Genomic DNA, 144,179 nt, shown 5'->3' on the forward strand with positions numbered 1-144,179 from the left:
ATCTGATACTCCTGTAGTGGCAATGGATTTTTAACCAGGCAGGTGCAGTGAGAATAACACAGAACTGTAGTGGGCTTTCGTATGTTTCAATTATAGAAAACATGGACCAGGACTGCAGCCACAGGAGACACACCGAACAATAACAGATGTGTTTTTCAAATTACAGTAAGTGCAATTAGACTACATAAATACACTGGTCAAGCACTGTTGGGTTGCTCATTAAAAACGTATTTTTAAATGAAGGCTGTTATGAATGTACAAAACCAGAGTGGGTATTACCAGTGTTTTATTTATTTGTTTATCCAAGTATGACCTTTATTTATGAAATAAAACCACTGCAATGGAGGACAGTTGGTTTTGCCTAGTGCTGCACTGGGAGGTAGGTATGAAGCTTCTGACCAACTTCAGTGAATATTAGACTGAGCACACAGTGCTTTTTCCTTCAGCTCTCATGCTGCAGTGACATTCTCATTGGAGTCACTGGAAATGATGCATGAGCACGGGCAGAATGCAGATTGAAGTACTGGACTATAAAGTGAGTGCTGACAGAAGTTTCTGGATTTTTTCCAAAATTAAAGGTTTATTATAGAGATTCCTAGATATCAGAAATACCTTATCCACTTGTGAACTAAAACATACTATGCAAGACACCTATCCACATGGAAGAAATTTCCGATATCCTGTTCTCTAAAACTATGGAATATCTAGATTTCTCAGAATAAAGAGAAGTCTACTAATCAGACCAACCAGTTAGCCATCACACCCCCTATCTTCACCCCCTCCCCATGAATAATGGAGAGAAGAAATGAGAGATGTATGGCAGATCATATAAAATTGCAGACTAAAGAATGACAAAAGAATCTGAAGCATCTCAACATCATAGTGACTAAATATTTTTGGCAAGGCATTTCTTATTTAGAATATTAAAAGCAGAAATCAAAACTTTTTTTTTTTATGGACAACTTCAGATTTTCTAATCACAAAAGAAAACAAGTTGTAACGAAAACTAGCTCAATATGCCATGGACTATGTTAATTTGGAGTTGCTTCCTTTTATCCTTAAACATGTACCCTAATAACTAAGGAAGTTTTCCTGACATACAAATTTAAAGAAATATCCAAAATTGTAGTTTTTCAAATAGATATTTATAAGACAATTCATATTTTAAGGAGAAGTTTAGGAAGGTACCTGTACTTCTTACTTAGATTTCTATTCAGTGATTGGCATAATTGGTGGTACTGACACCTATTGCAGAGGCATTCATTACTAGTATTTGCACAGTTCAGACAGGGCAGGGGCAGGGAACTTGTTGCTTTCTTTTGTTTTAATTTTCTTCTTTTTATTTTAAGATTAGGGAAAAAAAACAACCCAACCATATACTGTTACAGTACTCTAACAATCTAAGATGATTTTTACCATTAGAAAGATGTCACAAATCAAATTAATGTCTCCTGAGCAAAAAATTATGTTCAGGATCGGACTAAGTTTAAAAATTTATTCAGAGTTTCCCTAAGGAATGGTAGGACACAAGTATGATGGTTCCTTCTAAAAAATTAAAGGTAAAATTTACCAATCCTATGTTAGATCAAGCCTCTAACAAGGATTTTACTAGTTATTGCCAATGCAGAGGGAATTCTAGCTTCTGCAGTTCCAGACAACTCAAAATAAGATATGCAAGAATTCGTGATAAAATACATTTAAGTATTTTTTGAAGTAAATACTGATGTCCTGGGTTCAGCAGTAGAAGTCATTTTTGTCCTTCTTAGTAGCTGATGCAGCGCTGTGGTTTCGACTTTCAGGGTGGAAACAGCGTTGATAACACCGATGGTTTTAGTTGTTGCTCAGTAATGTTTACTCTGACCAAGGACTTTCTGAGTCTCATGCTCTGGCAGGGAAGAGGGGAAGCTGGGAGGAAGCAGAGACAGAACACCTGACCCAAACTAGCCAAAGAGGTATTTCGTACCACAGCACGTCATGCCCATCATATAAACTGGGGCAGTTACCCTGAAGGGCTAGATCACTGCTCGGGTTGGGCTAGGTATCTGTCTGTGGGTGGTGAGTGGTTGTATTCGCTTCCCTTGTTATTTCCCTTATCACTATTATTATCTGTGGTAGCGGTAGTGATTTGTGTTATACCTTAGTTACTGGACTCTTCTTATCTCTACCCACGGGAGTTACATTCTTTCCATTCTCCTCTCCACCCCTCAGGAGAGGAGGGAGGAAGAAAGTGGGGAGGGAGGGAGTGAGCAGCTGTGTGGCTCTGATTTACTGGCTGGGCTGAAACCACGACAACTTGTCAGCCTGAATCAAGGCCCAGAGCCCAGCCAATAGCAAATTCATACTGTTCATGTAAGGGTTTTATTGAAAAGCTGCCTAGATGCAATTGGAAACACTGGGGTCACGGGCACAGTTACATCTTTACAACTAAAATTCTACCCAGGTGCCAAACTCACAAACATCATTAAGTTAAAACCCACCTATTTCCTATTTTGAAATCATCAATGTCATAGCCCTCATTCAACCTCTAAAGATCTCTGGAAATAAAAACATATGACAGGCCTTTTCCACCTGATCTGAAAGAGTGACTGGAAAGAAGAGCTTTAAACAGTCACTAGCAAAATAAGTGGGAGGTAAGACCCCTTCCAATAACTAAGCAAAACCATCCTTCTTTTCAGTGAGAACACAGTCTCTCTGTCTGTCTCTGGTCTAACAAACATTTAAATATCAATTGAAAGTGGCAGTTACGCAAGGAAGAAATGAGAGCTTCTCCACTACGTGATTCTCTATAGCTTTGCTAGGCAGTAGATATGAATCTGAATCCATGCCGGAACAGTAGCCTTTGAATCTGGACCAGCTGCATGTTTGATAAGAGTTGAGAATAACAGAGATATTGGTTAAAAGATTTTAACTGCTCATATTATTTTAATGAAAGAAAATTACTTAGAAATTTTCAGAAAGGGGTTTATGCCAGATAATACAAATCTCAGTAAGGCCAAAGAGATCACTGAACAGGGCTTACCTTAGCCAACCAACTAGTCAGAACAGCAGTTTTTATTTTGCAGCTGTATAAATAGGGTTTATAATCCTTTCCCTTCATCAATTAAAAACACAGTTTTTTTTCTGTGCATCTGGACCCATGTTCTGGTGGTGGATGTAGTACAAACACCTGAATGGATTCAAGGAGTGCAAATAGGAGCAGGATCTGGCCTTTAATTTTATTAGCCTAAATGCCTAGTTTAGTAGAATGAAATGTCTTTATGACAATTAATTGAGTCAGGGAGAAGAACAATTAGCAGATGCTTAATATATCCTTGCCTAATGAACAAAGTTCTTTCCAAAAGTGAATAAAATTTCAGTTTAAAGAAACTCAGTAGATATCATTACAACTCTCCCAGGTGAAGCTTTAAAGGAATAGACACTATGAGAATTTAAAATTTGGGATTCAAGACACCACTGCTAAGAAGCATTTTACCTCTTTCTTGTCTTCACTTTTTCCTCTCCTGCTACACTGTTTAATTATTAAGTCTTCCCTATTACCTAGTTTGTAATGGAAGAGCACATGACACAAATGCCATATGAAGGAAAAAGTACATTATTGATACAAGAGGTTCCACTTAAACTTGAGAAGAAACTTCTTCTCAGTGAGGGTGACAGAACACTGGAACAGGCTGCCCAGGGAGGTTGTGGAGTCTCCTTCCCTGGAGACATTCAAAACCCGCCTGGACACATTCCTGTGTAACATTATCTAGGTGTTCCTACTCCGGCAGGGGGATTGGACTAGATGATCTTTCGAGGTCCCTTCCAATCTCTAGCATACTGTGATACTGTGATACTGTGATATGAAAATGTCACTGCTGTACACAAATGCAGTAACATAACCACAAAGAATAAGAAAGTGAGACTTTTTGTTCTGTTGCATGCTCTTTCTAAATATTATTCAAATGAGAATTTTAAGTTCACTGAGAATGTATTCTATTAAAAATACATATTATTAAAAATCATAGTACTAACATCTCATTGACTCAATGAATCAGATGGCAGACCATTAAATTCTTCTCATCTTTGTGCTTGTCCTTATCTTGTGCAGTTACAGTGCTAACTGTTGGAATTATTCACCCATGCTTGCTCATTTGCAAAAAACTGAACTGGTATAAACAACATGCAATAAAATTGCGGTTAAGTTCTCTGTTCAAATCTGCTCTTAAGAAAGCTTCACAAGAGCATTTTTATCATCATGCTTTAAACTTTCTTTAACTCAGAACATAGTAAACTTGGACCATTTACTTCCTCAGCTTCCGTGTCAGAAAATAGATATAAGAATTACCTCTTTCCTGCAGAGTCTTCTCTGCAAGTGGCTACATGAATCTTCTCTCAGCATCCCTGCAGACATCCTGTCTTTGTGAGCCAGCACAAAGTGTTTCCAAGTCCTCATCTATTAGTGACCTAAAAACGGAGTGTGTCAGCCTTTGTTTAAACTTGGTATCAAGATGTTTTCAGGTACATTTATCCCTACCTTCACTAAAAAAAAGAACACAGTTTCCAAACTCGGTGTGTGGAGGGCTAATAGGTGACAGAGCCATGCCTCTGAACCATCAGAGGTGTCTCCTATGGGTATGCAGGCAATCTGTGGGACTGTCCTGAGGAGTCACACAGCTGAACCACTTTTCCTGCCTATCTGAAGTAGCATTGACACGCTTCAAATGGGACCAGTGAAGAGCTGAGCCATTAGAGGGCTAGATCAGAGATACTGTGGTAAAAATGCTTGCAAGTCTTATGAAAACTTAACCAGTCACTCCTAATCACAAACACACAGAATGGCAGGTGATTATGCTATGCTGCCTGACACTGTGCCACTATAGTCTGGACATGTGGGAAAAATTTAAGATGTGTCACGTTGTTTGTGTGTAAAGAAATTAACACTTTCTCAAAATCTCACAAAGTAAACCACCTTCTCTGTTTTAGCAAATTCAGCCTATTCATTCAACCAGTGTTAAGCATAGCTGAACACTGTTTTGTGGCACACAATACTGCTTTAGAACAGTGATGTTACCTTTTCTTAACAGGGTGCTCCAACAGGCAATCTCAAACTCTGGAATTTTAGCCTAGAACCTGCCATTTTGGAAGCCTTTATGCTCATCGCATTCCTTGTTTTCAGGTTTGCCTTCCTTTTCTGTGCTGCTGAAGCCTTTGCTAAATTCCCTCATCTTCAGATGTTCCTGGGCCACACACAGAAAATGTGTTTATTTCTCATCGAGCAAACCTATGTCCTGTACAGTTTGAAAAAGGCACTTGCCAGAGCTCTTACTCACCAGAACACTCTGGAAGTTAAGAAATGCATGTGAAACAGAGGCAACTCTTTCTTCAAATGAAGCTCTACTCTATCTTTTTATATCCAAGCTTCATTTCTCAGTGCCATGTGGTCAGTTACAGCTACATCAGTAAGGAGCCAATAATAAACTGTGAGCATTTAGCTCATCAGGATTATTTTGTTTTTTGAATAAAGCACACCATCATTGCACAGGCTGATGTAGAGCAAAAGTCTTTTTCACACTGAAATATGTCCCAGGAGAGGTGTTTTTCTGTATGAAAAGTGCTAACTGGTGAAAAAGACAGCATGTAGTTTAACGAAGAGAGAATTTCAAAGGGTAATAATTCTTATTTTAATTATTCTAGCCATTTATGTTATCTTCTACATAATAATTAAAGAAATAATTAACACTCCGAAAAGAATTGTCTACTAAAGCTAGCTGCTCTACTGCAAATGATTTTCCTCTGAAAGATGTGTCTTGAGGTAAATAGCTTTCAGAATTACAGAATCTCTGAATGTGGGGATCATGACATCAGGTAGATAACAAAAGATATACCTTTATGATTTAAACTTAATGGAAGTAGATTAATAACTTGAATCCCTTTAATTTATTTTTAATCTCTATCTTGCATAAACATTTTGCTTTACCCAGCCTTGAGTTAAGAATCACTTTAAGGCAATAGAATGAAACTCTGCTGACATAAACTGAGACCTTAGTGATTATTTCTAAGATGCCTAGTGTATTCAGGAACAACGTGTGCCTTCAGAGTACTTAGAAGTGGAAAGCAGTAGCATCAGGGAACATGCTGAAATCCTGAGGCAGCAAATATGTTTGTCACATTCTGATGTGGAAAAAGAGATAGATTTGATTTCCTATTTCCTGAGGGTTTATGCTCAACACACATTGATTTGTGGAGTTGGTGGTCAGAGTATTATTCTAATTCCTTCCTTTACTTATTCTATTTACCAAAAAAGCAAAAATAAACCTGTTGAGTGTTCTGTTGAGATCAGTCCAGAAGCCATACTTAATATTTTTGATCTTCACTATATTTTGTTTGTTGGTTTTTTTTTACTTAACATCCTCTTAAAAAATAAAGCAAAACCAAACAAACAAAATGCCAAGCAATCTGCAAGAAAGGCAACTGCTGAAAAGATACTAACTTGTTTAAACAAGTCACTCCAAAAAAGCTTCCACAATATTTTCAATATCACACTTCTTTAAAGTAAGTGTTTTACTAATGTAAAAATCAGTAAATTGAACAATAAGCATTTCATAAACTAGGCCTACTTATATTAGATGAAGTACAATTATCCCTGAGGAAAGGAGCTTTAAAATAACCTTAACAGAAAGGCAAATTCTTGTTGACCACTTTTTTTTGTTTCCTCCTTAATGACAGCAAACAACATAGGGTTGTAAGAATGAGTTTATCATAAGACCCTTTTTCTAGGTAAATTCTAACTCAAAAAAAGATTCATACAACTACAATAACACAGATATTCTTTAATCATAAATAAATAAATATTCTGAATTAAATTGTTTGATCTTATTCACTGGTTTAATGCTGCTACCAAATACTAAACCACATCCCTAGAAGGAAGCACACTCTAAGCCAAGTGCCCTATTGAGGCACAAGTTGTGCTCTGGGAAAACTCTTGTGCTTCATTATACCACAAGTGATTGATATATTACCCTGTGCAATGACTTTGTGGCTAAAAGAGCATTAGATCTTTATAGTTCATTGTACACAAAGCTTCTTGTAAAGTCAAAAGAATCTCTTTCTCCAGTGGATACATTTTGAAGGAACTCACAGAGTTTTGAGAGTATTTGAGAGTACTAGGCATCTATTGAGGGAATAAGCTTGAGCACACAATATTCAGTGAGAACCAAAGGAACTGGGTTTTTCTGTAGGTGTTTTTAATTTAGAATTTCATAGAAAAACATTAGAAAGATTTCACACAAAACCAATATGGTCTAGAGGACTGTTAAACAGCTTACACATAAATGATGTCTTAAGTATGAAGGTTACTTCCCTCTCTGATAAGCAGTGGCAATGGCAGAAATTCTCTGACTCCAGTGTAAAGTGAGACAGCTCTGTTTAAAAGATAGCAGAATTGTTTTCTACATTTCTAGTAGGTGAATGTTGTATTTTTGCATGCCTATGCCTAAGAAAGTCATAACTGAAAACACAGAATGGAATATTTCTCATCATAAACTTAAGACCTATATATATATTGAGGTATAAATGTACTTTGATATGCCATTTATATCAATGTTAATTATGATTTCATTAACCATAGCCAGTGTGTCTCACAGCAAGAGACAGTGAAGGTGGCAGAATAAAGAAAGTCCTTATAGTATATTGATCTCCTAGAAATCTCTAGGTGCCAAAAGGCTTGTTCAGTAAAGGCTCAATGATTGTTAAAGTAGGTCATTAAGAAAACATGAATTGTCACCAAAGATACAAGAGAAAAACACAACAGTCTCAAGGCAGCTTTTAGTTACTATAAGCTTTGTATACTTTTATTTTAAAATATTAGTCTGTAATATTGATATCTTAAGGTTATACTTACTCTTAGTGGAATTATGTCCATGGTGTTCTTTAGAGGTCAAACTCTGTACATAGAAAGGGAAAGTTTTACTTGTCAAACTTGACATGAGAGAGAGAAAAAAAAAAAAACAAAACAACAAAAAAATATTTGTTTAACAAATGACCAAAACAAAAACACACACACAAACACACACAAACCCATCCCCCTTTCCCCCAAACCAAACCACTACTACCTTAAAAAAAAAAAGCAAACAAAAAAAAACAACCTCTACGCACTCTCAAATTCATATGAAATTTCTTCTTGAAGTTGGATTTGCAACAAACTTACTGATTCACTTAAGGTAGAGGGAAAATCAGCCAGTGCTAAATACTTCCAGACAGAAAAAAAGTCTAGCAAGACAATACAGTGGCAATGTACAAAGGTAACTAAAATACATGGACATCAACAGATTAAATAGAATTTTAGTACATTTTTCCAACTTCTCAGCTACCTCAGGTTTTACAAACCTGGGAAAGAGGATGTAGATTCATCTTCTCAAAGGCAGAGAACATGGAAAAGACTGAGCTAAGTTTTTAATTTCAGACCTGATCACTATCTAGAAAGAAACTGACCTATGATAAACAAAGTAAGATCTTCTTCATTTCTTCCAATCAGTCAACATATTTATGAAGAAAGGGTCCCACTTCCTACAGCCTGATCAAGACCAAATGATGATATTAGTACTTCAGTTGTTATGTGGTCAGTTCTGAGAGATTAAACAATTTCATGACAGTTGCTTTGGTAATAAGCAAAGCCATATATTAAAACCCCAAACACTTGTAGAGTTCCTTAGTTTAATTTCGAAGTCAAATTTTCTCCAATATGATTTTTGTGAAAGGACAATATCTTTTGCAAAGTGATAATCCCCTTCAGCCCTCTAAACAGAACACAACTACCTTCAGAGTAAAAAATAACTACCTGCAAATGCTTTAATATTTTCTTGTAATACAGTCAGTATCTTTTCTCAAAATTCCTAGAAAATCCATAAAGGTATATAATTCTGAATATCCTGATTATTTGAAGTTACGTTTTAATCTTGCCTTTAAATGTTTCATTTTTCATTTTCAGTATATTTGCACAGAGGACATAGCAACTGGTTTTATCTATAATTTTACTTCCAATTTTAATGTCTAGAATCTCATGGAGCAAATATTTGTGAAAAAAAAAAATTAAAGATGCCACTCTCACAGAACCCCAGTTCTGGGTTTGGAACATAGCATTTGTTTCACTTGATCAAACCACAGGTTCACCAAATCCTATGACCTGCCTAAAGCAGACTCCATCACTGGACTGTATCTTCTGCTGAATCCCAGAAATGAATTCATTCAAGTGCCACAGTAATATAATGTACCACAAGGCAGAGAACAAAGTCTCAATTCTTAAAGCATGAGATTTTTTTTTATCATTACATACATAACAAGTTTGTCTTAAAATTTATTTACAGTACCTGACAGGATGACCTTAATTTGCAATAAGTTTCACAAGGGGTGCTTACTTTTGGGATGTGTGGGTTTTTTTTTTCCTGATGACAGTAATTCTTAATGTCTACTGGTCTTTTGTAGTAATATAGTAAAATGTGAAGAAACACTGACAGACTAGCTTGTGCCATGGGAACCTGAAATGTTGAGTTTTATTTGCTTGCTACCTTAACTTTCTCTGTCTTTCTTTGCTATTTGTCACACTTATAAAAAGAATGTACTAGACCTGAGCCTGAACTAACCCCATTAGTTCTGATTTTCTTTACAGAAATAAAATCAGAATTGCTATTTCTGGCCCTTGTCTGCAAAAAGTAAACAGACAAACAAGAGCTCCCTCCCAAATTTCTTTTTACTATAACTTTTACAATAAGGTTTTGTGGAAATTATGCCATGTTTTTCCCTCACTAGGAAAACTTGGAAAGGTGTGCTTTCTTTTCACTCCTGAGTTCTGCTCACTGCTCAGACCCACTACTCAGTGGGACGAGAAAGATAATCAGGAGCGCAAAAAACAACAGAACTTATGGGTTGAGATAAAGACAGTTTAATAGGTAAAGCAAAGCTGCATACACAAGCAAAACAAAAGAAGTAATCAATTCACTGCTTCCCATCAGCAGGCAGATGTTCAGCCGTTTCCAGGAAAGCAGGCTTCATAATGTGTAGCAGCTACTTGGGAAGACAAATGCCATAAATCCAAACGTTCCCCTTTCCTCCCTCCTTCCCCCAGCTTTAAATCTGAGCACAACATCAGAGGGCATGGGATTTGTATTAAAATAGATATATAATTATATAATCCCATTAAACATAAGAAAGCTTTTTCATTTCAAATCCAATTCCAGCATATTATTTACATTCTTTTTTTTTTTTTTCTTGGCTGGAATATAAGTCATTGCTACTAGAATGTCATAAAGCATATACCTATGGAAAAGTAAATAAAGAATTTTGAATCATTTTTTATTGTAATCTTAATTCTAATAGAATTTTCTTTAGTCATCTTTTATCTGCAGGTGGCCTGTTACCTATAATATTTAATTTATTTGAAAGATATAGTCTCCTGTAAGCTTGTCTTACTGTCTGGAATGTGAAAAATTAATTACACCTTGGTCAAGTTGATACTTTCTCATTTTCCTTAGCTATTTCTGTTTTTCTGCTCTGCATGTGTATACGTATTTAGTCTTATGTAGGGTCTGGATATGAAAGTAAAAGAACAACAATCCAAAAACTTCAAGCAAGAGCTTGTACCTAGCGACGACATATTAGCAATGAAGAAGAAGAGCTGAATATGTATGACTAACACCTTTGGTTTGTAACAAGCCACCTGTGCCATGGCTCTGGTTTGTTGCTGCTTGGCTGCCTTGAATCGGATGATTAGGAGCTCAGTGACTGAGTCTGAGGAAGCACATGGTTGTCTGCATCTCCATAACTGGCATGTCCTTTTAGCATTTTCACATGTTTTTTGTAAGCTATTTGTTCTTTTTGCCTTACAGACACTTTGTTTTGATTTTAGTTACAGGGTTTGCTGGTTTAGACCACTGACAATGGGCATGAGACCCAGGCATCTTTAAGAGTATGGCCTCCAAATCTGTGGGCAACCTCAGTAATGAAAGGTACAGATAGCCATGAACTTGCACTGTTGGAGTGTCCCCTCCCTGACTTGTCCACTTCAAAGACGTTCAGCACAGTTTTTCAAGTGCTTGGACCTTGATTCTTTGCTTGCTTTCTTTACCCTTCACCCTGCCTCCCTTTTCTTCTCATCCTCAGTGAACAAGCTCCTCCCTCTACTGCTGCATGAGTGGGATTCAGTCCACTGGCCAGGGTACTTTGGATTTCTACCTCTTTTTTATTTGAGTATATTAATTTTCATTCAAGAATGAAACTATAACAAATACCACAACAGCTTTTATTAATGTGCATAAATGTGCAGCTTTTCTCAGGCGTGTTGGCTCTCCTTTTCTCATGTGGTGCCATAAGGAGAATTTTTTCATGTGAAGGTCTGGGAGCCTTTCTCTCCATCTCTCTCTTAGCAGACACATTACTCAACAAATTTCTTCAAAGGTCATTCTCATGCTATAACTAGTGTCAATGACAATGGCTTTAGGAAAACACTAAATATTACAAATCTGAAGTATAAACCTTGGTGGTCTTTGTTCAGCACTTCATTCGTGTTAGGAACAGAATAGTGAGAAGGGTAAGAAATATATATATATCTGTATCAAGATACACCTGGCAGCCATAAAGAGCAGCAGTCTTTGAGGGAAAACAGCTTTACAGTCACAAAATGTAAAGCTCTGCTAGAAAAACAGCAGATACAAAAATTGTTTCACTTGTTGTACACCATAGGTTTGACCTCTCTGAATTCACCCCATTATAACTTCCATGATTCTAGCCAACATGGTTTAGATGAGGTCTGCTGGATAAGACAGAAGAAGCAGAGCTGTTGTCACCATATAGGGCTGCTTGAAGGGGCCTTCTCTGAGCCTGGCTGCTGCTACGGCTGCCTGATACAGGGCAAGGTTTTAAGAGTGTACTCGTTTTCGATCTTCAAGAGCAACAGTTTCAGGTCAAGCTGACACATTGTGTCCACCCCCACAAGGGCTTTAAGTGGTGATTGAAACAATATCTCATCTCATTTCTATTTACCAGGTTAAAGGAAGTGTCTCTCCAGAATGGGCTTTCGTCTGTTTGCAGCAGGAAATAAATTTCTTCTAAAAATAAATCAAAAAAGACTCTCAGAGCTGCCAACACAGGTCAGTGTAAAATAATTCTATAATACTTGGTTACTGCAAAAGTTTTTCTGAGCACTTTATCTGAAAAATATTGAAAAATCTCTGAACCTGCTTAGCTACTTTGTATAGACCTACTCAACATAGTGAAGCTTTAACAACTTCTCTCCCCCTTTTGCCTTCCACAAGTACTTCAGCTAGGTATTTCAAAAGGCATTTTTATGGAAACTGAGAAGTTAAAGTAGTCAATTGACCATTCTCACTCTAAGCTATTGGATATAAGCAGAAGAAGCTATGAGAGGAGATAATAGGAGGAGATGCATTTTATGAAATCAGTTAAAATTTCAAACTTCAGATGATGTTACAGTACATAACTTAAGCTGTCTGTCCTTATAGAATGCCAGCAAGAGGGAAAGAGCTGCATACTGTATAGGACTTCAATGATTTGGCCCAATTTGACCCTAGTTGTATTAAGGAAGTTATTTCTTTTTCTTTCAGTATTTTTTGATTATTCCTTAATGCAGACATGATGCTGCAAAGTAGGCAAGGAAAGCAGTAATTCAATACCTTTATACTTTGCACAAGATAAGCAGAAATGCCTTTTCTTCTAAAATAAATAAATAAGTAAATACTATTTCCTATGCTTTGTATTAACTTGTAGGAGTTCATAGATATTTTCCTTGTACTTTAATATATATTTTAAAGTTCATATAGTTAAATACCAGTTCCTCAACACACAAGCCTATATCTTAAGACTTAGTGCAGAAAGCTAAATCACATCAGGAAAAAGAGAAGCTAATAGGATGAAAACGATCACAAGAAAAAAAAAAAAAAACAAACAATGCAACAGATTTATCATTCATTGAGTCTGTTCTTATCCCTAGATGAAAACTGGCATGACTTTATTAAGGGGAATTTATTTTTCTCCGGGTTAAGCTTCTCTTCACTTTAAGTACATCGGAGCTGAGAATTAAACAATACAATTGGCAAAGTTCAGAGTGACAGCAAAACATTCCCTCCCCCCCCCCCCCCCCCCAATATTTCATTTCCTAAGCAACTGACAACCAGTTATCTTGTATCAGTAGGAGAGATGCCCAGGAAAACAGCTGCTTTTATGCATCAGTTCATATGTGCTTAGTACAGGATCCCATAGATATACTGTAAGGAGAGAAACAAGCAGAACAATCACTAACAAAGCCAGTGTTTCATTGAAGTTGCTTAAAACCAGAAATGAGACAAAAATCCATAAATCTGTGTAGTCATATTTCTTCTACTCTGTATCTTGCAACAGTAATTTCCTGATTACATTCATTATTAGCTATCATTTGTGTTCAATAATGTATAGTTGGATCAGCTTGCTGACTTTGAAGTGTCTTCGCTTTAGGCCTAGATGTTCACAAAATTGAGATATTCCTTTAGAGATTCTGTCTTCAGTGTTGCTCTGTGCAGGTAGGGCAACGTTAGTAGGTGTCAGTAGCAAGAAGAGAGCACCTGGAAAAGTGACTGAGAGATCTGCCAACATAATTTTACTGTCAGCTAATGAAAGTCAGGAAGCTTCCAGATCTTCTACTTTGCATTCTTCTACACAATTATGTCACAATTTGAAATCATGCCGAACAGCCTGTAATATTAAAACAAATGAAACCCAATCCAAACATTATAGAGACAGAGAGGACAGTAGAAATCAGAGGTGTGAGCAGCTTCCTTAGGTGGTTGAATAGCAAGGAATTTGCTGACTTGACCTACCTAAATGTTTGCAGAAAGAAAAACAGTAAATGCTACTCACCCACAACTGACTGATAGAGCAAATTAGCCTATACCTTGCTACATCATGATGCAAAGTTACTAATGCTAGTTAATTTCTGTAAGTAAAAAGGTCACTAAAGTGTGAAAAAAAATCCTAGTGGATTTCTGTGTGAAAAGAGGGCTTGGACAACTAAACAGTGTGTGACCAACAGCATTACTTTTGGGGATATAACTTTTTAGTCAATTTTTAAATTATACTTTTTAATTTCTCAGCTCACTTCTGAAGAAAATGGGCTACTGTAAATTTATGTCTTCATGTCTATGTTGTTTTAGTGTGGCTTTGAGAGAAAAAACTCAAAAGAAGCTCAAGACTGTATTTCAAAGGGCTGAAGTCAATCTGTATATTCTGTAGCTATCAGACTTTTGTAAGGAGTTCTACATAAAGTCCTTTAAAAACAATTAATTTTTCTTGTTAATATATGTTAATATTATGCTATATTAAACATATGTTATATGTTAATATATATGAAAAATGCTACATATTTATATACAAAATATATATAATTTAAATCACATATAATAAAATAAATAAGTATAAAAAATAATAACTTTATAAATACAATATCTATTTTAATATTTGAAACTTAATATTGTTTGTTTCAATATTTAATATTTTATTATTAAATAAACAATAAATATAATGATTAAATATAATAAATATAAGTATATAATGAAGTAAATATTAAAATTAATTAAAGATAGATAATAAAATATGATAGATGTGTCATTTATATATAAATATGTATGTTATATTTTAATAAAATGATGTTAATACGTTGTCACTTGATGCGAGCTCTTGCTTGAAGTATTTGTTGTTCTTTTACTTTCATATCCAGGCCCTACGCAAGACTAAATGCACATAGACATACAGAACAGAAAAACAAAAATAGCTGAAGAAAATGAGAAAGTGCCAACTTGACCAAGGTGTAATTAATTTTTCATATTCCAGACAGTAAGACAAGCTTACAGAAGACTATATTTTTCAAATAAATTAAACATTCTAGGTAACAGGCCACCTGCAGACAAAAGATGACTTAAGAAAATTCTATTATAATTAATATCACAATAAAATACTATTCAAAATTCTTTATTTACCTTTCCATAGATATATGTTTTATGACATTCTACTAGCAATGACTTATATTCCAGCCAAGATAAAATAAAATTTCATCAACCTTTCTGCTTGAAATTTCATCAGTCTTTCTGCTGAAATTTTAGCAAGCCTATCTCTTTAATTTTATTCAATCATTAAAGGGCAAAAAAAAAAAGGTATTTAGCTTTATCTTGTCATTAACTCTGTCGTGGTGATTTCTTACAGAAACACCACAGAAAGACTGCATCTGTTGCACTGAGTGGTGGCAATTTTCACTAACATGTTTATCATCAGTACAACTTGTTTAGTGACTGAAGCTGGTAGTCAGCTACATTTATGAATTTATTTGGTGAAAATGAACTTTCTGCCAAACTTCAGTATTGTGTGGAAAATACAAAAAACAACAAAAGGAAGATCCTGATTTTGATTTAGGATTAACAGAAAACAAACAAACAAACAAATCTGCCAGGAATTCTTGTAGTTATGAATTTTTTTATTCAAGGTCTTGTACTTTGTGGTGTGAATATGGTCATAGGATCATAGTGAAGTGGAAGTTACCCAGGAACTTTCAGTCACTCAACTGGTTCAATGTGCATGTCAAGAAAACCAAAATACTATTAAAAGGTCTCTTTGCTTCATATCTACCTGGTAAGACTTCCAAATAATTTATAATTTTACTTGGAAAGAAAAAGAAAATGTTTTGTGTTTGAACAAGAAAGGATTTTTCTTTTTTCTGAAGCATATCAGTTGTCTAATTAAATGTTCCCTCTGTCTGTAAGTTTTTTCTCTCATATCCTTAAAAGCAAAGTGGCTAAATCACAAGAAACAAAAGTACTGCTTTGTTCTCCAGAAAGAAATCTTCTGTTCCAAAGAAGCAAGCAAGGCTATGAGAAACAAAGATGCAGACCTGTATAAAGTTGTTAACATGAAATCCTTGAAGCTGGAACTACAAGATGAGAAATCTGTTGAAGGAAGTTGCATTCAAGGCAAAGCAAAAACTGATTGATGGCATTTACAAAAGAAACATGGGAAACAATGAAGTGGTCACCTAACCATATTTGAAGCATCTTCTAGTAAAACTGCTCTTCAAAGTTAACATATACTTACCTGTGATCTTACCACTAACTGATAGGTTACGCAGCAAAGCATATGAAACTGTTCAAGGAGGAATACCATGGAAATAACAGAGCAGTAGGAAAAAATTGCCTGCTTTTACTACAGTGATCTAGAAGAAGAAATTTTAGTTTCTGAATGCAATAACTTAAAACACTACTTTCTAGAAATAAATCAATCCTTGTGTACACCCAACTTTAAGCATAAAGACTGAGAGCCTAGACTCTGCATTTCTTAAAATTAAAATTGTTTTACAAACTTTCTTTAATATAATGGTAATAAACTCCAACATTAAACTAGACATTTTCTTTTAAGCAGAAGCTGATTAAAAATGTTAGGCATCTCTGTGATACAAATAACACTAAATGATTTGTCTCTGGTGGCTATGAGTTGGGTTGTACTTCAAGAAGCAGAGTTTTCATATGTGATTTTCTACTTCCGTGGGAAGTTATCAGGAAGATATCTTTCTAAATTAGTTCAAATAAATGTGTATCATACTAAAATACACAGCATATTTAGCATATTTCACAAAGCAAAACATAACCACAATTATATAGAAGTCTGGTTATTTCTGTAGCAGAGCAGCACTCTTATGACCTAAAAAATCCTTCACATGACCCTAGTTTGACCTCCTACAACTACCCAGGTGGATGGACCCTGCACCCTACTTCTTTAGATATTGAGATGAGCAGCTGTTCCTTCTCCAACTTGCTACTAAGACAGTATCTGACAACACTAAGGGGCTTAAACCTCTCTGAGAGTACAGTGGATGAGCATGCAGCAAACAAATGTGGGCTGCAAGGCTGTGCAAATCCCAGAAAAACAGCTGCTGACAGCAACATGAATGCTGATATCCTCAGAAAGAGAGTTGTGACTGCTTGTCCTGGAAGATGGCTTCCAAGTTCTGAGACCACAAATGGCCAGTGCTGGTGATGGTAACCTGTATAAACTGCTTAGAGGGTATTTGAGGCCATGGATTAATGAAGTACTCTTGTTAATTGAAGTACTCTTATTAATTTTAATAAATGTCAGCTCTTCAGGGCAATACTAAACTAAAATATGTGACTCAAATGTGTCTCTGATAAAACTGAGCATACTATGTATCTGCATTCAGAAAGGAAAACAAACAAAAAAACCCCACTATTGCAATGGATGGAAGACCAGATGGTGCATAGCCTTGCAGGACTCAGCTACTCATAGTGAGAGCCATGGTGGATGTTTTGACCTACTTTGCAGCAGATCTGTATGGCAGCTTCAAAAGTATAGTGACCAACTGGAGTGGCACCAGAGAGCAGAAAAAAGTTACTGTCATCTTAGTGCCAGTGACAATGCAAGAGCATGAAGACAGGAGCATATTTCAATTAGCAGACCATTATTGATCATCCCAATATGGAAGATAGTCTGTTCTACAGCAGGTACTCTATACAAACCTATAGCTATCAAGAGTACAATTATCTTCTTACCACTAGGTTCCAGCAACCCAGCTGTGCTGATGTCTGTCAAGGATATCTAAGATGCCGCTGGCACTGGCAACTGAACCAAAGTCCAGGCATGCAACAATCACGGTAGAATCATGGCATTATCATCCCAGGTGTTTCCAGCTCCTGTTGACATACTTTTGATGAAACACAAGTGAACCCAAAGGGAAATGGGTATAGGGCTAGCCTCCAGGTAAACATGACTTCATGGCATAGTACAGGATGCTTGATTCTTCTGCCATTTCTGTTGAAGAGTGATCAGTAAGGTCTGACAAGTAACAGAGTGCTTATACATAGTATGCTAATGTCAATGCACAGAATGCACTGAGATGACAGCAGAGAAGAATTGACATGACATTGAAAAAACAGTGTAGATTGTGAAGTCATGGAGGAAATGAAAGTGCAGTAAAACTCTCATGATATAAAAGGAAGAGGCGTCAGTCTTATGTCCGTGCCACTGTCATAGTCAGTATACCATTGCTTATACAGCTGGACAGAGGAGATAAAGACCTCACATATGGTTTGAGAAGTATTTGGAGAACATCTTGAGATGACTTACAGATCTATGAGTGCAACCCAAATATACAGTAGCCGTACTGTTCAGCAAGAATTTCAGGGTTACCTTACACTGAAAAAGTCATCCTGGATCATAAGGTAGATTATATTTTTCAAGCTAGGAAATAATGATTTATTTTTAACCAACTGTTTACTATGGTCCACAACACTCTGTAACAACTACTTTTTTTGATACAGCATTTATTTTCAGATGCATCAAACACTGACTTTTAGAAATAAAGCTAACGTAAGCTAATGCCAAGATGCATATATATATGGGAAGTGAGGTTAATTTTGTTAGGTTGAATAAAATAGAACTTAAAATTGCAATGTCAATGTTGATTGCAACATTGCTGCAATAATGCCAAAGTACACACAAAGCACATAACTAAATAATGCTGAAGTTGCAAGACTGATTTTTAATTAATTGATTTATAAACAGATTGAAATGCCTTTATAACAGATCTTTGAAAACGGTATTGCCAATGATATGTATCAAGTTGCCATTTTGCTCTAAAATGGCTAAGTGCTGTTTTTCAAGCTTTGAATGAATTGGGCTCAGTGGAGTGATTAGTCAGAAACTAACCTTTTTGGTAACAAAGCGAAATCAGAAATAGGCAATAACTTAGTGTTCAAGTAAATTAAAAACAGTTCTCTAAGTACAGACACTTGCAAAATTGCACCTATCCAGCAAAATAATATCTAATTTAACACAGTTACTAAAGATAAATGATTTTTCCTGATCAAATTATATCAGGATGAATAATTTTATACTATATAATTGGTGAGCTGGATAATTCAATAAGCCCATTTGCTGTGGCTGACTTCCTTTCACAAGTAGAAATTCTGTAATGAGGAAGGCAGTTTTGTCAAAACAGCTGCCAAATGGTAGAAGCATAATAAAAAAAGACCATTAATCAGAAAATTAATTAAACATTCTGCGTATGTAAAAGCTGCTGCATACTGAGAAAATGTGAATGGCCTGACAACAGCATTTGTAACAATTTATTCACTGGAGAATTGTAGGAAACAACCAATGTATTACAAAAATATTCAAATACAGTTATTCTGTATTTGAATCCTTTGAAAAGGATTCAATTTCTAAGGTTAATTGGCTAGGAAAATAATGGAAACAAATTTAAAATGTCTATTCCTTTTCTTTCTAGTCTCTGTACAAATACTGTAGGGTATTATTCCTTTTGCCTTGCCTAAAGTGAAGAGTACTCCTAGCAAAGACCAAAGTAAACTGCAGTTATAACATGGGTGGCAGGCATTAGACCACTGGCATCTCTCAGAATCAGTATTGTGGGATGAGCTGGGACCAAGATATTCTGCATTGTTTGATACTGAATGAGCTACACAATAGTTTTTGATACTTCTGAAAATAGTTTCCAAAGTTTCTTCACCTTTGTTAAAAAAGTTGATCTGCTCTTGACATTTAAGCTGGGTACTACCTGTTGAAGGCTCCATTTTGAAATTGGTGTTGTTAACTTCCCTAAAGCTGGGTAAAACATTAAAGCTCAAGCTGACATGGTGGGGTTTTGACACTGAGAATCTGAATAAAAAAATACTTTTGTAGTGATTTTATAAAATGATACTGGTAGATACTAAGATGAAAATTGGTCTCTGTACACTGATCTGAAAAAAAAAAAAAAAAGTGGGGTAATAGTCTTTAATATGAAACAAACCCAGAGTTAGACATGTGGTCAGTGTTAAATAGTGTCAGTTGCTGACAGACAGCTGAATATGATCAGCAGTGTGTCCAGCCAGCCAAGAAGGCCGATGGGATCCTGGCTTGTACCAGACATAGTGTGGCCAGCATGGTTAGGGAAGTGATCGTCCACCTGTACTTAGCACTGGTGAGGCCACACCTCGAATACTGTGTTGAGATCTGAGCCCTTTACCACAAGAGAGATATTGAGTTGCTGGAGTGGGTCCAGAAAAGGGCAACAAAGCTGCTGAAGGGTCTGGAGCCCAAGTCCTATGAGGAATGGCTGAGGTAACTGGGGTTGTTTAGCCTGGAGAAGGCAAGGCTCAGGGGGGACCTTATCGCTCTCTACAACTACCCAGAAGGAGGGTGGGGCAAGGAGGTGGCTGGTCTCTTCTCCCATGTAACAAGTGATAGGGCAAGAGGTAGCAGCCTCAAGCTATGCCAGTGAAGATTTATATTGGATATTAGAAAAAATTTCTTCACTGAGAGCATGATCATGTATTCCAACAGGCTGCCCAGGGAAGCGTTGGAATCACTGTCCCTGTAAAGGTGCAAAAAATGTGTAGATGTGACATGGTTTAGTGGTGGATTTGACAGTCCTGGGGTAATTGTTGCACTTGATCCTAAAGGTCTTTTCCAACCTAGTAGATTCCATGATTCTATGAAGTGTTTTAAATAACTTAGTATTGAACAGTAGAATTTTCACCCTAAGGGGAACATCATATTGTTTGGGGAATTAATATGGAATTTTAAGGCGTTTGTTCATTTGTTTTTGATAAGAACAAATCTTCAATGGATGTGTTGCGCATCCATGTTTTATGGCAATAAAATGTGCCCTAATTTTCTGGGGTATATAATCACAAAACAAGAACAAACAAATAAGAGTTTCAAAAGCTTCTAATTAATTTAGACCCACTCATTCCTTTGAAAATCAATGATAGCAAAACAGGTAGTGACTTTGCGTATATCTGCATAGCTGAGTTTGAAACAAATGAAAGAAGGAAACTTTGTGGTTTCATGTGCAGTTCCTGCTACTTTTAAATAACATTCAGCAAATTACTTTTTTTTATTTCACGCTCTTTGTTTCCTTTTTAGGGCAGCACTGAGCAAGGAGAAGATGATACAGCTGGGAGAAGACCCATGTCTGTGGTCATTATCATCTGAAAATGCATTCTGATTTATGAAAGCACCTGACTATTTCCAAGATAGTACATTTGAAATGCAGTTTCATTTCAACACCAGGTGTTCTTTTCCATACCATGTATCTGATCTGTAGTAACAAGAAACTTTCAGTTTATAATTCTGTGTCTAGCTGAATGAATAGAATGCCTAAATTATATTCTGTGCTGCATAGCTAATAAAGTGATCCAAGTATTTCCATATTACCATGTACAGAAAAGATTTAATCAGAATTATATGGAACAGTTTAAATTTAATATCTGAATTATTTTTTTCCCTCCACTTTTTTCACTTTTTCTTTTTTTTAAGGGAAATTATTTATTTATAAGTAGTTAGTGCTTGAAAAGCCCACATATATTTCTTCCATGGATGTTAAGATCATGTTGAAATAATGTCAGGTCTCCTCTTAGCTCTATAGAATATTTATAATTGTTGCAGTATCAGAACAATAGGAAATTAAAAACTAATAGATTATGGAAAAAAGCCATGTAGAAACAACACAGCAAACAAATCATATTAATGAGCAATATTTTTTGTGAATGTGTTCCACTTGCAATATTTTAAAGCTATGTCTCCAGGTACAGAAATGGTGCGCTGAAGTGAAGCCATGAAAACTACTGAATCATTCATAAGCTTGCCATAGGTAGAGGGTGGTTAGATGGTTAATGCAGAAATTTTTCAGGCTAGAGGTGAGTTATGTCTAGATTTAGGTCACAAGTGGGACACATTCAGTAGTATCAGCTTGATTTCTATGGATAATTTGTCACCTGCACAGATATATTTTATGATTGGCAATCTGTTCCAACATGAAGAAAGACAGGCATAGCAAAAAATATTGCAATTGGGATTAAGAAGCTGTGTAGACAAGGATTCAAAGTGACTGCCTACATGATGACTAGCTCTTTCCAGAACTACTGCTCCATTCAGAATCTTAAGAAAATGGCATCAAACACAGGCTTCCTCACAAAATACAGAAACATTGAAATGTTAGTTTTGAAAATAACATTACAATTAAAAAAAAAAATTACTGCATAAAAGAACATTTTTATGTTAAAGAGATATATGATTCTCCAAATTTTACATCTTTTGAGGTGCAAAAATAAGCATTTTCTGTCTAAAATTTTAATAACACCTAACTGAATACATAAATGAACACATGCAGCAAAAGAAATTACCTATACAGACTGAGATATGATTAGGAATTCTTTGCTGTTGCCATCTAGGAGACAAGTGCTCTGGGTAGGTAGAGACTTTTTGCTACACAGGTATTCTTTGCTTCAAGGCTAGAATAAACAAAGCTGTGCTGCTGGAAAGCCAGTGAAATAAAACTCATACTGCTCTCAGTTGTTGTTGCCATACATTAGAAGGTGTCCAGGTGACATCTGTAGGTGTTCTCAGGGTGTGTGTAGTCTGGTACATGTACATAGGAAAAGGAACTGGACAGGTGGAGCTGAGAAAATAGAATATTTATGTCCATCAGAAATATAGCAAGCCTCTAGTTGCTCAAATGTTGGTCTTTTATCTTTTCCATTTCCTCATTCCTGAAGGAAGTCAAGATAGCTACACAGAATTGAGAAGAACTACTTTGATGTAGCATTTGTAGACTGGAGCATAAGACATGATTTCATGACATTCAGCTTCAGAAACAGGGAATTTGAAGAGACAGGTCTAGGTTAGCTGCATCATTTGCTTCCAGTACACTTAATAAATACATAATAGTGATGTGTTGTTTCAGAGACCTTATACTCTGAAAGCAGAACCAGCAAAATCAACACAAAGCAAACTGTAGACTGCATCAGACATGTGAAAAACTTATAGTGCAGTTTTACAAACTTCTGGTTTTATCAGATTTCTCAGGACAACACTCTGCAATTAGCCTGTAAAGTTGTGATACTCTATTCAGAGGAATTTCTACTTCTATGTCAGTATTATCCTTTATTTCACCATAGATATTAGAAACCCTAAGGCTTTCATTTGCACCACTTCAATGTTTATTTATTCGATACTCAAAGGCAACCCCACTGCTTTGTGGCATCCTTCTACTTATTCTAACCATTTAACAATCTTGGGAGCTTTGAATGGCACCTAGAGCATTTTTAAGTTTTACCTATTAGAATAATTATTCACAGTTATGAGTTTATGAGCTCAAGGCAAAGTTTTTATTAATTTATTTGGGAAGTTTGCAATTGGATTAAACTGCTGGTTGCACGTCTGTGAAAGAAACGTCCTTCTAGGTGGTACGCTTTTCTGATGGATTGCTGGTATGAAATAAGTATTTTCTAAAGAAACATGTTGGTTGTTCTTTGTTTTTTTTTTTCAAGGGAAAGTTATTTTTTTAGTTCACTTACAAGCTGCATCAACGTAATATCCTAGCAAGAAAAAAATCAATATAGAAAACAAAAGTAGAGAATCCATGGGATAGCTCTTTTATTCCTCTTTCCCTTATGTTTAGGCCCCATTTTAGAGAATAAAATGAGCTCTCAGGATTCTTAGCAAGTTCAAAGTGCAGGATAAAAGCAGCATTTCCTTTTCAAATACACTACAATGCATATAATTCATTTATTTCCATGTCCATCTATTTATTATCACCGTTACTCATACAATGAACTATATAGAAGCTTTGGTTTAGGCCACCTCAGTGGTCACTGGTAAGAAGATTATTCTTAATTCTGAACTGCTTCCTGAAAAACTTGTTGATGCTGTTGGGAAAATAGAGGTTCATTTAAGAAATTAAAGCAGATGCTCTAAATGAACGGGATGAACACCTGTATTAATATGTAGAAGGTATGAAAGTTAACTGATAAGCCATATGTACATTGCTTTTAAAAATATGAAATCATTTCTTTCCATTCGATCTTCTACCTTTAAGCTCTTGCAGCACTTTTCAAAACAGTGGAAAAGGAAGCTACCTTTCTATTTTCATATGGGTTGCCCAGGGAAGCTGTGAATCCTCCATCCCTGGCAGTGTTCAAGACCAGGTTGGACGAGGCCTTGGGTGATATGATTTAGAGTAAGGTGTCCCTGCCCACGGCAGGGGGGTTGGAACTAGATGATCTTAAGGTCCTTTCCAACCCTAACTATTCTATGATTCTATGATTCTATGATACATAGAAATGTCATCTGTGTAGGCAACAGTGCGTGCGGTGAGGAAAGCAGAAGCTCTAATGCCACAAAACTTGCAAGAGATTTCAAGAATAATATGAAGGTCATCTGCAGATAGATTAGTCAAAAGCAAAAATCAAGGAAGTATAGCAAATGGGGCTGGCAAGTTAATCACAAATGTGACAGCAGGGACCTAGACAGTAACTGCTTCATCTACCTTAGTCTTCAGTCTGAGGTCTCTAGCACAAAGGAACAGTAACAAGGGAAATGGTGAACTGCTAATGGTAGAAGCGGTTTGAGTTACAGACCACCTATACAAAATGGAAATAGACAAATTCATGAGACTAATCAAGTTGCATCCAAGCATGCTGAGAGTGTTACCTAGCATGACAACAAAATAATTCCTATCAATCATTTCTGAACACCCACAAGGATCAGAAGTCCACATAACTACAACAGGGCAAATATTTTGCCCAATTACAAATATTGAGGGAAAAAATAAAAATAAAAAAATCAGAGAAAGTGCAGACAGACACCTTTCTGGTGTCTGGTTCCTGGAAAAAATAAGGAAGAGGTCCTCAGGGAAGGACAACCCAGGAACATGAAGAACAAGAAGGTACTGGGAGAAGCTGATATGGATTTACCAAGAGTAGATCATACTAGACCCACCTGGTTGCCTTTTCGATGAAACAACTTGCTGAATGGATGATGATAGAGCCATGGGTGTGTTCTGCCTTGATTTTGGCAAGGCCTTTGACATGGTTTCCTGCATCATCTCCATGGATGAGTTGTCAAGCTCTCTGCTGAACAGATGGACATTTGGGTAGAAACAGATCTTAACTACCAAACCCAAAGAGTAGAGGTGAATGACTCAAAGTCCACTGGCAGAAATCAGATACTGAGTTCCCCATGAGTTTCTTCTGGGCCAGATGCTGTTGAGCTTCCTTGTAAATTACCTTGATGATGGGAGTGAATTCACACCCACCAGGTTTGTGGATGACACTGAAGTGGTAGGACAGGCAGATGCAGTGGAAAGAAGAGTCAGCATGCAGAGAGACTACAACAGGCTGTATTAATTGCACTAGATATGGTTGCATGAGTTATTACAGAGAAACACAAGCCCTGCACACTTGGAACAGAATAATCCCAAGTAGTAGCACAGGCTGAGGTTTGGTTCAATGGGGTCTTTTATCACTTAACAACATTTGTTTCTCTTACTGAGAAAAGGAAGTAGCTGTCATATTTCTGTATTATGACTCTCATTTCTCTAATGTCCTTTCGAAGCCACTACTTATATAGTCTCCATCACACTATTCAGAACAGATGAAAAGACCAGAGCATCTCTGATGACCTGAGAGACTTTGAACCTGTGACTATGTGCAGGGTGGAAGCCTTTCATGTGTGCTGCTGTGCAGTTCTCTTTCCAGAGATGTCCTCTCAAATTCACTGATATTCAGTCACATGGCCACCAGTGACTCAGGCATAAGTCCCAAGTCCCCAAGGCAGGTGTACATCAACTGCTTTTCACCAGGAGAAGTGACATCAATTCCCTGCTGGAGACTGTTGAGAGATGCAAAGGGACAGAAGAAACCAAGCTGTGATCTATAAGAAAGATGGTATGTGTATCCTTGTCATAAAGGTGCTTTTAGACTCTGCCTTCTATTAGACTCTTGCTGCCTTGGTTAGTGGGAGAAAAGAGCTCAGGGTGAGTAGTGAAAGGAGACCATCACAAACTAATATTGAAGATGTCCTCATTCATAGGGAAAGAAGGGATGGAGAGATGAAGAGACAGGACATGACAAAAATATGTAAAAAAAGGAGGAAGTGGAAAATTAAGAAAATCTATAACAGTAATCTTTTGTTCATATACAGTTTTATGTTAACCTTTTTAAACTGGTCTCTCCTTCAATTGTTGTATTTAATTATTACCACTGGAAAGAAACTGAAGACAGATGTATTGCTTTGGGTAGATTTCCGTGTGTATATGTCATACAATAAGTGTATTAAATGTTTTTTTTTTTTAAATAAAAGCCATAAAGATTTGCAAGAAGAAAAAAATAATTCAATGAAGAAACAGGACTCAAAAGTTCAAGATAGGTTTTAAACCCTGACAAAGTAAAAGGCTGAAATTCAACAGGGTTAACAGAACGCTTTGTTTACTAAAGTTTTATTTTGCTTTCTAAGTTACTCAGGAAAAAGGGAGGAAAAAAAGACCCAGTAAGATCATTAGTTCACCATAAAAGATCTGTTAAATTATAACATCTATAGTTATGGTTCTACTAAGAATAGATACTTAGCAAATCCATAGAGTACTACCCAAACTTACTCCCTCATGGAAAAAAGGCAAGGGGTTAAAACAGTTTACTTTAAAGCACCTGAGTGAAAAAACAAAAACTAAGAATTGTAAAGAGTTATTTTCAAACAGCAAAGAAAAAAAAGAGGAATAAAAAAAAACAAACCTCACAAAAACTTGTACACTGGAAGCATATGCAGTTGCATATTAATGATGACATCTGTTATGTACTGCCTTGAGTTCCCTTAACCACAGAATGTTACATAACCACTGTCAGGAGATTTAAAAGACTTCCATTAATTTGTGATGGCAGCAATTAGCAAGAAGGGTGTTAATACTTACTGGTGCTCAAGTTGTCAATTTCTGGCTATTTTTCATTTGGATTCTCTGTAAACTCTCACTGTTGTTTACACAAGGATATCACTGCATCTAGGTAGAAAACAATTTTTCTTACTGGTATGAGATATTCACTAGACAGCTGAAATTTCTGTTAGGAACAGCTAAGGACAGTTTGCTTAAAGTAAAATCAATACCATGTATAAATCAGTACATACATAAAAATTAAGAGATAATTGTTTGGTAAAGTGCATTTTTGTCTCTGCCCATCTCAGTTATTGCATATTACATGCTGACATATGTAATTTGGCAGTGTGAATAATATGAAGTCTTTCTGTTTAGCTGATATGTGGTTAGACTCCACAACTCATTAAAGTTGTAAAGTAGGTATGCTTTTATTCAGCACTGAGGCGCAGGGGGGATAGCTCCTCCAAAGGCACGCACACCTCAGCATTGTTCTTCTTCATATTTATCCTCTAAACTGTTACATATTCATGAGATTACACAACACGCCTATACTTATACATGACCTATCCCTGCTTCATATTATAATGAGGTAAAAGGTCCTTGTTTGTATAGGGTCTCCTGGTGGTCATGGGTGGGGGTCTCAAGATGAAGTAAACAAGTCTTCCCTGAATTTCTCATCTCTAGTTGTTGCGCATGTTCCCTGGTGATTTAGTCACTGTCCAAACTGCAAAGCTGATTTCAGTCATTTTAGATGTCCAGAGAACAGGAGTTACTGTTCCTTCCTCCTATCAATAGCCTTGGTCCTCCCACTCTGTTCCGGCAAGCATGATAAGTATTGAGCACATATTTGTTGAGTAAGCACAAGTAAGCAGTAACATTGTTAGCGACTTAACTCTAACCCCCCTCTACATCAGTTAAACCCTTCGCATCGTAGATGATCTGAGTGATATATATTTGCCTTAACATCTTTTCATAAGCAAAAGCCAATTGGTCAGAATTGAAAGCTCATTCATGAAAACATGCAATTTTTCTACAAATACCTTTTTTGAGAAAGTTTCTCTGGTCAAAGACAGAGTTTGTGGTCAAGGAAACACAGTGACTTGAAGATATGTTAATTGAAGCTATGGAGCACGGATGTATGCTTTTCATGTAAGAATAAAACTCAATAGCTGAGTTGACAATTCTATGTCCTGCTTTCAGCTTATTGCTAATCACATTCTAAAGTATATGGTGGAGACCAAGAAACATTACAGAACAACATCACCATTACACAAGGTAGCAATGAAGCACTGTTATTTTCCTTTAGAGGTGACTGCTCTGGAGAAGATAGCATAGACCACAGTCTCCTTAAATTTCTTCTGGAAGTGGCATCCAAGATCAGGGAATTGTAGTTATATCCATAGAAATACCCAATCATTTAACTTACCAGGTTTGGTCATTCTGTTATGAAATGTCAGTTCAGGCTGTGGTTTTGAGATAATTAGTCATTTGATAAAATACAGAATACTGAATCACTGGCGGTGTTTTGAAATCATTTAGCAATTTACATATCTGTTATAATATTAACCTATATTTAAAATATTTTTGTGCCACAAAGGTCCACAAATCTTTTATGCATTGTATTCCCCTTCCAGAATTAGAAAGCAGAGCTGAGCTGTGTGAACTATGTTGCATAATGCTACAAGGAGAGCAGAGTAAATTCTGTCAGCTACAAAGAACAGCTATGGGATCATTTATATGACCACATAAAACAAAAAATCATAAAGGTCTTATTTGAAAGACCCATAACACAGTAAACTTCATGCTATTCAGTTTTTTTCTGCCTCAGTTAAATTGCTAGGTTAAATTGTCACTACCAGAAATTGAACTTTTGATTCGGTGGAACATATTTCAAGCTTAGCACAAAAAAATACAGTGATCTGCCCCACTTAGATCTGCAGGCTGCACTGCTTGATAGCATACATTAGTTAAACAATACACGCTGAATTGAAAAAAATCTCTATCACCTGTAATCATTTTCACAATCTATATTTAAAAGTCCTGTGCCTACAGTATCCTAAGATAGCAGAAATAATATTTTTGAGGTTTGGAGGGCTTTTTTTTCCCCAGTGGTAGAATGCAATAGCTTCCAATGCTCAGTTTTAACTATCACTACAAATTACTCTTACTCCTCTGTGATCATCAGCTGCTTAGCTAATGTCAGCAGGAATAAATCTATTGTGACTTTCAACTATCTAATCTCCTTTACAAACCACCAGTCATGTAGTCTTTATCATATGTAGTTATTTCTGCTAAGGTAAGCAGGAATAACTGTAGAGTAGGAGGACCTGGGGGGACAGGAAATAAAAACAAAAAATCATAACTAAATGGATATTGGGGAAAACAAAAGAATAAAGGTGTTTTTAATGACATTAAACAAAAGCCATGTGGTCTATCTGTCACTACTAAATATCATGGTCCAGATGTGTTGCCCAGTTCAGAAAATTCCTGAAGTATATTTTGCTGATGTGAAATAATAGAGAAAGGTTTCAAATAATCCTCTTTTAAAACTGTTGTTAATTACCTGCTTTTGGCTAGCACCAGCAGCAGGTTGATAGGTGGCCAAAGAAGGACCTTTGCTCTACTACAGACTGAAAGTACTTATATTCATTCCCCTGACCGGGTTCTCTGAGGCAGAACAATCATACAACAGCAACTGCTGTCTTGGCATATACTGATGTAGTGGTTGGGAATGCACATCTTCTTACACTTCTTTGCCTCCTAATTTTCAGCTGCAGTCCAGAAGGGTTAAGTAGATAGTCCTAGCATTGATGGGGGAGATGGTTCTCTGCTTTGTCAGAGAACATGGCACAGACAAGCTCACAGACACACAGGATGTTAGTATTATGCTAACTGTATTATGCAGTACTGTAGTGTATAGTACTATAATATATGCGGTATTGAAATAATATTTGGAGCCAGGGAGTCCTAAAGAACTGATGATGCTGTGATGGGATTGTGTTACTATTGCTCTGAGAGGTGAATGAATGGGCATATGAGTCTGAACATCCTTTTGCCTCCACAGCGTAGTAGAAAAGGGTAAAGAGTAGGGTATCTTGCAGAGACCTTTGTTAAAACAGTGCTTGAGGAATAACAACAAATGATATAAATTTATTAATGAAGCCCCATGCCATTCTTACACTAATGTCATGCAGGGATTTAAAACCGTCCATCCTGTATGTCAGAGCACAGCGCATGTGCACATATTTTCATCTTTTAGCTTTGGGTATCAGTGTACTGAAGCTCAACATGGTAGGGGGCATGCCCTTTTCAAAACTGAAGTACCTCTTGCCATAAAAGGAATTGACCTAGGTGGGCTAATGTTAACTTGAGCAATTATGTCTGTAAGGAACTGGACATCCTGGATTGCAATGTAGACCTACCCAAAGATGGGCAGGCAAAAGTTGTCTATTAATCTTCACAAAAATATTACGAATGTAACATATCTGAAACCCCATGCAGATACTGGTTTACATGATTAATTAACTTAATTGACTTCTTTATCCTGCTATGTCAGTTGTGCAACAATATCTGGGAAGAAAAATGCTAAAGAAATATGTTGGTACTCAGAGGTTAAATCTACACCTACACATAACATTGTAAGCCCACTCCATGAGACTCCAGTCCATGCAGTGTTAACGTTTGTGACCATAACAGCTGCGCATATGATCATAGCAGCTGTTTTGGTTTCCAGGCTGTGGAGAATTACAGCAGATGCTTCACTGGGGATTCTCCAGAACAGGGACAAGACACAGCAAGAGTAAACCTCTGGCATCAAGAACTGTTCCTGAATACAGTAGTATTCAGGGTCCCAGTGCAAAAAAATACTTCAGTTAACTGGAATAAGTCCAGGAGAGATACACTAAGACAGCACTTGCCCTGTGGGGAGAGGTTCAAGGACCAGAACTGGTTCAGCCTGGAGAAGAGATGTCTTCAGGGACACTTTACAGCAGCCTCTTGGCACCAGTGGGGTGGCTACTGAGGAGGGGTAGAAGGGCTCTTGACATTGGTGCACCATGAAATGACAAGAAATAGCTGCCATGAACTGGAACAAGACTGGTTCTGACTGGCTATCAGGAAAAGCTTTTTCTCCCTGAAGACAGCCCAACAGTGGGACAAGCTGTGTCCAGTACAAATCCTGACAAACATTCAGGCTTCCTTTAAACACAAAAATCCTTCAAGGCATCTAATAACACTGCCCATTGCAACTATACATTAAAATTCCATGCCACCAAAGGTATTGCTTTTGTTGTTGTTGTTCTTGGAGTTGTCAACAAAAATGACATGTAATTGACTAAAACCTAGCTTTACTGGACTCAGTCCATTAAGGAATGCTTTTATTGCTGCTTTTTTATTTACTCTAAGTAACTGCTTCCTGACCTGGCATTTTCTTGGTCCTTTCTGAAATGTGCAGAGCATAAAAGAGAATAAAACCTAGAGCAGTAGAACAAGTGGAACAGCACTGAGCAGTGCTATTGAACTTCACTCTGTTTTCTGGAGTGGGATGTACAACCAGTGAGATATTTACTGGTTTAGGAAGAAAAAGTATGTAGATATAAATTACAAAAAGAAAAAAAGGTTTGAGAGTCTAGGTATTCAGAAGAAAGAAAAGGTGAAAGAGGATAAAATAAAAGCAAAGTCCAAAGTAACTAGGAACAGAAAATGCTATATGTTCATTTCATTTTAAAAGAAGTTGTAGTCCTGTCTGCAAGATAACTGCTGACTTAACCAAAAATTACTATTTAGTTCTTAGGATAATTCAGAATAATAGTCATGGTTTAAGCCCAGCTGGTATTCAGAAACACACAGCTCACTCTTCTCCTTCTTCCCGCCACCCCAATCCTGACAGGATGGGGAGGAGAATCAAAAGAATGTAACTCCCACGGGTTGAGATAAGAACAGTCCAGTAACTAAGGTATAACACAAACCTACTACTGCTACCATCAATAATAATAATAAAAAGGGAAATAACAAGGGGAGAGAATATGCAACTAAAAGGAGAAAGAAAAATAAAAGCAATAACAAATAGTGACTCACAATACAATTTCTCACCACCCACTGACCTATATCCAGCCTGACCTGAGCAGCTATCTGGGCCTTCCATGTAACTCCCCCTGGTTTATACACTGGGCATGATGTGCTGGGTATAGGATACCTCTTTGGTAAGTTTGGGTCAGGTGTCCTGTCTCAGCTTCCTCCTGGCTTCTTGTACCCTTCCTCACTGGCAGAGCATGAGAGACTGAAAAGCCCTCGATCAGAGTAAACACCACTTAGCAACAACTAAAACACTGGTGTGCTATCAGCATTATTTTCAGACAAAAGTTGAAAACACAGCACCGTACCAGCTACTAAAAAGAAAAATAACTATTACAGCTAAACCCAGGACAATAATTCATTTGCATCTTATAATTTTACACAGTTATTTTGTAGTTCAGTGCTTTCTGTCTTTATCTGCTCAATCTAGCAATATGTATGACTGATATAACAGTGAACTGTGAGCATTCATATTTAAATTGCCTTGTTAATGGTTGAAACATCTGGCATAACATTTTTTACAAGAAAGTTAAGGTGGAAATTACTTTTACATTTGTTGGAACTATCTTCCACCTTGTTTAGTCAGTTTGTGATTTAGATTAGGCTAAAAGGTCCATATTTTGTGAAGAAGCATTAAACTGCGCATTTCAGAATGAAGTAAATCAGTCTAGACATATGCTTAGAGAAAAATAAAATAGAGATGTAAGCTACATTATGCTGCTTAAGACAACCTAGAAGAGACTGCTTGGTCACAGTGCCCTTCTCTTACCACTTATTAGGGAACTGATGGCAAATCTTAAATTCAGCCAGGGTCATAAAATCTCTATGCCACAAACTGCAAACCACCTTTGACACACTTTGTGGCAGAAAATACTGAAAGAGACAAATTTCGTTGCCTTACAGAACAGAGTAGATTTTAGTTAGCTGTGATAGAAGAAACCTCATTAGACGATGTTCTTACAGCAGCACTAACGCTGAGTGTATTAGATAAGAAACCATCTTGTATTCTGCAATCCTCAAACATCTAATTTTGATTACAAACAACATATTTCTGAGGTGGGTTTTTTTTCTGGTTGTTGTTTTTTTACATGTGTGAGCATTCTCACAAAAAAAAAAGAGAAAAACTTCCCTGCTTATAGATCATTTTGCCCATGCTGAGGGTCTGTCCTGGGTTCAGCAGTACCAGTCATGTTTTTTCCTTTGTGGTAGCTGGCGCAGTGCTGTGTTTTGACTTCCAGCCTGAGAAAAGTGTTGGTGAAGCCGATGTTTTCAGTTGTTGCTAAGTGATGTTTACCCTGACCAAGGACTTTGTGAGGCTCATGCTCTGCCAGGGAGGAGGGGAAGCTGTGAGGAAGCAGAGATGGGGCACCTGACCCGGGCTAGCCAGGGAGGTATTCCATACCACAGCACCTCATGGCCGGGGTGGGGGGTAACTGGGAGTTACCCGGAAGAACACGGGCTTCTGGGTGGGACTCGTTTCTTGGCCGGTGGTATCGTATTCTCTTCCCTTGTTATTTTCCCTTATCATTGTTGTAGTTGATAGTTGCGATGGTGATTTGTGTACATTGGTTGCTGGACTGTTCTTGTCTCAACCCGTGGGAGTTGCACTCTCTTGATCCTCCTCCCCGTTCCTCCGGGAGCGGGGAAGCGGAGAGCCCCGGTGGGGGGGGGACACGGACCTCGATTGTTGTCAGCTCGGCACCACTTACTGGGAGTGAGTGAACAAGTTACCTGACTGGGTTTAAACCACGACAGTTCTTTTTGGCGCCCAACATGGAGCACGAGGGGTTGAGATAAGAACAGATCTGACTGGATTGATAGTCACTCGTCACAATGCTGATTTATTGGCTCTCAAAGTTTTTCCTCTTGATCTCACAGTTTCAGTATATCGTATCTTACGTCCATCCGGTATTTGCTGTATTAGTGTTTTTCAAGTGTGGGGCTTGGGCTAAGGTTTTTGTCCCATTGTACTTTATGGTAATGACTTGTAATACAATAGAATCATTGATCATGAAACTGATCTGGCTTATGTTCCCAGTGTGGTCACCACCTTTATACTTTGGGAGGTATATGATGGAGGTGCTTATCAATTACACATCTTTTTTCTCCTTCTCAGGTGCTCAACCTGTGAAGGAGACATCCTTTTACCCTCCCAGTCGTCCCCCCAGACCATTTACATTTGAGAGTTTTGAATTTTTTGAATGGCCTTTTAATGCTGTTGAGACTTGTTTGCTGATGGTGATGGGAATCACCATGCTAACACGCATACAGAGTGTGTTTTGCCCACTACTGATTTCAAGAGTTAAGCAGAGTCAGGTTTGGATACTTACTGGGGACAAACAAGAGACTGCCATTAACATCGGTATCATGTTTGCATTTGTTTGATGGCTTTGTTACAGATTTACAAATTATAGAAGTCGCTAGAATAAAATTGCTCCAGAACAGAAATGTATTTTGTAAAAATAATATGGCATTCCAGAATTTAAATGTTAACTTGGTTCTCAGTCGCTGGTACGTGGATAAAAGGGACTGTTGGGTTCTTCCTAAGAAAAAGTCATATTATCATAGAGAGAAAAAGTCCCTCAGCCTTTGGAGGCGGCTCTTGGCAGCTGTGAAAGAAAGGTTTCCGTACAAGGACGATGTTACGAGTCGTTTGGCCAAGTGGACTACTATAGACAAAGGCATCCAGTCTCTGAGGGAATCGGCCATCGTAGAGATGATCTATCACATCAAGCCGAATAACGGGGATACACCTATAGATCCAGATGAAGTTGAATGTACACGACCCATGTGGCGAAAACTTACACGGAATGCACCGTCATCATATGCCCATTCATTGGCAACAGTGACCTGGAATGACATAGCGCCACTAACAGTGGATGAAATGGTTCATAAACTCCGAGAGTTCGAAGACAATCTCACCCCTTCCATCATCTCAGCTGTGAAAAAACTGTCCCAGGACCTCGAACAGTTGAGGGACGATGTATCTGATTTATCCAGCTCCTCACGTGTACCAACACACGTCTCAGCTATTAACAAAAGGCGTCCTATTGTTCAAGAGAGGAGATACAGGAGGTATACGCCACGGGGTACCCTATGGTTTTACCTGCTGGATCACGGAGAAGACATGGCAAAGTGGGATGGAAAACCTACTTCAGCTTTGGAGGAACGGGTGAGTGAACTGAAGAGGGGAGCAAGGGCCAAGACTGATCGTCCCATGAGAGCTACGGCTTCAGTCTCTGGTGATCAGTTTCCCAGATGGAATGGAAGAGCTGATTTTACTTCAGCTCCTGTGATAATGAAGAATAATCCCTTTCAACACGACTTAAGTGTCCAACGCTGTGACGACCGCTAGAGGAGCCCTGCCTCCAGCCAGGTGGAGGTAGGGGACAATCGAATTTACTGGACTGCGTGGATCAGATGGTCTGGCACATCAGTCCCACAGAAGTATAAGGCTCTAGTAGATACCGGTGCACAGTGTACCCTGATGCCATCAAGCTGTCAAGGGGTGGAACCCATCTATATTTCTGGAGTAACAGGAGGATCCCAAGAGTTGACTGTGCTGGAGGCTGAAATCAGCCTGACTGGGAGGGAATGGCAAAAGCACCCTATTGTGACTGGTCCAGAGGCTCCATGCATCCTCGGCATAGACTACCTCAAGAGAGGGTACTTCAAAGACCCAAAAGGGTACCGGTGGGCTTTTGGTATTGCTGCTTTGGAGACTGAGGAAATTGAGCAGCTGTCCACCTTGCCTGGTCTCTCAGAAGATCCCTCTGCTGTGGGGTTGCTGAAAGTTGAAGAACAACAAGTGCCAATTGCGACCACAACAGTGCACCGGCGGCAATATCGCACCAACTGAGACTCCCTGATTCCCATCCATCAGCTGATCTGTAGACTGGAGAGTCAGGGGGTGATCAGCAGGACCCGCTCACCCTTCAATAGCCCCATATGGCCAGTGCAAAAGTCTAATGGAGAATGGAGACTAACAGTAGACTATCGTGGCCTGAATGAAGTCACACCACCATTGAGTGCTGCCATACCGGACATGCTAGAACTTCAGTATGAACTAGAGTCAAAGGCAGCCAAGTGGTATGCCACGATTCATATTGCCAATGCATTTTTCTCAATTCCTTTGGCAGCAGAGTGCAGGCCACAGTTTGCTTTTACTTGGAGGGGTGTCCAGTTCACTTGGAACCGACTGCCCCAGGGGTGGAAACACAGCCTTACCATTTGCCACGGACTGATCCAGACTGCACTGGAACAGGGGCAAGCTCCAGAACACCTGCAATACATTGATGACATTATTGTGTGGGGCGATACAACAGAAGAAGTCTTTGAGAAAGGGAGGAAAATAATCCAAATCCTGCTGAAAGCTGGTTTTGCCATAAAACGGAGTAAGGTCAAGGGACCTGCACAGGAGATTCAATTTTTGGGAATAAAATGCCAAGATGGACGTAGACAGATCCCCACAGATGTGATCAACAAGATAACAGCAATGTCTCCACCAACTAATAAGAAAGAAACGCAAGCTTTCTTGGGTGCAGTGGGGTTCTGGAGAATGCACATCCTAAATTACAGTTCAATTGTAAGCCCTCTCAATCATGTGACCCGGAAGAAGAATGATTTTAAATGGGGCCCTGAGCAGCAACAAGCCTTTGCACAAATTAAACACGAGACAGTTCATGCAGTAGCCCTTGGACTGGTCCGGACCGGGCCAGATGTAAAAAATGTGCTGTACACTGCAGCTGGGGAGAACGGTCCTACCTGGAGCCTCTGGCAGAAAGCTCCAGGGGAGACTTGAGGTCGACCCCTCGGCTTTTGGATATAAAGGATCTGAGGCCAGCTATACCCCAACTGAGAAAGAGATACTGGCAGCCTGTGAAGGGGTTCGAGATGCTTCGGAAGTGATTGGCACTGAAGCACAGCTCCTCCTGGCACCCCGGTTGCCCGTGCTGGGCTGGATGTTCAAAGGCAGGGTCTCCTCTACACATCATGCAACTGATGCTACATGGAGTAAATGGGCTGCACTAATTACACAACGAACTCAAATAGGAAATCCCAGTCGTCCAGGCATTCTAGAAGTCATCATGGACTGGCCAGAGGGCAAAGATTTTGGAATGTCACCAAAGGAGGAGGTGGTGCGCGCTGAAGGGGCCCCACCATATAATAAACTGTCAGAAAGTGAAAAGCAGTATGCCTTGTTTACTGATGGCTCTTGCCGTATTGTGGGAAAGCATCGGAGATGGAAGGCAGCTGTATGGAGTCCTGGACGACAAGTTGCAGAAACTGCTGACGGAGAGGGTGAATCAAGTCAGTTTGCCGAGGTGAAAGCCATCCAGCTGGCCCTGGACATTGCTGAACGAGAAAAGTGGCCAGTACTTTATCTCTATACTGACTCATGGATAGTGGCAAATGCCCTGTGGGGGTGGTTGAAGCAATGGAAGCAGAGCAACTGGCAACGCAGAGGCACCACTCACTGGGAGTGAGTGAACAAGTTACCTGACTGGGTTTAAACCACGACAGGGTCTCGGAACTTCTGTCAGACACTGCATCACTATTCAGTGATTTCCAGCCATTTACTTCTGCACAGGACAGTGCTTCCTCACACCCACTGAGCTTTCATGGCATATGACTGTCTTAGAAATGACGGGAATCTTCCGACTTACCCAGAAGTAACTTGTTTGGAACTGTTGTCCAATGACAGGAATTCAGGGGAAAGTTGAGACTCTCACTACGAGTTTGAAGACAGAAAGCAAAGCTGAGACAGAGTGGATATTGGAAGCAGAGACTATGGGCTCGAGACTAAAGAATAATGCATTAGAAAGATACTGGATATACAATCTTTTGATTTAAGAAAAATCTAAATAATTAAGTACTAATTATTATTATTAACTGGTCAAGGAGGCTTTAAACTAGATGTGTTGGGGGAGGGGGGCATCATTCCATTCCAACACACCCAGTCAGTTGCCAGAACCTATAATAAATGCCTGGAGCAATGTAGAGATATCCCAGCTGCTCCAGCCAATGAGCCGGCTTCAGCTGGAGCTCGGCTCAGATGCCTCTATACAAATGCCTGTAGCATGTGGAACAAACAAGAGGAATTAGAGATGTGTGCACGTCTATGGGGGTATGATATAATAGGCATCACAGAAACATGGTGGGATGGCTCCTGAGACTGGAGTGTTGGAATGGAAGGTTACAGGCTTTTTAGAAAAGATAGGCCTGGCAGGCAGGGAGGGGGAGTTGCCCTTTATGTTAGGGACAGGCTGGAGAGTATGGAACTCTGTCTGGGGACAGGTGAGCAGTCCACAGAGAGTTTGTGGGTCAGGGTTAAAGGGAATATAGCTATGGGAGACATTACTGTGGGGATCTGTTACAGACCGCCTGAGCAAGGAGAACCTGTGGATGAAGTACTCCATAGACAGATAGGAAAAGCCTCACGCTCACAGGCCCTTGTTCTCATGGGTGACTTCAACCACCCTGACATCTGTTGGAAGAATGGTACGGCCTGGCACAAGCAATCCAGGAGGTTCCTCGATTGTGTACAAGACAACTTCCTTCTGCAAGTAATAGAGGAGCCGACAAGGAGAGATGCTGTGTTTGACCTCATTCTCACCAACAGGGAAGGGCTCATTGGAAATGTGACTCTCCAGGGCAGCCTTGGATGCAGCGATCATGAGATGCTCGAATTTGAGATCTTCAGGACAGTGAGAAGAGCGTGCAGCAAGCTCACTGACCTGGACTTCAAAAGAGCAGAATTTGGCCTCTTCAGGAACCTGCTTTGGAAGGTTCCATAGGATACAGCCTTGAGGGCAGAGGGGCCCAAGACTGTTGGTTGATATTCAAGGATCACCTGCTGCAAGCTCAAGAGTGTTGCATCCCAACCAGAAGGAAGTGCAGCAGGAGGGCCAGGAGACCTCCTTGGATGGATAAGGAGCTCCTGAGGAAAATTCAATTGAAAAAAGAGGCTTATAAAAAGTGGAAGCAAGGACAGGCGGCCTGGGAAGAGTACAGGGATGTTGTCCGAGAAGCTAGGGACCAAGTTAGGAAAGCTAAGGCTCAGTTAGAATTAAACTTAGCTAGAGATATTAAAGATAACAGGAAAGGATTCTACAGGTACATAGCAAATAAAAAACAGACTAGGGAGAATGTAGGCCCCCTCAGGAAGCTATAGGGAGAACTGGCTACACAGGATTTGGAGAAGGCTGAGGTTCTGAACGACTTATTTGCTTCAGTCTTCACTGCCAAAGGCTCTGACGGCACCACCCAAGTCTTGGAAGGCAGATGCAGGGACTGTGAGAATAAAGACCTTGCGCCCACTGTAGGAGAGGATCTGGTTCGAGACCGTCTTAAAAATCTGAACATGCGCAAGTCCTTGGGTCCTGATGAGATCCATCCGCGGGTCCTGAAGGAGCTGGCAAATGAAGTTGCGAAGCCACTGGCCATCATATTTGAGAAATCATAGCAGTCAGGTGAAGTTCCCGATGACTGGAAAAAGGGAAATATAACCCCCATTTTCAAGAAGGGGAAAATGGATGACCCGGGGAATTACAGACCAGTCAGTCTCACCTCTGTGCCTGGCAAAATCTTGGAGCAGATTCTCCTGGAAGGCATGCTCAGGCACATGAAAATCAACAAGTTGCTTGGTGACAGTTGGCATGGCTTCACTAAGGGAAAATCCTGCCTGACCAATCTGGTGGCCTTCTATGATGGGGCTACAGAACTGATGGACAGGGGTAGAAGAGTTGATGTCATCTACCTGGACTTGTGTAAAGCATTCAACACTGTCCCACACGACATCCTTGTCTCTTAATTGGAGCGACATCAATTTGATGGATGGAGCACTCGGTGGATAAAGAACTGGCTGGATGGCCGCACGCAAAGAGTTGTGGTCAATGGCTCAATGTCCAGCTGGAGACCAGTAACGAGTGGTGTCCCTCAGGGATCAGTGTTGGGACCGGTCTTGTTTAACATCTTCATCGTTGACATGGACAGTGGGATTGAGTGCGCCCTCAACAAGTTTGCTGATGACACCAAGCTGTGTGGTTCGGTTGATATGCTGGAGGGAAGGAATGCCATCCAGAGGGACCTTGACACACTTGTGAGGTGGGCTGATGCCAACCTCATGAAGTTTAACCATGCCAAGTGCAAGGTCCTACACCTGGGTCGGAGCAATCCCAGGCACAGCTACAGGTTGGGCAGAGAAGAGATTCAGAGCAGCCCTGTGGAGAAGGACTTGGGGGTGCTGGTCTATGAGAAAATGAACATGAGCCGGCAGTGTGCGCTTGCAGCCCAGAAAGCCAACCGTATCCTGGGCTGCATCAAAAGGAGCGTGACCAGCAGATCGAAGGAGGTGATCCTGGACCCTCTACTCTGCTCTTGTGAGACCTCACTTGGAGTATTGTGTGCAGTTCTGGTGTCCTCAACATAAAAAGGACATGGACCTGTTGGAACAAGTCCAGAGGAGGGCCATGAGGATGATCAGGGCACTGGAGCACCTCCTGTATGAAGACAGGCTGAGGAAGTTGGGGCTGTTGAGCCTGGAGAAGAGAAGGCTGCGTGGAGACCTCATAGGAGCCTTCCAGTATCTGAAGGGGGGCTATAGGGATGCTGGGGAGGGACTCTTCATTAGAGACTGTATTGATAGGACAAGGGGTAATGGGTTAAAACTTCAACAGGGGAAGTTTAGATTGGATATAAGGAAGAAGTTCTTTCCTGTTAGGGTGGTGAGGCACTGGAATAGGTTGCCCAGGGAGGCTGTGAATGCTCCATCCCTGGCAGTGTTCAAGGCCAGGTTGGACGAGGCCTTGGGTGATATGATTTAGCGTAAGGTGTCCCTGCCCACGGCAGTGGGGTTGGAACTAGATGATCTTAAGGTCCTTTCCAACCCTAACGATTCTATGATTCTATGATTTACACTCTTCTACACTTAGGTATATAAAATATATGGCAACCAACTCTCCAGACAGATCTATTGGATTGAATAAGTCAGCTTGGAAGGTCCAGAATTTAGGAGTTCCACTTCTAGGTTTATCCAATAGAAAAAAAGCATGAAACTTCAGCATGTATTCTGAGTGGCTGCATTAGGTACCTACAGTTAAGTGGCATAAATATTTCTCCCACGACATTTCTCTTTTTTATGCTTCATTGTTGTAAAAAGTTTTGTTATTAATTCTGTAGATAATCTTAGATTTTTTTTTAAATAATCCATTAGCATAGTAACAACTTCCCACACAGTACGACTGTGACTGTGGAGGAGAGGAGAGATGTGGTCTCCTGGTGGTGATCAAGACACACAAAAACAGGGGAAGTGAGGAAGCTCAAGTTAGCCTTATGTTGCACCACCTTGAACCATTTTATTTAATTTGGATTTCTTAAAATTGCATTTAGAAAAACAAAACTGCAGAATTTGAGCAGCAGTTTTCACAGTTTAGAATTCTGAGAGCATTTTGTTCTTCATGCCTAAAACCATTTACCTTTAATTACAGGCTCACTCTTGTAAAAGTTGAGGGTGATTATTCAGCAGTTTAATTGTAGACAAGCTCCAAAAAGACTACTTAAAAGAATAACAGTACAACAAAAATCAAACTCACTCTGACATTTGCCATCCATCCCAAACATGGGATGAAAATCAATTGGCTTGGATGGACTGTGCAAAACATGATTTATCTGGATTTGTTATGAACTACTTTTGGCAACTTAGATAAGTTCACAATTAAAGGTGTTAGTGCCTATTCATATTCTTGCACTGCCCACATGATTCACAGTTTTAAAGATTAAACAAGCCTTAAACATCTTAAGGCTTTACCAGGGAAAATAATTCTCATGACCAAACTGAAATTTATTCTAATGATTTATGTATGGCTTATGTATCAGTTCATTCCTACTTAAATCTTAAAAATAATACATGTAGAAAACAGTGACGTATCTTCCACTTTGCTGGTTACTCTGTCATTTGCATTCCCAATGCTCTATTATTTATTATTTAAAGATCAAACTGATTTCTGATACCTTTGAACAATCAAAAGACAGAAGAAGACAAAATTCTGCTCCTGGAAATCCCTGTGACAGACTGCCGCTGGGTAAATGTACTAATGAGTAAGTGTAGCAAATTCAGAGGAACAATTGCATTTAAATAATTAAATAATAATTTAAAGGAAAGGAGGAGGAAAGCTCACAGAAATTTAGTTTGGGAAGATGACAAAAAATATCCACTTTATATGCCATGTTGTGGATAGTAATGCAACTCCATCTTCAAATAATGTGCTCATTAGTGAAAGCTCTCAACAGAAACAGTCACACATGTAGTTTTACACATGTAATTCAGAGTTTTCAGGCAAGAATTTCAGGTTTGCATTATTTTATGATCTCTGATTTTTTTCTGGACACGTTATGGTAGTTAAATGTAATGCATTTTACACAGTCATAGTCGTCTGTATAGAATTAGCTATGTTTCTAATATTTTTTTCATCTTATTTAATTAGAACCACTGTTTACATTATTTCCATATTTTATGAAACTTATTCAATTACAAATTGAGACATTTTCAAAAACACTTAAATATAAGGACTTAATTTGTTTAGATTCATAATCAGAGAGGTTTTCAACAGCTATTTAAAATCATTACAACCGTTACTATCGCTGCATTACTAGCTAATTGGATTGAACTGATCCTTTGCAAATTGAGACAGCAATTTTTTTTTTTCACAGCAGATATTAACTATGAGCAGAAATGATTTGGTACCATCTTAAAATCTGATATTCTGACATGTTTTTAAACAACACATTTTAGATATTCACAGTTGCTTGTGGATGCTCCAGTGACTCACCAGCACTGAAGCAGAATGATGAGTGTCATGACAGTGCAAGCACATGGTGTGTTCGCTTCTCTGTACCTGAACAAGTTCAGCAGGAGGCCAGGAGACCTCCTTGAATGGATAAGGAGCTGCTGAGGAAAATTCAAATGAAAAAAGAAGCTTATAAAAGGTGGAAGCAAGGACAGGAGACATGGGAAGAGTACAGGGATGTTGTCCGGGAAGCTAGGGACCAGGTTAGGAATGCTAAGGCTCAGTTAGAATTAAACTTGGCTATGGGTATTAAGGATAACAGGAAGGGATTCTATAGGTACGTAGCGAATAAAAAACAGACTAGGGAGAACGCAGGCCCCCTCTGGAAGCTATAGGGAGAACTGGCTACCCAGGATTTGGAGAAGGCTGAGGTTATGAAGGACTTCTTTGCCTCAGTCTTCACTGGCAAAAGCTCTGACCACACCACCCAAGTCTTGGAAGGCAGATGCAGGGACTGTGAAAATGAAAACCTTAGACCCACTGTCGGAGAGATCTGGTTCGAGACCACCTTAAAAACCTGAACATGCACAAGTCCATGGGTCCTGATGAAATCCATTCACGGGTCCTGAAGGAGCTGGCAAATGAAGTTGCTAAGACACTGCTTATCGTGTTTGAAAAATCATGGCAGTCAGGTGAAGTTCCTGATGACTGTAAAAGGGGAAATATAAACCCCATTTTCAAGAAGGGGAAAATGGATGGCCCAGGGAATTACAGACCGGTCAGTCTCACCTCTGTGCCTGGCAAAATCTTGGAGCAGATTCTCCTGGAAGGCATGCTAAGGCATATGAAAATCAACAAGGTGCTTTGTGACAGCCAGCATGGCTTCACGAAGGGGAAATCCTGCCTGACCAATTTGGTGGCCTTCTATGATGGGGCTACAGAACTGATGGACAGGGGTAGAAGAGTTGATGTCATCTACCTGGACTTGTGACACTGTCCTGCATGATATCCTTGTCTCTAAATTGGAGAGACATCAATTTGATGGATGGACCACTCGGTGGATAAAGAACTGGCTGGATGGCTGCACGCAAAGAGTTGTGGTCAACAGCCCAATGTCCAGCTGGAGACCAGTAACGAGTGGTGTCCCTCAGGGAGTGGTGTTGGGACTGTCTTGCTCAACACCTTTGTCAGTGACATGGACAGTAGGATTGAGTGCGCCCTCAGCAAGTTTGCCAATGACACCAAGCTGTGTGGTCCGGCTGTTATGCTGGAGGGAAGGAATGCCATCCAGAGGGACCTTGACAGGCTTGTGAGGTGGGCTGATGCCAACCTTGTAAAGTTTAACCATGCCAAGGGCAAGTTCCTATATCTGAGTCATAGCAATCCCAGGCAAAGCTACAGGTTAGGCAGAGAAGAGATTCAGAGCAGCCCTGCGGAGAAGGACTTGGGGGTGTTGGTTGATGAGAAAATGAACATGAGGCAGCAGTGTGCGCTCACAGCCCAGAAAGCCGACCGTATTGTGGGCTGCATCAAAAAGAGCATGACCAGCAGGTCCAAGGAGGTGATCCTGCCCCTCTACTCTGCTCTTGTGAGACCTCACTTGGAGTATTGTATGCAGTTCTGGTGTCCTCAACATAAAAAGGACATGGAACTGTTGGAACAAGTCCAGAGGAGGGGCATGAGGATGATCAGGGGACTGGAGCACCTCCTGTATGAAGACAGGCTGAGAAAGTTGGAGCTGTTGAGCCTGGAGAAGAGAAGGTTGCGTGGAGACCTCATAGCAGCCTTCCAGTACCTGAAGGGAGCCTATGAGGATGCTGGGGAGGGACTGTAGTGATAGGACAAGGGGTAATGGGTTAAAACTTCAACAGGGGAAGTTTAGATTGGATATAAGGAGGAAGTTCTTTGTTGTAAGGGTGTTGAGGCACTGGAATGGGCCGCCCAAGGAATTTGTGAATGCTCCATCCGTGGTTGTGTTCAAGGCTGGGTTGGACAGAGCCTTGGGTGACATGTTTTAGTGTGAGGTGTTGCCCACGGTCACTTTTATACAAACAATTGGGTCAGAAGCAGAATAACCCAGAGTGAATAATAACTGTAGTCATCTCAAAACAAATAAAGACAAGAGCATGAATAAAAAGATGATAAGGAAAACCAAAGCACCTGAAATCCTACAGATTACAGCAGTTACATGGAATATGTTCAAGCAAGATTGTGATCTCTTGCTTTGAAAATAAAGCCATTTCATAATCTTCAAAAATAAGGTATGGGTTTTTTTTAATACCAACAGCTGTAAACCATTAAACAATGTACCATATTTAGGTGAGGAAAACCAAACCAGTTCTCAACACTATTTTATTAAGATTCATAAATTGAACTTTTTTCTGTAGGAATTATTTCCATACATGAAATTAAAAAGAAGGATAACACATTTTAAAATTTTAAGCATTGGATTCAAATAGGCAATTTCAGAGAGGTTAGGTCCTAATACACAAATACATTGTACGGGGATAACAGATCCAACACTGAGAAGACCAGAAAATTATTGTACTGAATGTAGAGGATAATAAAAATTATGTCACGCGGTTGTTTTGAATAAAAATATAACAAATATAAATTTCGTAGAAAAAAAAAGAGAAGCATTTAAAAATTAAATGAATGAACGCTCACAGTTCTGAATAGAAGTTGGATAATTTTATGAAAAGTGAAATGCACAAGTGTAGAAGCAAACTAGTCTAAGAAATTTTCTTCCTCAAATAAAATTGCCATGTATTCAGGAATCAGCACAAAAAGGTTTTAGGTACTTGTAAAGAAATTAATCAGAAGTCTTTGTAGAGGTAGGATGCAACAATAATGAAGACTTACAGTAATCTTGCAAATCAAAGTGATTTCTTTGTAAATGGGAAAATAAACTGTGGAACACAGAAAGAGTCACAGCTCAGCAGCATTGTGCTGAGGCACATGCCATTTACACGGGTATTCCACCTTCCTAAGGCATTTCCAAACTTCCATCACATGCCAATGCTCATACTGATCATGAAGAACTCTTTCTCTCTATAAGATCATGCAGAAGTCTTCATGCCAGTCTTTGGGGACAGTGTTCACTAACTACGGCGTAGAAGTTATGACGTTATTATCAGCATTGCTAATTATGCATCTAAATAGTAGTAAGATACTGATGCATTGCTACCTGGTATTAGTCATACGCTTTTCTTTACTTTCCTATTATCTTAAAAAATGCCTTCTTGTCTCATGGACTGTTAGGTTTTTATTGAGATATTATCAGCAGTATGTGAAACTTGAGCAGTCAAAACTGCTTCCTAAGCATCAGCTACAAGAGGCTTAGCTCTTTTGATTAAAACCTGTATACTCAAATAGATGACTGTAATGTAAGAACTACTGAACCTTTACCTCAGAACTCAAAGGCTGACAGCTGTGCGACGTAAATCACACTTTCTTTCCTTCTAATCATTCTGACATTTTTTTTCAACTGAATTACTGTCTTAGGATGGGTAGGAATGTTTCTTTATTTACCTGACATATCAAAATTAGCCAAGAAAATTTGTATTTCTCAAACTTTGAAAAATGCTAGGCTTTTCCGTAAACAGTCAGGGAGGAGGGGTTAGGGTTTTTTCCTTTTTTTTTTTTATTTAAAACCATATGCATATAACTGTTAGGTCCTCTAAAGTAGGGTTTTGGTGATGGAAGAGGTGCAAATTTTATAAGTGGTCAAAAATTAGTATTTCCTACTTTTTAAATGTTTTATTATCTTAACTCTCTAGGAAAACTAAGGAAAGTGTAGAAACAACATTTTGTAAAAGAAAAATGCTGAAAGAAGACAGCTTAACTAAATTGAACAGTTCTTTCATTGCACTGAAAATCCTTCTAGTTTCTATGTTTGGTTGTTGTATTTTTTTGTATTGTTCATGTAGTAAAATACTGTCGTGGTTTAAACCCAGTCAGGCAATTTGTTCACTCACTTCCCCCCACTTCTTTCCCTCCCCCTGCTCCTGGAGGGACGGAGAGGAGAATCGAAAAGAATGCAACTCCCACGGGTTGAGATAAGAACAGTTTAGTAACTAAGGTATAACACAAATCACTACTGCTACCACCAATGATAATAATGATAAAGGAAATAACAAGGGAAGAGAATACAACACCTCACCACCAGCCAACCGATAACTCACCCCCCAGGCCCGACCAAGCACCGACCCATACCTCCTCCAACCCTGCAGTCCCCCCGCCCTTCCGGCTAACTCCCAGTTATATCCTGGGCATGACGTTCTGTGGTATGGAATATCTCTTTGGTCAGTTTGGGTCAGGTGTCCTGTCTCTGCTTCCTCCTGCCTTCCCCTCCTCCCTGGCAGAGCATGAGCCTCACAAAGTCCTTGGCCAAACCAAAACATCCTTGTTATCAGCTCTGTTCCCAGGCCGAAAGTCAAAACACTGCACTGCACCAGCTACTAAGAAGGAGAAACATGACAGCTACGGCTGAACCCAGGACAAATACATTTCACAATGCAAAGTGAGTTTTGAGAGAAAAATGTTATAACTATGGAAAGTTAATCTTTAATATTTTTTAAAGGAAGTTGAAAGGACTAGGACCATCTCCTGATATGGCATTCATTGAATGGTTGAGTGTATCAAAGCCCATAGACATCCATCTTGAATTTTAGTTATATCTTTACTTCTGTATAGAATAAAAATGACCCCTTACTCTTTATCTGCCTTTTTTCTACTACTTTGATATTTGAAGAGCTGAATTAGAAGAGTTTCATTCTTAATATTACGTATTTTGATCTTCATTTTTTCCTCTTGCTTTATTTTCCATCAATACTTTCTCTTTTCCTTTCCCAAATACCTGTTCCTCTCTTGCGTGTTTCACCTATAGTGACTTGCAAAATTTCCTACAAGAAAGCAGTGTCAGATCAGACATACAAATATTTTTATGCTTATGTATAATATATATGCTTATAGCATATGTAGACAGGAAGTTAAAATATGGCACTTAAAAGCCAACACTTCAATATCTTTCATCTCCCATTGTATAGATGAGTTATTTTAAAGAATTTTTTTGTATCTTATAAGATACTTGAACATTAGAAGTTTATTTCTTTGCTTATGCAGTACTTACTGTGTTTTGCATTCCATTTAAGCTTCAGGGCAGTAAGTTACGCTATTGATATTATGCCAAACCAGATATATCAGCAACTTTTGCAGTACTCATCTTGTTCCATTGCAGACTTCATCTATGGAATTTGAGTTACTACTAAGTCTGGAAGTACAAAATAAGAACAAAATCTACCCTCTGTATCTTTCTTAAAAAAACCAGCAACTAATCCTTCATTGTTTAATAATGTTAATTTCCCTGAAGCCTTAAATTAATATTTAGAAGTCTTCTGTGTCTGATTTTCATTAAATAAATTATAATTTATTGCTGACAGTATTTTAAGTAAGGAGAAGATTTTGATTCATTTTTTTGTTTTTGGTTTTATAACAATTCACCATTACAAATGGAAAGGACTAAGTCTTATTTTGCTTCATATTCTACAAGCAATCTATACTAAACTTTAATTGCTTTCTAACATAATGTGCAATAATCTATACTAAATTATTACAAGGATCTTTCTATTTTTCTCTGATAGTTTCATCAGTGAAATACAATTTCTAACCAAGATTTATTTTCTTTTTCATATACCACTAGGGAAAACACATTTTTGCTACCTGGTCCTTCAAATATTTATGAAAAAATCCTGACACTAATCACAGGAAGAAATAAATAGCTGGAAAAAAATATTTACAAAAAACTCTAGTGAAAGTATTCATATTAGAGGAAGTTGCAGATCTTAAACTACAATGCTACTTTTCTTTATCCCTGAAAAGATGGGGAAGGGAGTATGTAAAAGGCTAATAAATGGGAAAATCTGGAAAAGAGATTATTTTGGACGGTAAGACCCGGGGGGGACCACCAAACCCAAGATTTCCTTTTTCCTATTTTCAGTGCTTGCTCAGTATATAAAATTTGAGTGGGTTTGGGTATTATTTTTTTTTTTAATTTCTTCCTCCTGTTCAGTTGTCTCCATGCACAGCTTAGTACAAGTACTTGCTTTTCCAGCTGGTATTGTAAACATCACCATCCTGCAGATGCTAAAAAATGAGCAGCCTGCTCTTTCCACTTTTAAAACTCAGAGTAGCAGAAGCAGATTGGCATTGTTTTTTGACATGCACAGCATACATTACTGCAAGATGTCATATTGCCCCAAAAGGGTACTCAGAATGTCAAGAATCTTGGACCAGACACAACAAGATCATAAATATGCTACAAGAGAACACACTAGAATATTTGTATAAGATTATTATTAGGTATCAGATGAATACTGTTTCATCACATGCTTTCTGTGGAATAGGATTTGATGGTTACCTACTTGTGATAACATGAATTATATCTTTATTTGAATGCCACTGCATTGCAAATAAGATTTCAAAACTAAGTAGTGCTTATACTTTTATGTAGGTTAGACTCAAAAAAAAAAAAACAAACAACTTATTAAGGAATAGATTGCAAATGCAAAGTTTTCCATGATCACAAGAATAACTTGCTTACAACTCACGCTGTTAGTGTGGATATTCACTTTGGGCTGGGAGCATTAAAAACTCCAAATCTAAAAACTCCTATCTTAAAAACTCCAAATCTGAATTAATTTGATATGGAAAAATAATAGTTTATATTTATAACCATTTGAGGAAAAAAAATGTTACCTTATAATTATCTTTTAAGTGACATGTTTACAGTGTATTAATTTAAGAACACAGGCTTAAAAAAAAAAAATCTCATTTTGTTTTGATCCAAATCATTTTTCAAAAAAAAAACTAGTAGAACAAAATGTAATGAAAAGTTTTGTTTTACTTAGGCCGCAACCTTAATAATTCCCCTTGGAACTATTTGCAATAACATACAGAGTGCAAGTCATGATTCTTATTTTAATAGTTCCTTTCATATGGACAGCTTCTATTCTAACAATTCTTCACTCAGGAAAACTCAGAAAAAGAAAAGAGAACCTGCTGTGAGCCAAGGCTACAATATTTTGATCACACAGCTGGTCTCCAACTACTGTGGCCCATAAATGCAACCCTGGAAAAAAAAAAAAAAAGGATAAAATGAAAAAATTTAGCACACATAAATTATTAATTTACCTTCTGCAGGTGGAACTTTTCTATCTCTTTATGCTTTCAGATGTCACCACTGATAATCCTAATTTAATGGGCCCCTATCTATACATGAAATAACCAAACCAACCCTGAACAAGTTAGGTATGGTTTTACTAGGAGATTCTTAACAATACAGTTTGTAAACAGCACTGTCATGAACTGACATCCAAGCAAGCTCTTGGTACTAGCAGCTGTTGGTAGAAGCAAATCTGTACTGCAGGAGTCTCACACAACTTACTTTTCCCATACTTCTGCAGTTCTTGCTCTCTCACTTCATGTGTTCAGAGGTTGACAGTAAGGATGTTGGTAATGACCAATGTTGGTAATCCATTAGTGTTGGATGGTGACTTTTATCTGGTCTTCCTACTGTAGCTTTTTGCACTACCATTTACATCATATCTTTTTTGTTCCATACCCTGCGTAGAAACCTCTACTCCAGGAACCATGGTATTGCAGATTCTACACTTTCTGCAAGGTCTCAGCGTGGCCCTAAACCAGAATTCAATACATTTCTCCATGCCTCAGATATCCCCTAAATTGTGCAGGAACTGAGCGGTTCATACTAGGACTAATCAGAAAAAAGAATCGAATTGCAATATTGTATCTGTGTCATACAATTTCCTTTATTGACCTGAAGCACCAGCTTTCTAATTTTGCTCATTTCATAGCCTGAGCTAAATATCATGTGAGCTGTATACAACCTTCAGCTTTATATATAGTCCATTTCTTTACAAAAGAATCCAGTCTCTAGAATAATCTTACTCTACAGGTCCTTTTTTAACCTTGTTTTCCTGTTTATTGGTCCATTGATTTTTTCCTCCAGCCACACACTTCCCTGCTTCCCTGCTTACCCCTACAGGGACTTCCTTGATGTCTGACCTTGGCCTTGTTCTAGCTGCCCATCCTCATTTCAGCAAAAATAATTCATAACCATGGTAATTGTGCAGCTTCTGGAGGACATGGACTTCACAAAGCCACAGATCAGCATGTAACCACAGGGTTCTGCAAGCCTTTAGGGGATGCTTAAGCTTGGGAGAACAGGATGTACCTGTCTTGCCACTGTGCATGAGGATCAAAGGCTTACCTTAGTGTTGCGCATACCTGCCCAGTTATATACTTTCTAAGCACCTGTCTCACTGTCTTCAGAGGATGGAGCCTTTAAAGAAGTTACTTACTTTCCTATAGTTCTGACAAAGACCTTTGAGACTTTGATCGAATGGGAGCTGTACTCAGAAAGCTAGGCAATTGAAAACTTAAAAAAAAAAAATAAAAGAAAGAAAAAAAAATCATGTATCTGATTTGAAATAATTGTGCCTATCAAAGAAAGGCAAGCGTATGCTTCTAACAGTAACACAGAGCAAATACAGGATGGACTACTGCCATCTCTTGACTATCTATATTTTAAAGTATTTTAAAAATATCTTAAGAATTGTTCATGTTAAGAAAATTACTGTTAAACATAAAAAAAATCCTTTCAAAATATTTTTATGATGATATCAAAATGGGAAATGAGTAGTGTCTTAGCAAATTGACAGATGTGCAACATGGTGAGACAGAGCACCAGCAGTGCTACTAAGGTGGCTGCAGCATTTCAGTGAAAATTGCTGCCGAAACAACCACATCTGAACTTTTACTCATACAAAACTGGAAATTTACAAAACTATAAAATTTTATTTCATAAAAAATTTCTTCTTTTTTGATAGATTCCATTCTCAAGGTACTTTGAAACCATTTTCAGAACATCTGTTAGTAATTAAAAGCCTTAGGAACCTAAAAGTCTAGTTTTACAGACACAAATGTACCCACAAAACATACAACTGTGTGTGCAAAATGGGCATTGAGCAGCTCATTCTCTGATTAAGTCACGATTAAACCCAGTATTCAAGTTGAACACACAACCAAATGCCTGACAAGTGTAAGTTAGATACAAACTATTAAAAAGCAAGCTGAGGATTCTCCATTTTTCATGTGCTTAATAGGTCATCAGGGAATAGAAATCTGCAGTATTTTCCATATAACCACTTTACAGAGAAAGAAGAATAGCAATTAAGTGACAAAATGCTGAATCAATATATTCGTTGCACCTACAAAGGTACCAGAGAGCTGTACCAGAGATAGATACATTTAAAATAATTTTATAATTAGCAATATTGCCTCTACAAGACCGGTACCCAAATATTGATTCTAGTATTGTTTAGGATATAATGTTTTGTCCTGTACCAAAACATTTCGTAAAAAAAAAAAAAAAAAGAAAGAACACTGCATGAAACTGCTTCTAACATTTTGTCACTTCAGGGGAAAAAAACAACCTGAAAAGTATTCCGATTTCTAGCAACTAAAGATTTAAGCATTTTGGATGTGTAAGAAGCAATGTTTAAGGAAAAGCTAAATACTTTTCCTAAAGCTGATGAAAATAATGAATTCAGTGACAACTTCATTGCTACGTTTTTAGGCAAAAATCTGAAAAAAATAAAAAAAAAAGTAAACCAGACATTTCAGGTGGGATTTCTATAATGAAGATAACTTTTTTCTTAAATGAACATAATTTTTTCAATCATTTATACATACTTGTGTCACAATTCATAGTTATAGGTCCAGAATTACAAGGGACCTAAGTAAATAACTTAAGTGTAGTCAGACATTGCTTATTGTACCCTTTTCTATAAAAACTTGAATCATCTTCCACCAGGTTTCTCTTGTGAACAGGTAAGTGCTGTTCTAAAACTAAACAGTCATTGGTTTATGGTAACATATAAGAACATTATCCCTTAAAATAGTTATACGCCATGTGGTAAAAAATTTTGGTTACTATCAGGAGCTGGAAGAACTTAGAATAGAATATCAAGACATATATGTCACTCTGTAGGTGTGTCTGTGCAGTTAAAAAAAAATTTAAGTCCAGAGGGAGGTGTGTGAACTCCTCATAATCAAACAGTACTAGAAGCTTCTCAGACTTTCAACTCCCTTGCATGCTGTGTGCATCCACAATGACGTCAAGTGCACAAATTACTGTGAGTATATCACTCATTATGCCTTGGCTTGCAAACCACAGTGATAAATTGATAAGCTAATGGAACACAACCTTTTCAAAGTTACCTTATGAGGTTGAGGGGGAAGAAGAGAAAATTAAAAAATGAGAGAGCAAGCAAGGAAGCAATACAGAGAAAAGTAAAAATCTCTTCCAAGTGGCCAGCTTTGAAGAGAAGCAACAGCAGCCTCCAGATGAGTCTTATCTCTGAGGCATCCTTCCCTATCCAGCAGGTAATTTCCTCTGTAAACTTTTTCCTTAGTAGCTATACATTTTTCACCAGGACCCACTCAAACTGCCCACTGGATCTACCTGTCCACGATGCTATTTTTGGAGCATGACTGACCAGATGCAGTTGTACACTGACTGATAAGCTTTGTGAATGTCTATTATAGGGTAATATTTGTTAGATAGATAGGCTATGGAGCTGTAAATTAAAAACTGTGATAGGAAGGGTGAAGACATGCTTAATATTGAGTTATAGACTGAAAGCTGCAAGGTAAAGTAATGGAGACAGAGGAAGAACAGAACAACTTAAATAGCAAAGGCAATCCCTTTCTACAGAAAACCCAGCATACCAGTGGTTCTGACTCTATGGCTCCAAGACAACAGGGAGATGAGCACTTGAGATAGGAGGCTAAAGGCACTGCCTCAGCAGCATTGTGGTATGTGGTCAACAGATTGTACAGTTGCTTGTGAAAAGAAGGCTACAGGATCGCAAGAAGAGTTTTACAGGATGACATCTTACATTGCAGGGCTGTAATTGGTTTTACTTGTCAAGATTTTGGTAGTTGAGAGACCTCAGGGGTGGCCTCTCTCCAAAGAAACCAGAAGATTCACCTGTGCTGTACAGAGCCAGTTCCAGCTTTGGTCACAACTGTGTGCATCAGCATTGTTGATAGTGCCTTTTGTCATGAAATGAGTGGTTAGGGTTGCTCAAAGAATGACCATCAAAGTATTAGAAAGAGCAGTTTTAATATGACTTATAAAGGCACAATTTAAGAAAATTCAATAGCAAGGTTCACTCTATTACTTAGTACATGGACAAAATACGGAAAGGAAAATACAGTTAAAATTGAACTAAAAATGATTATACAGAGACCAAAAGCACAAGGTGTAAAGGAGACCTTTTCATTGGGTCATGAGGTTCAGAATTGACCCCCTTGCTTTCTGAACTACAGAAGGAGCCTAGGTAGAGCTAGATCTAGTCTTCGTCTCAGACTTGGTCAATGGCATGTATGTAAAGGGTTATGCCTCTGTCATATTAAAGAAGGGGCCAAAAAGCTGCTCAACAGAGAATTGAGGAAATTTGAGAGAAAGAGCTTTGCAGCAGCAAGGTCACTGAAAAAGGAAGGGGAAGAAGTGCTGCAGGAGATAGAGCAGAGATTACCCTGCAGCCTGTGTGTATTGGTGGGTACCGGGTGGCCAGCCAAGGTTATCATACTGTCCTGGGTTTAGCAGTAGCAGTCAATTTTTCTCCTTCATGGTAGCTGGTGCAGCATTGTGTTTTGACTTTCAGCCTGGGAACAATGCTGATAACACTGATGTTTATAGTTATTGCTATGTAATGTTTACCCTGACCAAGGACTTTGTGAGTCTCATGCTCTGTCAGGGAGGAGGGGAAGCCGGGAGGAAACAGAGACAGGACACCTGCCCCAAGGTAGCCAAAGAGGTGTTCCATACCACAGCACATCATGCCCAGGGGGGTAACTGGGAGTTACCCGGAAGGACACAGGGTCTTTTGGGTCAGAACAGTTTTTTGGTGAGTGGTATCGTATTCTCTTCCATTGTTACTTTCTCTTATCATTATTATCATTGGTGGTAGCAGTAGTGATTTGTGTTATACCTTAGTTACTGGATTGTTCTTATCTTAACCCATGGGAGTTACATTCTTTCTATTCTCCTCCCCATCCCTCCAGGAACGGGAAGGTGGCGGGGGGGAAAAGAAAGAAAGAGGGAGGAAAAAGGTGGGGAGTGAGTGAATGAGCTGTCTGGCTAGGTTTAAACCATGACAGTTATTTTTGGTGCCCAACATGGGGCCCAGTAGACTACTTTAAACAAAGGCATCCAGTCTCGGAGGGAATCAGCCACCATAGAGATGATCTATCACATCAAGCCGAATAACGGGGATATACCCATAGATACAGATGAAGTCAAATGTATATGACCCATGTGGCGAAAACTTACATGGAATACACCGTCATCATATGCCCATTCATTGGCAACAGTAACCTGGAATGACATAGTACCACTAACAGTGGATGAAATGGTTCATAAACTCCGAGAGTTCGAAGACGTCACCTGGTCTCTCAGAGGATCCTTCTGTTGTGGGGTTGCTGAAAGTCAAAGAACAACAAGTGCCAATTGTGACCACAACAGTGCACCGGTGGCAATATCGCACTTACAGAGACTCCCTGATTCCCATCCATCAGCTGATCTGTAGACTGGAGAGTCAGGGAGTGATCAGCAGGACCCGCTCACCCTTTAATAGCCCCATATGGCCAGTGCGAAAGTCTAATGGAGAATGGAGACTAACAGTAGACTATCGTGGCCTGAATGAAGTCACACCACCATTGAGTGCTGCCATACCGAACATGCTAGAACTTCAGTATGAACTAGAGTCAAAGGCAGCCAAGTGGTATGCAACGATTCATATTGCCAATGCATTTTTCTCAATTCCCTGGCAGAAGTCAAATGCAGTAGTGGGAGCCAGCTGTCTGACTGGGTTTAAACCATGACACTCACCACAAAGGATGAAACACAAAGCCACTCTGAAACATAGAATCATAAAATAATTTATTTTGGAAAAGACCATTAAGATCATTGAGCCCAACCATTAACCTAACACTGCCAAGTTCACCACAAACTATGTCCCTAAACACATCTACACATACTTAAAATACCTCCAGGGTTGATGCCAACTACCCTGGCAGCTTGTTCCAGTGTTCAATAACCTTTTGGGGAAGAATATTTTCCTAATACCCAATCTAAACCTCCTCTGGGACAACTTGAGGTCATTTCCTCTTGTTCTATTACTTGCTACTTGAAAGAAGACATTGACACCATAGTCCAGTTTCCCCCTTCCTCCCTTTCACAGCATGTTCATGTATGTGAGCTTATCATATAGCACAGCAAAGTTAGGATTGTAAGAAGAACAATGGTGTCTTCTTGACTTGACTGCCCACATAGAATCATAGAATAGTTAGGGTTGGAAAGGACCTTAAGATCATCTAGTTCCAACACCCCTGCCATGGGCAGAGGACACCTTACGCTAAATCATATCACCCAAGGCCTCGTCCAACCTGGTCTTGAACACCACCAGGGATAGAGCATTCACAACCTCCCTGGGCAACCTATTCCAGTGCCTCACCACACTAAGAGGAAAGCTTCACAACCCTTATAATAAAGAGCTTCTTCCTTATATCCAATCTAAACTTCCCCTATTTAAGTTTGAACCCATTACCCCTTGTCCTATCACTACAGTCCCTAATGAAAAGTCCCTCCCCAGCATCCTTATAGGCCCCCTTCAGATACTGGAAGGCTCCTATGAGGTCTCCACGCAGCCTTCTCTTCTCCAGGCTGAACAGCCGCAACTTCCTCAGCCTGTCTTCATACAGGAGGTGCTCCAGTCCCCTGATCATCCTCATGGCCCTTCTCTGGACTTGTTCCAACACTTCCATGTCCTTTTTATGTTGAGGACACCAGAACTGCACACAATACTCCAGGTTAGGTCTCACAAGAGCAGAGTAAAGGGGCAGGATCACCTCCTTCAACCTGCTGGTCACGCCCCTTTTGATGCAGCCCAGGATACGGTTGGCTTTCTGGGCTGCAAGTGCACACTGCTGCCTCATGCTCATTTTCTCATAAACCAACACCCCCAAGTCCTTCTCCACAGGGCTGCTCTGAATCTCTTCTCTGCCCAACCTGTAGCTGTGCCTGGGATTGCTCCAACCCAGGTGTAGGACCTTGCACTTGGCATGGTTAAACTTCATCAGGTTGGCATCAGCCCACCTCACAAGTGTGTCAAGGTCCCTCTGGATGGCATTCCTTCCCTCCAGCATAACAGCCGAACCACACAGCTTGGTGTCATCGGCAAACTTGCTGAGGGCACACTCAATCCCACTGTCCATGTCAGCAACAAAGATGTTAAACAAGACCGATCCCAACACCGATCCCTGAGGGACACCACTCATTCCTGGTCTCCAGCTGGACATTGAGCCATTGACCACAACTCTTTGCGTGCGGCCATCCAGCCAGTTCTTTATCCACCGAGTGCTCCATCCATCAAATTGATGTCTCTCCAATTTAGAGACAAGGATGTCGTGTGGGACAGTGTTGAACGCTTTACACAAGTCCAGGTAGATGACATCAACTGCTCCACCCCTGTTTATCAGTTCTGTAGCCCCATCATAGAAGGCCAAGCCCCATCATAGAAGGCATTGTGAAGTGCAGACGTGCTTACAGGGAATTATTACTGTCTGTTTATTCACTCTGGGTTATTCTGCTTCTGACCCAATTGTTTGTATAAAAGTGACCGTGGGAAACAAAATTATTTTTTTTGTTTTTTTCCCCATTTAATAACAAAGGAATCATTTCCCCTGTCCGTTTTACATATAATTGGTAAATTTCTTTAAATAAAATAACACAACTCAAAAATACACTCTAAATTTTTGAGTTATCATTACTCCTATTTTACAGACGGTAAGACTGAGGCTTAAAGACCTTTAGAAATGTAACTCAAGTTATCTAATTGAAGATCAAGGAGTAAAATCAAGATTAACAGAGTCCCCATTCAGCACTCATGTCATTTTAAGAAACATTAAATTGAGAGATAATTTTATAGAAATTTAATAGGATCAAGAAAAAAAAGAAAAAAAAAGGAGAAAGAAGAAGAACAACAACAAGGGGAAATAGAAATTTTCTAAATCCTTTTACATATGTATTATTATATGAAAGACATTCTGAAACAGCTGTATAGTCCCTAAAGTCATGCTAGGCAGACCACAGAATAAGCAGACAAAGTTTTTAATGTTATATGTAAAAAAAAAGCAGTCCTTGAAATATCAGTGGGTGAATCTAGCTACAACCTCTGGGTATTAAACTGCTAGTAGTATGCAATTGTACAACATGTTTTATGCTCCTTAGTGAAATGCTCGTAATTACCCGTGTCCTCCTTTTTATTTTTTTTCTTTGCCCTTCCTGAACCTGACACAGGAAGTTATTCTATTTCTGCATCACAGGTTTTCAAAGAAAATTCCAGGAAAAAAAACCAAACAAAACCTCCAACTCCATGTTATACAGACAGCATTTTTTCCTCCAAAATTCAAGGAAAATAGCATATTAAGGAGAGAGGGTCTCCTTACAATTCTTTTGACAGTTTTATTTTTGAATATATATGTATAATGTTTCTTTTTCCTGCAAGATCATGATCTCCCTTGCACTGTGTGTATTTGATGAATCTCTCATTTTTAACTTGCTACACTGTGTCACCTGAAATTTCTGGTCATCACGATTTGCTTCTCACTTTAGTCAATACCATTTTGCTGCCATTATCAGCTTCCTATTTTTTAATTTTCATTTATGTAATGGTGTTACTTGAAAGTGAAGATTTGTATTTTTTTCAGGCTGCCCTGAGGTGCCTCACTTCCAGATGAAGTTGATGTTTTTACTTTCTGCACTTGCTGGCTTCACTTAGCTCCTTTCATCATTTTCTGTTTCTTGTGTGCGAGCAAGCAACAATGTGATGAACTTAGAGACAGTCACTAAATGAAGCACAGCAAAAGAGATTCCCCAAAGAAGGAATTGCTAGAGAGCCAGTCAAGCACTAATGACAGAATTGAAGGACAATTAAATAAAAGATAAAACATAAAATACCTTTCTCCCCCAGACACATTTGAATGCAGCTTTATAGTGTTTTCCTTTTCTGGTTTGCATTACATGTACTGCCAATTCTAAACCAGCCAACTGCCAATTCAGAAGAGATTTCATGCCGATTTAGTGCTGTACAGTTTATAAAGCACTACAGCAGCTGCAGAAACGATAAATTTCTGCTTTTCACAAGTTTGTGGATAAAGTCATGCATAGAGCAGTAGCCTTGCTTATGAGACATGACAGCACTAGTGAGAGCGCTTGATTTCATTAGCTAAAGAGCTGCAGTGATCCCGTCAAACCTCAGATAGTCTTAGTGCTATTGGTGTTTATGATCAATGAAGCTAAATGTTAATCCTTGCTCATTTCCAAGGAAGTTCTGCCACCTACCAGCTGAAAATGCATGACCATGGCATCACAAGTCACTGAATTAATTTGAAGTATGAGAGTGATAGCACTAAAAGCAGATAAACAGTTAGCTGTAAGATTTTTTAGGGACCATTCTCTACCTAGAAAGTTTGGTACCAGATCATCCTTAAGGTCCCTTCCAACCTGGTGTTCTATGATTGCTATTAATCTTGATGGATATTAAGGAACAGTTTGGGATTTTTGCTGCTTTGTGGAGTATTACAAAAATATATTTTAAAAAATTATCTTTAATAGGTATTCTAGCAGCTGAATGAACAGCATCTCCTACTTGTTTTCACCAAAAGGTAAGTCTTTCTAAAGTACTTCCTATAAAAAAAAAACAACAAACTATTGGCTAATGTTAGTATAGAATTCTTCATTAATCACTTCCTTTACATTTGAGATACATGTGTAAACAAATGCAGGACTGTGCCCTGAAGTTAGCCTCCTATAGCATTTTGTACACCCTCAACACATATGACTGTTCATGGTATATGTCAGAACAGGCTGTTGAACATCATCCTTTAAAAATACAAATTAGCCTAGCAAATACATGCCTACTGTTTCTGTACAGGGTAGTGAATCAAGTTCTTAATTTGTTTATGGATTTTATTAGCTACAGTAAAATATTTAACTCTTCAATAAGAATAAAATGTTTCCAAATAAATGCCTTTGCATTATTTTAATACTTTCACTTGTTTGAATCATTTGGGACATAGTATAACTGAATCAACACACAGACCTTGTAAATTACCAGCAAATAACCATCTTATCAACAGCTTCTATAAGAACTTACGCTCATGAACTAACAAAGCTATGAGTCACATGTTCATGAACAACGCTGCCACTAAATGAGAAAGTGTATGGTCAGGAGTTCTGGAGTAGCATTCAAAAATTTAATTTAACTGCTAAAAGTATATTCCAGTGGCTAGAATATTGTGGTCCTGCTGTGCATAGTCCAGACTACAATACTAGCAAGGGAAAATTCAGAGCGAGAGTAAGAAGGGGAACAGCTGACAGCAGGCGCCACCCAAAGACCCTGAAACGTAAACTCTACTCTCCCTCTCAGGAGAGGGTCTACTTTGTGCATAGACCTTCTGACAGGATGTCCTGGGTTTGACTGGGGTAGAGTTAGTCTTCATAGAAGCTACTATGAGGCTAGGTTTTGGGTTTGTGCTGGAAACAGTGTTGATAACAGAGGGATGCTTTTGTTACTGCTGAGCAGTGCTTATACACAATCAAGGCCTTTACTGCTTCTCACCCCATCCCACCAGTGATTTGTCTGGGGGTTCACAAGGATTTGGGAAGGGATACAGCTGGGACAGCTGACTCCAACTGAGCAAAGGCATATCTCACAGTATATGACATTATGCTCGACATATAAAGCTGTGGCAAGAAGGACAGGGAGGACATTCAGACTGGTGGTGTTTGTTTTCCCAAGTAACCATTACATACTTCAAGCCCTGCTTTCCTGGGAATGGCTGAATAACTGCCTGCCAATGGGAAGTGGTGAATGAATTCCTCATTTTGTTTTGCTTTGCTTGTACACTCAGCTTTTGCTTTACCTATTACCTTTACCTTTATCTCAACCCACAAGTTTTCTCACTTTTGTCCTTCTAATTCTCTCTGCCATCCCACTTTGAGGGGTGGGCAGGAGTGAGCAAGCAGCTGTATGGTGGGCAGTAGTGAGCAAGCAGCTGTATGGTGCTTGGTTATCAACTGGGTTTATATCACTACTCAGGAGTTGGTGATTTAAAAAAATTGAAAAGCAAAAGCAAAAAAAAAGCCAAAAAACACTTCCCCCCCCCCGAAAAAAAAAACAACCCAAACCCCATTAAAATGAAAAAAAAAAAGGGGGGGGGGGGAGGGGGGAGAAAAACAACACAGAAAACAGCCAACAAAAACCAAGCAAATTCATCTGGTTGGTATCACTCTCTGAGAAGTGGAATAAACCCCATACTGTTTATATAAGAAGTGTCCCCACTCATGCTCTACCACTGTTTGCCCTCAGACAGCCTGCACTGCTAGTTCCCACCTGTCTTCTGAGGCACACCACGTGATGGGCATCTAATGGGCCAAAGAGACAGTCATCTAGCCTTTAATTAAACAAACAAACAAAAAAATCACTGGCTTTACTACCATTTGTTTTGTAACAAAATCTGCAGGATTTACAGCTACATCTTCAACAGGATTTATTATTTCCCAATAAATATAGTAAGAAATGGTCTGTGTTTTAATAAATCATCTGTGTTTATTCAATCTTCTGCTGTTTTGACTAGTGCAGTCCTCTTTAATAATCATCTCTGAAGACAATATCAGGGGTTAATAGCTATAAACCGAAGACAAGAGACCTACCCATAATGGAAGCAATAAAAAAAGGATTGTACTGAACAGAAATTGCTGCTTTTTTTTTCCCCTGTTCAATCTACCAAAAATTAGGCCCTGCATTTCATATTTCTTTTGCCATTAACATAAATCAACTTGAGCTTAATGGGGAGGAGTCAAGAATCCTATTATTAAAATAGATCTAAATGAATAGCATATAGGCAGTGGTAATAATGTGCGAGTTTTTCAGATGCATTTAATGACAGCATAACATCCCTCTGGGCATAAATTATTGGGAACACATCTTTTAAAGCACATTGAGATTCAAAGAATGCATGCAGATGCCTATTGCTTAAGACTAAAATTTAATCACCTCCTGCTTGTGACCATTTGGCAGCTTCAGGAAAGTTTTCTCCAGAACTAGCTCTCTAAAGCCAAACTAATAAAGTGCTAATTAAAGAAAGTACATGGAAGACATGAACACTAGGAGCCTGGAGTAATTGGCTACAAAAAAGACAGAGCTGAAACACGTCATTTTCTCTGCTGCTCCTGATTAGGCTCTAATTCAAATACCAATATTTCACTGCACGTAAAGGTACTTTGGGAAAGATCTCGGGCTTTCTCCACAGAGAAGAGGGTCTACAACAAACAGTGATAAAAATGCTTAAGAAAAAAAAAAAATCTATATTTAATCGTAGGCTACCATCAGTATAACATTTGTGGCAGTCTGGGGAGTGCACAGAAAGCTTATTTCTTTTCATTCCACAGTGGTGAGTCAGATCAGAAAGAACTGAAGGAAAACCACCATTATTAAAAAAATAAAAAGAAACAAAAACAAAAAAAAAAGAGAGAAGAAAAAGAAAAAAAGAAGCTGGCTCTGGGACAGAAATCATCTCCCAAGCCTGTCACAACCAAGCAGTAATTAATCTGAGGAGCCTTTCATCTGCCTTGCAGGCAAGCTGGAAAAAACACCTGCTGGTGCTTTCCTGAAGAAATGGGCAACAAGTGAAAGTCACTTCCTATATCTTATTTGAAATGGTTTTTATTGTTGATTTCCTCTTCAGTATCATAAAATTAACTTTGATTGAGTGAGCTGATGTACGATTTCATTCTTGTTGCTGTTGCTGCTGTAGCTCAGTATAATTTCCTGCTTTTCCTGAGAAAAAATCCATTTTCTCATCTACTTATATTGTCACTATTTAATAGCCAGAGAAGATATTTTTGAACTATATTCCATATGTGAAACAGGACTTTAAGCAACTGGGCAGCTACTCACATTATGATTCACTAGAGCTGACAATTTAAAGGAAAATTTTTATATATTGTCATACTACATTCATAGATTAACACACTACCAAGCTACTTACTCACATACGTGACCACTCACTTAGGCGTATGAATTTAGCAAGATATGGCCCCATGTTCAACAAAGCACTTACTTAACCATACAAATAATCATATATCTGCTCAACAAGCCTAAGTAAATATATGTATAATTTGAAGAGTATTGCCATGCTACACAAGAGATAACAAAAATAAGATAGTTCTTAATTTTCTGAGTTAGGAAGCATTGTTGGTTTTGAGGTTTTTAATTAAATTATTTTAAATAAATAATTCTGTAAATAGGAATATATCACAGGAAAACAAGAACTGCAGACTTGTAAAATTATGTGAATTATATTTTGCTAACCTAAGTAGAATTTTTACTTTTCTATTTTGATAGTAAATACTTTTAGATCAAATAATACTCTATTCCTTTTTTTTTTTAATTCTTTTTAATTTGAAATCCCGAATCCAAACTGCATCTCAGAAAATATGCAAAAATTCAGTCTGCCAATGCAACATGATAAGTCATTAATTGGAACAATCAAGAAAATGTTAAAAAAAGAGGGCTTTGGAATGCTTCTAACAAGGCATTTTAAGGATTTTATTTTAATATTTTTTATGGTTACTTTAGAGTAGTTCAAGTCTGATTTAAAAAACAAGTATTTCTCAGGTATTGACATCTTAATTATATTCCTTTCTTCTGACAGGAAAAAAAAAAAGAGTTCAAACTATTAAATTATATGGAAAAACTCTGTAAAAATATGTATTGAAAATTGGTGAGTAGTGATTGTTCCCCCCTAAATTTTCTCAAAATTTAAGGTCTGAGTGCATTACTTATATTCATGTTTGTATTTAGATAAAGGCAGGTTCCTTGGAAGACATTTTCCATACCAAAAAATAAAAGGAGTCAAAACCACACCATCTGAACTTTACAAAATATCAGCTTTGACTGAACTCTAATGTTTGTCATGACTCATCTAATGGACTTGACTGAAAATTAATTCAGTCTTAAGGAAAACAAACAAAAAAACCAAACAAACAAAATCATGAATTTCACTCTTCACAAAACTGTGCACAATTCCTAACTTGTGCATGAGATGCGGAGATTTGATTCATTATGGTGGCATCCCATGTTAAGTATTCACTGAAACTTTCAGTAGATATAAATCATAGAATTATAGAATAGTTAGGATTGGAAAGGACCTCAGGATCACCTAGTTCCAATCTCCCTGCCATAGGCAGGGCCACCACACACTAAACCACGTCACCCAAGACTTGGTCTCTATTTAGGTTTTATCAACCTGGACCTAATCCTCTCTTTTTGTATTGCCTAATCTAATCTGTATTTTGTAAAAAAATATGTAAACATTAATTGGTATTGCATATCCAAAATGCATGATTTAAACTAGTATACCAAGGAGCTTCTCACAATCTTATTCTCTAAGAACATAATACTTAAATAGTTCTTGACATGGAAATAGCTATTAATACTGCAACAGAGAGGTAATCCCCACTGCCTTGGTGATAACTTACTGCTGTACGAAACAAGTCTTTTGGTCTAGGAAACTGGATTGACATCCCCTCACCACATTTTATCTAGTTCAAATACAAAAAGGTTGATGGGAGCATAGAATAAGAGAGGGGATGAGGAAATAAGACTTGTCTTTCATTGTAGTGATGTCTCAACTTGCTTAATGCAGGTGGTAAAGCCCCCTGCATTAATAAAAAAATACTCTTTTCATGTGAAGGTTGAATTAGATATAACAAGAGTTTGACAGATCCCACCCAAAAAAAGGCTGAGTATACTCATAGTGAGGGCAGTCTTTGGAAAGTGGGAAACACGAGTGTAAATTGCTCCAGGCAGAACAGGGAATTGAATCTGGGTCCCAGACTGAGGACCAGTTAAAAAAAAAAAAAGCCTCAGAAATTCAGTAATCCATTTTCTTCCCTTCTTCTGCAGATGTTTTAAATATAGCTTGACATTGAGTAAAGTGCTACATGAAGATTAGAAAGAAGTTTTCAAGAGGAAGGAACCCCCAAAACTGTAAGCAGAATTTCAGTGAAACTAATTACTCCTTAGCATTTTACTTTGGCAACGGAGTGAAAAAAAATTATTACTCTCTCAGCCTGAGGAGTAAGATTTAACTCATTTATAAAGTCTATTTTAGCCACATCTCAAATATTTTCTTCAGAAAGGTTACTCAGAAAACTGGAAGGCAAATATAGTTTAAAACCTAGAAATAGGAGAGCAAAGTGCATTTTGACACAGTGCAGCCAGTGAGGTGAAGCCTGACGAAAAGATTTTTAATCTACTCTGTGCATACTTTATACATTTTAGAAGCATATTTCCTCCTCTTTACAAGACTTACTTTGTTATATGCCTGCAATGATGACCTCACAATTACCAGAACACTTCAGTACTAAGAAGGATGCAAGATACTCTCAAGCACAGTCCCCCATCATGTCACGGCTCGTTTTGGTGTTGTCTGAAATTGTTATTGCAGGAGTGTGAATGTTGAATGTAAATAAATAATCATTACACTATTCCTTTTGTCAGGACAAGGCTAGCACTTACCTTCAATTCTTTATAGTCATAATAAATGTTGGTTTTAAAACAGATCTCCTTTTAAATTTTTCTTTGTTTTTTTCTTCACCCTTCTGTCACATTGTGATCCAGCAGTACCTACACAGACACCCAGCATCATTACAGCCACGCTAGACATTGGGCCTAATATGTTATTCACCTGACCCAAAAAAAAAAAAACAAAACAACCCTTTGCAATAATCTATCTTTATAAATTGCAATTAGAAAGAGAAAATAAAGCCAAGATGAGAAACAGAAAGCTATCAATCAGTACTCTGAAAAATTATGTTAAGGGTATAATAAGGACCTGTTTACTGGGTTACAGTAATCACATCATTCAGAGAGGGCAATATTTACCTTCTTTTTTTTTCCTCTCAGAAAGAAAAATAAAAACTACCCTAACCTTATTTCACCAAAATTCCCACAGAAAGGGTGCTCTTCCTAGCTCAGTCCCTCTTTCCCCTCTCCTCCCTTCCCCCGAATTTACATATGAAATATCTGGGAAAAAAGACAAAACACAGGAGGCACATCATTGTTCTCATCAAGTTCCATTGACTTTGAAGGAATGAGAGGCACCTCCATTAAAATTAAATGGCACCTGCAAATTTTCAAACCAAGACATTTATTAAAACCTGATAATTTAATGATATAATCACCTAGAAAATACAAAAAAAACCCGCTGTGAATAATAAAAATAATGCCCATTCTTTTAGATACAGACTGGATTTTAAAACTGTGCTACTGTACACGAATGAACTTCTAACATCACAGTCAAGGCTGCATACAGAATAAATTTGGTAATTTATCTCATATTATTTTTATACTAAATATGAACAATGGAATTAGATTAGATCCAGAAAACATTTAGGTTTTAATACCTGGGATTTTTAGTGTGGAATAAAAAGAATAAAAACCTTGCTCAAAATATTTACATGCACAGTTACTGAGCCAAATTTCTTGTAATTTTTGAACCTTTAAATTTGTATTTGATGCATGAATAATGCATTTCAAAGTAGACATTAAGCAATTTGGACACGCTTTGCCAGATTTACTACTTTGTTCCCTTTTTTTTTTGACATCTTACTTTTACTGATGATAAGATTTGAAACATTTTTTTGCCACAAAATTCAACTCACATCAGCAGAACTACACTTAACTCCATGGTCTTCAATCCATTTCACAAAAAATGTTCCCCATTATTTTTGTTGTATATAGTAGAATATGAATTGTGCTCATGAGCCCTGGACTGTAGATGAGCCCTGATCTTTTTTTGACCTATTTTTCTGGACTACAGTTCTGGACAGACCTTCTTTTCATTTCAGTAGGATATCTAGATATGAGATGAAGTAATCATTTGAGTCAAAATATTTAGTGCCAAATTTTTGTGTCAGATATCTATAACAGTATTATACATAGAATCACAGAATCATAGAATAGTTAGGGTTGGAAAGGACCTTAAGATCATCTAGTTCCAACACCCCTGCCATGGGCAGGGACACCTCACACTAAACCATCTCACCCAAGGCCTCGTCCAACCTGGTCTTGAGCACTGCCAGGGACGGAGCATTCACAACTTCCCTGGGCAATCCATTCCAGTGCTTCACCACCCTAACAGGAAAGAATTTCTTCCTTATAGCCAATCAAAACTTCCCCTGTTTAAGTTTTAACCCATTACCCCTTGTCCTATCACTACAGTTCCTAATGAAGAGTCCCTCTCCAGCATCCCTATAGCCCCCCTTCAGATACTGGAAGGCTGCTATGAGGTCTCCATGCAGCCTTCTCTTCTCCAGCCTGAAGAGCCCCAAATTTCTCAGCCTATCTTTATATGGGAGGTGCTCCAGTCCCCTGATCATCATCCTCGTGGCCCTCCTCTGGACTTGTTCCAACAGTTCTGCCAGCAGCAAGGAGAAGCAAGACACGCCAACCCAATATGAGTGATAAGCAAGCTTCTACTTTATTCGTGTCGCACATCGCTTAAATCCTCGTAGTGTTAATTATGCCTACTAGTCACAACAGCATTGGTTAGTTCTAAACGGTTTCATTTACATTCTCCTCCCACATCTGGTTTCTGGTTACATGTGAGGCCTACACTTTGCTCGCATAAGGCCTCTAAGGATCCATGGCCTTGCTCTTGGATCCATTCTGCAACACAGTTCCATGTCCTTTTTATGTTGAGGACGCCAGAACTGTACACAATACTCCAAGTGAGGTCTCACAAGAGCAGAGTAGAGGGGCAGGATCACCTCCTTCGACCTGCTGGTTACGTTCCTTTTGATGCAGCCCACAATATGGTTGGCTTTCAGGGTTGCAAGCGCACACTGCTGCCTCATTTTCATTTTCTCATAAACCAACACCCCCAAGTCCTTCTCCACAGGGCTGCTCTGAATCTCTTCTCTGCCCAACCTGTAGCTGTGCCTGGGATTGCTCCAACCCAGGTGTAGGACCTTGCACTTGGCATGGTTAAACTTCATGAGGTTGGCATCAGCCCACCTCACAAGTGTGTCAAGGTCCCTCTGGATGGCATTCCTTCCCTCCAGCATATCAACCAAACCACACAGCTTGGTGTCATCAGCAAACTTGTTGAGGATGCACTTAATCCCACTCTCCATGCCAGAGACGAAGATGTTGAACAAGACCAGTCCAAACACTGATCCTTAAGGGACACCACTCATTACTGGTCTCCAGCCAGACATTGGGCCATTGACCACAACTCTTTGCACGAGGCCATCCAGCCAGTTCTTTATTCACCGAGTGGTCCATCCATCAAACTGATTTCTCTACAATTTAGAGACAGAGATGTCATGCGGGACAGTGTTGAACGCTTTACACAAGTCCAGGTAGATGACATCAACTCTTCTACCCCTGTCCATCAGTTCTGTAGCCCCATCATAGAAGGCCACCAAATTGGTCAGGCAGGATTTCCCCTTGGTGGAGCCATGCTGGCAGTCACCAAGCACCTTGTTGATTTTCATGTGCCTGAGCATGCCTTCCAGGAGAATCTGCTCCAAGATTTTGCCAGGCACAGAGGTGAGACTGACTGGTCTGTAATTCCCCAGGTCGCATAGAAGTTCGGTGCAAGTGTGCTGTGCCATGCACGTGAAAGATGACTATTGTATAGCATAAACGTAATTTTGCTTCACAATAGTAATGTTAGTCTGTAGTACGGATGCTAAAGCCATACTCAATGTATTGCAAGACTCTGTGGCTTTAAAGAGAGCATACCCAGGAGCATGTATAGTCGTAAATACATTTAGAACTGATTTCAGTTGACATATAATTGAAGCATTTATCATTTCAAGTACAATTGAAACCTTACATATCATCAGTAGCGCATTTTTGAATATAATTCTTAAATGATACCGATCCTAAAACATAATTCAATTACTACTAAAGTAATTACTTGTAACCTTTTTGGCTCTGAGAAGAAATTATTTCTTTACATGAAAACTACGGGCAGATGAAATATAAATGGAAAATATTATGCCACTTTTAATAATCAATTATCAGCCTCAAAGTGGAAAGAGAAACACTCCTTTCTAGCAGCTAGAAAGCAGGCATTCATTTAATTAATCCTTCCAGCATTTCATTTCCCTCTTTCATATTCTGTCACTTCTTTACATGTGCTTTAATCTCCATTCTTTTTCCATTCTCTGTATTCCTGATGTAGAACCCTCTGTGAAGCTCCTGCTCCCCCCAACTAGAGAATTTTGCCCAGTAGAGTGTGTGTAAAACACTTGCACTTGTTTAATTCTTTCAAGAACACTACCATATGATGCAGAATATGAAAGCACAGGTATTTATAGAATCATAGAATAGTTACGGCTGGAAAGGACCTTAGGATCATCTAGCTGCAACCCTCCTGACGTGGGCAGCAACACAAGACACTAAACCATGTCACCCAAACTTTTATTGTTTCTGTTCTTTCTACAGCTATCCAAATGGAAAGATCTGCATGATGCAAAGTTTTCCTGTACTTTTATCAGTCTCAGTCACAGGCATTCTCCATTGGGAGTGAAGTGTCAGACACACTCCTGGATACAGTATATCTCAATAATGTCTGTTTCTTCATTTTACTTCCAGGCAACACCCAAGTTCACTTATTGGAATATTTTTCATAGGACAAAAAAATAGTCCAACTTTTCAACAATTTCATGTTGATAACCAACATTCATGTGACATTTCCCTGGCAGCCCTTAAATGAATCAATTAAAACAGAAACAATCACTATAAACATCTGTAAAGTATTACTGACACATACACAGCAATTAAATCTCTTAGCAAAGAAAAATACAAAGACTTAATGAAGCAGTTTATTCATATGGAAATGAGAGTGCCCTGACCAAACACCAGAAGCAAATGAAGAATATGCTGATGTGGATCAGGTTGGGAATGTACTGAAGAAAAAATTAATGTCAGAGACAGGAATATGCCAGCTGGTGGCCAGGTTAAACAATCCCTTTCATTCCTGATGTTTTGCAAGGAAAAGGAGTTTAAGTGGGATTTCAAAAGACAAGATTGGCTTTCGGGTAAGGAAAAAGGTAAGGAAATACAAAGAACTGTCATGGTTTAAGCCCAACCGGTAACTCAGAGCTACACAGCCACTTTCCCCCTCTTCCTCCCCCAACTCCCAGAGGAATGGGGAGGAGAATCAAAAGAATGTAACTCCCACAGGTTGAGATAAGAACAGTTAGTAACTAAAGTATAACACAAATCACTACTGCTAATATCAATAATAATAATGATGATAAGGGAAATAATAAGGAAAGAAATTACAACCACTCACCACCTGACAGCTGATACGCAGCCCAAACTGAGCAGCAACCTAACCCTTCTGGGTAAATGCCCCCAGTTTATATACTGGGCATGACGTGCTGTGGTATGGAATACCTCTTTGGCTAGTTTGGGTCAGGTGTCCCGTCTTTGCTTCCTTCCAGCTTCCCCTCCTCCCTGGCAGAGCATGAGACTCAGAAAGTCCTTGGTCAGAGTAAACATTACGTAGCAACAACAACTAAAAACATTGGTGTTATCAGTGTTCCCAGCCTGAAAGTCAAAACACTGCACTGCACCAGCTAATAAGGAGAAATATGACTGCTACTGTTGAACCCAGAACAAAAGATAAAAAGTGGCTAAGGTTAATTAAAATGCATTATATTATCTAATTGCTCATTTAGGCCTATTAAATTGAGAAGCAAATTTGTAATAAAGTGATAGAGGACAGCTGTAGGAAGACCCAGCTGCAATGCTGCTGTCAGAAAGGTTCTCCCTTATTTCAGCTCAGCCGTTACAGAAATTTCTTTCTGGTCCAGAAATTTCCTTATCCCCAGGGTCCACTGTTGAGTTCCTTCAGCCATTCTAGAAATACATGCCTGTTTCCTCTGCAAATGGCACTCATTCTGGTGAGATGCACAGTTGTACAAGTCACTGGATTCCTATGTGCAAGAGCAGGTAGAATTTCTTTTTTCTTTTTCTTTGACTTTTTTTTTTCCCACAGAAAGGAAAAAACAAAAAAAAAAAAAAGAGAAGACATTATTTTCACTGTATACAAGGTCTTTGCAAAAACTGGCCTCGAAGGGAAGGCCTGAACCAGAAAGTGTCTTCCTCAGCAAATAATTATTTAATATAATTCTCTTAATAAAAGTTCCTCCAAAACCACCTCAAAAGTGGGTTATTTTTTTGCCCTCTCTATGTTGTTTAGAAAATAATTCAAGATTTTTTTTTTACTGGATATTTAGAAACCATCTTGTAAATGTATTCATGATCAGTTTAAAGTATTCTTGTTCCAGCGCAGTCCTTTATTTTATGTAGCTCTTTTTCTCTGATTTTCGCTCCCTTGAGGTATTTATAGGGAGCTTTCAGCTGGATGAATTCAATCAAATACTTTTAGTCTCTGTCAGTAAGATTAATTCTTTATTGCCATGATGATCCTAGAAACCTTTTTCTGCATTGCTTCCTTTATAAATTTATCTTTCTGGAGTACCAGATGTACATTGTACACTGCTGTACAATGCCCTTAAATACTTCCCTATTTCCATTGAAAAACATGTTTGATATATCCTAGGATTGCATTAGCTTGGCAATACTCAACTGCTGCTGTAAAGAAACTACAGAAGAAATACAAGCATTAATAATTCATGTATTCATTATAAATGTACTGACCATAATGGAATATTTTAGTATTAATACTGATATCCAGAGGATTGCTCTTTATTGAACCAAGTGCTTCTGTTAAAGTATCCATAAAATGGAAATTCATACAGTCTGAAATTCAAGCGTTCAGCCTCAAAAATGCTTCTCCAAATCCTAACTTTAACTTTTATCCTCAATTCTGCTCCCTGCTTTTGGGATTGAACATGTGATTTAACTGCTCAACCCCTCTGGTTTCTATTGGACTGATTTCACATTGATGTATTTCTTACCATCAATGTCCAGTCAAAGTCAGGTTTTCCTATTGAAACAGAAGGTAATATTTTCCACAAATATCTACAAGACTGAGTAACTTTTCTCTTTGTACTATCTCCATACTGGAAACTCTGACAAAATTAACAAATGAAAGCAACAAGCAGCTGGACAATACTTCAAGAATGCTTGAAGCAGTGGCAGCTTTTGAGGTAGCATGGAGAACTTCTGTCTTTCTATTCCCAAGACTAGGGTATGCTCTGAGGCACTGTTAGTTCTCATTGCAATTTAAAGTCAAACATTTGCTAAGCAGAACAGTTTCTTATGACCTATGTCAGAAACTACCATGCAACATGCTGCAGCAGTGTCCAAGGAAAATTATAAAGAGTTGAATGTAGCCTACAAGTAACCCTTAAAGAGAAATCTCCTGTAGTTCTAAAACAGCTGTTTGTGCTCTTTTCACTTGAGTAACCAAGGATCAGAACCAATGTATCAGCCAGAACAAGCTCCTATAAAAATGAAACCTCTATTCTATCACTTCAGGTTCATTCATTTCAAAACATCTTGTCATTAAAAATATATATAATTAAAATCATGGTGTGTATGTGTCCTGGGTTCAGCAGTAGCAGTCATTTTTAATCGTTCTTGGTAGCTGGTGCAGTGCTGTGTTTTTGACTTTCAGCCTGGGAACGGTGCTGATAGCACCAATGTTTTTAGTTAGTGCTCAAATGTTTGGTCTGGCTAAGGACTTTCTGAGCCTCATGCTCTGCCAGGGAGGAGGGGAAGCCGGGAGGAAGCAGAGACAGGACACCTGACCCAAACTGACCAAAGAGGTATTCCATACCATAGCACATCATGCCTAGGATGTAACTGAGAGTTAGCCGGAAGGGCTGGGAGACTGCAGGGTTGGAGGAGGCATCTGTCAGTGCTTGGTCAGGCAGGGGAGGGGGCAAGTTATCAGTCAGCAGGTGGTGAGGTGTTGTATTCTCTTCCCTTGTTATTTCTTTTGTCATTATTACCATTGGTGGTAGCCGTACTGGTTTGTGTTATACCTTAGTTACTGGACTGCTCTTATCTCAACCCGTTCTTTTGATTCTCCTTCCCATCTCTCTGGGAGCAGGGGGAGGGCAGAAAAGGGGAGGGGGGAGTGAGAGGGAGACTGCGTGATTTATGGCTGACTGAGTTTAAAGCACGACAATATGAAGGTCTCCTGGATCCTCAGCAGAAATGTTCTAAGCATATAATTCTTTGTGCTATTCTCAGCAAACAAGAGGTTCCAGTCAAAGCTAGAAATAGAAGAATTAGCAACCTGAGCAGTTGTAACTCAGTGCTTAACTTGTAACATAGCAATGAACCAGAAGAGCTAATGCAACAGGAAGGTTCCCTGAGAAAAAATATCCCAGACAACCATGTCTATTGAGCTCAGGTAATATGAGTGTGCTTACACTTTAATTCTGTGCTGAGACCGAATGTCTTGATATTCCCAGACAAACAGCAAGTCCCAATGAAGCAACTAATACCTACTTACTTCTGTAAAATACATGTACATAAATGCTACAGCTTTTGGTGTTCCATCTATTACCTGAAGGTGGCATGTGTAAATAGGTATTTACATTAAATACTTTTCTATCTCAATTTAGATTGGACTGACTTTTCATTCTTCCTCTATTTGTGTATTAATTTACAATACTGTTCAAAATTGATAGAGGAAATATGAGTAGTAAATTCACTATTTACTTCTCACTTGCAGAAACAAAACATATAAAGAATTCATATTTGTCAACCCACAGGCTGGCTTAATGTATCCAAGATTATCTCAGTCATGATTCATTAGAGTGTTAGAAAACTTTCCAGGTTAACAAAGATTAAATCACTGTAAAAGTATCTTGGTTATGGCAAAAGTAAAGTCCTTTCAGGTTCCCCATTCTTCAGTGTGAAAGTACATGAGCACTCTGTTTCTATGCTCATTAGATAAACAGATTGCCTAGCTACTTTTTTAAAAACTTGTAGAAAACTTATAGTATAATTATAGGACTTATCTCTCTCTCCTAACCAATACATACACATCCCCAGGTATAAGCATCCCACCTGTATTTTACCAAGTATGTCTTGAAATAGGTCCTTAATTATTTCCTGCTTACCTTTATATTCAGTTCTCAAGGAGTATTTCATTAGTGTTCCAGATATTATCTACTGAATGGAAACTTTACAAAACACTTATACCTCTTACTAAGAAAATAGAAAATATACAGAATTTTCATTATGTGGAATTTGATTATGCAGTACAGAAAACTGCTGAGAAAGCAAGCAAGCAAAATATTGTCACCTCTCAGAGGAATGTGTCCCGCAAAGCCATCTGGAACAGCAAGATTCACAGAGCATCTCATGCTCACTGCTGCTGCTAAGACACTTGGTTTCCCCTTGGTTTAAGGATCTGGCCAAAGGAACTCTGCTTGGCAAATTCTGACCAAAGAACTTGCCCCAAATTTGTATGGGAAAACAATTTACAAGGAAAAGCCCTCTCCCTTTACCCCCCACCACTCCTTTAGAGAGCAAAGACAATTTGAAAGGAAAGTAAATGTAAACACCACACATGCAATTTTTATGAGGTTTACCATCTGCCATTGTAAATCTCTGAACCATCCTAAGTATCTGCGTACCAACTAAACAATTCTCAAAGATAGATTGCCCTAACATCTGTATAATGCCTAGCTTTTTCCAAAAATCTTGTTTATACAAATATGAGGCTCTTTTTCATTTCTTTAAGAGCAGAGGGAATTCCAGACAAACTATCTAGATAATAGGAAACAGTAAACAATTCTGTCTTTGAAACAGGGAAACATCTATGTAAATGCTGTTTCTTTTCCTTCAAAATATATCTTCAAAATAAGCTGAATTAGGACACAACTTGAATATCCTTAATCTTGATATCACAACTTCCAAACAGAAAAACTCAAAGTATGTAATGTGCTAACAAAATGAAGTTCAGATACTTAAGATTTTTAAATTTAATATTTTTAAAAGGTCCTGATTACTTTGGAAACTGCTGTTTTTTAAAAAAGACGAATTTCTCGAATTTTCAATTGTTAACTCAAAAGCAATAAAAATACAAGGCACTCAAAGGGCATCTTTGTTCATCTTCGTAAGACTCAAGTTTTTCTGGGATTATTGTTTTTCTTCCCAGAAACAGAAAAAAATAGCATCATTCTTGAAACTATAGATATGAACTGCCACCTGAAGATGGTGAAGACTCGAAGGGAGCAGCAATATGTCAACCAGAAATCATTTAATTATCTTAGCCTTGAAAGCAAACAAAATGTTCTTCTGGGGGGAAACAAAACTATTTTAATTGATTTCCCATAGTGTTTGAAACTGACAAAGTTTTGCACCTTTGTGGTTGTGTTTCCATGTGACAGTGAATGACAAAGTAGCAGGAAACTGAAATTTATGCACCACCTATGATTTAGGTATTTTTGCCATCATTGAGTCTCTGCAAGTTCAAGTTCACTTAAGAATAAGATTTAAATTTTTTTTTCTTTTAATTAACCTTAGAGCTGATAAGGCTTGCTGAAAAAAAATATCTGTTAAGCAGTCTATGTGGAATGAGACTGCAGGATGGCTAGCCATTCCTAAACACAGCTAACAGTGTGGTTTCACTGTTCACACAGGAAGTACATGGCCCTCAGCACTCACAGATCTCTACTTCATACCGTGTCTTTGTTGTTACTTTTTCTCAGATATCTAGCTCTTAGAATATGTCTAAGCATTCTGTGATTTCAACTCAGTCTGCCCTGCAATTTTAAATTCTCCTCTGCAGCTCTGCTAAGGGAATTGCTACTGTCCCCTTTTGGTTCAGGGGACTAAGGACTCCATCAGTATTATTCATATGTTTGGACTGACATCTTCAGCCTGAAAGCACCAGTTGTTGAAAGCAACATGCATTTTTCATATGTTTTTGCTAATTATCTGCATGGTACTGCTGAAAACAAGACAGAAAATGTCCTTTTACCATTGTATGAAACTTTACAAGCTACAGGCACTGTGTATACTTTCGTTCTTGGCAAATCAGGAGAGATAGAGTAGAGCTAAAGAAAATGCAGAGAAGAGCAACTAGAATGATGAAGAATGTGAGAAAAGCTCTTTTACCAGGAGAAAATAAAAGCAGCATTTGGATATCTTCCACCTGAGAAGAAGACTGCAGGGGTACCTAATAAGAAGGACATATAACTGTTGGAACAAGTCCAGAGGAGGGGCACGAGGATGATCAGGGGACTGGAGCAACTCCTGTATGAAGACAGACTGAGAAAGTTGGGGCTGTTGAGCCTGGAGAAGAGAAGGCTGCGTGGAGACCTCATAGCAGCCTTCCAGTATCTGAAGGGGGTCTATAAGGATTCTGGGGAGGGACTCTTCATTAGGGACTGTAGTGATAGGACAAGGGATAATGGGTTAAAACTTAAACAGGGGAAGTTTAGATTGGATATAAGGAGGAAGTTCTTTACTGTAAAGGTGGTGAGGCACTGGAATGGATTGCCCAGGGAAGTTGTGAATGCTCCATCCCTGGTGGTGTTCAAGGCCAGGCTGGACAGAGCCTTGGGTGATATGGTTTAGTGTGAGGTGTCCCTGCTCATGGCAGGGGTGTTGAAACTAGATGATCTTACGGTCCTTTCCAACCCTAACTATTCTGTGATTCTATGATTCTAATGAGGATTTCCAAAATCAGGAATATGGTGAATAAGGTTTATGCAGAACTGACCTTCATCAAAATTTTCAATACTGCAATTAAAGTAAAACAGTACATCTAGCAGACATTCAAACTGAAACAAATACAGAACTTTTTAACATAGAGGTAAGGTAACTTCTGGAAATTCTTGGCACAGGGGTCACACAGCAGTCAGTAGCAGCGGGATAGAGAAGGGATGAGACAAATAATGGACAATAGTTCCATAAATAGATAGTAAAAGAACTAGAAGAGGATAGTCCTTGCAATGTACCTAGTCAAATGATCAAAGATGCTGTGGAGCTCAAGGGTCAATGGAAAACAGAAAGGGACAAAGCTTGCACCTTCTGTTATTGCCACTGTCAGAGACAGCCTTGTAGGGTAGAGAGTATATCATTCTCTCATTTCTGGTGTTCTTGTGCCCCACTCTGCAGAAGTCTTTGGTGAAATCAAGCATCACAGTCTTAAGTAATATATAGAAAAAAAAAAAAAAATGGAGAGAGAAAGAAAACAAACTCTCCATTCCAAGCCAGTGGAATAAGAAAACAAAAGATGGAGTTATGGGCAAAGATTGGATATTAGGCTAGAAAAATGCCAAAAAAAAAAAAAAAAAGAGTGCTGTTTTGTGTTTTTTTTTCTCCTAGGGCTATTGCTCCACTGACTCACAACTTTGAGTAGCTTTAGGAGCAATCAGGTAGAGTGTGGAATAGGCACAGAAGGGCATTTAATCTTTCGGTTCATGTGGTGTTTGTTGTTTTTTTTTCTTTTAGTTTATTTCTGTAGAATCCTATGAGACTGTTTCTCTGTTTTTCTCTGTCTTTTTTACTTGATTTTTTTTGTTATGAGACATTTTCATACAATTTTGTTCAATCCTTAAAAAGCAAGGAAGAGCTATTTTCTTCTAAATTTCTTGTTGAAAAATGTTATTGAAATCAAGGCATAATAGTTCCAATTTTGGTATTATTTGCTTCTGAATAGAAGTAATATCAAAAGATAAAATGAGAGGCAGGGAAGAAAACTACAGATGTACACAAAGATGTATCTGTTTTGTGGTGAAGGAAAGAAGAAGAGAGGCAGGAAAACAGAGGGGTGTAAGGAATAAATAGCTGAGACATTACAGACATGGAAAATGGTTGTAAGTGGATAATTCTGTCTTTATTAAATGGGATATTTCTGTACCTCAAGTACTAGCATAACCTTAGAAATAGGTAGAAGGAAATACTGGAAACATGGAAAGTAAGCACAAGAAGAGACACCAGTAAGTGAGAAAAGAGAAAACAGGTAAGAAAGGACATGGCTGAAGAGAAACGTGTCAAATGCACAAAAATAGAGAGAACAGAAAAAAAAAAAATCTTTCTTTCTATATATGAGACTATTAAGAAAGTGCAGTAAAAGCAAGTAAAGACAAACTTAAATTTGATCAAATAGCAAACATCTCGTTTTCATAAAATGCAAAATGAAATTCATATGAGAATGTTATATTTTCACTGGAAATGTAGTTTTAAATGCTACTTCAACCTTCATTTCCTCTCAGAAAACAAACAAAAATCAAAGAAAAACAAGCAGAAAAAGTAGAAAAATTATCAAAAATCTCAACTCCCAAAAGTATGTCTTGAAAAGAATCTAAACCACTGCCAAGTTTTCAAAGAGATATTTATGGAGTTTAAAAACAAAATAAAAATTTGGACAGCCACCAATAAACGCTTACAGGAAAGATTTAACCTCCATTCATAATGGAGTATCATTCATTTATTTAAATAATCTCATCTAGTGGAAGACGTCCCTGACCGTGGCCGGGGGTTTAGAACAAGATGATGTTTAAGGTCACTTCCAACCTTGTACGGGGACAAGTCCTGTTTAATATCTTCAGCAATGACACAGACGGTGATACCAAAGGTGCCCTCTGCAAATTTTCAGATAATATCAAGCTGAATGGTGTAGTTGACATGCCTGAGCGATGGGATACCATCAAGAGGGATCTGGACAAACTTGAGAATTTCGTGAGGCACAGCAAGGCCAAATGCAAGGTTGTGCACCAGGGTTGAGGCAATCCCCAGTATCAATACAGACTGGGGACTGAAGAGATTGAGAGCAGCCCTGCCAAGAAAAATCTGGGAGTACTGGTGGATTAAAAGCTGGACATAAACTAGCATAATGCACTTGCAGCCCAGAAAGCCAACTGTATCTTGGGCTGTATCACAAGAAGCATGGCCAGTATATCCAGGGAGGTGATTCTCCGATCTACTCCCCTGTTATGAGACCCCACCTGGAGTACTGAGTCCAGCTCTGGAATCCTCAGGAAAGACACGACCTGCTGAAGTGGGTGCAGAAGAGGGCCATGAAGATGATCAGAGGGACAAAGCTCCTCTCCTATGAAGACAGGCTGAGACAGTTGGGGTGGTTCATACTGGAGAAGAAACAGCGCGAGTAGGAGGGGAGAATTTTCTACGTTTCAGAGAGATGTAATTAAAAATGTATTAGTCATTAGCAGAGTTTCAGGAGAGGATAACTGTGCTTCAGTGAAAAATACTCCTTGGACTAAGGCTATTTCCTGAAGCCAACTCTTTCTTTTCCCCTAAAGATAAAACAAACAACCAAAGAAACAAACAAAACCCCAAATCAACTATCTCTATTGCAACCAGGCCTACCAAAAATGTTCAGAAAATAGTCTAGAACAAACTGAGTTAAAGATACCTTATAGCTCATAAAATATATTAATCTAGTTCATGAAGACTGTGGCTAGTTTTAAATTGAACCAACATATCTTTCCAACATTTTGCCACTTTTCGAGATCCCTCTAAAGCTCCTTAAGGTCTTCTCAAGCATCAGGTCTTCTAAATACCTTTGAATGATTTGACAAATTTTGCTGCTTCAGAGTTTGGCTGCAGTTGCAGATCACTGAAACTAATACAGAGCATTTTGGTAGTGTGAAGTAGGTAGGGATTCAAAGCACAGCCACTTTGTCAGGGTGAGCACCAGAGGATAAGCCCCTTGGAAAACACAACATTGCCTTGTAAAGAAGAAACATTTCCCACTATCAACAGGCTCCCCTGTTAATTGTTTTGATATATTTTATCACAGATTTAATAAGCCAGCGAATCTTGCCCTACATCCGGTGTATCCCTTTCCTTCCCTGGTTTTCTAAGGCTGCTATGGGGAAAAAAGTAATCAAGAATGTCTGGTGAAACTGAACTGACCTAATGAACATATGTCTGAGTTAATGAACATTTCCATGGACTCTGTCAGTGCATTTCCTAAGGCAATTGTAGGCACTGAGTGGCTGTCATTTTCAGAGCTGCAAAGTTGTTCAGCTGGCTTGCCTCAGCAGTAAGTCACTTCAGTTAATGTTGCTATTAATAACTGCATTTAAAGGAGCTTTAATTTTGCTAGGGGTTTGAGCTTTTGTTAGGGGCAGAATGCTGCACTGGCTGATTACTTAGATCCATATCTGCATGCTGCTAAGTGAGTGAGAGTGGTTCTGATTTCCTTCATATTTCATTTATTTCTTTAAATCTCCTATAGTCATGCAGCTGAAAGGAAAGTTGGAAGAATAAATGCATCTTAGGGTCTTATGTTAGGCACAGGTTCCCTATACTGAGGGACTGTCTGACTCCTTTCTTCTGTGTTTGGGTGAGGTCTTATTTCTATTCTAGCTTTGGCTGTGCAGCTTCATGAAATATCTGTCCACTTGCTCCCTTGAAAAACATCACAAGGTGGTTTTTTTTTTGTGTTTGAGTACAGGGGAGGGTACAGGGTCCACTAAGGTGTCAGCAAGCATGTCTATCTGGTAGTATCAGGGGTATTTTTGCAACATGATGTGCCAGCTTTGATATCTTTTATGTAAGCAAAAGGACAGCTTGCTTCATAAAGGTAGTCGCAGTGGTATGTGGTTATTTTAATTAAACTGTAAGTGATTTTAATTAAGCTCTATGGCTTTCTTATGACAGCAGACTTCACTCATTCTTTAGGACTATATGAACACAGCCAGCCTGAAAATGCACACATAGAGTATTCACAAATCCTCAGAGAATGATGAGTCAACTTTATTGTCTTCTACTTCTTTGCTCAGATAATGGCATGCTCTTCTGCAACACTGGGCACTTATTTCTGTTGTTTTTCTGTTTTTCCTTTTAACTAGACTACAAGGGATGAGCTACAATTTTTCCATCAACAAAAGAACAATAAATCGTTTACAAGCCAACTAATGTAATGTGACTGATTGACAGAGTAGTAAAAAGACAATTGCAATTAGGTAGAGATAAATGCAGAATGATGCACAAAGGGGAAAAAAAAAATCCTAATTTTACATGAAACATGAAATGTTATGAGCTGCCCGTTCTTACCCAGTGATGAGGTTATAAATGACAGCTCTGTGAAAGTGACAGCTAAGCGCTCTGTAACAATCAAGAAGCAAAAAAGTGCCAGGAATTCTTATGAAAAGAAAAGGAAACAAATCTGAAGTCATCTTTACTTCTTTGTACAAAGTGACAGTACACAGTCCTTCAAAACTGTTTGCAGATTGAGTCTCAACAGTCACATCTGTAGAAGGATGTTGCATCTCCCTCAAAAGGGATTTAGAGCAGTTCTGAAAAGTACAGAAACATCCAACATGAAAAGTTTCCATAGAAGAAACAGCAAAAGTGAAGATCCTTCTTTATAGAAAAGAAATGCTAAGATTCGTATGATACAGGTCTATAAAACTGTAAGCATAGAGAAGGTAAATAAGTAATGGTTGTTTATCATCTTTTCTGTCAGATGAGTTAGCGGCATCCTTTTAAACAAGTAGGGGTCATACTTCATATAGCTTCAAAAAGCAGAAGAGCAAATATTTGGAAAAAAAAATTCACCTAAGCCTACAAAAGTACAAAATCACTCTATATAGCCCTGGGACAGAAGCTGCATATTTGCTGTCAGATATCCTGGGGACCTGCACGCCTGATTTATCCCTTTCTCTGGGCATGTGCTCCTGTTCACTGTCAGAAACCGATTAGTCATCTACATGCACATTTAGTCTGACATGATGTAGGATTGCTTCAATGAAGACGAAAGGGATGTACATTTTTCTGTAAACTATCTAGCCCAATTTATGAGCTTTTACCATTTTCTCTTTCTTCCTTTTAAGGAGATCTCACTGAATGAATGGTAATGAATAACATGAATAACATAAAATAAATGTATAATCATCTCTCAAATAATCTTAAAATAGACACATTTTTCTTGTAAATATTAGAGGTTGCACTTCTTCTCTGCCATATAGTTCTCCTTTTTGAAACTTTGAAAGATAGTTCCTCATCAAGACACAACTTGCACTGTCCAACCCTTCAGCCACTGTGAGGTACTGGAAGTGCTGCTATTCTGCAATGTTATACTTGTGACCCTAGAGAAGTAATTCCTGATTACCTAGGAATTACCTAGGCTGGTAATTCCTGATCCTTCTGTGTTCTCTCTCCTGCATAAGACTGCCCCACACCCAAGAACATCATGATATAGAGCTATTGCAGTTTCAGGCTCTTTGCACAAGGGACTTCATGCAATCCCAACCTTCTCTTCACAAACCTTCACATGATGCTTAGTAAGCAGTCCTCTTCTAATATTTGGCATGTTGTGTCACAAACTAGACAGAATACTCACTTCTTTGCAGTTACTGAATTGACCCAATTGACACACCAGAACTGAGACACCAGAGAGGAAAGTGGTCCATTGCTGGTCAAAGCTACCTGCTGAGCACAGCTGAGTACTCATGCAGAACTGCGCAGATGTTACTTATATTTACTAACGCTCTTTCTAAAGAAAAAGACAGAAATTTGCATTCTGTACCCAAGTCAGACCAAACGTCTTGGATGATTCAGAAAGATAATCATAACATTTTCACATAAGTCAATCACAAGAACTTAATTTAGTTTTTAGTAAAGAAGACGTGAAGAAAACAAGCCTTCTTTTGCTTTCCCTTGTTTCTTTGCTGTAGAGGTAAGTCCTGATCATCAATTAGCACAGAAAAAATTTCTCAGAGGATTTTGGATTAAGCATACAGAAATGTCACAGGTAAAGTCAATTTATTGTGATGCACATTTAGCTCAGTTTGTTGTCTTTGCACAGACAATCAGCACACTTTCAGGTAGTAGGTGCAAAAAAGAAATTTATTGTTATGATTATGCTGACTGTAGTTCTTCCTATTGCTTTGTCTCTTTAGAGGTCTGGAAATGTGATTTATTTTCTGTCTGATGTCAATACTGATCATGCAGGCAGGCATCTCCTTCAGAAAAGCCACCCCTCAGCTGGCACTAATCACTCTCCTCATTGGAAAAGTCAGCACAAAGGCCAAGGATTGAATGGAAATGAAGCCCCAGCATCTGCCTGGTCACTCTTGGTCAGGGTTGAGGTATATGGAAGGATTATTACCTCAGCTGCATGGTACTCGTTTTGTGGAGAAATTGAGAATTTCAATCTTCCTGTCTGTCAATCCAGAAACTTTTATGGGCACAATGTCCTTTAAAAATTAAAAGGAAGAAAGAAAGCAAGGAGAGAAAAATAAAAAGTATGTATTGACTGTGTTTCCAGCAGCAGTAAAACCATTTTAGGTGTATATCTCTGCCATGATCTATTTGTTTTCAAACAACAGAATAGTGGAAATACAATCTATGAAATACTGTAAATTGTTACAATTTCAGCTGTGCATCTTCAAATGCTATGTAATTTTCTCCATTGTGTCTGCCATTGAAGCTCAGTATGCATACTTGTTAAGGAAATGTATTTTCACTCACACTGGAAAAAGCTGGGAAAATAAGCACAAATGCAAAAATGGTATGTATGCATACTTGAAAGAATGTATTAGTTCTCTTCTGCAGTCCTTAATGTCGCCAGGTTGGACAGAGTCTTAGGTGGCAGGTGTTAGTGGGAGGTGTCACTGCCCATGGCAGGGGAGTTGGAGCTGGATGATCTTAAGGTCCTTTCCAACCCTAACTATTCTATGATTATTACAATGATAATATTGCTTAGCTTTTATTACAACATTCCTTTTAACACATATATGGGCTCAAAATAAAATTACCACAAGAAAAAGATAAGAAATTGTATGTATATGCACAGTTTAACCCTGTCTGTCAAAATAAAAATAAGAAAAAAAGAAGTGAAAGTAGACCTAAGTATTCTTTTACATATGTTGTGAGAATTCAAAACACAGTTTTGGGTGGTACTCAAGTGCAGAAAACTAATATAAAGTCTCAAGACTTGTTTCAAAATAAAATGAAAACAAACCAGTCAAATGCTGGGAGAAATGTTAAGGGAAGAAGAAACCACCTTCTTGTTCTCTGTAGACTTTCCAAATTTAAACACTTTTTTATTATATTAAAAAACACATTAAAAAAATCAGGTAAGGAAGCAATTATTGGAATGATATGAAAATGATTTTTTTGAATCCTACACTGGTCATTAGCAAAGTACCTAAATCATGAGTTCATGAGCAAGAAAAGTCAAGAAAAGACAAGAAAAGAGAAGAAAGTCTGTTGTTCTGTTGTTGAAAAGCTGATGTTGACTGCAGTACTTAGGCCTAGCAGCACAGAGCCTTCTGCAGAAATAGACCTGGTAACAGTAAAATTACGAAGATAAATTAAAATCTTTCATCAAACAAATGAGCCACTTGAGGAGAAAAAAGTATAATTCAATGTTTAAAACAAAATATATTTTTTAACTTTTTAACAAGCTCATATTTTCTGTAATCAGTATGCCTAACAGGGCAGTTTTTACTGTTTTGTAGCAAACCTGTGTTTTTATAAGAAGTCACAAGATACTTGGATGAGCCACCATTTGAAAGATATGTTGTAATTGTCAACATCTTTTGTAGACCTTACAGAGAATATTCCTACCATCAGCTTAAAAAATTCAGCAGTAATAAAAAATAAGTTTATATTTGAGACTGTTCTGTGTACTTCAGGTTTTGTCTCCCTGAAGCCCCATTTATGTTCTGATTTTCCAGGCAGATGGCAGAGCAATGTATACCACGTTTTATAATGAATAATGTCTTAGCTGCCACATTGTCTAGGTAGCTCTGTGCTACCAGCCATCTGGAAGTTCTCATCTGTCCTGGTTTTGGCTGGGATAGAGTTAATTTTCTTCCTAATAGCTGGTGCAGTGTTGTTTTGTCTTTAGTCTGAGAACAATATTAGCAACATGCCAGTGTTTTAGTGTTTGCTCAGTAGTACTTACCTGATCAAGAACTTTTCAGTCTCTTATGCTCTGTCAGGGAGAAGAAGCCAGGAGGAAGCAACAACAGTACACCTGACCCAAACTAACCAAAGGGGTATTCTATACCACAGCACATCATACCCAATACATAAACTGGGGAGAGTTACCTGGAGGGGCAGATTACTGCTTGGGTCGGGCTGGGTATCAGTCAGAAAGTGGTGAGAAATTTGTATTGTGCATCACTTCTTGGGTTTGGGGGGTAATAGGGGTTACTTCTTCCTCTCTTTGTCTCTCTTTCTCTCATTATTTCAATTTATAATTATTATTATTATTTATTATTTTAATTGTTGCTGTATTATATTTTACATTTATTTCAATTTTTAAACTGTTCTTATCTCAACCCTCAGGTCTTTAATTTTTGAAAGATTCGTCTCCCCATCTCAGGGTGGGGAGAGGAAGTGAGAGGCTGCATGGTATTTATTTGCCGGCTGGATTTAAACCACAATAGAAACATGAGTGAATTCAAGTGTTTAGCAAGAGTCAAAAGGATTACAAAATTAGAACAATTATTGGAAATATATACAGTCTTCTACTCCAAAGTTTAAAGTGTATTTTAAATAATAAGAAATTGAAGAATATGACACTTTTCTCAAAAAATTGATAATGGAGTAATCAAGCCTCAAATCTAAACCAATGTGCTCTCTTCCAATAAATACAAAACTCTTCCAGTTGTTATGGACAGGCCCCATGGCCTTAGGTACTTCTGATTGGTTTAAGTGATCCCTAAATTGCTCCTCCTCCAGCAGGGTAAGTTTGCCGTGTTCCAGCATCTCCCTCTGGTCTTGGAAGCCTGGGACTCCTGAAGGCTGGTTTTCCCAGTAAAGACTGAGGCAAACAATGTAGTGGGTATGTCAGATGTCTCGTGGCTTTTGTCAGTCATGCTACCCCATTCAGCAGAGGATTCACATTTTCGCATCATCTTCTGGCCATTTATGTACTTAGAGAACCCTTTCTTTTTGACCTTCACATCCCTTGCCAGATTCAACCCCAGGTCAGTATTTTCTAACCCTATCCCTGCAAGACTGGACAGCAACTCTAGCCTCCTCCTGGGTGACCTGCCTCCTTCCACACTAATCAGTGATATAATTGAGTTTCCCAGCTAGCACAACTAAACAAAAGAAAACCGGATTATTATGCCAGAAGCTCTGAAAAGCGTGTCTTATTAACTTACTTTGTCATATTTGCCTAACACTGAAGAAGCATGAAATATCTTTATTGCCCCAGGGGAAGAAGAAATCTTTTTCTGAGCAGAACAACAGACACAAATTGTCACGATTGTATCATGCAGTTCAGTGCTCAAAGAATAGCAGGTCAATTCTCTAAATTATTTTAGCTGAATATTCCTTCCTATGCTTTGTTTATCTAGTGGTGAAACATAGCATTTACTTGAACTCTTCAGCTGGTGTAAATTAAGGCAGTTACACTGAAATCAGTGATTCAATTACTTCAATAAAGGTGTATTGTTAAATGTGAGGATCTACTAAAAGATACTACATACTTCCAATGGTTTTAACACTATAACGAAATCATTTTTGCAACTCAGTTTAAGAAACTGTACAGGCGAAACCAGCTTGATGAAATACAGCTGCTTTTTTGCTTTTTTTGCCTTTTTTTTTTAATTTTAATTAGTTTTATATGCATAGAATAATTATCTTAATAAATGTTCCTAACTATAAGCTGGAATAACTTTACACGTATATAAGAGACATTTAGGACATGCTCAAACACATGATAGCATACTGTAATCTTAACTTGCAAACAGCTTGATTCTAAAAGCAATTATACACTTATTTTATTTATATACATACATGTGCATAAGTCTATTTGTAAACTGTTTGATTCTGAATGCAGTTATATACTTATTTAATTAAAAGAACTTGAATATAAAGCCAGGAATAGGGTAAGTGGATAACCCTAAAATTATAAATTCTCTTCTCAATTCTGTGAGGAAAAAAAAACCATAACCGAGCTTACTAGAGTTTACTGAATTCACTAGACAAGATGTAGGATACATAGAGAAACTGAAGAACTATACACAGCCTATGGATACTATTGCCTGAATTTCTCATCTATTATACGACATTACTGAGGGATTGGAATTACTAAAGATAGCATTAAAATGTAAAATTCAGTTTTGCACATATGAGTCTGACTTCATCCATGTGTTGACTGGAACATGAAGTTCAAGTAGTTGAACTTATAAGGAATTTTTTTTCTCTCAGTTGTAACTCAATCAGAAGATTAAATGACTCTTTACATTTACAAAGAAAACATTATGATCTGAATTTCTCCTTAAAATTTATCTTTTCCTGCTGTGTTAACCTGAGTTTTTCAATAGTATACATAACAAAGCACATAGCAATAGCAAGACACAGTGTCTTGATGTAAAAATAGAATTTGGACCCATGTCTGAATTATTTTGGTTTTACAAGTTTAATTCTGGCTGCTACAGCCTTTGCAAATACTTTTGGGATAACTGCACTTCATGAATTTGTCACATTGTGATTTCAATTACAGTGCTATCCTGTTGGCATAATTTCCCAGATGCTACCAGAATTATTTCTGATTTACATTAATATTAGTTTAGTAAGAATTAGTGCCACAGCTATTCTGGAGCTGCATTCTAAAATGCATCATGCCTGTCAGCTATTTATGTCTTTGAAGGCTTATATTTTTAACATAACAGACACTAAAGCATGTATTTATACAGTTATATTTTGTACATATGCTTATTTCTTTAATTCTTAAATTGCCGAAGCTTGTTCCGGCACTTGCAGATTATTGACTGCTGCTATTCCTCTTTTCTTTAGCTCCCACAGAATTACAAAATGAATTTTAAGAATAAATGGCTATCATGATGAAAAGGAACCTACTGCAGGCTTTTTATTAAAAGGATTTGCCATGAGAGAAAATTCAGTAGAAAATAATGTGATGAAAACCAATTCTCTAGTCACAAGACAAGGACCCCATTACTTCTAGAAGTTATTCATTGTTACACCAATGATTACAAACATTTCTTTCAAATCCATGATGTATTAAATTATTTCTTTGGGCATCTATTTTAAAAACATATCCCCAATAAAGATATGCAAATATTGCTGGAAACAGGAAAAAAAAGGCAGAGGATTTGTGGTGCACACTAAAACAAAGACCGGTTTGCAAAAGATAGTGTTCCCACACAAGACAAGACAAAATCGTTGCTCTGAGATAGTAATCTGTGCACAAAGCTGAGAAAATGGGAAAAGTCTCTTATAACCTAAAATTTTAGAATTTTCAATGCACAAAAAATGCCTCCAAAAAATTGAAAAACACCTCATTTCTGTATGAAACTCTAGAATTTACAAATGGAGAAAAAACGTAAGATTTCATTTTTAAGATTCCCCAAGTGATTCATCAAGCTGCTTAAGTCCCTTTTTAAAGTACTTGTTAATTGACCATCATTCCATGGATGTTCTTCAGAAAGAATTGGTTAGATTTTTCTTTTTAGTTAATTTTTTGCTGAAACAGTAGATAAGCCTGTTAGTTAAAGGTTCATGGGAAGCTATAACCAGTGAATGCACCTTCAGGTGACAACACAAATTTATCAGGATACAATATGACCATACAACTGAGATACCCATTTTCATACGGGCTTAAACAATACTTCCTACAGGCATCTTTTTCTTTTGCCCTTTTTCTGCAATTCCTTTGTTTTCATGTAACCAGATAAAAGCTATGGCCTTTCTAGGCTCTCAACATCATACAGTCTAAAATAAAAAAATAAAATGAATGCAAGAAGTTGAGACCTTCTATGCCTCCATTTTCACAATCATCTATAGTATAGGAACAGCTCAATTTCCATTTTTCCGGACATGTTTGTTTGAAATAAGTCCTGGCAGCTTGACAACACTGGCAGGCCAGTTCTTGGCAGCATTGGTTTTCATTTCTAGCTCCATGAAACAGATTGAAATGTAAGCACCACATGTCCAATCATGTAGTCTTTATTAAATGACTCCTTTGAGGTAAGATGGTATTTGTGATGACTACATATTCATGTGGACACAGATGTAATCAGGGTCCTAAAAATGCAATCTACTTATATATTTAAATAAAAAGGGCTGAGCATAGAGAATTTTTTTTTACTGCAGTAGTCTGAGGAATATTCAGAAATACTCATTTTCTGGAGAAAAAGAAACTTGTAAAAAAATAATTTTGTTTTTTATTCAAAGCTGTAATAAGTTCGCAAACATTTATCTTCTCCTTGATTCTACCTATAAACAAGATAAAAAAGTGGTTCTCAAGAGTATTTGCAGATGATGACTGGCTTATGAAATTTCTTCCCCAGGTATAAATTAAAAAGCTTTGCATGATCATCATCACCAAAAAAATATTAAAAAAAAAAATTAAAAAATAAAAAGTCAATATTCAAGAATAATAAATACAGAAAGATTTATGAAAATATATTTGATTTAAACAGAAAAAAATGCTTTTATCCAGAAATGCATTCAAACAGCTTAAAGGTCCTATTTCTCACCATCTATTGCATTATTCATCAAACAATTCGAGCATATCTTCATTTTGTATACATATAAAACAATGTGAATTCCTCTTTCAGCTTTACTTCACCTTTTTCTTTTGTTGGAGTACCTGGTGCTGAAGAGCTTTCCGCGTAAGTAGACATTTTTTTATAAATGTATCTGTATCAAATTAACCTCAAGAAATTAATTTAAACAGAATAAAATATAATATGGATGCATTTTAAACATTTCTTACATGTCAGAAACATGTTCTGATTCCAGATAAAGCCAAGGAAAACCTATTGTTTAACATTTAAGAGCCACATTAGACTGTAAAGCTCAACAGTACAGCCATAACAATCACATAAAACACACAATATACACCTAAGAAAAAGTACTTGTACAGTAGTATTATTTTTTCATGTTGTGAGAATGTGAATAATTAGCTGGAGTATCTCTTAAGACAGCCACTCTTTCCTATAGATTAATGAAGTCTCATTTTGGCATCAAAATCATCAAAGCTCCAGGACAAAGCAGTAGGGCTCCAGGAATGCTGTAATATAGATCACAGTAATATAAAATCACAGTTTTTGAGAGATTGAATACTGAGAAAAACAGTTAAATCATTGAGGCATTCTTCAAAACCTTGATCAGAATCTCTAAGGTATCTGTAGTAACAGTACTACTTTCTTTAATGGGTTTTAAATTCAGCCTTAGGGGCTGACATTTGAACGCCTTTTTCTTCTTCCTGCTCTGCCAGACTGTCCTTGGGGACTGATGTATATTACACGGATTGTTTTCTGAGCGTGATACCCAGGCCTCTGATTTAGCTAGGTGCTTAGATTTCTTTGTCCTCTGATGTTTTAGTCACAAGATGAATTCTTGAGGAATCTGTCACAGCTGTTACTATACTAGAGGCACCAGTTCTAAGGATATCTTCATGCTCCCACAACCCCTCATCTCCACAAGCAGTGCAGGCAGGCAGCACGTGAATGGCACAGTGGTATTGAAGCTCCCTGGCTCCTCAGCCCTGCAACCCACAGGTGATAAACAAGCCAGCAACAGTGTCAGAACTTGTGTCAGTGCTCTAGAGCATGGTGGCCCCACTTCTGAGTCTGTTCATGGTCCAAGCCATGCAGGTCCAACTTCAGCACCACAGGTATGAGATTAGAGCTTTTCTGACATGCAGCTTCTTCCAACACAATATCATCAGTGACAACTTTATCAGTCCCAAGGCAGAAAATAATGCTTTGGTACCTACATCTTAAAAGAGCTGTCATATGTTTTTGGGGTTTCTTCTGTGATTATTTCCCATAATTGTCTTCATTATTAAATTTAAAGTCAGTGGCCATTTTATTGAGATAATGAGATATTTTGAGATTTCCCAGAAGTGATGCAAATAGATGAGGCATATCTTTCAAGTTTGTCACTAAATCCATAAATTGGAAAAAAACTCTTACAATACCTTTTCAATTTTTTCTGTATGTTAGGAAGTGGAAATAGCTTAAGACCTTCATACACTTTCCTAATAGCTCTCTGAGGTTTCTTTGCCTTTACTGGGCAGTCTTCATTATCCACCTGTCAATCATCACAAAATCTTAGAATAGTTTGGGTTGGAAGGGGCCTTAAAGGCCATCTAGCTCCAAGTCCCCTGCCATAGGCCTCTAGACTATCCGCTAGACCAGCTTGCTCAAAGCCCCATCCAACCTGGCTTTGAACATTTCCAGGGATGGGGCATCCACAGCTTTTCTGGGCAACCTGTTCCAGTGTCTCACCACCCTCACACTACAGAACTTCTTCCTAATATCTAATCTAAATCCCTGTTTAGTTTAAAGTCATTCCCCCTTGTCCTGTCACTACATGCCCTTGTAGAAAGTCCCTCACCAGCTTTCTTGTAGGCCCCCTTTGGGTATTGGAAGAATGCTCTAATGTCTCCCCTGAGCCTTCTCTTCTCTGAGCTGAACAACCTGAAATCTCTTAGCCTGGCTTCATAGAAGAGGTGCTCCAGCTCTCCAATCATCTTCATAGCCTTCTTCTGGATTCACCCATGCAGGTCCACGTTCCTTCTGTGTTGGGGCCCCAGATGAAAACAGTATTTGAGGTGGAGTGTCACCATAAATGTTGAAGAAATTGCGCTTAAGGAGTACAACAGATTGATACCAGGAAGGAAGTAACTTGTAAATCCAGTATTCAGGCATTTAATGAAGAAAAAATTAACCAGCTGGTAGAAAGGGTGAAATAGCACTAAAATCTTTTGTACTGTGCTATTTATTTACATTCTAAATGGCGAAACAAAACCTTAAAAAACAGTAAACAGTCTTTTCCCAGACAATTCAGATCAGATTCATAAGATATATTCCCAACATTTGTAGTCATATAGTTTCATTTTTCTTTCTTGTAAGTTGGAGTTTATATTTTTGCATTGTAGAAGTAAACTATTTTTTAAAACCGCCATTTTTAAAAGTAGGGTTAGATACAGATAGATATTGCTTGGAATTCCTTTGTGAGAAATGAGGCTTGCCTTTAAATCTGACAACTATTTCTCCTGATTAAGCATACTGAACTTTTTCTGCCAAGAATCTGTTTGAAAGTACTTGAATAAAATACATGATCACTTACTTGTCATTTCATATTTAGATCAAATGAAAACTGAGGTTGAGTTGTGCTTGAAACTTGTAATTTATTATTTGAATTCTCTGAGTATTGATAGTCAAAGAACTCTGCCCTTCTTTTGTCTGGGTTGTAAAAGTAATAGGGATGCACGTTTCCAGGATTTATTATATTTTGAGTTATTAAAGATGAATTAAAAATATAGAAAATAAATTGCAAGTGATAGATACATTAACATAATATTATACTTTCCTGTAGCCATATGAGCTGTCTTAGAAAATATGCTGAGCAGATAGATCAAAAATGTTACAAAAAATCTACTTCCCTTCATTTCTAGACATCTAGAGCTACATTTCTTTGTTAGTTTTGTAAATATGTAAATTCTTCTTTGGCAAAGAAAAAAAAAAGAAAGAAAGAAATTTCTGACGTCCAACTGAGATCCAAGTAGTCTAGTCCTCTTGAAAGTAATAGGGGTTCTGCATTTTATCTAACTGGAGATAAAAGATGAAACCCATGGCAAAATCAGTTTATTTGAGATACAGATTTTACTGGATTATTTTATTCTTGTTTTGTGATTTGATGCATTTACCTTTTATTCACCTCCCCGCCTCCAGCTCCCACCCAGACTTTAGGAATCTAACTTAGCAAAACACATCAACTACTGAGAGCCTGAACTGACAAGCTACAGATGTTAGGGCAAATAAGGATAAGCAGCTAATTGGATAAAGACCTCCATTACATTCCACATTTCATAAGCCATTCCATTCTGGAAGCTATAGAATGTAACTTGTCAACTCTGTGAATTGAGGCATTTAAATAGAAATATATGTTTATATGCAAGAATCACAGACAATAGTTAAAATCTCTGAATAAGAAGGAAGAATACAAAATTAAATAAATGATATTTAATAACAGTATATGATGAGTGATAAACTCTCCTGAAAAAAAAATCCTGATATTCAGAGTTCTATGGTTTGAACAGTTGAAGTTGTGACCACCTGTTTTTCTAAATGAACAAACAGGAAAAGAGACTGAAAGATAAGAAGTTTTAAATCAGGTACCTCAAAATTAAAGCTATTTTAGAAAGAGATCAAAACGTTCATCATAAGCTTATATTTAATTTCAGCTGTAATTTTTTTTTTACCTCTTCATCTTATTTCTATTTAAGATCAACTTAAGAAAACAATGAACTTGTGAAGAGGCAATGTACATGAAAGACATACATTATGTAGTCATCCTACTTTTTCAATAAACTGATTTTTGAAGTGTATAACTGCTCTGCAGTAAGGAACAGGAAAATGAAAAGCTCAGGAATTAATGGAAAGCAATTCAGTTTCACATTCTTGTGTCTTTGCAATGCTTGGCTTATTTTGTTTCAATTTGTTTTGAATTTTTTTCTTTTTAATTTTCTGTCTGTGTACAGTGTGCCATATGCAAAACAAGATTTTTAAGTATTTTGTTCTAATATGAAAAAAGTGAAGCATTACTCACATTACGATAATCTGATAGATTTCTTTTAATCACGAGAAATTTCACCAACCCTACAGAAATACATACGCATATTATTCTATCTACATATACAAATTATCTATTAAAATTCACTCTCTCCACACTTTTTTTCCTACAAAGAATAATGAACAAACACACATTCTTCAGCCAGTATTGCTGCTCAATAAACAAAGGTATAAATTTATAAACTGAAGGTGTGAGAACTACGAGCAGTCAGATTAAGATTCACTGCTTTGTAGAAATTGTTAGGGAAAAAAAAAGTTCTTAATGAAGAATAGAAATATAGGAATAGAGGACACATGAAGAAGGAAGGGAAATCTTAAAACAGTTTTTTGATTCACATATACTATTATTAAAGCATGCCTAAAACATCATGAAGAATTTCAAGGCTTATGGAGGGCTTCAACATGTGCTTAGAGAGGTCCATGGATTGTTTTCAAAGTTGTGTGCTATGGAGAACTCAAAAAGGTCACAAAACAGCTTCTAGCACACTTCTAAAACAATATTTTGCACCAAAACCCTCCTGGCAGCATCTTCTGGATAGAATATGGTTGAAATGGGTATAATCTTTAATTTTCATTGCCTGAGTTTGTGATCTTATCAGAATTCCAGCCCTCTTTTTATCTTTTTTGTATGTTCTTCAGTGCCTCACCTTTTCTTAGTCTTGATTTTTCATAGAACAACTTACTTTCATGAGAATGAAAGAACTGCCACATTGCGTTAAATCAAAGTTTCACCCAGTTTAGTATCCCATGTCTGACAGTGTCAATTAGCGTATGTATGCTAAAGGGAAAAGTACAGGAAATGAGGCAAGTGTAACATAATTTTCCCCTGTCAAACCTTTACAATAGGATTATCTTTAGTACAAGGAAACCACTAACAATATTGTAACATTTGTACTTACAGATCATCTCTCTTAGAAGCAAAGCAAGAGTTTTCTTATTCATTTCAGAAGAGCAAAAATTTTAAAAGTGAAACCAGCATCTCATTAAAACCTCCAGAAAAAAATATTTAGAAAAAAATTACCTGCCCTAAGTAAACTTTAATTTTCTTCCTTTACGGTTTACTATTCAAAAACCCGCTATTCAGGGAACAGATTATTTAACAATAAATCATATAAATATGAAGAACTTACCCCTGAAATGTAGCTAGAGAAAAACTTACATGAAATACAGTTAACTTAGCTACTTAAAATATGATTCTGAATTCATGATTCTGTAAATCTGCAGATACCAGCAGTGGTTAGATGAATAAAATTAAATAGTTTACCCATTTCAGATACACACAATGCCTTTCTCACTGATTAACGTGATCCCCTTTTTATATGAGTTAGCAAACTCATATAAAACAGACATTCAAATGCAGCGTTGTTGCCCATCTGGAATGAAAACATTATTTTTTTCAGCCGTGAGTATTCCTAAATGCAGCATTACAAAACTTTAATTTCATGAGATACTAGTTCCATTTTGCAATGAAACCTCTAAATCTTAAAGGTCTCAGAAGCAAATGTTGAAGATAAGTTATACTTCATATTGATTAAACACTGTTGAAATATTTTGTTTCATTTTTGAAGCTTTTGTTATATTGCAGAAAATCAAAGCAAGAAAGTTATGTACTTCAATCCATTTGAAGCAGGATATTTTCTCCTTTTCTGTTTCTCATCTAAGAGAAAACATTGTATTCAGAGTTCAGTTTCTGATAATCGCTTTTTTTTTCCTTTTTCTTTTTCATTCCTATCTAAATACTGATGTCGTTTACTACCCCACATGGAATGAGAACATTACTTCAATCAGTGGCAAAAGCATCAGAACAAGGATGTGAAGAGTAAGCAGTGGCTATTTAAGCAAAGGTAGCAAGGGATAATAAGAGTTCAAAACTAAGACTACAGACTAAATGAAAAAGATGTTAGAAAATAAGGTATAGAAAGTCTTTCAGTTCATTTTGCAAACTAACATTCTGCACAAATACTTCAGGATGTTTCAGTCAAAGTCTTTCTCTTGCAGCAGTCAGTGACTGTCTATCTTGGAAATGATTTCCTGACCGCTGTGGAAAAGACTCTTCTGCAGTTAAGCAATAGCTCATTGCAATTGGCTTATACAGCTTGAGAAAACTTGTATGGAAAGTTTAGAAAATCTTTGATGGAAATAAGGAATTCCAGGCAGTAAATGAAGAAAAAAACAAACAAACAAACAAACAAAAAAACAGAGAAAATCAAGAGTCAGTTGAAAAAAAGCAGTTTATACTGATGTGTAAGTAAACAGCTTTTTTTGAAACAAAATCAGATATTCTAGACAAAGGGAAAGCACTCAACCCAGTAGTTAGGTTTTTCTTAAATCTGGCTAAAGATTAAGATTCTCTGTCAATGTTATCTTAATTGACTCATACATCATTCTGTTAACACTAATGGTAAATTAAATAAGCTCAATCGATATTCAGACACTGAATTGTGGTTAATTGACATTGATCTTAATAGGCATTATCTTAAAATATTAACTGGTGTGCATCCACAGCTGTAGGGATTACATATTATAATATTAAATTTCAGGATATCATTTGCAAAAAGCATTAGTAATAGTTACTGAGTTTTCCTTATGTATGAAGAGGAATTGCAACCAGTCATCCCTAGAAAAGAAAATTAAATTATCCCCTTACAAAGAATATATTATTTTTCTCATTACACTGTTTTTCCTTTTCTGTTGAAGTGACTACTCTGAACTATTAAACACTTTTAAATCATAATTTACCAAATTTGTTGAATTATGCTAACATGCAAAATGAATTAATTATCAAGTGCAGTAAAATGCAAACAAGTACAGAAAAAAAAAAAAAAAAGTTGTTGACTAAGGAATTGAGATCAGTCATCCGGTTGTATGATGCAGAAGACTCCTAATGTTCTGTGGAATGAATGGAAGTCAGAGTCATTCAGACTGGGATTTCCCAAAAGGACTAACAGCAATTAATATCTCTGTTTTCTAGCTTCTTGAGAAAAGTCAGCTTCAAGTGCAGTAATACGCAAAGAACTATCCCCAGCACTTTCTGAAATCCCCATCACTAGTTAGTTCCTAGTCTAGAAGGAGAAAAAGAATCATTAATTTCTATTTTAAATTTTGGCCTTGTTTCTTTGCAGATGGCTTCAAGAACTACCGCCTGAGAAGCCATTTGACTCTTTTTTATACCCTATGATTTTGATTGTTGTTGCAGGTAATTTCTTAGAGTTCACCATTATTTTAATAAGTCTTTAAATCCAATTTAACCATTTAAGTTCATGTATTTATGGATTTTTCTGTATATATATATGTACATATACAGATATGCTAGGACTGACTAACTTAGTGAGTAAATCAGGCCCTGTGTTTCAGGGGACATCTCAGAAGACCTCACAAAATAAGTGATAGTCCTAACGAAAATATCACTGGTACTGAAAATGAAAATTAAGAATGCTGTTCAATTTGCAATGCATTTCTTTCTAGTATTAGGAAATCAGTGAGTAGGCAACAACAGCTATGTAATATATTATATACATTGTATACTATATATGATGTAATATATACACTGCTTTATTAATATAGCCTTAAATTGATGATCTAAGGAGACTGGGAAGGAGAGCTATGTTTTATGGATGCATAGATATCACCTTTTAACATAGACTATCAAAAGCACTTATTGATAACATGAAGCTCTGAACCTACAGTTATTCATATGTTTCAAAGAGGATCAGGACATGTCACTTATGTTGGTTTGTCTGAACATACAGTTATGCACATCTATGCACCTGCATCTATGTTAGAAGAGCCACTGAGCTTTTCACGGATATAAATGGTGCCAGAGAAGGATTATCTAATCTCTAGAAAGTGGGCACAACTGTCTTGAGCTGTCTGGCTCAGTAACCTAAACCTCAGCTCAAGCAAAGCTACTAAAAGATGCGCATACTCTTAGCAAGAGTTAGGAACACAAGAAAGTCAATGTGCATAAGCACACACACACATATGCATGCACAAACATGCACTCTATCTTACTGGGCATGAGAAAAAAAATTACTAAAATAATGGGAGTTACAAGCACGTAAGACAGATGGTATCTCAGGACAGCTAAAGAAACAATTAAAATGAAAGTAACAGCATCAGCTCTAGATACTCTCTGCAAAGTAATGAATGCTGTTACAGAGCTTAGCTAATTAAAAGGGATTCAAAACCACCTATATCTTGTTTTGTACCACCCAGGATGCTAAATATGGGCACTGGCAGACTACCTGAAGCAGCAAATTACGACCGTAAAGACTATCATGTCAGTTCTTTCTAGGGAAATGGTGCTAAGAAACAAAACAAAACAAAAAACTAGCATGAACCACATGTGTGCAATAAAGAAGATAATGGTAGAAAAAGCCACTCTAAGACAATTCTTTTCTGTGATTTTTTTTTTTTTTTTCATGAAAATCTTATAAAATTTTACAAGCTGCACAGGTAAACTATGGTGAAGAAAACCATACTGTTCCAACTATTCATGGCTGATTTGGGCTGACCTGGTCACAGATGAGCCTAGGTGTTCAGACTAAAAGGGTTGAAAACACTAAAGAATGCAGAACTCATTTCAGTCTCAAAATTACAACCATTTAGGGGAAATTTGTACATTCAAATATTCCCAGTGTTAGTCTTTGAAGCATGTGTATTAAAGTATTGTGAAAGAAAAGTTCATGGAAAAAAGTGACAATGAAAAGTACTCATGTTCATTCTTGGCCAATTTTAGTGAACTTTTCTGTTGAACTGCTCATTGTAAGTACAACCTTCTTCAGGATAAAATGTGACCCAAAACGCACCTACCTACAATTTCTACACTAGCAAATTGACTTTGGCAGAAAAACAGTGCTACGTTGCTATTAAGACCTGGACCCTGCATCAATAAGTGTGCTAGCAGGAAGTTTACATATTAAAAAAAAAAAGTCATAAATTATCAGATGTGGTATTACACAGTAGCACATCATCCCTATTATTTTTTTGCAAAAATGTTGAAATAAAAAATTGAGTTGCACTCACTGTCATTCATTTCAATCACTTCATATGCTCAGTGCTCCCAAAACTTGTAAAAAAAGTAGGAAAGAAATATCAACACCTGTTTGCTTATAAATTATAGCAAATCTATGCCATATCATAGTACAGAAAGTAACAGTCTTAGCAGTTAAATTTCTGTTAATAAATGTTCTCTGACAATACAGAGGACAAATGAATTTCCTCTCTATGACATTTTTTACTCAGGAATGTTGAATGAGAAGCTGACACAAGTTGTTATGTGACAACTTTGGAAGTCAATCAGATCTCCATCTAGCTGAGGATTTATTACAGTTAAGTATGACAATTTCTTTATTTACCTATCTGCAGTTTCCAAAACTATCATCTTCCATAGTCAGAGTATTTTCTTTATTTCTGTAAGAAGATTGAAATTGCCCTTACTATGTTCAGGCTGCTGTTTAGAGCCATAAATACTGTTTGGGTTTGGTTTTTTTCCTTATTACTCCCACCACTGTAGAGAAACTTAGTAAAAGATAATGTGGCTAGCAATACTGAGCACAGAAACCAGATTTCTTTGCCTTGCCTATGAAGCAGAGCTGAATCACTGCTGTATTCTGGACAGAAAAAAAAAAAAGGAAAAAAGAAAAGGTTGTTTCAACTTTTCTGTCTTTCATTTTTATGTTGCGTAAGTGGTATACCAGCAGGGAAAGAGAAACTGGAGAGAGAGAGGTGAATACAGTGGGAAAAGTGGGACAAGAGGAGAAAAAAAAATTAATGTAGGAAGATTTGTGATACATGAAAAAACTTTGTTAAAGAAATATGAAGGTTTCAGAAGTTAGTGTTCCAGTTTCAAGAAAAGTGAAAGTGAAAAAATGCTACAGGCTTAAATCTATTTAATTTTGTATATTCTTTCCATGTGCCATGATTTAAGCCCAGTAAGCAACCCTTTCGTGAGTTTGGTTAGTTTGGGTCAGGTGTCAGTGCCTGCTCCCTCACGGCTTCTTGTGCCTTTTCTCACTGGCAGAGCATGACAGGCTGAAAAGCCCTTGGTCAGCGTAAATATTACTTAGTAATAACTGAAACGCTGTTGTGTTACCAACATTATTCACAGCAAAAACATAACTACTACAAAAATTCTACCCCAGCGAAAACCAGGATACCATGACAGATTCCTACATTGAACAATCCTGCACTATTTTTCAGAAACTATCATTGTTCTTTTTTCAAATATAAATACAAAGAAAAGGAATATTGTGTACATTTATATATAGATTCTGGCAGGGGGTTCTTTATATAGATTTTATTATCTGACACAGACCATTTGGTCTAGTTATTGTTTTCTGGATTTCATAAAGCTGTACCTACTGCAAGGTATATACCACAAACTGATGTAAACGTATTTGTTTGTTCCCAGGAGTATCTTTTTTAACATCATATTAATTCACATGACACAAACCTAGCACTATTTGCCTTTTTTATCAAAATGACATCATAGTGCTTTCCATGTTGCAAGGTTTGAAGGAAAAAAAAGCCTGCTGCTGACCTATTTGTGACTTGCAATGTGCCCTGATTTCAACAACTAAAATTTAGCCAGCTCATCCAGGCTAGATACATAGCTATGCCTGCAGGGATAACGAAAAAAACAATTGTGTCACCAGTGGATATGATGGTCTGTCTCTTGGACATGTCTTTTTCTATTGAGCATAAAACTAGATGAAAAACTGGTGTAGTTGAGACACGTGGCTAAAGCTAAGAAGAGCGAATTTCATGTTTGGTATTTTTTTTCTTGCACCTCTGTATTTTTCCAGGTACTAATCCTTTCAAACTGCTGTCAAGGGCTGATCCTACTTACAGTCAGCAACAAAATTCAGACACAACAGCAAGGTCCTAGTGGAATGATTTTTTTTTAACCTTTGCTTAATCACGTGCATATGCAGAGTTTAATCATCAAGAGAATTTTTAAAAACTGAAATATACTCAAATGGACACAGCATTTCACTTGCATCTCTGATTTATTTCTTCTACAGTTAACATATTGTGTCCTCCATGTAGTGAAACCTACTTTCATTAAGCATCAATCTGCTTCATAATGGAAGAAGAAAAATAAGAGGAAAAGTGTTCTCATTTTTAAAAGCAGCTTTTTTTCCCATTACTTTTTATGATTAATGGTCTTATAGTTTAAAAATGGGAATATTGACCTGTTAAGAACCCTGAAGTCTCAAAAACTTTGAACTGAACAGAGGATATGATCCTCATAGACCAAGAACACAACACAATTAGATTTTACTGACCGTGATACAGTATAAAGTATTTCATTTGCTCCTACTGCAGAAATTATTCTGCTGAGAATTGGATTACATCCTTTACTAAAGTAGCGTTGTTACAATGTTTTGCAAATGTGAAGTGTTTGTCATCCAGAAAATGAAGCTTAAATAAAAATACAAATAGGATCGGTCCTTCAAAATTATATCGAAAGGGAAAAAGTACAAACAAAAAACATCCAAGAAAACCTAAAACTGCTCAAACTCAAAAGAAATATCTGAAAAGAAATTCCCCCCTGCCTTTTTTAATTGAGACGGAATTAAATAAAATTAAAAATAGAAATAGAGGAAGCACAAAAAAATATTGACGATTTTATGAGCAATAATAGTATAATAAAAAAGCTGAAGAAATTAGACTAGAGTCTGGAGGTATTAAAAACTTAATATATGCAGCAGAAAACTCAATTTCAAACAACGAGTTTTACTGGAAGCTCACTTATTCAAAAGCGCAAATTTTTGTTCTTTGGTTTGCTGCCTTCTTAGGAGTTGATAACAGCTTTATTTAATCAAATTGAGCACCACACCAAATCCAGTTCTTCTTTTGAACTTTAAGTTCAGATCCAAATGCTGTTGTCTGGCCTTATTATAATTTATATTACTTGTTATATTTACTATGGGATTAGTTGCATTGCACAAATATTGAGGAGCTCTTAATCCTTCTCCAAAAAAAATTAAAATTCAAGAGAGACTCAGTTTGAAGATGGAGCTATGACAAATAAGCACACACAATGATGAGTTATCTGATTTCTCACTTTAATAGTACTCTGTAAAGAAGATGCAGAGCTAAGGCTACCTTGATCCTTGTTCTTCATTATGTTACTACAGATAAACTTGGTAGGTTTGGTCAAAATGGGCACTTCACACAAATGAGCACTGCTTCCAAATGCACAAACCGATTCCTGCTGATTTCAGGAAGAAATCAACAAATCCAGGTGAAGGCAGAACCTAGGATCATGATTTCACCATAATGATAGTTGCTGCTAGAGAATCTGACAAAAGAAGTATGAGGATAATTAGCAGGCAACAAAATATAATTCATAGCTAAAAACACCTTAGCCGTAATGTAGAACAGACAATATGGAGTCAAGTATCTGACAAAGATGTAGTTTGCATACATCCAGTTAAGATAAATAATAATTTGAAAATAAAATAGGATTAAATTACTCCTAAAGTAAAGCTTGATACAATATACTAATAACAATAAAAGAAAAAAAAACAAACAAAGAAAACAAACAACATAACACCTCTCACCCCACACATCCACCACCCAGAACAAGGGCCTATGGTAAATCACCTTGTATATGCACTCTTTCTTTTAATCAAATAGGGCAGCAGTTGTTGGCACTGAGACTACTTCATGACTTGGAAAGTATTTCTGGATTTGAACTGGTAGTATAAAAGACAAGCTCTCTAAGCAGTGAAATAGAACAAACCTTTTTATACTCTTTTCTTTTCCTTTTTTTTTTTTTTTTCCCACATTCTGCCTTAAAAGATTGTATTCCAGATTGGCCAAATCAGACTAAGCCAGTGATGGTATCCATTCATTTTAACACAAGTTTGTTACAAAGATTCTGACTGCAAAGTTTGAAAACGGATAGTCATACATTTGTTCTTTCTAGCCTTTTGTCCTATTCCTTCACTCTTTTAACCTCAATTTCAAGCGATCACTCTTCATCTTCCTGCAGCACTTTTAGTATCGTCTCTCCTTTCATTTTTTTTTCTATCTACTACATTTCCTTCCTAGCAATTTCCTCAAGGTTCCCATTTAAAAAGTTACCAGAAATCTTTTAACTTATCTGCCTGAAGTAAATGCAACCTGTAAACTACACTTCAATCACCCCCCCCACAAAAAAAAAACCAACTAAAACTCAGCCACTAGTTGGAATTAAAGAGGAATTTTTTTTCTTTCTAAAAAAAAAAAAAGTAGAGTACTTTAGTTTAAATAGCTATTGCTTTCTGATCAAACCTTTCATTTGAGAACACTGTTTACAAGATATGTGGCTGATGCAACAGGTTGCATCCCAAAATGGGTTGTTACCAAATGTCCTCATATATGGATCAGTGATTACTGAGCCTCAGTCTGGAGTTGTGTACAAAGACAGTAATAGGAACGATCAATCTATTTACAGTTTCACCATGAAGGCAACCTGATATTGTGCATGGCTTCTGCATGACTGACCATGTAAATAGTATAGCTTTTCTCTATTACCATTCTTATGAGACTTCCCCAATGTTGAAAAAGACACAAAAGTTTTGCCAGTGGGTTTAGCACTACCGAATTAATATGAATGAAATAAATTGACTAGAAGTGACTTCAGCATTGACCAGTCCTTCATGAAATTCTCCCTTTGATTATTTCTTAGAAAGGAACCAGAAAAACAAACAGGCTGGCGTAGCATACAAAATAATTAATAGGGAATCATTATGCATTAAATAAGTGAAACCCTCACTTGAGGCAGAGATAGTGCCAGAGACAGGATTCTTACCTAATGTGGTAAATACTGTGGGTTTAATTCAGCACATAGTTGAACTTCAGTAATTCTGAATTGAATTTCCAAGTTTATACTGAGTATCTCAAAATGTGTGTTGGGAGCAGATTTGGGTGCTCTTCTGTATTTGCACTCAATTTTGCATTTCACAGAGATAATCAGAAACAATCAGTGGGAGCTCTCTCTGCCATTGCTTCATATACACAGAATTCTTTTCTAACATACAACATCTATTTTCCTCATATTATATTGACTCACATTTACCTATAAAGTGAAACATTCCTGTCCATCACTCCTCACAGAATGACTGGAATATTCTTTTAATCAGTCACTTTACATGTCTGATTTTCTTCATAATACTCAAAGCAATTTACAATCTCACCTGTCCTAATGTAAGCCACAAAAGGAATTAAAGTATCTTAGAGAAACATAAGAATGCTGTAAGATCCTTTCCCTCTTCTGCAGCTGCTGCATGCAGCTTGTTTCCTCTTTCAAAACAAAAGAAGAATGTCACAGGATGTTAAGAGGGAGCTTCCTCTGGTGAATGCGGGGCCAGGGATACCTCCTGCCTGGCCACTGGAGCCGAACCTGGGGGTCTCTATCCCAAGACAATGGATGCAGCTTCTTTCCCTGTTGAATTTCCTTGCAGGCTCAGACAGCAGAAAAGTCGTAACCCAGATGCACAAGCATATTTGCAGGTCACCTAAGTACTAGCATGGCCTCTCTGCCTGGTAACCCTGCCTGGATCCCACGTGCTCTTACTTGCCCCAGGGCTCTCCTACTCACCAGTTGGCCCAGCTTGAAGATTTCTAGTGAGTTACACACACATACTCCCATGCATACCAGGTCTGGGGATTATGAAAACATTCTGGTAACCCTAGCAACTGGCACCAGGCACACAGGCTGTGACCAAGAGTCCTGCTCCAGCTGCAGTTGCTAAGCCTCTCGCTCACTTTGCTTACCCCTCTTCTACCTCAATAGCCACACCACTTGCTTCAGCCGCTAGCAACACAAGCTGCAGGTTGGCTGCACCTTTGGTCTGACTCCAGTAGCTGTCATCAAATCCACTCACATAAGACTCACCAATAGCAGACACCCAGCCCTAACAGCCGTCACACTCAAGACAGAGCATGAAATTACACAGAGATAGTTAAGAAAGGGTTTAATAACCAAATAGGACAGTCAGTCAAATGTACTGAGCAGCCCCAGTTTAGATGTGATCAGATGCTTTTTACATGCCTTTCTGTTTAATTTCCTCTTCATTTCTCCCCATTCCTCCCTCCTAAATGTTCTTTCAGAAGTTCTGTATAATCCCACAGGCTGCTCTTGAATATCCAAAATCCTCATGTTCCTCTTTTTAACCCCTTCTTATCAGTGCAAGGCGCAGGTTAACCTTCACCAACCCTGGGCCCTCAGTTTCTTGGTGGCCCAACTGGAGGCTTCTAAGTTTTGGTGGTGATGTTCTTGTTTTTAAACTGGACAAATGCTTCATGGTATTCAGTAATGCATAATCGATATGCACATGTAAATAGTCATAGCAGAAACAAGTGGAGTCTTCACTACAGAGTACTTGGCTGTATCCTAAGACGTAAAGAAATATTAAATCTCCCTGTATGAATCACTTTCTAAAAACAGCTTCATACTTAAAAGAAGAACAACTGGAGCAGGACAAACTTTCATATCAAACCATAATTTATGTCAGAGAGCAAAATTCTCATTTTTAAAAAAATAAATCTAATTTTAATATTTCCCTGTGCTACTTGTTCTTTCACACACAGAGATAAAAGAACAGCACAAGGAAAAAACAAACAAACAAACAAACAAACAAAAAAAACAAAAAAAAACGCAAGCAACCTGTTTATTAAATAACAGAAAAGGTTCAATTCGGTATGGAGTCTAAAAGCTTGTTACTAATATAAATGGAAATGAGATGTAAATCTGATTAGGGTTTCCTACTGTTTGTTCTTCAATTTTTATTGCATTATATGCTAGCAATTATTTTACAGAAGTGTTATTTAATATCTGATAAGAGTTCATAGTTGCCCTAAACCAACCTCTTAACATGTCTTCACTTAAATATGTGCAAGACTGATGTTCATCAGATATCTATGTACGTCTCAGGCCTGGGTTTACAGTTAATATTTTTTCAGTGAAAAAGAGGTTCAGATACAGGTGGAACTCCTCAAAAATAGCTACAGGATAGGACAAGTGCAACAACTGAAAGCAGTCTGCTGTTTAATGTTAAAAAAAATATATGCTCTGATTAACCTGTCTGCTGTAACTTGTTTCTTTTATGATCCCTTGACTTCTGCAACATCCCCAGGCTTGATTAGGCTCATGCTAACCCACTGAAGCAAGCAGCAATCATGCTTACAGGTCATCAGTCCAGAGACAGCCCTGGAAGCACAGATGATACTGCTGAGTTAAAAGGATCCTGCAGGACAGCCTGAGCACAGTGCACCCCTGGAAGAGCAGAAGGTGAGCATGGAGAGCATTTGTAGTCCAGAGTAAAGGCTGGTAACAAGATGAGCTTAACCAGTGGGCAATTAGCTTATCATCAAAAATGAAAAGAAAACGCACTGGCTAGTAAGAAATTACGCTATAGGTTGGTAAGAGGTTATTAGCATCTCTATCAAGTTCTTAAATATACTCCTGGAAATGGAAAGATAGTTGAGTTTTAGGACTATGGTCTGCAGCAGAATATCTCTTGCAGTAGTTTGAGTGAAAGGAAGAAAGTCCTGTGAAGCTGCTTTTAGCGTATGAGATGACATGTGCCTGAATGTTTTGGCTATAAAGAGAATAAAGTGGTGAGGGAAGATGAACAGAAAATGCTAAAGATGGAAAGTTTGTCCAATGGAGCACTGACTAAGCCAGGTATACATGACATTATACACTAAACCTGAAGTAGGGCCTTTGGCGTTATATCCCAAGTGCCATTGGCTGCATACTCTGATACCACCTTTGAGGAACAGTTCCTTTAGTCCTGAGTCTCACTGCCTGGACAGCATATCCTGCCAGTGTGACTTAACATGATTCAGAAAAAAAACATTTGCGGTGAACTAAGACATTCTGCTATGGCTTGTAGCAGTGGCATGCAGGATACCTGAGTACCCTGGTTCTTAAGATGGGGGAAACTGGGGGGATCTGGAGATGAGCCACAGTTTAATCTGAGGACACTCAAGGAATCAGCATGGGGCAATGCTCATTAGAAACTCCACAAATCCAGTATCAGGATCTCCAACAGATACTCTGATAAAACTAGGATCCTGTGAAACAAAAGCAACGTGACTATCCAAGGAAAGAATGTGTGAGTACCAACACAAGAACACATTTAGGTTTATATCAGCAACCCCAAATCTGCCACTTCTTAAATGAAGCAATCTTTATTATAGACACCCAGTAGTTTCTCTTATTCTTGTCAGCAATTCTAGGATTTTCCTAAGAATAGGAAACAGATTCAAGAATAGGGGAAAATGTCCCATGAGATTCTTTTTTTGAAACTTGGATGTCTATGAGGTGAAGGAAAACAAAAAATACACTGGGACTTACGAACAGTGTAGCCAGTCTTTCTTCTAACCCACGTACTTTAGACTGCTTCTGAGTAGTTGAGCTTGCTTGACTTCAGTGAAATCTACTGTTTAGAGTAGGCTTAGCCTAGCCTTGATTTCAAGCACTTGTGCAATATTTCAGCAATGTATCAGCACTTTCACTGAAGATCACAAGTGAGGACAATGGTTATGTCTAAAATTTTTAAACTCATGTGAATCTGAGTACTATTTCTTAGGACAAAAGAACAGCTCTACTGTGGGTAGCCAGAGTCACACTACAGAGAGCTACTGCTTTTCATACAAAAAATTTAAGTAAAATCTTTACAGTGGAAAATCAGAGTCAAACTTGTGACAGAGGTCTGTACCAGCTTTCTTAGAAAACAAGAAAACATCTGTAGACAGATGACCCAAAGTTTCTTTTATTTATACTATAAGCAAAATTTATAAACTTACTACACATTTATAATAATTATTTTTCATACTTCTGTACTTTGTGCCAGGTGGAAGTGAAGTGCGAGGCTTCCCTGAAGATATTTTAGGCCAACCAACACTAGCAGGAGCAGCACATTGAAAACTTCACAAAGAAATAGTTTTTCACTTGTTTAGCAGCCCAGTTTGACAGGCTTAAATGTGAAAGTCATGAATTAGCATTTTGAGGGGATATCTTTTGGATGCAGCCAGTGCTGAACAAAACTGATAACCAGGATATGTACAGTCAGGAGAGGTTGCAAATTTCAGTGCCCTGTTAACATCTGTCCACTGCTCCAGCACTGGAATTGGGGTCTTTCCAATTATTTTTAATGAGCTATGTCATATACACAAAATAGTCCATCCGTCACATGAAAATTTAATGTAAAATCTATTTAGTAATTTTTCTTACTGAAGAGAGATCAAACTGTCTTCAAAGAGTTCTCATGGATGGCGGGTTATAGAAAAGCATCAAAATTACTGAGAAAATTGACAATATAGCATGTTGAACCATAGCACATCTGTTGGACAGCTATAAACATTAAGGTTTTTGTAGCTATAATCTAAAGCTACTTGTCTGTCAGATGACACGTGGACTCAGAGATAGCACGATGCTCTAATCCAGGAACCTGGAGCTGACTGAAGCCACAGCTGCCTGCAGCCTTTGTACCTTAGCAAGTGTACTTCAGAGGGTGAAGGCCAAATCATATGACCTTCCTGTTCTGCTTTCAGAGCTTTGGGAGTGTGTGGCTCCTGGATTTGAGCTTTTCCATTCCTTGGTGTTTAGTAATGACTGAACCATATTAGCCTGAGCAGAGAAGACCACTGCTGCATAGGTTATTCTCAGCTAATCCGAGACATTTCTTCAACCTCCATTCTCCGGTATGCTATCACTCCGACCTGATTCTGAATCCTCTGCGGCTCTTCTGCTTAACTGTCAGAGTTGGAGTTTCTGCTCTTTTTCTGCCTCCCTTCTCCTGAATCACCTGTCACTCACACTTTGCCCATATGCTATGTCATACAGAGCTGATACTCTTGTGCTGCAGTACCTCTATCTTCTCTCATTCCAGAACAGCTTCCTTTCTATTATTTCTATTCTTTAAAAATTTCCAGGAAAGCTGAACCATCTGATTCTTGCCTTTTTTTTTTTAATACCTTGTTTAATCCATTCCGTGTCAATAAACAGAACAGGTAAAATGTTGGCAAACATGCAGTACAGGTGAGTCATATTAGATCTAAATGTAGCTGTTTATAATATTCAGAAACAAATGATCTGGGTGACTCTTTTGGGAAGTGTGTTTTCCCCAGTATCACTCTGCCTGATAGCTGCAAGAAGGAACAGTGCTCCCTATTACAGTGTTTCGTTTATAATCTCTTGAGAATAACAAGTAGTGAACCTGAAAAAGCAAATTTCCTTCCTTACCAGTAATATATACTGTCTTATGGTTTTTGTTTTTCCATTTAATTTCTTTCTTGCAAACTAATGTTCAGGTATATTTTTATCCTTTAGAGGGAGATTAGTTTGAAAGCTGGGTTCATCACTGGGACCAGAGAATTGTTTTATACGCCCAGGGCTAGGAAGCCTGGAAGGCAGGTACGTGAAATCAGTGATGCATGAGAACCAGAAATCCTGGGTATGTCATCACATAGCCTAGTTGACAAGGAGATTCAAAAGATGAACTTTCAAGTGATAGACAGTCACATTGATGTACATCACTACATTGATATTTCATAACAAGATAAAGATAAATCGTAGGAAGTCTCACATGATTGGAAACCCACACTGAAATTACTGAAGAAAAAAGACTTCTGATGTTTTCAATTGCAGACTTAGACATTGGCCCTAAAAAGCCTCTGTCATTGTAATGGTTGCTTAACAAGGAGAAAATAATAATTAAAAAAAAAAAAGAAGAAGACGGGTAGGGTTAGATGCTTTCCAAAAAAAATAAAAGCAAAAAAACTTAACCTGAGCATCTGAATGTCTGAAGCGCAGAAAAGTTTAAGACTAGGAAAAGGATTTGGAGTTGGAAATCGTTTTTATAATATCTGCTGTCATTTAACTCATTTAATAACTAGGAGGGAATGTGGAGGCTCAAGGGACCACCATGAAAATGTGGATAAAATATCTCATTGATCTAGCAATGCTTCTCACCCTGAAGAGTTTAATGCATTGATATACCCATAAGAAAAGAATATTGCATGTTTTAAGTCTGCATTGCATCTGGTAAGGATGGCAATTTAAGAAACAGATAGCATCTGTGATTGACACTTCTCAAAGCCACTTTTCACTATGTAACCTATACATGTAATCATGTGAATGAAATAGATTTTATGAACCATATAAAGCTGTACAGAACTGCACAACTGATCTAATGACCATGTGCTCAATAGATGGCAATTCCCATTTCAAGTACTCTCTTCTATATCTGTTTTTTATTATTTTGCAAAAACAGCGAGAATGCAGGGGAATCAGTGACGGTGGCATTTCCACTTATAGTCACACATTTTTCTTTCTAAAACAGAGACTAGACCAACAAAAACCTGAAAGCCATATCTAAGTCAAGGGAGAATAAAATGCCTCTTTTTTTCATTATTTCTTCTGAAGAGAATTTCCCCTGAAGTAATGATGAGGCTGTTAGTTTTAATTCTTTTGTGGTGTGGAATAGTAGCTTTCCCATCAGCACTTATGTCCTAATTATTTTTACTTTTGCCATTAAACCTGGAGAGGTGCAGGTTTACCTCTCAAATGGTATAAAAGATTAATATAAAAGATATAAAAAAATATAAAAGAAAGTCAAGCAGCATTCAGTGGCAAATTGGTTTCTGCGTAGAGAAGGGTATTGCACACTTGGACCAAACTTAAATAATGTCAAGTTTCATACTCTGTTTAGATAAGCACTGCTAGCCACCCATGAAAATAAAATTACCTGTACCTAGAGGTGCAGAGTATTCATAGAACCATAGATTAGTTTGCAATGGAAGGGACCTTAAAGATTATCTAGTTCCAACCTCCTGCCATGGGCAGTGACACCTTCCACTAGAGCAGCTTGCTCAAAGTCCCACCCAACCTGGCCTTTAACGCTGCCATGGATGGGGCAGCCACAGCTTCTCTGGGCAGTCTGTGCTATTGCCTCTCTACCTTCACAGTAAAGAACTTCTTCCTAGTACCTAATCTAAATTTCTGTTTATTTTAAAGCCATTCCCCCTTGTCCTGTCACTACATGCCCGTGTAAAAGGTCCCTCTCCAGCATCCTTGTAGGCCTCTTTTGAGTATTGGAAGACTGCTTTAAGGGCTCCCCAGAGACTTCTCTTCTTCAAGCTGAACAGCCCCAAATCTCTCAGCCTGTCTTCGTAGGAGAGGTGCTCCAGCCCTCTGATCAAATGTTGTTCTTCTCTGGACTCACTTGAGCAGGCCCACATTCCTCTTGTATTGGGGACCCCAGGGCTGAACACAGTGCTTCAGGGGGGGGTCTCACAGTAGAGGAGAAAAATAATTAAAAAAAAGAAAAGAAGAAGAAAGTTTGGACAGCTTTCTTCATCTGTTTAGTTGCTGGCAACAGAGATGCTCCATTGTGACAGGTTGCCTGAAGCATAGATGCAAGTCTCCAGATTGTGGACTGCGGTGCAGTAACCTCTCATAGTTGTGACTGCCAGACTGAGGAAGGTGGGCAGTGGGTAGAAACTAAAGAAGCCTACTGGCCCTTGTATTTCCTGCAGAAGAGCAAAGCCTAAACACAATACCTGTGTGAATGAAAACCTGAAGTTACTAGTATCTATAGTGAGATAATGCAATTAGGAAAAGAGAGTAAGTAAGGCTCTGCCTTCCCAATACACACCAAGAGAGAAGTGTCTTCTATATGAACCTGCACATATAGAGGTTTGAAGCTTTCTGCACAAAGAGTTCCTTATTCAGTGTTCCTTCTCTGAGCTGACAAGGCACAGTCCGGAACATAATATACTTGTTTCTGGTATGCAGGGCAGTGAAGAACTGTTTTTTAGTGAGATTTTAGTAAGCATTAAACTGTTGTTGAAAAAACACTCTGAAGACATCTCTAAATAAAAAAGACATGTCATGCATTTGGAAAACTACCTTCAAGTGCTTCTCTAGCCCAGTTCTTGTAAACAAAAGCACTCACACAACAAAGAGTTTTTGAAAGTTTCATTGTCATTTTCATTTTGTATGAGATGCTTCTCATGGGGACATCTTTAAAAACCACTCCATCAATCTCTGTCAGTTTCTTAGGGCAGTCATTAGTGAAATGTCACCTTCTAAGTTGCTCACACTGGGAGTTTAGACAGCTTCGGCTTTAGAAAATAAAAACTTAACATAATTGGTACACTTAGTTAGATTCACTTAAAGGTAGAATCATTGCAGAAGACATAAGAGACAAATAGGTATGTTAAATGACTGTAACTGTAGGGGGTGTGGGGGAGGGAATTGCTTTGGTTTCTCTGAACAAGTTCAATATTTCACTATTTCACTTTCCCAGTGGCAGCCTTTAAACTTCTGCTGAATTTCAAGTAAATAGTCCCAGATTCTCTAGTGTCTGAGGTCTTTGTTCTCCCTAGAAGGCATACTTCTGTAATTAGCCAAGAGGCTTTCATGTAAGACCACTATGAAAGAGAAAAAGCCTCAGAAATATTTTCCAGTGAAAATATAATGAGGAGGTTTTGAGTGAGGTAGTGTCTAGAGGAGATCACTAAGATAGATTCTAGATTTCCAGCTAACAGCTGGTAAAAATGCCTAACTAGCTCAGAGGCTCAGTCTGGAGACCAGGATTAAATGGATATTCTAACTACATTAGGGACCGTAGTGGTAGGAAAAGGGGTAATGGGTTCAAATTTAAACAGGAGAAGTTTAGATTAGATATAAGGAAGAAGTTCTTTACTGTGAGGGTGGTGAAGCACTGGAATGGGTTGCTCAAGGAAGTTGTGAATGCTCCATCACCGGCAGTGTTCAAGGCCAGGCTGGACTGAGCCTTGGCTTGGGTGACATGGTTTAGTGTGAGGTGTCCCTGCTTATGGCAGCAGGATTGGAACTTGATAATATTAAGGTCCTTTCCACCCCTAACTATTCTATGATTCTATGGATTAGAGGTGCTTAACTGGTTCCCACACTCCCTTACAGCCCTTGGATTGTGTAGCCATCCATACAAAAGATAGAAATTATTCCCAGCTCACTGGCATAGAGTCACATAGCTAAGGAATGCTTCTGACAGTGAAAATAGTGTGTTGTGAGTTTCTGTAGTTGGAGAAGCATCTGCCATGTCCTGAATCACCTGCCTGATATGTTCTATATCGTACAAAAAGCAGAAATACCACCTCACCATCATTTTTCTCTAAACAGAAAGAAACTAACACAAAAGTATTTCTTCATACCGGTGGAGAAGCAAGTCCTGTTAGTATGTTAGCTGCTAAGTACACTTAGCAGCTTGATGTCATCAAAGCACTCAGACACAGTTCTGATGTATTGCTGTAGTGCTAAAATGCACAGCATGGAAGCAAATGCTTGGGCAAGAACAGCTGTCTCAGTATATGCATGTATATTGCAAACATTTAGAGCAAAGGGGAGGTGCCTGCCACCCAGGATTAACGGTACTGGAGGACTGGCTTTTCATACTCTATAATTCAGAATGTAAAGCTCATTCTTGCTATATGCCTATGTGCTTTTGTGAATCTCTCTGATCTAATATGCAGTAATACTAGGTATCAAATGAAAATTAAAAGAAACATCTCTGTATTCAAGAGAAAAATCTGTACGGAAGTTAATGAAACAATACTTTCAGTTTTAAACTTCCAAATCTCTGATTTTATAGAATTTTTCATTTTCTGTGTGACTGAGCTTTCAGGGATTAACTTCTCCAATTTCATAATGTCTTATTTTTTTACCTCTTTTATTTCTTTTTATACTGAAATTGTGAGGAAGCTGATGAAGTCATCAGCTTTGGCTGCTATATACTGGTAAGAGCTATTGCACAGGAATTAATAATAGATATGATGACACCTAGTGGTGCTGTAAAATACTTATTCTTAAAGATTAATGCAGTTTAAATTCCCCCAATTTAAAGTAACTGAAAAGGTTGTCTGTATTTTTTCTTCACTCATTTGAATATAAAAAGGTGCAGTGATTTGTAATTTTTTTCTGCATTTTCATTTTACTGAAGAGAAAAAAATAGAGAAAATCTTCTCAGTACAGAAAATAAAATTCATTTTTTGAGATTCCTTTTTGGCACCAGGTCTCATTGGCCTCACAGAGGTCTACAGAAAAACAGTTATTGCCATATATATCTTTATTTCATTGATGAGATATCAAGGCTTAACTGTCTATCTTTTCTAGGGAAGTTAGTTCCACTGTGATAAATATAGATTACAGGATTTCCTCTTCTTTTATAAGTTACATTACAAAAAGGCTTAGCAAGTGTATCCAAAGTTCTTTTTAGTCTTGCAACTTAAATTTCTGTAATAGCATCTTTTAATGTAATCAGATGATTTGTTGTTTACAGGCCTGCATGAACAGGTATCTAAGATTCAACTTCCCAGTGTGTCAAAGTAATTAATAGATTATCAGAAACAATCTGATAACACTTTTATTATAAAGTGGTCTAAAATGTAGAAGTAATTATAAAATGAATCAACATTTACATCTTGAATTTACAGATACCTCTCTGTCAGCTTTTAACATAGAACACTTGTAACTCCATGTAGCTACTCACATGTAACACCAAGCAAACAAGGAAATGTAATTTACCTTAACACTTCTACCTCTGTAGCCTAAGGACTATGCCAACATTATATTCTTGTTTTTCCAAAAGTCTCTTGGAAATGAAAATGACCAAAAAGAAAGCCTCTCTTCCTCACTGTTCTAACATTTGATGATAACATCTCTGTTCTTAGTATCTTGGATACTCTGTTTTGCTAACTCACATTTTCTCTTCCTATGTGCAATACACAGTGCTTTAGTCTAAAATGGTCTGTCATTCGTCAAGAATAATAACAACAAAAAAGAGAAAATCCAAGTATTCAGGCAGAAGTTGAGAGGTTTCTAATCAAACAATAGAATAAAGAACTAGTTATAGACAGAAGAGGGATAAGTAATTACTATTTATAAAATTTTGGTGGATTTTACGTAATCAGAAGGTGAACATGTGTAAAGAAATAAATAACAAACCCCTCTTTGACCACTATTTTTCCATGAACAGTGGATAATAAAAAATAATCCAAAAACCTGTAGAAAACTAATTTTCTACAAAAAGTATGGAGGAAGGAACTACAAAATAATACCTTAGTGTATCCGTTCTGAGGTGGACTTTCAAGTGTGACAAGAAATGCACCACACTATTTACAGGATGGCGCCACAGGCTCATACAGACCAGGGATAAGGTAATGCTACTCTGCATTGTTGTATGAATATATGAATCATCACCTGCAATTTTCTCCTGTAGACAAAGATACTTTTAACTGTCTTGAATCTTCCCATATATATCCATAATATAAAAGAGAGAAACAAATTTATAAAAAGACACATGAATGACATGAACATTTGCAGAGATAAAAAGTGTCAGAAAAAAAAGATGGACTTTGGCTTCTTTTTCCTCTAAATTTATATGACAATTACCTTTCCAGGAAGAAGAAATATGACAATTTCAGACATTGAGAAAAAGACACTTAGGAACATTTTTGTTTTTTAAAAGCCACATATTTGCTCTTTAAAACTCCTTCTGTTTATTTAAATTATGGGTGCACTCTGGTATAGAGACACTCATACATTAAGTGCTATGATTAATTATAAATTGAAGTAACATACTAACCATTTTTTCCATGGTAAGGATTGCACCCATAGTAAAGACAAAGTCAAACTCAGTTCCTCCAGTCTCTTTTAGTGGATTGATCATGCAGAGTTAATACATTTATGAAAGAATGCCTTTCTGTACCATGAAAACTGCAAAGCAGCAAGAATTACCTGTTTAAAACACCAGTAACCAGTTAGGAGTAAAACACAGCACCATATGGATTACTATGAAGAAAATTAACTCCACTCCAGCCAGACGTAGTACAGTGCTAGTAGTAGCAGTTGCTTCAGCAGTACAGCAGAAGGCAACAAGAGCACTGTGGATGGACTAGTAGTCCATTGTGCCAGGAACATGCATTATGCAGCATAAGAGACTAGATCCTTCCAGAAAGCATTACAATCACAGAATCATAGCATAATTTGTCTTGGAAGGGACCTTAAAGATTATCTGGTTCCAACCCCCTTGCCATGGGGAATGCTGGTCTTGAACACTTCCGGGGTAGGACATCCACAAGTTCTCTGGGCAACCTGTTCAAGTGTCTCACTACCCTCACAGTGAAGAATCTAAGCCTTAATCAGAATTCACAAATCCTATGTGGTGAATGTGTCTCAGAGTTACAAACAAAACTCAGGTATCCTTTGTATTGTCAAGGCACAATATGTTCTTAGGAGCCTGACGACAGGAATCACTTGTTTACGCATTAATACCTAGCCTAGATTCTCATATGAGATAAGTGTATGCAGCTACGCTAAATTAAACTCATTGCAACGATTAATGTCATGAAAACAAACACTATAGGAGGGTGCAGATACACTGCATTTTGAGAGTGAAGAGATGCCATACTCTGTAAGTGTCAAGAGGCAGCATGCTTCATAAGAAGACTTCGGAAAAAGAAAGCACTGTCCTCAACAGTCATGTTAGTGAATGCAGCATGGTCTAGTTTCTGAGTCCAGCAAGCTGGGGAAAAGGATGTTAGATCTTTTTGTATATAAGTTTCATGACTCATCATGTGGAAGGACAGGATGAAAACTAGTATAAAATTAAAGCCAAAGCTTTACATTTACAAGAAAAAACTAAGTAGAATGTCTGGAATTTAGCTATCAAAATTCCAGGTTAAAAAGGTAAAGACTATTTGGATGTTTCCACAGAATAACTTATTCATATGCTTAATTTGGTACTCAAACCTGACATGGTATAGTAAACTTGGAGTAGTAGGATATCTCAAAATTGAGTCTTTTGTCAGCATGCAAAACCTAAAGTATTCATTTTTACTTACCTGTTATTAACAGACATGTTATTAATAGACTGATGAATGACATTGCAAACAGGGAATACTCAGGTGAATTTGTTCATTATCATAACTAATTTCCCAGGGCATCAATTGGGTAAGTTCTAATTGTAGATGGTTTCAAAGTTTTCAGTTGCAGTTTAATAAATAATACTGGTAAGACCCATTGACACTGCAAGCAATACGGAAAATAAAATAATTTCCTACTTCATGACAGAAGATTTAAATTCAAAAAAATAAACTAAAGAGCCATATTGTTTTACAACCTATTAATAATCATAATCTATGATTTGTATTGACTAGTGGACTATTAACTCCATATTCCAAGCCTATGTATTTCATTGAGGAAACAGAGGCAGGCTTTTCAAAGACATTCATTTAGGATTACAAAATGTTCAGCTGGAAAGTCATTTGTTTACACTTTTGAGTGCCAACTTTTTTCCATTAATGAGTCGAAATCTTTTCAGATTATATTTATTGGAAATTTCATTAGCGTTTGTAAACAAATCACGCTTACAAGGGTGTCTGTGCCCCTTTTGCATTTTCCATTATTCCCTGTCTAATCCTATCTGTCTGTAGCACTGCCCATTGTTTTGAACTTAGGTTAATCCCTTATCTGAACATGTAGTTCACTCACAGAATAGCTGTCAGAGGGCATTTTGACACTTTGATTCATATTTCAGTTTTTAATGTCTCATTTCTACAAAACAATATTATAGTATGATGGAAAACTTTGAATGGGCCCCAGCTAAACAAAAATCCCAAAGATACAAAATCAACTTAAAAACTACCATTTGGCACTCATCTGCATCCCAGAAGAACCATGTGCTTCAAAAAAAAAGCAGTATTTCTTCAATAGGTTAGACTGAAATTGAACGAAGAAAATAAAGAAGATTCCTCATAGGGAATCACTAGAATAAAATCAAAGTCAGGATCTTGGAAATAAATATCTCAGGAAACAATTGGGTTTTTTGTAGCAGAAGCAGTAAATTCAGCAAAGTATATATGAAGTAATTCTAAGATCTGTTCCTCATCCATTGATATGAATAACAGCATTCTTCCTCCTGTCACTGTCAGTAAGGGTACATTATGGAAATTTAGAGTTGCATAGAAGATAGACTTGTGGTAATTATCATCTCTGGTGAACTTAGAAACAATGATTTTTTATGTTTAACTGACATTTGCTGGAAAGATAACAAAACCAGAACACATATTTCACAGCACCTCATGTCTTTTAACAGATCAATCAGTTTCTTCTGTTTCATTTTTTTATTACATCAGTGAGCCATAAGGTGGGTAGCACTTCTCTGAAAGGACCCAGGGAAGTTTTTCTTTTTTTTTCTTTTTTTTCTTTTTTTCTTTTCTTTTTTTTTTTTTCCTTATGCATACACACTCTTTGAATATGAGTTATCCTATTCAAATATATCTCATGTAAAATTGAAACGGGATGTGGACTAAGATTTTGCTTCAGAAGCATATACGAGTTTCACTCTTAGGATATATAAAACCAGTGGTTTATATCTGTCACACTAGAAACACTGATTGTTTTCTTTAAGGAGACATTCATAATTGGGAAGCAAACAATTCTGCGTTCAAGGTAATGGTTTGACTTGATGATCTTAAAGGACTTTTTCAACCTAGTTGATCCTACAAGTTTATGATTCTATGATTCTGTGATTCTAATCCATTTTTTGTGTTTTCAGAGCAGACTACACAGGAGCAAGACAATCCACACCAAGTGAAACAAGTCCTTAACTCATCACTAAGACAAAAAAAGCACTGTATAAATGACACCTACTGAAGCGTCAAGGACGTTGCTGCTTCATGACATGGCTTTCTTACCCACAAATAAGGAATGTCCAGTAGAGTACACTAACACAAACATTTGTGCTACACAAAACTATTTGGTCTCCTTTGCCATACATCATCCCATTCATAGATTGCAATATCCTTTGATATAGTTATGGGAACCCAGTGCACAACTGGCTGATTAAGCTTTTTGTAAGATTAGTGGCATGCATACCCCACATATAACACATAGTAATACAGTTTTATATCTAGAACTTTGCTTTTAATCTTTCGTGTTCAAACTTAAAGCATTGGAAGGCTGGTTTTGAGTAGTCTACAATGAACAGAGAAAAACAAGCTTATATATAAATTCAGTAGACATACATTTGAACTTCCACTGGGAAGCGTTTCTATGTCCACAGATTAAAAAAAGATTGATATTGACTGGTCTGCTCATTTTAAAAACACAACAAATAAAATCACCAGTGTAAGACACAAACAGGGCTGCAAAAAGGGATATAAAATGCTGTTCTTATTACAAATGACAAATTCAAGGGTCTGATGCTTGATATTTACATGTACTTTTTATATAGCACTAACTAAACTGCCTCATAATTAAGGACAACTCCCACGAGGTAGAAAGTAATTGCTCATTTGTAGACGAGGTACTTCTGGATGAATAAGTGATTAAAATATTTATATTGCACAGCTTGTTCAATTCACTCATGTTATCAGATTAATTTACTTTAATTCATGATGCATCAACATTTACATGGTTTTCGTCCAAAAATGGTACTTGAAATAGAATAACTTTTTATTACCTATTTTTCAGCTTAATAATGTCAATGTGTTGGGTGGATAGATGGCTACTGCTTCATTAGCATTTTTTTATTTACCCTATAAGAATTATTTTTTGTACTGGACATGAAAAATTTATAGATACTTATGATGAAATAGATTTCAATCTGGAACCTCCAGAGAATATGTTTTACATTAATAAAGATTTACTAGCAACAAGTATATATAATTTTGTGAGTCCTGAAAAAGAAGATGGCTTGTTCTTTTTTGCTTCATCAAATCAAAGTGTTTCATAGATTTATAGAATCATAAAGTGTTTTGGGTTGGAAGGGGCCTTAAAGATCATCTGGTTCCAAACCCCCTGCCATGGGCAGGAACACCTTCCACTAGACCAGCTTACTCAAAGTCCCACCCAACCTGGCCTTGAACACTGCCAGGGATGGGTCAGCCACAGCTTCTCTGGGCAATCTATGCCATTGCCTCTCTACCTTCACAGTAAAGAACTTCTTCCTAATACCTAATCTAAATCTACCCTCTGTCTGCTTAAAGCCATTCCCCCTTGTCCTGTCACTACAGGCCCCTGTAGAAAGCCCCTCTCAAGCATCTTTGTAGGCCCACTTTCCGTATTGGAAGGCTGTTCTAAGGTCTTCCCTGGATCTTTTCTTCTCCAGGCTGAACAACCCGACCTCTCTCAACCTGTCATCACAGAAGTGCTCCAGCCCTCTAATCTTCTCTGTGGGCCTCCTCTGGCCTCACGCAAACAGACCCATGTCCCTCTGGCGCCCCAGAGCTGGATGCAGTACTCCAGGTGGGGTCTCACAAGAGTGGAGTAGAGGAGGAGAATCGCCTCCCTTGACCCGCAGGTCATGGGGAGTCATGTTGAGCTTCTTGTTTCTATCTGAAGGTTTCATAAAATCTAATATTCTACTCTGACCTTTATTTAAAAACTAAAATCTGTACACTGCTGTGATTTGCGCTGATTTCTCTCCCAAAGGACTTAACACTATCAATTAATTCAGGTGTAAATCTAAAAACCTACTGAAACCTGTAGTATATATGCATATATAGGTTGAGATTATTTGACTATGCTGTATACTATATAATACTTTACATCCATATACATATTTCCATATACGGAAACAGAGTGCAATGTATTTCTCAGTGTCAGGGCTAGTATACTGCTTATGATCCTGGCCCCCAGATTCCGAAGGTGGGACTTTCATAAGTATCATTAAAGTGTTTGACAAAAACCATAGTGGACACATGTCTTCTGGAGACAGACCAGATGCGCCTGAAGATTAAGCGCCTGGAGATCAAAGCAGGCTTTGCAGTCTGCCCAAGAAGATGGGTAGTGGCTCAGATTTTAATTAGGTTGTTAGAAGTAACTCAAGACATGTTTATCCAGCTTGCTGTGACAGCAAGGTAGACAGAACTACTGTAAATGTACTATCTAGCAGTGGCAGTTTCTGAGAAACCTAACCAGCTCTGAGGACTTTTCATCATTAACTGCCTTTCCTGTATTATGTTCCATGTGGACATATGTGGAAGCAGTGAAAAAGGCATTTTGGTCTCACAAAAGTCACTTTTTATTCTGATGTCACCTATCTTTTTTTCCTATGGGAGAAAACACTGTAAATACGTAAATCACAGAAGCCAGAACAGACCATAATTTCAAGGGTTAGATACCCTGCAGACTCCATAAAATAATCATCATAAAAAATAACTGTCTTAAAAAAAGCTCTTGATTTAATATTGACAAGGTAATATACAAAAAATGCTATTGACCTTCAGATTATATTGAGACTGAAGACTTCCCATGTTAATCTCCAGTTGTTAATCTCAAAGCAACTACTATGAAACTCTTCCAGGAAGTAAAAAATATACTTAAAAAACATAAAAAGAAGTATTTCAAGAATCTAAACAGTTGCTTTCAATCAAAAATCTAACCTTTTACCTTATTTACCATGTTAACCTTTGATGTGATCAATAGGGATGGGATGGATGACAAAAGATAAAACTTGAAGTCAAATCAAAACATATCTTTTATGTTTTATTTTATCTATTTTACATACCAATTTCTCCGGGCTTTCTTGACACTTTTTTGGTCCAGTTATATTACTCACTAATATCTCTAACAAAGTGACATCAGATAGTTATTACTATGACTTTGTTATTACCGAAACTTAACTTCTCCCATGATACTAGCACTTTTAAAAAGGAGCTCAAATGGCTAATGAAAATGAGATGTTTCTTATCATATTGGGATTAACACACTTCTCAGGGTATGATTATACATAAAATTCAATAGTTGTATCAATATAAATTTTTGAGGCAGTAGCTTTGTGCTATACACTTCTGCAAAATAGAGAAATTTCTCAAGAAGGCGATCATACTAATAAATAATTATTTTAACTTTTATTTTCAGAAATCAGTTTGCTGGTTTAGCAGGTTTGTGAGCATGTTGCCAAAAGATCTGACTCAGTAGTCAAAGACTGCAACCTGCATAAAACCTCTGAACATGTTGGTCTATGATTTTCATATAAAATGACCTATCAACTAACCCACTTGCAATCACTCCAATACAGAAGGAGAGCAAGTACACTGAGGATTAATTAGAATTTTTCCTGCAGTCAATAGAAAATGTGATACATGGGAATTTTGAAATCTATCTTTTGTAGACACCTTGCCTGCACGTCAGAAAAACAATAAGCAATAGATCTGTGAAGTGATTTTTAAATAAATGTTAAATGAAATCTTTGAGTTACAGTACTTATTTGTCTTCTGTTTCAGTGCTGATGGACAATGTTCAGTGGACAGTTTAGGGTAGGGAATCTGCAATGAGCCTTGTTGCCTCAGGAAAGGAAGAAAAGATGGAGAAGAGCTGTCAGAACCTTGTACATTCAGTTCCGTCAAACATAGGATGCCTGCAGAGTGTGCCAGCATAAAAGAAAATAAAACAGACACTTGTCCAGTTTCAGACTCAGTGATACCCCCTAAGAGACTTTGCTGTGGTTGGTTAAACAATAGAGAAAAAAAATTACGTTCCAGGAACGTACTTGCCAAACAAAAGCCTACAATGTCTCTCTGACCAGCAAAGGGTCTTTACGGTCACAGTTAGTATTTTCACCTCTGGGCATAGTTCTTAGACTTCTGGAGTAAAAATTCTGGCAAAAAAAAAGCACAAACAGAAATGTGATGAGACCTCAGTAAGAAGCAGTCTGTCTGTGTAAAGAATTGTAAGGGATTTTGAAACTACAAAACAGAAGAGATACTAAATCAAGATATTATATTAGTATAAAGAAATAAGGGGGTTTTATTGTTACGTTTTACAACAATTAATGCTGAAGTAAATTCTCTTCAGGTTTAGCCATATCAGCATTCTTTCCTCGGGATTTCTGTTTTGTTGTAGTTAACGTACTTTTGATCCTTTGGTAGTGCTGTTACCTCCTACTTCTGATCCTTAAGAAATAACAGCAGAAACTCATTCACAGCAAAGAAGCCATGAACTGATTTCCTGTTTTTCATGTTTCAGAATGAAAAATAAACAGAAAGAACTTTTCATAAATGCCTTTTAGCAGATTGTGGAATGCCTTTTATAGAAGATACAATTTTTTTCTGCAATGTAAAAAAAAGGAAGTATTTTTAAGGTTTGAGTCTTGGTCCTCGGGCATCTTACTGGACAAAATCACATACAAATATGGTTTTCACATTTATTTATACCACCTGGTCAGTTAACAGGATTTTCATAGAGTTGTGGAATCACAGAAAATTCAGGCTGGAAGGAGGTTCAGAAGGTCTCCAGTCCAGCCTCCTGCTCCTATCAGGGCCAGCTCTGAGGTCAGAGATAGTTGCTCAAGGCTTTGTACCACTGGCTGTTGCAAACCTCCAAGGATGAAAACTGCACAGCCTCTCTGAGCAGCCTGCTCCAGGTTGCAACAGCCTGCACCTCTCAGACTCTCCCCACAGGACAAGTGCTCCCAGTCCCTCATCCTAAGGCCCATCTCCTGAGCACACTCCAATTTGTTGCCTTTCTTGGATCAGGGGTCTGGACAAAGTATTGTGGATTTGGTCTAATGAAGGCTGAGTAGGGGAGAATAACACTCCTCTAGCTGCTAGCAATGCTCCTGCTCATATAGACCAGGGAACTGCTGACCATACTTGCTAGCTCAGGCTCAACTCACTGCCCTATGGCATCCCAGCTTGTTGGTCTGCAGGCTGGTGTCATTGTAGGAGCTCTTATGTATCAGGAGCAGCACTTGACACTTGTCCTTGCTCAGTTTCACAAGGTGCCTATCAGCCTATTCCTCTAGCTTGTCCAGGTTTTTCTGGATGGGACCCTAGTCCAAGGATCTATCAACTTGTTGTGGTTTAAACCCAGTCAGGCAACTTGTTCACTCACTCCCAGTGAGTGGTGCTGGGCTGACAACAGTCGAGGCCCCCCCCTGCCACCGGGGCTCTCCCGTTCCCCACTCCCGGAGGAACAGGGAGGAGGTTTGAAAGGGTGCAACTCCTACGGATTGAGACAAGAACAGTCCAGCAACCAATATACAACACAAATCACCACCGCTACCACCAACTACAACAATGATAAGGAAAAATAACAAGGGAAGAGAATACGATACCACCGGCCAAGAAACGAGTCCCACCCGGAAGCCCGTGTCCTTCCGGATAACTCCCAGTTACCCCCCACCCCCGGCATGACGTGCTGTGGTATGGAATACCTCCTTGGCTTGCCCGGGTCAGGCACCCCATCTCTGCTTCCTCACAGCTTCCCCTCCTCCCTGGCAGAGCATGAGCCTCACAAAGTCCTTGGTCAGGGTAAACATCACTTAGCAACAACCGAAAGCATCGGCTTCACTAACATTGTTCCCAGGCTGGAAATCAAAACACAGCACTGCACCAGCTACCACAAAGGAAAAACATGACTGCTACTGCTGAACCCAGGACACAACTACCAACTGATCTCCCCTTTGTCTGATTACATCTACACAATTGATGGGAATATTGTGGGAAGCAGTGTCAAAAGCCTTGCTAAAGTTGAGGTAAATGTCATCCTTTTCATCCCTAAATAAAGTTATTTTATCATAGGAAACAATAAGTTCAATCAGACATGATTTACTCCCAATAAATCCTTCCCAAACTTTCCTAATCATTTTATTCTCCTGCATGTGCCCATAAACTTGTTACAGGACTACTTGATTCCTAACTTTCCCAGGAACCAAAGTATGGCTGACCACTCCACAGTTTCTTGAATCATCCTTTTGGATTTTTTTTGAAGATGAGTGCAACACTCTTCTCTCCATTTGCTGAGTACCTCTTCTGTTCTCAACCACTGTTATAATATCAGGCATCTTTCTCAGCACCCTCAATGCAGCTTTTAATATAAATGGGTCAGACTCTTCCAGTAATCCTTGACTTGATCCTTATGCATTGCTGATCATTCTCTTCCTTGAGCCCTGTCTCTAATCACAGAAGCCTGAAAGACCTTAACAGCAAAATCTCAGACAAAGCGGGCACTGAGTACCTCAGTGTCATCATGGCCACTGTCACTAAAACCACATCTCTGTAAACAGGTCATCCTTTTCTTTGTTCAACCTTTCCCTTTTGGTGTAGCAGTAGAAGCTCTTGTTGCATTTGACATCCCTTGCAAATGTCAAGTCTGAATGATTTTGACTACATTTGTCACAAACAGAGAGGCTCCTGCTATGATGTGATGCAGAATCAGCTTAAGCCCTTAGAGTCCACATAACCTGTACGTCATAGTTAGGGTTTCTCAAGATATAAGCACAGAATTTCTTGTCTCATTTTGATGGGAAGTTTATGTATTTCCGTGTTACTCTTGCTTGGCATAAGTACTAGATAGACTGCACCTCCATTTTTGTTCAGCAACTTCTGTTTGTGCAGAGACCATTGTAAATGTATTAAGCACCTGTATAATTATGCATTTATTAATGGATAAGAATTACTTTGTGATAAAGCTTTGTCCCACATTGTCCCCTGTGGCTGCATGGTTTGTATCTCCTGTTCCATGAAAATGGAATTTTTGTGATACACTCCCATCCCCTTCCTTCCAGCGATGTGACATAGCTAAGGAATTCAAATTTATAGTGCAGATTTCAAATGTCAGTGATAAATGACTTATTTCTATCACCTGCTTTAACAACATCTTTTTTCCTGAATTGAACTGCTAGTTTGGTGGCTTTGTCCACATGTGGAGTACTTAGCACAAGCCCAGGTAAAATGTATGGGCTTTCCTTGATGCTTCTTTTACTCTAGGACTGCATTCAATACATGTACATATATGCATACTCATACCTAAACAGAAATTAATACATATCTAGATATGAAACTTGTTCCTCAACTCTTGGATCAACTATTTTCCAGTTCATCTATGAGCTGGAAATAGTGCCTATGTTCTTAATGTAGAGAAGTCTCATTTTTCTTGCTTAATTTATTAGTGAAGACTGACAGCTTGAAGAGAAAACACTTCCCACAGGCAAAGGTTATTGATTCTAGAAGTAAAAATTATTTAAAAAACTGGGAAGACAGGGATTGTTGGTTTCCATTAGACATACTGGTTCTGGGACTTTCTTCAGTGGTGCGCTGAATGGCAAATGTTTCAAATTTAATTTGGACTTCAAAAAGAAAAGCCATGAACAAACAAACACACAGAAGAGAAATAAAAACCTTAGAGTACGTTAAAAATTATAAAGTTTTCCACCAGTAATGAGACGCTTCTGGTAACAGCCCTTCAGATTTCTCTAGGGGCTTCTAGTTGCCAAAGACAGGCTTAATATTTTCTCATTATTGGCTCTCCAGTAGAGAGGAAAGAAAGTATCATCTTCTTTGAAGTTAAACAGAAAAAGTGGTATTCTGAACAAGTAATTTACAGCAGTAAAATGAAGCAAAGAGTGCTGCAGAACTTCAGTGATGCATTGTTATAGAAGCAAAAGAGATGGACTATGAGCCTTTCTGTCAGGTTTCTTTAAAAATAAAGAGAAAAACCAAAATCAACCTTCTTGTGAAATGTGATTTAAAACAGTAAGGAGGAAAGAATAACAGAGAGATTGAGCATATGTGTTCCTGCAATACACCTCGTAATACTTAATCTGCATCATTTCACATTTATCAAAACAAGATAAGCAGGTGCAAATTGTGGAAGTATCATTTGGCCATCTTGTTGAGTCAATCAAATCATCAGTGTTCCAAGAAGTAAACAAACCTTTTTCTGTTAAACACTTTCTTTGTCAAAGCAAGAAAGTCCTTCTAAATGTGGACAAAAGATGTTAGCCCAGGTGTTCTTTCCCACAGACAACAGCTTTCAAGAATAAAGACTTTTAATGCCACAAAAGCAGAAGGTAATTTTTCATCCTATATTCTTAAAACACATTTCTGTCATCTTCAGTTGTCATTAGGTGGGACTTTCAAAAGCCCTTAGACAAATTATAATAGCTCCATAAAGAGTTAGTGAAACCAATAGTATTAGTTCATTATTTTCATATCTTTTAAACATCTCTACCTTTATGAGAGTTTATGGTTAAATTGGTGGTTATGACAAGAGACATAACCTTGAATTGTGTTGTTAAGCAGTGACTCACTCTTACACATAGACGGAAGTAAGGCAACATAATTCTGAGTTCTAAAAAATTGTATTTTGCTGTCTTGCAGATATTTACAGTCTTGCATCATTTACTTTGATATCTCCATCTGTAAAAGGAAGATAATGATACATAGCTGCTCCATGTATCTCACTGGCATGCAGAGGAGACTTTTAATTGCATTTAGATTATCATTGAAACTGATGAAGAAATTACCATTAGCATTTGTGACTGGACTATTTATAGAAACTGTATTTCATATGGTTTGAGGAGACCTTACAAAGCAATCCAGCCACTACATTGTTCTAGCCTATACAAAGTAGCTCTGTCTGATGGCCATCTAGTCTGTCTTTTGAAACCTCCTAAAGTAATCCATTCTATTGTTTAGCTATCCTTGCAAGGTGATTTTCCCCCCAGTTTCTGAAATTAATAATTTCTACAGCAAATCAAGTTAGTTATTTCTTGATTATAAGAAAAATACTTTTTAACACAGTGACAGTTTACAGTGTGATGATTAATATTGTGCTTCTTCTCACCTTTCCTATTTCTACTTCTCCTGTTAGCATCCTAGAAAGGCTACATTGTCAACATCTGTATTAAAAATGTTGGCATGGTACTTTTAAGGCAGACAACTACTTTAAGAATGGTTATTTCTCGTTTCTTAAATAGTGCACTGGTTATATCCCAGATGATGTTTGCCATCTCTGCAAGTATGTCATTTTAGCTCAAATACATATGTGAAGAATAAAACTGCCAGATCAGTTATCCTGCCTTCTTAGCAGAATTTCTCTCCTCATTTTAAATATGGTGTTTGCTGGGGACAGAAGCCCAGGTTGATTTAAAAAATATAGTACTCACCCTCACTTAATTTCTTCATATTAATTTCTTCATATTAATTTGAGACCAAATTTGTAAAATTCAATTTTAATTACAAAATTGTCATTGCCAAGCACTTGGATCTTCCCCTACTACATAAGAAAATCCTTTATTCAGTTACCATAGCCTTTAATACAAATTCTGTGTAGTTCCAGGTCCAGGAGAGACCTCTGATGGCCCACACAGTAAATCTCAGTCTTAGAGAATATTTTCACTGAATCACAGGGAAGATTTTGCTGGATAGAACCTGTAAAACCTAAGGAAACCCTGGACAGATTTCTGATGGATAGCCCTAATAGGCCCTGTATATGTAATATGCACAGATCTACAGCAGATTTGTGAGAGGTGAGAATCCTGTGATTTTAGAGAATAAAGCTGGAAAAACACCTGAAGGCTAGGCTTCCAGTCTAAGTCATCACCACTTAACCACACCAGCTGCATGCAATCCACTGATAAAACAATTTCTGATATACAAGCAGCCAAAGAGGTTAGGTAAGGAACAAGAGAGAAAATAAAGCTTTATCAGGAAATGCAAGTGCAGCATAAGACAGAATACAATATATGATGGCCCTTATGGTTTATTCTAATAAAATAACAAATAGCATTGAGTTTCTTTAGCTGCCCCTCTAATGTCTAAGTGCAACAGAAAAGTTGTGTTTGAGAATAAAAAAAAGATTATGCTACACACCAATTTGAAAAGACAGTAATTTCAGCTTTAAGTGCAAGAAAAGTAAATTTACATAACCCAATACATAAGCTTTTGTACCCCTAAGTTCTTTTACACATGAGTAGCTTTACTTAATTTAAATTTTCTTTCAAAATAATGGAATTATCAATGGTGAGTAGTAAATATATGCAGGTTTAAGCATTTTGTGATGCGAAACATAGGAAGAATTTTCTCTCTTGTAAAACAATAAAATCTAATCAATAGTAAGCATTTTTTCTTTTCTTTTAACAATAATTTTTACTTCACTGCATCTGTTAGAATTTTTTTAAAAAACAGAGTGAGGAGGAAAGGAAAGTGTGTGTGAAGAAGAGCATTAAGAATACATTATCAGGAACATTAGGTATACTAGCATGCAACATTGTCTGATTTTCTTACAACTCCTTTAGGTTCTCACCTGATCAATAAGAGGTATGTTTGGGAGGCCTCTGACAAACATAATAGTTAATTTGTTTAGGGCTTATGCCAAGTAGTGAAACTATAATTAGAAAACTAATTAAGGAGGCCAAGGCCCAAGTCCACAAAGATATTTAGGCAAGTAAATTCTTATTTAAATGACTAATTCCCCATGAGAAACACTCAGACACGATTGCTGTGGCAATGCACCTTGCCACTTTTATTTTCAATTAATATATGACAGCATCTCTTTAGAGTGATGGCATCTGATGTAAATATTTCTAGAAAAATATAGCCATCCCAGCATAGTAATAGCTCAATCTAGTTAGTTCACACAAAGCCCTTTCTCCAGCATGGCTTTACATTTTCCAAGATAACCTGGTTCCTGTTAGGTAAAATATTTCTTTGTTCTATACAATGCATTAGGGAAAATCCTGATATCACAAGATAAAGACAGAAAGTGTAAACTGCATACATAAAATATTCTGAATAGCTCAAACACCACAATTGACCTATTATTTTGAACCTTTTAGTTAAAGACTAGTTTTCTGAAGTGTCTTCTAGGACTTTCATGACTTTAATGTCCTTCGAGCCATCCCTCAGACATATCTGTCTATATTACCTTCATATTCAAGTTACTTTGTAGAGCTAGTTATAAAAAAAGATTTTTGGAAGGTCCCTATGTGCAGTTGGAAGTATTCTGATTTTTTTTTTGCATGCCCTATCAAAGAGATATTGATAAAATTATACTTGGTTAACGCAAATATATAGTGCATACTACTCTCCTATTATTTTAGCAGATGTTAGGGATACTAGTAGAAACATATAAATGCAGGACAACTCAAACAAGAAATAAAAGTAGAAATAAAGGAAATAAAAGTACAAATAAAATAAATAAAGAAGATAGCACAACTGTAGAAGAGTTTTCTAACAAACAGCAATTCCACATGGAGGAGTCAGTCATGATACCACTTTAGCTTTCAAACACTAACCTGTGAAGAGACGAAGAGTCTCCAATATGTAGTTTCTAGGCAGTTTCAGAAGAATTATCTCAGTGTCTCTCACAGTGGAACACCTTTCTCTTTCCACTGAATTTATTTCACTCGTGTGGTGAAAAAGGATGATAGATTGAGGTAGCATGCATCACTTCTAACTAGTCTTGGAGGTTTCTGGAGTGCTTTTATGCCTTTTTCTGCTGTGGCATATCAGTTCTTCACCATTGATCAAGCAATGTAGACAGGATGCAGAAGTGGAGTGCGAATATGTATTGTATTATAATAAATGAAAAGTCAATGAAATCTTGACTGCATGCTTAGCTGCTTCATGTAATGAAGAAGCTGAGTATTACCCTCTAAAAGACATAGTTAGATAGTTCAGGTAGATGTATAGACAGTTTTCACCTGAAGAAAGATTTAGAGCAATTGGTTGTTAGCATATACAAAGGGGACAGAAGAAACAGAAACAGGTAAAAAGCTTGATCTGAAGTTCTTCTCTAACATTCCTAGCTAGTAATATGAAATCCTAACAACTACATCATCATGCACTCAAAAATTTAATCCCAGTTATTGTCAATTCTAGTAGTATCCTGTGAAATGGCAACTTGTCAACTTCTTACATATTTGAAACAGCAAGTCATTTTGTTGATCCAAGGAAATACAGCAGAAACAGTTAAATTTACCATAAGAAGGAAGCTTTAATTTTAATATTCATTCAGTGTTGTCTTTTAAACAATGTTTATTTGTAAATATGTGAATCAACCTTTTAATATGCAATCATAAAGTTATACCACCTAGATAAATTGTCTAGCTATAGCAATATGTGACTGTGGGTCATTATGCATAAAGGAATTCTATGGTGTCTTAAACAGTAGGAATTATTTCACTGTGGGAGACTTTAGTTTTCAAAAATATAGATTAAAGAATAATCATTAAGAAGCTTGGATATTTTTTGATAAGAAGAATAACAGATTTTCTTATCAAAAAAGACCCTGAAAGAGGAAGAAGTGGTGTTATTCTAAGCTGAGTAAATACATTAGGACATTACGAAAGGGTATGAAAGAGAAAATTATTTTTTTCACTCAGTTTAATTTAAATAAAAAGATAATCGAAAGTACAAAATTAGCATGTGAGACAGCTGGGCTGAATATCTCAGAGAATGAAGGATATAGAAGAAGCAGGATGGGAAGATCCGGAAGGGAGTACACAAAAGAATGCAAAAGGCAAATACAGTGGTGCACTGGTATCAGAACATATAGTGCAAATTAGAAATTAGATTAAGTGATTGGCTGATTGTAAAACAATCACTGTATTATGTGCTTCCTAAAATGTATTTCTGGTGTAGTATTTGCAATAAAGATACACTATAATGAATATAGCTTTAAAAGGCCCTGATGAAATTTATTCCAGAATTTACAGACCTGTTCAGTAATGTCCAGGAAAGATGAATTCTAAATAGAAGAGGTTCTAGCAAGGGCTTGCAAGCTAAATAATGGAGTAGATCATACCTCTTTCAGGAAAAGCTTGTAAAATAAAGGTGGGCAAAGGATATAATTACTTCTTATTATTACACTATGCCAACTAACACTTGTCAGTGATAATAGTTTATTTAAACCATAAAAATGTTGATATAAATTGTATGGCCATTAAAAATCAGACAAAGTAGAATAAATCTTTATAAGAAGACTGAAAGAAGGGCGGGGGGGGAGATACAGCAGTGATTTCCAATGCACCCAAAATGATTGTCTTTTTCCTCAGGCCTGGCTTCCTTGTTCACCAACTGTCTTACTGTCCAAATGCTATGGTGTTCTAAGTGTTGTCTGATCACTGACATTGAAGACAACCTATTCCAGGCATATTTCCTTGTACAGAATAAGAGGGGTAAGACCTGAGGATTTTAGGGACACTGAGAGAAAAGTAGACAGGAATATCTGACTTCAAAAGCACTGGAATTCAGTTCATTAAACTGGGATAATGTTGCTCAAAAGCCATGTTACTTCGAATACAGTTTTATTCCTCATAGAAAGGAAGAGTGGAGGCTTTTGTGTGAAATACATGATTATAAATATAAGTACCGGATTTTATTTTGTGATAAACCCCATGGATGGCTAAAAGCAAGACATTCTCCAATACTGAGAAAATGTAAACAAATAGGTGAATCAATTGAAAAGACATTGAAAAAAAGATTAATTAAAATATCTTCTGTTTTAAAATACATATAATTAGTTTCAGTGCTTTACCTGAACAAAACTAACATTACAAGTACTGTTTTGAACAGGCTGCTAAATTGAGGTAAATCAATTTAATTTCACTAATATCAGTGAAGCTTCACTATTTTACCTACTGCTACTCTGCCCCATTTTAAAAGTTAAATTATTGCAGGTAACACCTATTATTTCCTCTAAAGAAATAAACAGATGTTGTTATGATCAAACATTTCTTATTTGAAAAGCAGTTCTGCACTTTCAGGACAGAGATTTTTGTTTGAGGTAGCGGTGTAAGGTCTGTCAAATTCAGTACAATATGTCTTATTAATGGCCTCTAAGCCAGCCCTTATAACCATAAGCCTACAGCATTATCCAAGATGTATTTGAAGAAAAAAATTACTTGACACTACAGAAAAGGTTAGCACTACGCTGCAGGGATTCTAATTCTTAGTTTCATTAAGGAATTAAATTAGAGCAAAATTTTTACCCTTTCCTCTTTCCCTCAACACAAAAAGGAATGTTAACCTCAAATGGACCTGCTGCTCATCTTCAGTATTTTGCAACCTTTTCTTCACAGCAAGGGCAAAGGCCTACACATTGATATTCTGAAGGGAATCTGCATGACATTGTTAGGAATGGGCAAATGATCTGAAAGTCCCTACACAGCCAATATAATTCTGATTAAAGCTTGGCATTTGTTTTCTTGCTCTTTGGAGCAGACAGCATGCTGCCTGGAATTAGAAATATGAAAGGCAGAGGAACTTCCTACTGTGCAGAGAGTATTTTTTTCCTGCTTCACTCCAGAATGCAGCCAAGTTTGCAAACTTTTTTGTTTTGAGCACAGATCATTAAAGTGAGGTCATTCCTGTTTTCTCTCAGAATGAGATGTGCTGTGTCTCACAAATTTTCCCCCAGAACTACTGAAAAAGACCTTGCTCTACTAGCTTCCTGATATTTCATCTCCAATATTTTAAACTGGAAAACCCTGATTTAGTTCTTTAAGTCAAAAGATGTATATCACTTTTGACAGAATCTTATACATACTATAATAAGTGTAAATTAAATACGTATAGTAAAGCCCTAGAATTTTAAAAGAAAGGCCTTGTTTGAATATGTACATGCTAAATTACTTGCATTAAATGCATTTGTAACTAACTCCATCTCACACTCTGACTTAAATTTTATTAATTTCCACTTAAATGTAACTATCATAACCCTGAATACAGACTGGTTTCCATGACATTAAAAAGTCCCTAAATGGTACGAAAAAGAAACTTTGAGTGAAATACTAATTCCTTGTAGTCAGTGGCAGAACCATCATTAGTCTTCAGGATTTCATTCGTTGCTTCTATTATATTTGTTATAGCTATTATTTAAAATCCAACTGACTTTTAACTTGTGATGAAAGCATTTACAGTGCAGTCACACAGCAAGGCTTTGGCAAGAATCATACAGTAAACCTTATACAACTACCCTAAACATTTTGTTGTTGCTGTTTCTGAAAGTGCAGAAGTGGTTTTCAGATAAGAAATGTTTGGTTATTACTACATGTAGTTTTGTTTGGTTTTGTTTAGGGGATTTTTCAGAAATGTTACAATTTGGCTGCACCAGTTAATATTCAAAAATGAGGAAGAATATTAGTAGGTAAAATGGCAAAGCTTTGTTTATATCAATTAAGTTAATTTGCAGCAGAAAAATGAGCACAGCAGGACCAGCCTCCAGAAAACTCATTACATGAGATTCAGACAATCTTACACTATCTAGTTCTGTTCTTGAAGAGCCCCAGCCAAGTGATTTAGGAAATGAGCCAGTGGGTTCTCCAGTTTTTTCTCTATAAAGCAGCTAATTGCTCCTTTTATTTACCCTGTAGGAATAGAATGGTTAGGAAAGGAACTTAAGACCATATAGTTCCAACCCCACTGCAACAGACAGGGACGCATCACATAAGACCATGTCACCCAAGGCCTCGTCCAACCTGGCACTGAACACTGCCAGGGATGGAGCATTCACAGCTTCTTTGGGCATCCTGTTCCAGTGCCTCACCACCCTCTTCTTCTTTACATCTAACCTGAACTTCCCCTGTTTTAGTTTTAACCCATTCTTCCTTCTACTGTCACTACAGTGCCTGATGAAGAGTCCCTCCCTGGCATCCCTGTAGGCCAGGATATAGAAAGGCTGCTATGAGGTCTCCACACAGCCTTCGCTTCTCCAGGCTCAACAGCCCCAGCTTCCTCAACCTGTCTTCAGATGCGAGGTGCTCCAGTTCCCTGATCATCCTCGTGGCCCTTCTCTGGACTTGTTCCAACAGTTCCATGTCCTTTTTATGTTGAGGACACCAGAACTGCACACAAAACTCCAAGTGAAGTCTCACAAGAGCAGAGTAGAGGGGCAGGATCACCTCATTCAACCAGCTGGTCACGCTCCTTTTGATGCAGCCCAGCATAGGGTTGGCTTTCTGGGCTGCGAGTGCACACTGAAGCTGGCTCATGTTAGGTTTCTCATCAACCAACACCCCCAAGTCCTTCTCTTCAGGTCTGCTCTGAATCTATTCTCTGCCCAACCTGTAGCTGTGCCTGGGATTGCTCCGACCCAGGTGTAGGACCTTGCACTTGGCTTGGTTAAACTTCGTAAGGTTGGTATCAGCCCACCTCACAAGCATGTCAAGGTCCCTCTGGATGGCATTCCTTCCCTCCAGCGTATCAACCGAACCACACAGCTTGGTGTCATCAGCAAACCTGGTGACGGAACACTCAGTCCCACTGTCCGTGTCACCAACAAAGATGTTGAACAAGACCGCTCCCAACACCGATCCCTGAGGGACACTACCCATTACTGTTTTCCAACTGAACATTGAGCCGTTGACCACAACTTCCTTTTGTGCGGCCATCCAGCCAGTTCTTTATCCACCGAGTGGTCCATCCATCAAATTGATGTCTCTCCAATTTAGAGACAAGGATGTCATGTAGGACAGTGTCGGACACTTTGCACAAGTCCAGAAGATGTCAACTTCTCTACCTCTGTCCATCAGTTGTGTAGCCCCATTCATAGAAGGCCACCAAATTGGTCAGGCAGGATTTCCCCTTAGTGAAGCCATGCTGGCTGTCACCAAGCACCTTGTTGATTTTCATATGCCTTAGCAGGCTTCTTAAGAGAGCCTGCTCCAAGATTTTGCCAGGCACAGAGGTGAGACTGACTGGTCTGTAATTCCCCGGGTCATCCATTTTCCCCTTCTTGAAAATGGGGGCTATATTTCCCTTTTTCCAGTCATCAGGAACTTCACCTGACTGCCATGATTTTTCAAATACCATGGCCAGCAGCTTCCCAACTTCATTCATCAGCTCCTTCAGGACCCGCGGATGGATTTCATCAGGTCTCATGGGCTTGTGCACGTTCAGGTTCTTAAGATGGTCTCGAACCAGTTCCTCTCCTACAGTGGGCGCAAGGTCTTCATTCTCACAGTCCCTGCATCTGCCTTCCAAGACTTGGGTGGTGTGATTAGAGCACTTGAAGATTGAGTCAAATAAGTCATTAAGAACCTCAGCTTTCTCCAAATCCAGGGTAGCCAGTTCTCCTGACACCTTCCGGAGAAGGTCCACGTTGTCCCTAGTCTGTCTTTTATTCACAGTGTACCTGTAGAACCCCTTCTTCTTATCTTTCACATCCCTAGCCAAGTTTAATTCTAACTGGGCCTTAGCTTTCCTAACCTGTTCCCTACCTTCCCAGACAACACCCCTGTATTCTTCTCAGGCTGCCTTTCCTTGCTTCCACCTTTTATAAGCCTCTCTTTTCTCCTTTGAATTTTCCTCAGGAGCTCCTTATCCATCCAAGGAGGTCCCCTGGCCCTGCTGCTGCACTTCCTTCTAGTTGGGACGCAACACTCCTGAGTTCGTAGAACCAACCAAACAAAGCTTAAGTGTGTAGTTTTGGTGGTATTATTGTTGCTGTTACAATTTTGTAGTTTTTAAAATATTTACTTTTACCCTGAGTTAGAGTATTAATAACAATTTTTTTTTTCTGTTAAGATAATATATGGATGTTTTATCTTACAGAGGATGATAAGGGGATTGGAGTACCTCCCGTATGAAGATAGGTTAAGAAAGCTGGGGCTGTTCAGCCTGGAGAAGAGAAGGCTGCTTGTAGACCTCATAGCAGCCTTCCAGTATCTGAAGGGGGCCTATAGGGATGCTGGGGAGGGACTCTTCATTAGAGACTGTAGTGATAGGGCAAGGGGTAATGGGTTAAAACTTAAATAGGGGAAGTTTAGATTTGATATAAGGAAGAAGCTCTTTATTGTAAGGGTGGTGAGGCTTTGGAATGGATTCCCCAGGGAAGTTGTGGATGCTCCATCCCTGGTGGTGTTCGAGGCCAGGTTGGACAGAGCCTTGGGTGAGATGGTTTAGTGTGAGGTGTCCTTGCCCACGGCAGGGGGGTTGGAACTAGATGATCTTAAGGTCCTTTCCAACCCTAACTATTCTATGATTCTATAAGATTCCACATAAAGAAGGTCATGCTAGCTTATCTTTATATAGCTAGGAGTAGCAATTTCAAACTCTACAGAAATGCTGAGTCCAGAACTAAACAGTAACATACTTCTTTCTGACTTTTGTGCAATAGACAAAGTACTTCAGAGACTGGTATAATAACGATTTAAATCAAAGCAACGTGAAGTCAGAACATCTCATCTAAATGAGAAAGAGATGCATGTTTACTTGATATTTCCTGTATTTGAGGATTTGATAAACCAGTGTATTATGGTGAACTAGTCAAAAAACTTACTTAATACAAACCTTAACAATTCCTATTTTGTAACTATACCTTAAGTGTAGTGCAAAAGTTTATGTGAAGTTAAGAAAAGTTCCATTCTTAGGAACTGGAAGGTCTCATGCTTATCTGAATGTTCACCCTTTATTGAAAATCTATATTTTTCAAGAAGTTTAATGCCAATCTGTTAAATTATCTATAATACCCATTAACACAATCTGTGGGCTATTTAAATTGGATACCTTTTTTTTTTTTTTTCCCGGTTTATTTCCAGCTAGTGTGTATCTGACCACTAGAATAAAGTACTCAAAGGCTGAATCCTATGGAGAACGCTCAGAAATGTCTCTGGGTTATACCTGGACATATGCCAGACTTTTTAATGAATGCGATGTTTACTCTGACCAAATATAATAAAAGAATTACCTTTTCCAGTACACTCTGCCTCATCATTTTTCTTGATAAACCACAGCTAAAAAAGCAAAGAAGTTTATCGGAATAGACACTGATGCTAAGAAGGAGAAGGTTCGGCTTGCATGGCTGATATTAGATTTTGGCATGACAGCTGCAAAGTTAATTAATTCACTGAACTGTGCCTCAGTTTTCCTATGACAGATAGGGTAAAACCTACATAAAATGGTCTTATCATTAGGTGAGAACAAAGGATGATGATGAAGTCTGCAATTTTTATGTATTTTCCAATTCTGACACTCTTCTTCTGATAAATTTCTCAGTTTAATCTCATAATTATTTCAGGAATTTCTTTAAAATTCCACAAAACTAATTACTATCACTCAGGAGTTGCATTTTGCTAGGTGATGAGAAAGTATCTTTACGCTATCATAACGTAAACACTATTTAAATTCTTTGTCTTTACAGGTAGAACTAAATTTTTTTCTGTTATTTAAACCAGCATTTCCAAGAAAAAAAAGAGTAATAATAAATCTTTTGTAATCACTTTGATTATTTTATGCCACTGAAATTTAAGAAAATAACCCACACTAATTTTGTTGAGATTTCCTTTATACATGAATGATGTTGTTGCCTGACAGCATTAGCAAGCATATAGTAATAATGACATTGTCTTTGTCAGCTGAAGCTTTCAGAATGCCTTGTTGTCACCATGTACTCAAGTGATTTAATTTTTTCTGTGTATCTTGGTTTATATGCAATTTACTCATTTCACCAGTAATACATGACAAATCATCTTTGGAATAATCTAGGGGGAATTTGTGTACAACAGAAAGAATTCTGATACATGCTTCAGTAATTTAACCCCCACAAGAACTATGGATAAAACCTTTACCCCTTATTGGATTGTTAAGCGTAAATGTTTACTACCTCTTTTCTTCTTGGAAAAAATCCTAGAAAACCGGCCAACACAAGGTTACTATAATTAAAGGTACATATGTTTATGTACTTAAATGTATTAACAGGCCCATGTATCTTCTTCCTTCACTGTTATTGATTTGAGCTAAAATACACTCAGGTTTCTCCTTAACACTCTTGTCTGATTTCCCATTTTTGGTCTGTGTGTTCTGTGTCATCTGATGTAGTGATACGAATTCCATAGTAATGATTTGTTCATACATTTTTAAAACAGAAAATTTTCAACTCAGCATAAAGAAGAAATTTTAAAAATGAGGGGTTTTCTGGCTTCAGCAGTATCAATATATTCCTCAAAGAGATATAGAAACTTTCTAATTGAGATTGATCAAGCTGGAGTAGAATATAGATGAACAGTTTATAAAACATATAGTTCAATATTAGATAATAGTCTTTACCATGTCATATTTTGCAGCTGTACATCTTATGTGCACACATGATGCTTTCATAAAAGCATGATCAAAGCACCTGCAAATTACTCAAAACCAAAAACAAATGTAACGAAACTTATCAGTAATTTTGTCTCAGTCACTGAAATCTGAATTTTATCTGGCTTTAGCCCCAAAGTAAAGGGAAGGAGAAAAACAAACAAACAAACAAACAAAAAACACCAAACAAACAAAAAAAAAGAAACATCAAAAGTCACCTTAATTCTCATGAAATAATTGTAAAAGTAGGCAACTTTCACAATGGTGAAATGGTTTTGCAACGTTTCAACTAAATCAATAGAATAACTGTGGCTGACACCCAGCAATGTCTGTTTTTCTTTCTAGAAGATCCATAATAATAGGTCTTGGAAGTTATGTAAATAAGTATAGGTCGATTGAGACCGTGCTCATTCATGCTACTTATAAAGAAAACATAAAACAAACAAACCAACCCCCACCTTATAATAGAAGAAAATAATATCCTATAGTTTATACAGAAGGGTACATGTGTACAATACCATATCAGCAATAACCTACTGTTACAAATCTTTTGTTTAATGTTACATCGTGGCTTGACGTGCTGTGGTATGGAATACTTCTTTGGCTAGCTGGGGTCAGGTGTCCTGTCTCTGCTTCCCCCCCAGCTTGCCTCCTCCCTGGCAGAGCATGAGGCTCACAAAGTCCTTGGCCAAACCAAAACATCATTGTTATCAGCTCTGTTCCCAGGCCGAAAGTCAAAACACTGTACTGCACCAGCTACCAAGGAGAAAAATGACTGCTACTCCTGAACCCCTTATTCCGTACCATTCATGTCACGCTCAGATCCCACATTTTTAATATACCATCACTCTTATCTAAGTGCATGGACCAATAGCTATAAAGCTGCTGCGTCCATCTGGTCCATGATGCCAGGCTCCATCTCTTGTAACAGTCTTTCAGAGCAGGAGAGACTGCGTGCAGTGTTCACAGTTGTGAATAATCTGGGCAATAGTGTCCATTGCTAAGTCCACCCCTCGATCATGATGCCTGAAGTGTCATGGGCCCACCAGGCTCAAAATAATTCACTGTCCCCTTCAGCAGTCTCTGCAGCTTGTTGCTGGGGACTCCATACAGCTGCCTTCTATCCCTGATGCTTCCAAAGCACTGGAGGGGCCCAGTGGACAAGATATTTGCCCATACTGTCTCACACACCCTGCCACTCATGACTGCCCAGCCTTGGGGAAAATCTCCTGGTCCTCCTATATCGTCATCTAACCCCAGACAAGACCCAAACCCGACTCTGCTTAACTTTTGAGATCAGACAAAATGGTTGTGGGTAGCACACACTCTGTGTGTGTGCCAACATGCTGATCCCCATCACAATCAGCAGGCAGGTCCAAGGATACCCAAAGGCCATTCACAACCTTCAGAACTCTCAAACGATGCTGCTGTGCTTGTCACTGGGGCTGGTGTAGCTGCTGTGCTTGCCGGCTCTCCCACCGCCAGCTTCTCTTTTCCTGAGTCCAGCTCTTCCTCCTCTGCCTTGCTGGGAAATGCTGCGTGGTCTCCTGCATCCTCCTGGGGCTCGGCGGGCGGCTTCCGGTGGATGCTCCTGGCCGTCGCGGGGCTGGGCTCGGCCGCGGGGCTCGGTTCCTCTGAGGGGCTCGGCTCTTCTGCCGCCTTCTTCTGCTGCTCGGCAGCCGCCTCCTTCCTCTCCTCGACCGCCCCGACCTCCTCCACCGGCAGCCGTCCCCTCGCTGCCTCCGGCCGCGCTCCCGCCGCCGCTTGGTCCCCGGGGCCGCTCTCTCGGGCCGCTTCGGCTGCCGCCGGCTCCCGGGGCCGCTCCCCCTCAGCTCCCCGCGGCCTCACCAAGACGGAGGCGAGGACGAGGGCCAGGACGGTGAAGAGCAGCCGGACGGCCAGGTACAAGTCCACGGCCACGTCCGTCCCGCCCTGCTGCTGGAGCCCGCCCGTATTAGAAGTCATGGCCATAAAGCACAGTGAGACAAGAACCTTAGCCCAAGCCCCACACTTGATAAACACTAACACAGCAAATACCGGCTCTAAGTAAGTTACAACATTCTGAAACCATGATATCAACAGGAACAACTCTGAGAGCCAATAAATCAGCATTGTGACAAATGACTATTAATCCAGTCAGATCAGTTGTTATCTCAACCCCTCGTGCCCCACGTTGGGTGCCAAAAAGAATTGTCGTGGTTTAAAACCAGCCAGGCAACTCATTCACTCACTCCCCCCCTTCTTTCCCTCCCCCTACTCCCGGAGGGATGGAAAGGAGAATCGAAAAGAATGCAACTCCCACGGGTTGAGATATAAACAGTTTAGTAGCTAAGGTATAGCACAAATCACTACTGCTACCACCAATAATAACAGTGATAAAGGAAATAACAAGGGAAGAGAATACAACACCTCAGCAGCAGCCGACCAGTAATTCACCCCACCCCACCAGATCAAGCACCCACTGATACCTCCTCCAACCCTGCAGACTCCCAGCCCTTCTGGCTAACTCCCAGTTACATCCCGGGCATGACGTGCTGTGGTATGGAATACCTCTTTGGCTAGCTGGGGTCAGGTGTCCTGTCTCTGCTTCCCCGCTGGCTTCCCCTCCTCCCTGGCAGAGCATGAGGCTCACAAAGTCCTTGGCCAAACCAAAACATCACTGTTATCAGCTCTGTTCCCAGGCCGAAAGTCAAAACACTGTACTGCACCAGCTACCAAGGAGAAAAATGACTGCTACTGCTGAACCCAGGACAACATTTTATCTAAGCACTAAAATTTTGTTTTCTTTTTTAAAAAAACATAATGATTCTGCTAATGAAATGGAATCTCAGTTGAGGGTGGTTGGATATAGCTAGAAAAATAAAAGTAGGTCCCCCAGAGGAGTGGGGGCCAGTGTCTCCTCTAAACTACAGCAAATGTTGTGATGAAATTCCAGGTGCTATGGTTGATGCATAGTACTTAAATGGAGCTGATCTTAGAAACTGATATCCCAGCATGAGAACAGTAGAGCTCTTTCATCAAATACTGATCTTATGATCAGGGAACGGAACTTGGATTTCAGAGTTTGCAAAAGGACAACCCATGACTCCACATAATCAAACTACCTTCAAATCATTTTTATCCTTGCTCATTAGAGAAGAGAAGGTGATATGTGTTCTTTTTGCATAACACCTCTAATTTTCTTCATGGTACCTGACATGAACCACATTAGCATCACACTAATTACATTATCGTTCACGTTGTCTTCCTCTAACTCAATTTCTCAGGATTAACACACCTCTAAAGAAGAGTAATTTTCCCATTTTCCTTCCTCTTATCTAACCAAAACCTTTCTTAAATGAGCTTCCTGGAGAATAAAAGACTGTGTTTTGTAATAGTTTAAATTATTTTTCCCTGAAGAAAAAAAATTCAAGAGTAATTTTTGACAAGAAAGAACTTATGCCCCAAACCTAAAAACAATTCAGAATTGTCATTAAGCAAAAAAAAAAAAGTATGAGTATTTGTTTCACCATTATTTTCATGCACTGACAATTCTTGCATTTTGTCAAATAATGTTTAGCCTTTATCAGTACAACTTCTAAGACCTAGTATCACACTTTCTTTCACTCTTTTCAGGAAGTGAAACTATTAACCTTTCCTTTTCCTTTAGAGACACTAGTAAGGTGTGTGGTAGCTCAAACTCCCACTTTATAAGCAGGAGTAAGAGAGGTGAACTTTATACAAATCTTCAGAAGACTAAATTAAATCAAGACTATCAGGTATTAATCTCCTGCAGGCTGCCCTCAGGAAGGGAAACACAAAACAAAACAAAACCCAACCACAAAAAAAACAAAGAAACAAAAAAAACAAATGCCAAAACACACACACACACAAAAAAAAAAAAAAAAAGAAACAAGGGGGAAAAAAAGTAAACAAGAAACAAGAGAGGAAAAAAAATTGTCCAAAACTTGTCAATTGGAAGGAGCATGTATTTTGACCCTGACGGAAAAATTCCATTCCCTACTAGCAGTGTTTTGACTGTAAATTAAGCCTGGCAAATGTCAGCGTACAATTATGTCAAATGATGTTTCAGATGACCCAAGCAATGTCCTTAGTCTCCTGCAACGACATATGAAATAATATACTACGCCACGATACACTGAAAATATTAAAAATGCTCAAGCAATTAATAGCCTGAAAGCAAATTTTACTTAGCTTTGTGATATTTTGATTTTTTTTTTTAAAGAACAATAGAACAAATAAACACCTTGCCAAATATTTGTTGTCAAAACAACAGAGTTCTGTTTTGGCTCAGCCTCGTAGCTCTCACAAGGCAACCTAGGAGATGCCATCTCTTGCAGGGCAGCAGATGAAATCAGCTGTTGAGCACAGAGGGAGCACAATTTACTCTAAACATTTCTATCAGTCTCAGCAAAAACTTTGTTTCATAAACAGAAAAAAAAAAAAAAAACCAAAAATTTTCCTCTGCAAACAAAGATGTTAATAAATTTACATGATGAATGCTTTCCTTCCTCAAGACATTAAACCATTTTTTTTGTGCAGGCGTTGCGGAAACTGTAAACTGAATTATGGAACAATTTTCCATGTCTTTAATATGATAACGATAAAGGAACTCTCACAGAGTCCACAAAGCTGCAACAAAGGACTTAATACAGCCACTGTATAATTGACAAACAAGAAAAGTGATCTGGATGGAGAGGGAAAAAAAGGATAAGCACTTATGTCTGTTTATTTCCTCTTACCGCAGTGGTAGGGCAGATCATTTTGGTTTTTTCATTTTTTTCTCCCGAGGTAAGGAGATGTCTGTCAAAGAAAATCATCAGAAAAGAAGTCAGAAAACTATTCAAAACTGAACACAAAAAGTCGAAAAATATTACCAAAAGCAGTACAATGTAATAAAGATTTTCACTCTGCTTCTAATCTCTCCTGGGAAGGCACAGCAACAGGCACAGAAAGTAAACTATGTAAAAAGGAAAAAGAAAAAACAAAACAGGAAGACAGCGTATAATTTTAGGTCCATCTTGATTTTAAAATGTCATTGCTTTCATTTCAGGGTAGGTCTAAATTTATGGAACCCCCTGTTAAGAATTCAGAAATTATTTTTTTATTAAGATGTTTATAATATGTACATTTTGCTATTTGCCAAATGTAAAATGTGTTGCTCAAGCCGGTAAGTATTTATGTATTAAGAAAAAATTATGTGCATGAATAACACTGTTGACTGAAAATAGTAGATGGGGATTTAGTGAAACATTTTCTGGGGAAAAAAGAAAAAGAAAAAAACACACAAAAACACAAACAAAACAAACAAGCAAAAACCACAAAACAAAACAAAAAAAGAAAAACCCACAACGTTTTGTATGAGAAAGAAAGGTGACTGCAGCGAGAAAGAAAACTAAAAAATCTCAGTGCTTTCCTTCATACTCTTTTTTAACACTATTTCTTATTTTGAGATTTTAATTATATTATAATTGAATGACATACTATTATATTTTTATATAATTATTAAATATATTTAATATTAATATATTAAATATATTTAAAATATTTAATAATATACTATTATTTCATATTAAAACTATAATTATAATTGTACCTTTTTCTTGTAGAATTAGAAACAAATACCAATATTTAATGTTTATGATCATCAAATACAGTCTGGATCTCACCGGTCGCTGAAGCTCTTTTGCTATGCTCTGTGAAGACCCTAAAATTTAACTCCACTGAGAGTAGCTGGCATTATAGCATAAGCTGTTCTGGATTTGTTCCAGATTGTCATCATTTGGTGACCTTACAGTATATGCCAAAGCATTTCTGCTGAAACAGTTAAGAAGGACAAACATCCACCTACAGATTAACGATAAACTGCATGTAGATAGTATTTCTGAAGAAGATAGGATGCATTAAAATAAGAAAATATTCAGACATCCAGATGTTAAAGAGAATTATACTCTACTGGAGTTGGTTAAGAAAAGAAGACAGAGGCAGGGGTGTTTTTCCTCCAGATTGTCTCTGG

The sequence above is a fragment of the Pezoporus wallicus genome, unplaced genomic scaffold (assembly GCF_028554395.1).
Source record: "Pezoporus wallicus isolate ANWC-B61680 ecotype Strahan unplaced genomic scaffold, APGP_CSIRO_Pwel_v1 contig_2, whole genome shotgun sequence".
Lineage (NCBI taxonomy): Eukaryota > Metazoa > Chordata > Aves > Psittaciformes > Psittacidae > Pezoporus > Pezoporus wallicus.